The sequence below is a fragment of the Furipterus horrens genome, unplaced genomic scaffold (genome assembly GCF_987537825.1).
Source record: "Furipterus horrens unplaced genomic scaffold, mFurHor1.1.pri manual_scaffold_4, whole genome shotgun sequence".
In the NCBI taxonomy this organism is placed as follows: domain Eukaryota; kingdom Metazoa; phylum Chordata; class Mammalia; order Chiroptera; family Furipteridae; genus Furipterus; species Furipterus horrens.
Window position 1 is genome coordinate 48,106,461 of NW_028327174.1, and position 144,179 is coordinate 48,250,639.

The following is a 144,179-nucleotide window of genomic DNA, read 5'->3' on the forward strand; positions in this document are numbered from 1 at the left end:
TGATACAGCACTCCAAAAATGCAAGGGTCTCTTCATTTCATTATGATATTTTTTAAAACATGAAGGTTTGTTGAGAATATTCAAGAAAGTATAAACAACAGATGTATGCACATGTTTATACCAAATTTAAAACAGAAAAGCGTGCAAAATTTCTTTCTCCCACACCCAGGGAATTTCCTGCTTATTTTTGGGGCTTGGATTTAACTAATATGATGCATTTTTTAAATATTTGTGATTTTTCATATGCTCAAAATGCCCAGTGGCATAATTAACAAGTAATTAAACTGGAAGTTCCCACTGGGCTCTGTAATTGCTGAGAGACAGAGAACACTCAGAGAGATTGTGTTTCTCATGTCTGCTCTATATAATAGATTCAATGACTTTTGTATGTGGGAAATAGAATGGTTATGGGAGCTTGATGGATAAAGATATAGATATGTGATGAGATGGAAAGAATGTCTTTGGAACCAGAAGAACTGAGTGTGGATCTGATTATTCCATTCACTAGCTGAGTGATTCTGGGCAAGCCATACCTCTCTGACAATGAGATCTTTCCTCTATTATTATTATTTTTTTAAAATAAAACACTGTATGGCTGTTGTGAAGAAAAATTGAGAAAATTCTTTGTAATCCTAATTTGCTATAGAAATGCTATTTTTCTGGCTTTGATAAACTATTTGAAGTATATCAATTTTCTCCACAATGATGAGTACAGTATATATGGAAAAGCCATTGTGTTAGAGTGGTCAAATGGATAATGGTTAACATGGTTTGTTAAGAACTAGTATGAGCAATTGATCGTATAAAAATTAAGAAAACAAAACAGGGCCCTGGCTGCTGTAGCTCAGTGGATTGAGTGCCAGCCTGTGAACCAAGTGTCGCTGGTCCAATTCCTGGGCAGGGCACATGCCTGGGTTGCACGCCAGGTCCCCAGTTGGGGGCATGTGAAAGACAACCGCACATTGATGTTTCTCTCCCTCTTTCTCCCTTCCCCTCTCTCTAAAAACAAATAAATAAAATCTTTAAAAAAACAGATAAACATGTGAGAGCCTGAGTGGCAACTTGAGAACACAGGTATGACTCAGATTATACTTTACAATGGGTCTAGGCATCTGGATCCCTGGGCAGAGTTCCTTGTGCAATCACATGTAACTAAAGTTACACGATCAACTAGGGGAACCTAAATATATCAATAGATGAGAGAAATATACTAAAGGGTGATGTACCAGAATCCTTTCTATAGTCTTAGGCTCTAAATGTGGAGGTAACACATACTCTTAGTCTGGAATCAAGAAAACTTGCCATGTATTTCTGAAATGAGGGTGACCACAATGCAATGAAATTTCCAAAGTTTATTAATGGAATAGAAATACTCCAAATCTCTTGGGAAGATAGGCTTCTCAATGTTTAGGCCAAATTTACTTTTGTGATTTCAGGATCATGTTTGTACATGCTTTCTTGTTTTTGCAAACACTATTTTTATAGACACTTATAAGGACTCCACTTATTGTTTCTTATCCAAAAGATATATTTTTGCTCATACAATCTTCCTCTTTGAAGCAGCCATCTAATTCCTTAACTTCCTCTTCTATGAACTCTTTTCAGTTTATTTATAAATGCTTAGTAATGCCTGGGCTGTTCACCTCTTCTTTTCAGAAACAGAAGAAAAAAAAAAAGGATAGGCCATTAATTATTATTTTTGTCATGTTTTTAATTAAAATGAACACAAATTCTTTCCCTTGTAATATGTGACAGTTTCTAATTAAAATGAGCACAGATTCTTTCCCTTGTAATATGTGACATTATAGGCCTTCCCTTTAAGGGGCTAGTCTATATCCTCACCCTTTGAATAGGGGCCAGTTAGCCAGGTGACTTGCTTTGGCCAATGGAATATTAGCAAACCTAATGCAAATAGAGACTTGAAAAGTACTTCCATATGGCAGTTTGCTGTCTTGCTGGGCTTAGAACCTTGAGACAAACCACCAGGTGAACAATCAGAGCTAACATGATAGAAGATGGAAGAGAAATTGGGATTCCTAGCTGATGTCCTGCCAACCATTAGATGTGAGTGAGGGCATCTAACATCATGAATTCACCATCAAATGCATCAACTTCCACAGATGCATGACAAAGCCCAGGAAATATTAGATGAACTTGTCCAGTCCCAAAGAATGATCTAGATGACTCACAGATCATAGCTAATTAATGGGGATTAAATAAACTTCCCACACTGTATAGTTTTTCCATTGCTGTGTAATAAACCATCCTTAAATTTAGCAGCTTAAAATAATAAACATCTATTACCTTATAGTTTCTGGGTTCCAGGAGTCCAGGTGCAGCTTAACTAGGTGCCTCTCACTTGAGGCCTCTTTCAAAACTTAGGTCAAGGTGTCAGCTGAGACTGCAGTCATCACAAAACTTGACAAGGGAAGGATCTACTCACTCAAATGTCTGTTGACAAACCTCAGAACCTCACTGGTTTTTGGCTTCAGATATCAGTTTCTTGTCATATGGGTCTCTCATCAAAGCTACTCACGACATGACAGGTTACTTCCTCCAGAGTGAGAGGTCCAAGTGAAAGCAAGTGAAAGAAGACCCTCAAAGCAGAAGCCACAGTCTTTTTTATAACTTATCTTGGAGGTGACACCTCATTACTTCTGTAACATTATATTTGTTGACAGGGAGTCAGTAAATCCAGCCACATTTCAGGGAGGAAATTATACAAGGGCGTGATAGTAGGAGGCAGGGACCATTGGAAGCCATCTTTGAGGTTTCCTACTTCACATACTCTTATAAAAAGATAAATTTTTCTGTAGTCATGGAAACAAATAGTCATCATACCAGTTTTAACCCATTTAATAGATCAACTCCAACTTTCCTCATTGAACATGCTTTTGTAAGCCCAAGCAATCAGGATTAGGCTCTCACTTTTGTATATCAATCAATCAGGAATGAATTCACACAGATAAGCACATCTCTGAGTGTGCCAACCAATCAACAAAAGTCTCACCCAAGTAATTGTGATTCAGCAGGTAATGTTAACTCACTTAATGACACTGAAAATCCTCCAGTCTTTGAATTCCATGAATCCCTCAGGCCCTCTAGCAGATCAGCAGTCTGCTCTGCTTGGAGAGACTATGACTGATCAACATAGTTCTCCTCTATCATGTCAGCAATAAATTTAAGTTGGTGTTTTGTATATTTGCTTGAGATATTGAGTGATGGTTTATCACCCTCTGACAATCCAATAGATGTCATTTCAAGCCACTAAGTTTGGGTAATAAGTTGTTCGGCAGCTAAAGCTAACTATTCACTCTGGCAAATAACAGATCCATCACAAATCATTCTGATTTTTATCCTCAAAAGAGTAGGATCCTGGCTCATTTGATATGGAAGTTGGAGAATATAGATAGTCAAGTAGTAATGGAAATTATGGCTTGTAAAAGTGGTTAAAAATCAAAGGTATCATTGTAATAAATTTTTATTAATTTATGATTCAATACATTTTATATTGCTATTACTGTTAAAGTCTAGAATTTCAGATGTCTTAAATGTTTCTAGAGGAGTTTCCTACTTGACTTTTAAATGCATTCAGGGGCTTGATCTTTTCCCTTAAAAATAATAAGGATGTTGGTGTTGAAGGCACATTCCCTCACATAAGTGCAGAATGATTTATGAACACTGTTATCTGGCAGGCACATTTTAAAAGCTCTAATTTATTTTTATGGTGAAAATTCCTGGAAATGGGCTATGACTAGGGTTTTTTTTCCCTCCCACATAACAGGCTTTCATGTGAAGTTCTCTTAGTGCAACATTGATCAAAACATGCTCTATGGTATCTTGTGTTAAGTTTCCTGAAGACAGCACTTTTTTTTTTTAATTCTGAGGTTTGTCACATGCTGGTCAACAACCAGATGATCAACAAATGCCACAAAGGAGAAATATGGCAAACAATAGTCCGAAAAAAATGAAGTTGTTATTTCCACACCAATTGTATTTAATACACATTCAACTTAACATCTTGGTGTATAAAATGGACTGGGTTGAAGGGTTGAAATTGAAGAGAAACCAAGAAGGTTGAATTTTAAGTGGCATAATAAAGAATTCCAAGTGTATTTTTAAAGAACAGAAGGAGATCTTGAAATAGTTTAAATACAGCAATGGCATAACCAGAGCTGTTTGTTAGGTATATTAATATGGTGTGTGTGTAGGATCAATAGTACTGGGGAATACTTGATGGAAGGAGGCCAGTTAGGAAATCAGCACAGTACAGCATCCCTTCTTCCCCATGGTTTCACTTTCCATGGTTCTAGCTACCTACTGTCAACAGTGATCCAAAAGTATAAAATGGACATTTCAGTAAATAAACAGCTTATAAGTTTTAAATAGCTTGCTGTTCTTAGTAGCATGATGAAATCTCACATTGTCTGTGCCATCCCACCCAGACGGAAATCATCTCTCTGTCCAGTATATCTACGTTGCATATATTGCCTGCCTGTTGGCCACTTGGTAGCCGTCTATATTATCAGATCAACTGTCTGGTTAGCACAGTGCTTGTGTTCAGGTGACCCTAATTTTACTTAATTATGGCCCCAAAGCCATTCATATAACTTTTACTGTAGTATATTGTTATAATTTTCCTATTTATTAGTATTATTGTTAATGTCTTACTGAGTCTAATTTATAAATTAAACTTTGTTATAGGTGTGTGTGTATAGGGAAAACACAATATTTATAGCGCTTGGTACTATCCTTAGTTTAAGGTGTCCAATGGGGATCTTGGAATGTGTCCTCTATGGATAAGGGGAAACTAGTGTGCTCCAGGCCATGGGTTCAGATCCCTGTTCTATCACTCACCAACCATGTAATTTTAGAAGCCACCTAACAGTGGCACTTCAGTCTCTCCATCAGTAAAGTGAAGTGAAGTTGATTTATATGATCCCTAAGGGCCTTTGTAGAACCCGAAAAGCCAAAACAAACCTTCTGAACACTCTGGGTTCTATGAAGCAAAATTAAAGCAACGTCCAGTTGGGTCATTGAAAGAGCAAAAACAGCCTTGGTGACTGGTGGTCAAAGGAAGCCTACTTTGCTTACTTCAGCCACCTCCAGTGCAGAAATTCCACCTACATAGTAGTTGACCAATGGCCCCCAGTCTCTGCTTCAATACCTTCAGTAATGGGAAACTCATTCTTTTGAAAGATACTACTTCATTCATTGCTGGGCAGCTCTCTTGTGTTTTCATGCGCTTTTATGTTGAGGTAGAATTTGCTTGTTACTTTCAGGTCTGCTGTCTGGAATTACACTGAATAAATCCACTTTTCTTCTGCATGACTATTAAACTTGAGTCTAGTCTCCCTGTCAGTTAAATATTCTAAAGTATTTTTAACTGTTTTCTGAGGATGTGGTTTTTGTACCCTTCTTCATCTTGAATATCCAGAGCAAAATGGGTGCAGTTTATGTGAATATCTGAACACTACTATGCCAGCCTGGCTCTTGCTCCTCAGTCCACCCTTCCACTGCTGATGGAGAGAGTACACAGCGCAGATTCTAACTCTCTGAGTAAAACTTGTGGTTCTTCAGGGATGAGGCTTGTGGAATCACCCAGGAGCTCTCTGTGAAGTCTTAACAACAAGCTAGCTGGGACTGATGGTCCCACTTTCCTAGTGGGAGGGACTGCCCCTGAAGCCAGCTTGCCAAAGACATGGTGGCCTCTGGACTGGTGGCTTCTTTCCCACAGCAAGAGAGGCTACTAATTCATATATAAGCCCTCAAGGTCTCCAGGTCCTGGGTAGCTGTCCCCCTAATCAACAAGCACGTAAGTTCAGTTGGCTCAACACCTGAGTGCAAAAGTGATTGTCTCCTCCCCTAAAAAGTCCACTCTCCAGCATATACCATAAGGAGAGCAGGGGGTCTTCAAACCTCCACAGCTTCCTCATTTCCCCAGTAAATCTTGCCCCTGATGCCTATTCTGAAGCTGTGGACTCCACCTTCATCCACTTCATCACAGAGCTACACATGCTCGCGCACACACGGTTCCCCTTCTCATTTCTTCCCTTTGCTGAAGGATTAGGTCCAAGTTTTAGCATTGGATATAATTTCTCTTCTTCAGACCATGTGGACTGAATTTTTTACTTAATTGGCTTTCTGAAAGCAGAAGTATTAATACTATTACTCAAGGGTGATACATGTTCTTAACCCAAAGGACACAGTGTTATCCCATAAATATGCCTGCCAGCTGTAGATAAGATCTGGGGGAAGATTATTCGGGGGCCTCCCAGGGCCTCCAGAATGGCCCTCTGGGCGGTTCTTCCATCCACTCGGCCCTGGAACGCAGCCAAGCAGGGATCAGGGGCTGGTTCTTATCTAGGCAGATTTTAATCTGTGAACCTAAGGGCTCTGGTAGTTTCTTCGGGAAGATGAGGCTTTTAGTTCCCGAGAAGCTGAACTACTGGTACTCAAGTTGGTCTCTGGCCACTTAGCCATTCTCCTGTCCATCATGATACAATTGATCCTCCAATCCTCAGCAAGCAAGAAGGAGTGATGTCTGCTATTGGCCAGAGGTTCTAAGGTGGCACTGGCAGGGTCCCTACTGGGGTGGAGCTGGGGAACCTCATGGAGATTAGGGGCATGCAGGAATCACCCAAAGTATAGGAAATCTAAGGGAAGAGTTCATACCCGTTCTTTACCATTTGCTAAGAAAACTCCATGTTATCTTAATCAGGTAATGAGGCAGCACCCTTTCTCAGCTCAGAAAGCCTCATTTACTTTAGTCAGGGCCAATGAAATTTCCTCCAAAGGTCAGCATTTGAGCATGCCTTCTGGCTATGACACTTCATGATGAATATGTCAGCCTGCTAGTAAGAACTACTTAGTGGTTTTTGGATTACCATGTGCAGGCATAGTTCTAATTGCTTTACAAATTTTAACCCTTTTTATCCACATAACAGGACTACTGTATGGCAAAGGCACTTGAATTTACTCTGTTTTATAGATGAAGGAATGGCGGCACCAGCAGTTAGCATCCTGCTCTGGTGGTACAGTGAATGCGTGTGGCAGAACCAGGAATGGGACCTAAATAATTCAGCTCCAAAGCCCAGGCCTAACCACTGTATCACCCTGCCTCCCAGATCCTGCCACCCCTTCAGCATGGTCCCAATTTACCCATCCAAATCCATCTCTTCACTTTCCTGTAACAAAACTGGAGCACTCACTTTTCTGAACAAACCCATTCTCTGCGTTCTTTCATGATTTTTTTTCTCTGCCTAAAATGCACCTCTCTATGCTCCATCTCTGCCTGTAAATCTCATACCCATTCTAAGGGGAAGTTCATCTCAAGGATACCATCAAAGCAAAAGAAATGAGCATTTGCTAAGTTCCTACTATCTTTTGAGTACTATACGAAGGACATTAAAGTAAGATATTTTAATTAATCCTCAATCTAACTCTTTGATGGAGGATAGATAAGAAATGGCTCTGAGGTGCATTCCATGCTTAGCTAGTAAAGGGCAGAGCTGCTCTGACGGTGGCACTTGTCCCCTGTGGCACTGTGGGCACCAGGTGTATCCTCTCTTTTCCTTGCTCTCACGTGGCATTTTGCACATCCCTCAGGAAACGTGACCATAGCCTACAGTGTAGGTACTAGTGTTCTACCCCTGTAACAGACTTCTGATAGCAGAAATGGTGCCATGCCCCATTTCCTCCCTTGGCTGTCCAGCCTTGTCCTTTGTACCTAACTTATTTAATAAACATTTGTGTACTTGAATGACACTAAGACAGGATCAGGGAGGCAGCCTTCGTGGGGCGGACAGGCTCAGGCTTGCAAGCTCCAGCACTTCTTCCAAGTTCCGAAATAATGAGCTGTCAGTTCCCATGACTTGCTAAGCCTTTTGGGAAGGAAGAAGTGTGTCAAAACAAGCAAGTACGTGCCTCCGTCCACCAGGAGAGGAAGCTCCTGCTTTCAGACGTGACGAGTTCCCCAAATATGCGGTGTTAACTCCAATAGCGTGCATCTAGCACAACCTGCGACTGGACGGGCGTGTGCGAACCAGCTCAGGACCAGAGGCATCCCAACCCAGACGTGCCAAAGTACACGAAAACGCCACAAAAGCTGCTTAACTTGAACATTACATGGCTCCTGCGAAAGAAAATAATTTGTTCGGTAACTCCCTTTTATCATATGCCATGTTTTTACTTAAATGTGTCTAATTAGGCTATGTTTGTTGTGCACCAGCTGTGTAAGTAAGTAGATAAAGACCCCAAGGCATCTTGCCTATTCCACCATTGCTGGACCCAGAGTTAAAAAAAAAGACACCTAAAACCAAAATACCAAAAGATGAAAAATTACTTTTCTCTTTAATTCCTGCTGCTTTTCCTCTCTCATTCTGAAGCAAAGGGCTGAGAGCCATAAAGATAACCTATTTTTTTTTTTCAATTGTAGTTTACATTCAGTATGATTCTGTGTTAGTTTCAGATGTACAGCAAAGTGGTTAGGAAATCATATACTTCACAGTTATCTTCCCACTGCTTCAAGCACCCACCTGGTCCCATACATAGTTATTTTGACATTATTGACTATATTCCTATGCTGTAATCTTCTGTAATTGAAACATTAAAGTAAAAAAAATCAATAGATTGTAGATATATGGAAACATTTTTGGACTCTCATTTCTATTCCATTGATTTATATGTCTGTACTTATGCTAGTACTACACTGCTTTAATCACTTTAGCTTTGTAGTACATTTTGAAATCAATAAATGTGAGTCTTCCAGCTCTTTTTGAAAAAAGAGAGAGAGAGATAATCTAGCCATTCAAGGGCTGCAAACGAGTTTCAAGATGCTAGTCCTCTTTATCATGTCCTGGTTCCAAATGGCTGAAAAGCAGACACGGCTTTAGAATACATAAACCTGGTGAGGTCATCACCAATAAAATGTGCTGGGGGAAGAAAAGAAGGAGCTTAGTTTACATTTTATCCATATACATGTGTACATAAGAACACAGAGACACAAAATCAGTGGGGGTAGGCATTTGATTTAAAATCAATCAAGTCAAAAAGCCTGTATTTGGAGGGAGAAAAAGCCTAATGCAGGGCAACCCAGAGAAAACCACTGTAGTTGTTTTCTGAAAGGTGACAAGGGCATCATAACTGGCTGAGATGGTCAGGTAATGTCTACCCAGGCAAAATACTGACCCACACAGTTTGTGTTTTAAACTAATCACTGTGAAAAACAATATACTTAGAGCAGCAATTTTCAACCTTTTTCATTTCATAGCACACATAAACTAATTACTGGAGTTCTGCGGCACAACAAAAAATACATTTTTTGTCAATCTGACAGAAAATTTAGGTATTATTTTGGTGCATTCACATTGGATAGTTATTGTTGTATTGGCCGTTATCTTTTTTTTTTCCCCGTAATTTAACAGTGTAAGGGAAAAGAGGTGAGTGCCCTGACTAAATAGTCAGGTATTTCACATTTTAAAAATTCTTGTGTTACACTAGTTTGCCTGCCACAGTATACTGGTTGAAAATCACTGACTTAAGAGTAATCAGTGTGAAGAAGATTTAAGGCAGCTATGACTGGAAGAAGGTAGACTAGCCAGGAGAACAGTCTCTGCAGAAGATAAGGTTCTGGTCTCAGGAAAAATTAGGTGAAATTAGTTGATCAGAGTATGCCAAAGCAAGTACTCATCATGCCTTACAGAATGTCTCATGCCTGTTGGTACCGCACTCTGCTCTCCCCTCCAGCATCTGCACAGCTGACACTGCCAGAAAAATTCACACTATTCTGCCACTCTGTGTTATCCAGGCTATGCTGAGTCCTCAGCTCTGCTCTTCACTGTTTGGTACCCTTGGCTAACACCTTCTCTATAGTCAGTTACCACTCTAAACCTTCACCATCCTCAAGGTCTTAACACACTGTAATTGCTCCTCTCATTATTAGCAGATAGCATTGATTCCTACTTTACCCAGAAAACTGGAGAAGATAGCCTTATGCTGCTACAATATCTGCATCATCTTCTCAGGATGTGATGACATCAACTGGAAGGTGGATTTTTTTTTTTTTGTACTTTTCTTGTTTTTATTTGTATGTCTGCCTTAATGCATGATTGAATCCTAAAAAGAGAAAAAATGCAGATGTATCATTTTTAATAGATGGTATGCTTTGACAGGTAAAACCACAGCTGCTAGTAAATCAGGCCCTTGGATTCAAATCCCAACTCAACCATGTTACCTATCCCTCATCTGTGAAGCAGAAATAATTATTTTACTTAGTTATATGGTTATTGTAAGAATTAAATAGTTTAATAATTCAAGGACTTGGGAGAACTGCTTTGTACATATTAAAACCTCAACAGGACTTCCGGCCAAGATGGAGGCCTAGACTGACATGCTCTGTCTCCCTCCACAACTAAGAAGGAATACAACTACTGCAAAACCAGAAATAACCAGAAGTTCCAGAAAATAAAGCTACATGGAAATCCAATGTATAAAGTTATAAAGAAGTGGTGATTGTCCAGATGGGTAGGAGGGGTGAAGCCAGGGCAGAGAGGTCAAGCTGTGCTGGTGGCAGCAGCTGAGGTGGCGGTGGCAGAACAGCAGTAAGCACAGACACCCGTATTTAAAGGGAGAAGAAGAGAAGCACCTGGGGAGCACCTGCAGCTACAGACCAAACCTGTCAGCTCATAATTCCGATGCTGGGGAAGGCAGACCCCCATTGCCTTGGACCGTGAGGCCTGGAGGAGGAGGCCCCCGGTCTCTCATTGGAGAATGAACAGCAGGAATCCATCTTGGACCCCCACACCCACACAGAACACCACAATGTGGTGAGAAGGGTCGCCCGGTTGTGATGAGTGCATGGGGCTCTGCCCCCTATAGCATAGGAAGTGTGACAGCCCCGCTCAGGAAGCAAAGGTAAACACAAAACTGTCAGGATGGCACAGATCATGATAGAGATCCCAGTGACACAGCTGACCAGACAGCAAATATCTAATCTAACAGCTCAGCAGATAGGAAATCTTTCTGAGGTACAGTTCAGAGCTTTGGTTATAAAAATGCTTACAGACCTAACAGCAGATCTTAAACAAGATGGGGAAGGAATGAAGGCTAGTCCTGCTGAAACGAATGAAAACACATATGAAACTAGTGGTGAGGGAAATAAAACCAGGGATCAAATCAACAAATTGGAACATAGGGAAAAAAGAAACAGTCAACCAGTGTAGAAAGAGGAAACAAAAAGTGAGGAATATGAGGAGAGGGTCAGAAACCTGTGAGACAGCTATAAGCGGGCCAACATCCGAATCATAGGGTTGCCAGAAGGTGAAGAAGAAGAACTAGAAATTGAAAAATTATGTGAAAAAATAATGAAGCAGAACTTCCCTAACTTGGGGAAGGAAATAGACTTACAGGTCCAGGAAGCACAGAGAGTTCCAGAAAAACTGGGCCCAGGGAGAACTACTCCAAGACACATTATAATCAAAATGTCAAAAATTAAGGATAAAGAGAGAATCTTAAAAGCAGCAAGAGAGAAGAAAAGAATTATGTACAAAGGGGTCCCAATTAGACTATCAGCTGATTTCTTAAAGGAGATTCTTCAGGCAAGAAGGGACTGGCAAGAAATATTCAAAGTAATGAAAATCAAAAACCTACAGCCACGAATACTCTATCCAGCAAAGCTGTCATTCAGAATAGAAGGGCAGAGAAAGTGCTTCCAGGACAAAGTAAAACTGAAGGAGTTCATTAGATCCAAACCACTGTTATATGAGATGTTAAAGGGACTGGTTTAGAAGAAGGAGGATCAAAACTATGAACATTAAAATGAAAACTGTATCACAACAACCAACAACAGAAGCTAGGGAATCAAAACAAAGGCAAACTAATTAGGCAATGAGAGTAGAAAAAGAATTATAGGTATGGGGAACATTTTGGGGGGAGGTCAGTGGGGAGGGGGAAGGGGGGAAAGGGAGGGAGATGGTGCAAGAATTAGGAAGCATAGTAGGAGGGAGTGGAGTAGACAGGAAGATGTTGAGAAGAACTACATGGACAACCAATGGACATGGACTAAGTGGGGAGGGACAATTAGAGGGAGGAAAGTCACCGGGTGGAGGGGAACAAAGGGAAAAGAAGTTGGGACAACTGTAATAGCATAATCAATAAAATATATTTAAAAAATAAAAATAAAATAAATAAAAAACCTCAAAAAATATTGATATTATTCACATACATATTAACCCAAATGTTGTCATTTCAAAGGATCATCTTGTTCTTGATATTAAAATTACAGTGGCCAAAGCTCAGACCCTATCTGAGTGCCCTCCCCCAGATTTGTGCACCTTCCTATAGATTACAGCTGCTCTGGCTCACTAAACTTTTCCACTCATTTCTCATGTCCTGTGGCTGTTCCCTTTTTTCCTACCTTATTGATCCAAGTGTAGACCACAATTTCTCGCCCTGGATTTCCCCAAAGTATCTTCATCACAAGGCAAATTAGAAGTATTTTATCCAAAGCTTAGAGGGTAAGAGAGCAGCAGCTTGTGCCACGCACTGCAACTTACTGTGGAATATCATGGAATGCCTGTGCTGTTGACGCTCCCTTGGATCTCCCATGGCCAGGAATGTGTGCTTTGCCACACAGGGCCAAGTTACTGAGCCTCTTCCTCTCCCTTTCAGCTTCAACTTCTTCATCTCTCTTCCTTTTCAGCCTAGTCTCCTCACGTCCTCTTTCCTGGGCTGCCAAGGAAACTCCATCTTTTAAAAAATTATTCACAGTCATTAAATTTCTCTTTGTTTCAGATCAATCTCCACCTTCCGGAACCATGGCTTATCAGGGTGAGTTTTTCAAATAGAAAAATAATTCTCTCACTAAAAAAAAAAAAAAAAAAAAAAAAAAAAAAAATGCTGCTGTTTACTTTTATAAGTCTTTCCTCCTTAAATGCACTATCAACAATGAACAAATGCTACATGGTGCTGTTCTAATATAAATGTCTGCCTGTGTATATCAGTAATCCGTAAACTCTCATGAAATGTCTCCTTTTATACAATTTGCTACTATTTTGTGGAGGATCACATCACTGTTTGTGAGAGAGATTAATTTACAGTTTCCTTTTATTGTAATATTCTTGATAGTTTTGGGTGTCAAAGTTATACTGGCCTAAGAAAATGAGTTGGGATGCTTATACTTTTTCTCTTCTCTAGAAGAGTTTGTATAAAAGTATTGTTATTTCTTCTTTAGTGTTTAGAAGAGTTCACAGGTGAAAATATTGAACCTGAATTGTGTGTGTGTGCATGTAAAGGTTTGTTAATGGGAATTGAAATTATTTTTATTTTACTGTCTCATGTATAAAAAAAAACTTATTTATAAATTCCTATAGCCCATAATTTCTATACAAACATGAGAACAAAATTAATTAATATGCTAAAAATCAACAATGCCATAAAAACCATAACATCAAAATTAACAATTTTATTTCAGTGTGATGGATCACTGTTTTCCTTGGATAAGCTGCAATTTGAAATGTGAATGTGGTGTTGCTTGGGTCTTCTGAGACTGCTCTACCTAAGCTCTCTTGCACCAAGGGATTACTCTAGTCTCCCATCTCTTTTATTCATTCAAAATATGAGAAACTTTTCTTATAGCAGCAGTCCCCAACATTTTTGTCACCAGGGACTGGGTTTAGGAAAGACAATTTTTCCACAGACGGGGGTGGGGAGTTGGTGGTAGGGGGATGGTTTCCGGATGATTCAAGTGCATTACATTCAAGCTCACCTCCTGCTGTGTGGGTCTGGTTCCTAGCAGGCATGGACTGGGGGTCTGAGACCCCTGTTATAAGATACACAATGACATCATTTGGCTTTCATTTAGCAGAAATGCCTCGTCTATGTACTAAGTCCTCACATTTTCTTTTTTGCTACCATGTAGTGCTCTTAATAAAAGGCTTTCTCCAAATATTAATGCTGGAAGAGGGTTAGTTTTTGATGACTAACTTTTCATATTGTCTCTCTCATCATTAACTATTTATCAGTTATCTCCCCTATTGAAAGAAGTTCCACTTTCTGTTTATCCTTTCCTGTCTTTCTGATTCTCAGTTCCCTGGTCCCCCCTCTCTCTCTTGCCCTTTCCTTTCCTGTCTCCCTTTTCTGCCTTAAGAATAGGGTTTTTATATCATTAGAAACAGTTCATATTATTTTCTAGAGTAAAGCCCATTTGACTTATAATGAGTTAATATTTGTAAAATACAAAAAAATAGTTCTAAACACATAGTAAGCATTGTTTGATATCAACTTTTTTATTAATTTAAAAATATGAACATACTTAAGTATACTGTGGGGCCTCACTTGCTTTACAGTGATTAAAAAAAAAACTTCGTGAATTAAACTACTCTGAATTGGTTCCAAGATTGACATATTTTCTCTCAATTTTTATTGAGATATATTTGACATATAACATTGTATTGGTTTAAGGTATACAACATAGGGATTTCATATGTGTATATATTGTGAAATGTTTACTACAATTGTAGTCAACATGTATCACCTCACATAGTTACAAAATTTCTCTTGTTATCAGAGATTTTTAAGATCTACCCTCTTAGCAATTTTTAAATATGCAATACCATCTTATTAACTAGTCACCATGATGTACATTATATCTCCAGGACTTATTTATAATATATGTAACTGTAAGTTTGTACCTTTTGATCACCTTCATCCATTTTGCTCAAACCTACTCCCTACCTCTGGCAACCATCAATATGTTCTCTATATCTATGAGTTCTGCTTTTTAGATCATACACATAAGTGAGATCATACAGTATTTGTCTTTCTCTGTCTGACTTACTTCACTTAGCATAATGCCCTCAAGATGCATCCATGTAGTTGCAAATGTTGCAAGATTTTATACTAAATCTTGCTCTTGAGTGAAAAACATTGGAGGGTCATTTCAGTGCTGCCACGACAAAGATCCTAAACATCATTCATGCTGTAGCTGATATATAGCAGGGAGAATAAACCGATAGTGAATACTAGGTCTAATTTAAGTGATTAAACTTAAATATTATGCATAAAAATAATCCATTTTTTTTAGATGCTCGATTTTACATTTCTTTTAACACCTGGTTTCACACTTAACTTGTGCTTGACATGACTGGATACTGGTTCTCCAGAAGAACTCAGGAATAATTGAAAGGGGACTACACACCTATTTATCACATGCACTTATGTATTTGGGACAATTTAATTATAACCTATGTGTGGGTTTTTTAAAAAGTACCTTACAGACTGTTAGAAAGTAGAAGTACACAGAGAATAAACACTTCCAGGTCAGAGAAAGTGCACCAAAACAACATTCAGGGCCCACATCCTGAGAAGCTCATATCCGGGAAAAGCTGGCCTGTGAGGATGTTGTTTAAAACTTACAGGATGTGGAGAGAGGGATTCTGAGTGGGAGACCTGACTTTGGCTCACCTGGGCCCCTACAGCTATTAGCTGCTTGGTTTTCCTGCACTTCAAGCACAGTTGGGTTGAATGAGTTTGTTTGATGGTCTTTTCATCTGCACGTGCTTCCTTCTGTTTTCCCGAGTTATGACCAGCCCATATGGGTATTATGTGCAGAGCTCTCAGCCACTGAGATACAATTTACCTCTTAAGTCCCTTCAAAGGAGCGTTTTACAACCTCTGCCTCTCAGTGTTGGAGTGTGAGGAAATGATCTTTTTAAGGAAGGGTTGCAAGAGACCTCAAATTTGTCACCTTCTTTGTTAGATTTAACCCCTTCAGGAGTAAACAGGATGGCAGAGTGGGTGCTGTCATCAAGAACAGCGTTAGCAGAGTTTAATTCAAGAACTTAGGGATCCTGCTATTTGCACACCACCCTTTTACATGGAAGTACATACTTTGTAATGCAAATTCTTCAGCAATGCTGTTGAAAACCCTTAAATGATTTGTGGCCAAGAAAGGATCCAGCTGTTTCCTCCAACCAGGGTTCTGTCCAGCATAGTGTGACTGACAGACTCCTTGCAGGTAGGATGACCATGTATCCCCATTTTATAGGACAGTCCTGGTTTGTGCATGTTGATCCTGCATTCATCCAGTTAATAGCCTCATTCACTCTCAAGCATGTCCAAATTTGGATAATAAACTTAATGGACAACTTATTTATAAATAAACAAGAGGTTAGGAAAAAGCCACATCATGATATGTAGTATCTGCTCTTGTCCTACCAGATTTCTGGAATTCTGAAAAATTGTGATTTATGCTAGTTGAATTGGACACTCGATGGAAATTGCAGGGACATTGTGGGGATGGGGTTCTTCCCACCAATCTGTACCCTCCTGAACACTATACCTTCCCTCCAGCCTTCTCTTAAACTAATACAGAACAAGACTATTGGCATCCTTTTGCTCCTTTCTCACTCCTCCTCCTTCTCCACCTCTTCCTGCTCCTTCTTCTCAAACAATTGTTCCAGATGGTTTTTAAATTGCATTTTCTATTTTAGGAATCTTTGCTCAACAATTGGAATGCATATTACAGCTTCATGATAAGAAGCTATATGTCTTAATTACATACTTTATTGATTACTTTTTGATCTATTTCTTTTATTCCATTTCTTGGATTAGATTTTTATTTTGAGTAATATTTTCAGAAGGTCATGTGGGTGGCAAAATTTCTAAATTGCTTACATGTTTGAAATTATCTTCATTTTGCCTTCATGCTTGAATAATAATTTGGCTGGGAAAAGTTTCCAAATGCTTTTCCCTCAGAATACTTTGGCTATTTCTACATGGCTCTCTAGCTTCTCTGCTTGCCAGTCAGAAGTCTGGTGCCAGATTCATTCTAACTCCTAATTTTCCTTTTCTTCCACCCTGTCTGTTTTTGAAAGTTTGTGACATTTTCTTTCTACCCTTGGAAGTCATAAAAATCACCAAAATGCATTGTTTCTTAATATTTGCATAAAGCACATGATGTGCCTTTTAATCTGACCACACATGGCTGTCTTCAGCATATGGAAATTTCTTCCTTTATTTTTTTTTTATTTTATTTTTTCCTCCATGCTCTCAATTCTCCCATTTTATTGGGTAAATATTAGGTCTCTGGATATAACTTTATGTTTATTAACTTTTCTCTCATAATTCTTATTACTTTTTCTTTTTCTGTGTTCTTGAAAAAGGCCTTATTTTAAGCTTCAGGTTGCTAAGTATGCCTCTAGTCCTCTCCATTCTTCTGTTCAATCCTCCTACTGAATTTTCACTTTAGCAACCTGATTTTTAACTTTCAAGAATTATTTATTGTTCTCATGCTTGACTTCTATACTCTTTTCTTATTTAATAGATATGATTTTCTTGAATACTCAGAAGACATTTCTTTAGAAAATTTTTTAAGGATTTATTTAGTTTCTTCCATTAATTGTGCTTTCCATGAAAATAATTCCTCTATTTATTCCATTCCTTTTTTCTTAAATTTTGGGACCTGGCTCTATAGTAGGTTGGCCTGTGTGATGGGTGTGAAGACCAGAGAAGCCCATCGCCTGAGTATGGACATCCATGTCCACAGTGAAGCCAGAAGTCACCTGGGATATTACCCTACTTATATCTCTAGTCCCGGGGCTCATGCTGACATTCCCTAAAAGTAAACTCTATTATTTGGAGAGGTATTCTCAGGACTTTTGACTGGGGGCAAATGCTATAGACAACTGCCTGGAAGGCAGATTCCCAAAATCTGTTGGGTTTTACCAACATCCAAGTTCAGCCCATCTGCTCTATGTCACACAGAAATTCCTCAAGGACATGGACCACAGTGTGGTAATTACTTTGGAGAGAGGTGGAGGAGGGTATAGGAGGAGTAAATGGTGATGGATGGAGACTTGACTTGGAGTGGTGAATACACAATACAGATGATGGGTTGTACAATTGTGCATCTGTAACCTGTATAATTGTATTAACCGGTGTCACCCCAATAAATTCAATAAAAAGGAAAAAAAGAAATTCCCAATAATCTGGTCTGCTAATGCCAGCGTTTGAACATAGACGGTTCTTAATGTGTGCTTCCATTTATCACTTTCTAACTGTGTCTCTAATTTTATAATTTAAAAAATTTTTAATTAATTCATGTTGAAGGAAATCTTGTCCTATGTTACAATGTAGATAACTCTTAAGGACATTATGCTGAGTGAAGTAAGCCAGTCACAAAAAGACAAATACTACATGATTCCACCTACATGAAGTATCTAAAGTAATTGAAGTATTAACAACAGAAAGTGGATGGTGGTTGCCAGGGACTGTGTGGAGGGAGGGAAGAGTTGTTCAGTGTGTACAGAGTTTCAGTTTTACAAGATGATGAAGTTCTAGAGATCTGATCCACAGGAAGGTACTTTGAGTTAACACCATACACTTAAAAATGGTTTAGATGGTGAATTTTACGTTATATGTTTTTCTATGACAATTTTTTAACAAGGTCAAAGCTTTAAATCTTGGTTTGAGAGAAGCTTTGTATGTAAATACTTTAGGAAGAAGGAAGCAAAACAGCTGAGAACTTGAAATTTTGGGGCTTCTGAAGGGGCCAGGAAAAGGGCTAGACAAAAAGCTGATGGTGTCTCAATGGTGAGGGGCACATTTAGGGTTCAGCAGCACAAGTTTGATTGGTAGATCATGTCCCTACAAAATGCTTTCAAGAAGTCAAAGAATGTTCAGGAAACAAATTTTCTGTGGAATCCTGTATGTAGTTCATGAAGTTACGAGCTTCTTTTTCTGATTATATTGTATATGTGAATGTGCTATGAAGAACTAAAAATATACAAGGTTGCTATTAATCATGATGAAAGCAGCAACAAGAAATGTTTTGACCTACTTTTCTTTCTTTACATAGCCATCACCTAACTTGCTAAATTTAAAAAAACAAACCTCCATATTGCAGGATAATTTTATTCAGGACAATAACATCACACTAAGCAGTAAGGAGAATTTATAAAATATCAAAATTACAAATAAACTAATATATGAAAACTGAACAATATTATTGTTATCATCTGACAGAAGATTATTAAAACAAAACCGGACACTCAAGATTTTAAGCTATAACTTTATTTGGAGCAGAATTATCCTTAGAAAAAGCAAATAGCTTTAAGTAGCTCAGAACAAACTATTCAAAAAGTGTCATTTTATTTCAAAGGGGGTCTTGCTTATGTGGTTTTCTGCACTATCTTTTTGTTATTATGAATTTTTGCTTCAAAAATATATTATTCTCCCTTCTAATAAAATCAGATGACTAAATTACTTCCTGTACTGAAATAACTGATATCAGAAGACTTGGTTCAGGTCATTTAGAATTCACAGAAGCACAATTTTTTATAGGAAACTGATAATAATACATATTAATGTGGAAAAAAGAAACATCCTAACAGAAAAATGGGCAAAGAATATAAGCAAACAACTTTCCACTGATGAAGCACTTGTTATAAACATATCGCTAGATATATAGTCAGATTTATGCTAATTAAAATAATGGAATTCTCACATAAAGGCAATTACCAAATAATGAGACTATCAAGGAGTTACCAAAGTGTAGGAAAATGAGTACTCTCATATACTACTGGTGAGAGAATAAGTTGGTGCATTAATTTTGGAGAATAATTCAGCAGTTTCGATTAAATTAAAGATGTGCAGAGTGTATGACCCAGCTAGAAAAACATTTGCATTTGTACATAGGAAGATATGAATGATGGTCTGCATAATTCAATGCAGCTTTTTGGTAATAATGAAAAATTTAGTAACAACAAATGGCCCTTACTTGAGTAGTTAAAGAAAATGTGATATATTCATACAATGGAATTACCAAAGTTAAAGCAATAAGTGAAAGCTTATATGAATCAACAAAAATAGATCTCAAGAAATTATATTGAGTAAGAAAAAGGAAGTTATAGATTACCATATAAGCTTACACTTAAAAATGGCACAAATCAATGTTATATTTTTATTTATGATATAAAAATATAGAAAAAAGGATACACAGAGAATATGAAAGTAGAAGCTTCCATGTATCTTAAGTGCCCAGAACTGGCGTTAGGTCATTTCAACAACATTCTGTTGGTCCAAGGAAGTCTCAAGGCCAGCCCAGATTTCAGGGGACTTCCCTCTTGGTGGGAAGCATGGCCAGCATGTGGCAGTGTATGGTGGTGAATTACGGTGCCCATCTTTGGAGAGGATCTACTTATTCTCTTTTCCCTACTTTAAGTAGTTAACATCCTCCAGCTCTTGGCTCCTTTACTCTTCCCTTGATCTCCATCAAAGCTAGATTTTAAGAAGATTTTATAAGATTCTTTTACTTTAATTGTGAACTTGAAACAAAATAAGCCCTTCTAGTGGAAAATTTACATTTTATATATCTCTCTCAGATTGTGGCAAGAAATGATTTATCTCTCTTAAGGCAAGTTCAGGCATTATCAAGAGGGAAAAGTGCTTTAAAGAGTTTTGCTTTTGAGTCACACCTCATGGTTTTCTAAGTGCATCTCCTCATTCACCTTCTTGAGAGCTGGCTGGGGATAAAAGGGTGATATCACCCTGGAGGGACTGAGTTCTCCAGTCACAGATGCTGCCCAGAGCTTGGCTCTGAGCTTCTGGAAGGTGTTCATTGTTACCTGAAACAGAAATGTCCTGTAACCACTTTCCCATGGCTCTCTGGGCACAGCTAGTTACTGGTTGTGTCAGATATCAAATAGAAGAGGGACAACAAGAAGTCATCTAGTCATCTATTCAAACATATGTGTTGGGATCAATGTAGTTGGATACTATATAAGACACTAGGGCTTCCAGAAGTGAACAAGACAGGCAGGGTCTGCCTTCACAGAGCTTATAATTTCATGAGATACGTAGACAAGGAGAAAACAAGAGTAATATGTGTTAAGTACAAATAAAGGAAAACTATAAGGTGCTATGGGAAGACTGCAGAGGGATCTAAACAGTGGTGTTCTGGTAAGTGTTTAACAACTGGCTCTACCAAAAAGAAAAAACAAAGCAAATGCCCCTCCTGCATTTGTAGTGTTTGTCAATTTCCACCATCTAAAGACTCCAACATATTTTAAGCTATCAACATTATGCCACTGATGGAGTTATAAAGAGGTGTTTTGTACTGATTAGCAGATCTTGAAAGCCAGTACAAGACAGTCGCAGTACTCCATGGGATCTAAACAAGTTGGGGTAGGAAGAGAGGAATGTCAAAGGTCAGGTAGGCTTTCTGGAGGTAGGACCTTCTAAGGTGAGAACTGAAGGATAAAAAACAATGAGCCAGATGAAGCGGGTCACAGAGAAGCATTCCATATAGAGGGAACAGCATGCATCAAGGCCTGAAAGGTGAGAGAGGACGTGGCACACTAGGAGAATTACAGAAGATCAGTGTGACTCGAGGCCATAGTGCTGAGTGGTATGTATGTGTGGTCAGGGAGGGAAGGGGCATGTGTGCATGTGTTGTGTGCAGTGTGGTGTGTATACATTCATGGTATGGTGTGTACATGCATGCATGTGTATATGTGCAGGTGTACATTTGGGTGTTGTGGGGCAAGTATATGGGTACATGACAGTAAGTTAGGTGTGTGTGTGTGTGCATGTGTGTGTGTGTGTGTGTGTGTGTGTCTTGCCTCAAACTGCCAAAATGAAATACCATAGACTGGCTTAAAAAGTAGACATTTATTTTTTATAGTTTCTGGAAGTTGGGAAGTCAAAGTGCCTGCAAATTTGGTATCTAGTGAGGGCTCTCTTCTGGGTTTGCAGAGGGCTGCCTTCTTGATGAGTCCTCAGATGTAAGAGAAAGAGAAAGAGCCCTGCTCTCTTTCTTCTCTTATAAGGGCATTAATTTCTTTATGATGAATGAGATCATCCCCATGACCTCATGTAGTATAAGTTCTGACAATTGTTTTATCTTTTTCTGTTTTGTAATGCAAGTGGCTGACTTAAAAGTTGACTGCAGAGGCATCTATTTCAAAGAGGTGTCCACTTCTAAGACAACTATCTCAAACACGCAGCCAGACACACAAAAAGAGCCAGGCCACCTCCCCCCCATTGAGGACCCTTTGTTTTAGAGATCTTTGTTTATTTCAGTAAGTGTCCATGTGGAGTACGTTTTTTCTCTTCCAATGCTTTAAATTCTGACTCTTAATGTTTTTAATTCACCAATATAAAGTGATCTCACAAAACCTTAGTCCCCAACCCTTGACCCCAATAAAAGCAGAACACTGGGCCCATGTTCTCTCTTCCTTTTTCTCTCTGTCTCTCTGTCTCTGTCTCTCTCTCTTTCTCTCTCTCTCTCCCCTTCATCCCTGCCACCTCACTGTGTGGCCCCAAGTGGGCTATGTAATTTCCAGGTATTATGAGTTATAAACCTTTATTCTTTTCAAAGTTTCCTGGTGGTTACTGCTGAAGGACATCTTGCAATCATAATAAGAACCACAAGGGCTGGTCCAGCCACTACTTTGCTTATTGATAGGCTGAGACCAATACAAAACATGTCAGCTAAAGCTAATCACCTCCCAAAGGTCTTACCTCCAAATACCTTCAAATTGGGAGTTAGTGTTTCAACGTATGCATTTGGCAGGGACACAGATATTCAGTCCACAGCAGTGTGTGTGTCTTACTGATGACGGAGACATGGGCCTGGGGTGCGGAGAGTTGTATAAACCAGGAAGTTACATCCCGGCTCTCGACTGTAACACGAGGTTCTGCCCAAACTGTGGGGCAGTCTGTCTTTCAGGGTGATTTTGATAATATTACAAGAACTAGCAATTTTCCAACTTTTCCTTCATAAATTTTCCTCTAGCTGAAGGCTCCTTTGTAGAGTCAGAGGGTCCCAAGGGAAGATCCAGTTCAGTTCAGTTGTGTTTTCTGTGGGTGCGGTTTTCCCAAATCTCCTGGCAGGGAGAGGTAACTACCCTGCAGGCCTTCAAATCTCAGTTCTCAAACTTTAACTCTCCCATCAGTAGAGTAGAAGATGGAAGTAAAATAATTTAATTTAGCTAACTCTTATTCTAAATTAATAGTTTAAATTTTTAAGTAAAGCTCTAGTAAACAGTGTTTCATTTCATAGCATTATTAAATAGAAAATGATCCATGGGATAAGCATCCATTATAGCTATATAATTATTTGCCTACATAGTCTATCTTGTCCTTTCATTTTCTTGCACAGCAAGGTGAGGACTAGTGTCATCCTAGCAGCTATACCCTTTCCAACAACGTCCACTGGTGGATGACCATGTTTTGTACGTTTAGAAAAAAGAGATGAATGCAAGCAGCATTGTCCTTCTTTAAATTGCTGAGTTAGCATAAGCTGAAAGAAATGCTGATTATACTTCTGGGAACAGAGGTTTGGGCTTCAGATCAGGTTTAGATAGTCCCTTATTCACCAAGTACAACTTGGTGAGTTTCCAAAATTTTAAGTTAAAAAGCTGACGATATGGAAGAAATATGCCCATCACTTTATGGAGAATAGTCAAGTTTTCCTCTTTGAGATGATAAAATCAGGAAGCTGGCTATAAAGTAATCAATCCCAAGTAACTTATTCACAAAAAGTCCTGAGAAAATGGTCCATGACCTTGCGCCAGGGGAAGCTGGGTTAGGTTCAGCAGGGAAGAATTGGGTTTCTGTTTTTCTCCCTGCAGGCCGGTGGAAAAACCCCAGCTTAGTGACTCCTAAACATAATGTCAGTCTAAGAGTGAAGGTTGCTGCCCAGGAGCCTATTGCTAGAACTGCGCACTGCCCTGGCCAGGCTTGGAACTTGTGAGACCAGGAGGCCAATTGCAGTGTGGTAAAATTTTGCTATTACTCCTTGATTCCTGGGGCCTCTATGTCCCTTCAGTAAAATGGATATATGTTCTTCCTGTGAGTCTCCTATGCTAATCAATTAAACTAAAATCAGACTAATTTGGAAAAAGATTAGATTGCAGTGAATTCATGTTTTATTTGGTTACCTTCTGCGACCCTCCTTTGGTCTCGCCTGGGCCACTCATTCCCACCTCCAACACACACACACACACACACACACACACACACACACACACACACACTTCCACCCTAGAGTTACCGTGGCACATGGTGATGGTTACCATACCATTTTATACTACTGTGCACAGAAACCCTAGAAAAAATAAACCCCATATCCTTTTGACCACAGAAGGCTCAGGTCTTTTATTTTTTTACAAAAAGCATACTTTATTAAATTTAATATTTTTTTCTTTTAAGATACACCATTATGTTGTACACCTTCAGAAGAGGAAAACTGCTGCCAATTAAAACAAGACACAATGCTTTCTTTTTTCTTTTTCTTTTTGTCAGTCTTGCTAGAGTTTTATCAATTTTGTTTTCCAAAGAACCAGCTATTACTTCATTGATTTTTTTCTTTTGTTTTCCTATTTTCTGTTTCATTGATATATGCTCTTATCTTCATTAACTTTTTCTTCTGCTTGCTTTGGGTTTATTTTGTTTTCCTTTTTCTAGTTGCTTTCTTTTTTAAAATATTTTATTTATTTTTAGAGAGAGGGAAAAATGGGAGAAAGAGAAGGGGAGAAACATCAATGTGAGACAGAAACACCAGTCGGTTGCCTCTCACATGCGCTCTGACCAGGGACCTGACCCACAACCAGGAATCAAACCAGTAACATTTCACTTTGCGGGATGATGCCCAATCAACTGAGCCTCTCCAGTCAGGGCTTCTTTTTCTAGTTTCTTAATATAAGGATTTAAATTATTGATCCGAGACTTTTCCTCTTTTCTAATGTAAGCATTTAGTGCTATAAATTTACCTCTCAGCACTGTATTAAATTCACCCTACATATTTTGATTTTTTTTTCATTTTTATACAGGTCTATGTTTTTAAAATTTTCTTTTGATAGTTCTTTTTATCCTTTTTCTGTGACCTATGGATTATATAGAATTATGTTGTTTAAATTCCATGCCTTTCTACTACTGATTCCTAGTTGATTCCATCATAGTCAGAAAACTTACTCTGTATGATTTCAGTTCTCTTAAATTTGTTGAGGTTTATTTTATGGCTCAGGATATGGTCTATCTTGGTGAACGTTCCATGGGTGCTTTAAAAATAACTGTCTGTTCTGCTTCTGGTGGTGGAGTATGCTGTATGTATCAATTAGAATCACTTGATTGTGTTGTTCAGATATTTCACATCTTTGCTGATTGTCTGTCTAGTAGTTCTATCAGTTTCTGAGTGATGAGTGCAGAAGTCTGTAAGTATAATTGTGAATTCATCTTTCTCCTTCAGCTCTGTCAGGTTTTCTTCAAGTATTTTGAGGCTGTGCCCTTTGGTGTGTGCATACTTAACATTAGTATGGCTTTCTGCTGGATTGATCCTTTTATTGTTATGTACTTAAGAGGGTTATCTCTTTGTTTCTAATAATTTTTTCTCTGAAGTCTACTTTATCAAATATGAATACAGCCACTCCTGTTTTTCTATTGTTTTTTGCATGTATATCTTTTTCATCCTTTTACTTTCCAACTACCTATGTCATTGAATTTTAAGTAAGTTTCTTGCAGTCAGTATATAGTTGGGTCATAATTTTTATTCATTTTTCCAATCTCTGTTTTTTAACTGATGTACTTACATATTTACATTAAAGTGATTATTGATATATTATTTCTTAAGTCTGCCACTCTATTATTTGTTTTCTCTTTATATTTTCTGGTTTTCATTTCTCAACTGCCAGTGGGTTTCTTAAACATTTTTGAGAAATTCATCTTTATTTATATAAAGCGTGTTTAAGTGTATCTCTGTACATAGTTTTTATAGTGGTTACTCTTGAGTATTATAGCATACATATGTGATTTAGTCTATTGGTATCAACATTTTACCACCTTGAGCAAATTGTAAAAAACCTCACTTTTATTTAGGTCCCTTTTCCCTTCCCTACTTAAAAAATGTATTGCCTTGATACAAATGGCATTCTAACTTTAGTTTCAATCAGGAAATATATTTATAAAACTCATGAAGAAAATGATAGTCTATTGTATATATCCGTATTTCTGGACTTTGTTTATTTGTTTGCTTCTTTTTTCCTGATGCTCCAATATTTGTTTTTTTATTATTTACTTTCTGTTCAAAGATTGTTCTTTAGTCAATCTTTAAGGACAGATCTGTAACAATTCCTTTAGTTTTTTTCTTTCTCTAGAAATGTTATTTCCCCTTCATTCCTAAAGAATAGTTTTGCTGGATATAAATTTTCAGTTGACAATGCTTTCCTCTCGTTACTTGAAAAATGTGCCACTTCTGTCTCATCTCCACGTGTTTTGCTAAGGAATCCTCTGACAGCTGAATTAGTGTTCCCCTATAGGCAACATGTTGTTTCTCTTAGAATGTTTCAAGTGTTTTACTTGTCTTTAGTTTTCAGAAGTTTATTACTTAGTAAGGATTTCTTTGGATTTATTTCTTTAAGATTCACTAAATTCTTTAAATACGTAGCTTGGTGACTTTCACCAAATTTTGAAAGTTTTCAGCCATTATTTCCTCAAATGATCTAGTAGTTCTAATTGCTTTTTCCTTTCCTTCTGGGACTTTGACTTCTTACTTTTTTTCCCCACAAGTCCACAGCCCTTTCTCTCCCCTTTTCCCTTCCCCAAGCTCTTTCTTTCCCCTAGTCTCTCCTCCCTGTTGTTCAGATTAAGTGAATTCTATTGATTTTTACTCAAGTGCACTGATTCTATCCCCCATCATCTCCATTTTACTACTGAGGATATCCAATGAATTTTCTTTAAATTTTCAGTCGATTTTTTTCTAAAACGTTAGGGTTTTTTTCTGCTGACGTGGTCTATTTTTTCATTTGTTTAAAGAGAATTTGTAATTGATCATTGAAGCATTTTTACAATGGCTGTTTTAAAATCCTTATCAGATAGTTTGAATATCTGGTTTGTCACAATGTTAGCATCAGTTAATTATCTTTTCTTAGTCCAGTTGTAATTTTTCGGTTCTTGGGATGTTGGGTAATTTTCAATTGTGTACCAGACTTTCTATTTAAATCTTTCATTGTAGCAAGCAGTCACTCTGTCTAAGGTTGGCACACAGGTCCTGGTCTACTTTGTGGCTATAGTACTAATTACAGCTTAATTTTAAGAATCATTGTTATTTTACTTGGTCTGTTTAGTTTACATGGTTCTGCTGCGGCTTCTACTGATCCTTGCTGGTGCTAATTGTAGGATAATAAAATGGGTTCTTTTAAGTCAGCAATTGTGTGGTAATTTGTTATAACAGAAGAAGGAATCTAATATAGAGTTTGTGGAAATTATATGTATATATGTGTTTGAGGAAATGTGTGAGGTAGTAGGTCAATAAGAATAATCATGTTTCCCTGCACACTGCTCACTCTGCTTCTCCCTATCCTTGCCTGATAACTCTGATGTGTCCTTTAGGATTCAGTTTGGGGGGCATCTGCTGCCAGAAATCTCTGACTACTCATCTCTCCCCAAGGCTGACTTGGGCACTCCCCTTAGAGGTGCCATTGAATCCTGAGTAAATAATATAGCATTTTCCATTTTATATTTTAACTGTCTGTATATATGTTCCCCATTGTCTCGATTGTGAGCAGACTACTCTTTGTTCTTGTGTGCAGGGCAGTATCTGGCAAATGGACTTCACTGAATCAATGTTTATCTATTAAATTACTCAATCTGAGTGGCAAGGCAGAGTATTCCTCAGAAGCATTTGACTTATCTACTCATTTTCAAGACCAAGCTACAAAAATCATTACTGCAAGCTATTCTTTGTAGCTCTCTGATGATCCCTTATTTATGACTATTACTAAGCATTTGTACTAGGGATATGACTGCTGTAAGGACCTTCTGATATTTCCAATGATCCCAAGCTAAATGATTGCATTATACAAAAATTATTCCAACAAAAATGAGGAAACTAAACCTCAATAAAATTTACTGACTTCCTCATATCATGGATCTGAGACTCAAATCCTTGTCTACTGGCTATACTACACTGTTTTTTTCAACAAAGCATTCCTTTCTCTTCCAGCCCCACCTCTGGCTAGGGCAGTGGTTCTCAACCTTCCTAATGCCACAACTCTTTAATACAGTTTCTCATATTGTGGTGACCCCCAACCATAAAATTATTTTCATTGCTACTTTATAACTGTAATTTTGCTACTGTTATGAATCATAAAGTAAATATCTGATATGCAGGATGTATTTTCATTGTTACAAATTGAACATAATTAAAGCATAGTGATTAATCACAAAAACAATACGTAATTATACATGTGTTTTCCGATGGTCTTAGGCGACTGCTGTGAAAGAGTCGTTTGACCCCCAAAGGGGTTGTGACCCACAGATTGAGAACCGCTGGGCTAGGGTCTGCTCTGACCTTTCTTCTTCTGCTTCAGTCATTGTTGACAATTCCCTAATTGTGAATTGCACTTCCAACCAATTTTGCCTTTAGACTCAGCTGAAAATATGAAAATATATAGGAATTGGCAGCATGCTTTATTTCTTTTTCCAGAAAATATAAATTAGCAGAAAACATTTCTCTTCCTTAAGTTTTTTTCTAACTATAAAAGGAATATATATTCTTTGTAGAAAATTTAAAAAGTAGCAAATGTATGAAGATGAAAACTGATATCACTCATTATTTTGCTGTGTATAAGTATCTACTTCCCCATTCAATTTTATTGGGAAATAATTGACATACATCACTGTATACATTCAAGGTATACGGGCATAATTTGATTGACATACATTGTGAAATGATTACAATAGGTTCAACTAACATCCATCCTCTCTTATAGATACAATAAAAAGAAAAGACAGACATCTACTTTTAATGTTTTAGGTCTATTTCCTTTATTCCTATTCCTATTTTTCTATTCCATGCATTTTTAATAAGTGAAATGAGGTAAGAAAGCATTTACTCTTTTTTTCACCTAATATTATATCACAGATTTTTATTTCATTAGTGATTATTCAAAAACATTTTATTCCAGCCTATGAAGATACTAGAATTTATTTAATCATTTCACAATTTTGGACATTTGCAGTATTTTCAAGTTGTAACCTGTTATATGCTGGAAGAATACATTAGTACATAAAAGTCAAATCACTTTCCTGATTATTTCCTAAGACTAGATTCTCAGAAAAGAAATTAGTGGATCGAAGAACATGAACATTATATTTCAGTTTCCTATTGCTAGCAGCTTAAAACAGCACTTACTCACTGTCTCACAGATCTGTATGTCCGAAGTCCCACTGGCTCAGCAGCCAGTACTCTGCTTAGGGTATTGGCTGTCCCCACTAATCTACTCAGGTTTCTCAAACCATAAATCAGGGTGTTGGTGCCCTGGGCTCCTATTTGGAGGCTCAGGAGAAGAATCATCTTGGCTCATTTCAGTTATTGGCAGAATCCATTTTCTTCTCACTGTTTCCATATAGTCTCCTTCATCCTCAAGGCAGTAATGGCTGGTGAAGTCCCTCTCGTACTTTGAATCTTTCTAAATTCAGCTGAAGAAAGTTCTCAGATTATATTATTGAGGATAATTATATCCTCAGATATAATTATATCTGTGAAGTCCAGTTTCCTATGTAAAGTAACATATTCTCAGGTTCTAGGGATTCTGGTGTGAACATCTCATGGGGGGACATTCTGCCTGACATTTTTAGGAATCTTTGTAAGTACTGCGGGAATACTGTTCAGATAAACTGAGCCAATATTTCTGCCAGCAGCAGTGAAGGGGTGTGCTCAGCTCCCACACTCACTTTCATGTCTTTGCCTCACAGTGAGGTCACACTTCAAGAACATTCATTAGCCAACCATTTTTCTTCTGTGATTTCATGTCCGTTACCCACTCTTCTGTTAGACTCTTAGTGTTTCCTTTACTGATTTTTATGATCTCTTCATACATTAAAGATATATTGGCCTTCTTTTGTAGTAGCTACTTTAAAAAAGTTATTTATTCTTTAAGGTACAGGATTATTTGTTACTGTTGTGCAGTTATGCGCATTCCTCATTGCTTTTGTGATTTCTTCCATTGTGTTCTGCGCTCAGAGAAAACTATCATGTAGTTCTTCTTGAAATGTCTACAGGTTATGTTTTGACTTTCATATTGAAGTTTTTCATTTTGATGTGTGATATGAAGGGAGTCTCTAAACTTATTTCATTTTTCAATCAGTTTCTTAAATACTGTTTGTTAAATAATTAATGCAAAATTTTTATTGGGAACAGTCACGAGGGTGCATGCTGCAGACGCAAAGGCTGTACATATTGCTTCTGCACATGAACCAAATGCACAGCCAAGAGAAAATGGGAGAACTTCCAATCTGGTAAATAAGACCCAAGCGAAGTAATTTCTCCTGTTTCAATTATATGGGTTTGTAACAAGGGCTGAGAAAACTAATAAAGTGGATGACAAGTAGCCAATAAGGGTGTTTGATATCCTGTCTGTGTAGTACTAGGTCTCAACCAAGATTCAAAGTGATTTAGAAAAAGTTGTTTTTAATCAAATATCTGTATAAAACAAGAGCTAGATTAGCATGCATTAATAAGCTAACAACAAGGCAAAAAAAAAGTTTCTTACCCTCTAAATTTGAAAATATAAACATTAATTATGACAATACCATTCCAATTAATCTTATGCTAGTAAGACAGGAATGGCAGAACTTCAAGCCATAACAGTCTGGCCCCAGAAAGCTATAATTAAGACACCTTTAGGAAAATGAATAGGTGTGACATATACCGAGAAAATATATTTGTAATCTAACAAAGGACATATATCCAGAATATATAAAGAACTCTGACAAATCCACAATAAAAAGACAACTTAATTTTAAAAATAAACAAAATAGTGTCGCTGGTTCGATTCCCAGTCAGGGCACATTGCTAGGTTGCACGTCAGGTCCCCAGTTGGGGGCGCGAGTGAGAGGCAACCACACACACACAAAAAAATTAAATTAAAAAATAAACAAAATATTCAAACACACACTTTATAAATTATAAAGAGACGTGAGTGGGCACGGAACACATACGTGTTTCCAACACTTGTTATCAGGGAAATGAAAATGAAAATCACAATGAGATATCATTTCACACCCACTTGAAAGGCTATAAAGTACAAAATACAATGCCAAACATGGAGCAGCTGGAACTTGTATATATTACTGGGGAAAATGAAAATGGTAGAATCACTTTGGAGAACTATGTGGAAATATCTTAGAAAGTTTAGCATACACTTACCATATGACCCATCACTCCCACTAGTAGTCCATTTCTATCTAATCCGCAACACTCACATGTTGCTTTCCTTTCTCCCAAATCTTCCATGTTTTAATTTTACTATTCTCATGCTTCTTTTTAGTCCCTCTCTTTCCATCTCAAATAAATTATTTCTAATTAACCATGAAGAGACTCATTTCTCCATATTTATTCTAGGAGGTGTATATGTGATGACATAAAGATGATTTAGGATTAGCTGTGTAATTTGCCTAAATAAGATAGCAACTAATTTTCACAGCTATGGATGTTAGTTATATGTCAAGAGTAACAATGAAAATAGAACCTACACCAGTATAAGGAAGACAATATTTAGATTTAAATTGTTTTCTCATATAGATAATTCATAGTCTTCAACAATAGAAAGAAAATCACATCATAGTCATTTGAAAAGTTCATTTATTATATACTAATATACACTTTCTGTAATAAAAAAGCTTCCCAATACATTGAACCATCTTATAAATGAAATAAGAAAATAAAATTTTCATCTGTTTATAAATGGGGTTAAATTAACCAGCACAAGATACATACGTATGTCTGCCCTGCAGTCTATGTGAAATCCTCCTGAAAATGGCCTCGAGAAAGAATAGTGCTTTATTATTTGGCACTGCTATATTTCTCTTGAATGTTTATACAATTACACATGTTGATATTTTCAAGTTAGTCATTTTAAATGTGAAGCATTCAAAATATATACAGATTTTACAGTTTTCCATTTTTTGGATTAACCTTTGATATTTACATTTAAATACATTCAGATTAAACATTTTTTAACACTCGGAAAATACCTTTTCCACTTGCCATCTCTTTAGATGAATGAAAATATATCTTAAAATGCTATCTGGCAATTTTTTTTCCAATAATAGTAACTTAAAAGTTATGATAGTTTCTAGTAATGCTCAATTTCCATAACAAAGTGCACCATTTTACATATCGCGCCACTAGAAAATAATACATAACACAAACACATACTGTCTTAAAGCACATTGCAGAAAAACAACTGAAATATGATTTAATATTATCATACTTATATGATACTTATATTTCATACTTGGCTTTACTAAAATATAAAATATATAACAAATATTCTTGCTACTGATTTGGAAAAATAAAGTGGCAAACTCCATTTCATGTATGTTGTATAAGTGAGCAAGAATAATAGTTTGCTTGTCTTTGTAGTGTTAGCACTGTTATTTTCATGGAGAACCACTCAACATTATATTACATGGCAACTGAATGTCAGCAAACACATGTGTAAGATAAAATGAACTAAATGCTATTTTAGGTATGCTAAATTAAATGAACATTAGTATTAGTAATTATTTGCAAATAAGAACTTATTTTCTTATAGATGATTATGATGCTATTGTAAACATTAAAGAGCATTACTGAACTATATGTAACTGGGATTTCAAATTTAAAATATACTCAATAAACAGATACATACAAATTGATTTTTGAGTCCATCAACTTAATTCCCTGCCCCCACCCCAAGTAATATAAATGTTTTGACTGTAATGAGAGAAAAACTACATGCGTAAAAAATAAAAATCAAATGTACCATACATTAAAATTCTGATGACTATAGACTAAGATTATATACATAAACACACAGCAATCACAGTTTCCTGCACTTAATGTTTATCAAATACAAATGTATCAATACTGGGTAGTGTACCTCCACATAAATTGTGGCCTTCTAAAAATTCTGAATGAGGATGGAAGACGAGAGGGAGAGCATTGTTCAATGATAAAAGTATGACAAGAGGACTAGGCAAAACATTAAAAAGCAAATGCCTCCAGAACAGGCAGTTTAGCTATAAGCATTACTTTTGTTTTTGCTCTATAATTTAAATAAAACCCCTCTCTTAACATTTACCAAAATATCTAAATGAAGAAGTCACTAATTCAATGTCACAGACAGAATGGGCAAAATATTCTTTTACTGTTGAGAAGATATTCCAGCATGGTGTCTGATCATTCATGTACCTTACAGGAACAGTTCATAAGACATGCCTTTTGCTTTTGTTATTAAATAGACCCAGAGTATTTGGTGCAAGATTAGGGAAAGGCATTAAGTGGTGATAGCTTTGCCACCAGGGCATTTTGTCTGATGATCTGAGAATACGAGTATTTGGTACTTTGGGAAGGGGAAGTGGATGGGGACAGGAATTATCCGATGACCATGATACTCAGCTACCCATATTCTTCTTCTTGTAGAACAGCAAAAATACATCATCTTATTCTCCTCTTGCAAAACCTGGGTAGAAATGTGCACCACAGATTTTAAACACATAAACAGCCATCCTTGACAAAAGTGATGATTTTCTCATCTGAAGGTGCCTGGTGATGTTACTAGCAAACGTCTTTGGAATCTTCTTGTTATTTCCTATGAATAAGATTCCAATCATTGGGGCAAAATCACTCACATGTCCTTTGGAGCATAATTTGCAACCACTTCCAGTAGAAAAAGAAAGTATTTTTCTTTGGGTTAGTGATGACTGGATTTGGGGGGATTGTAAATCCAGTCAGTTATGATGAGTGCCATGCTTCCACTCATGAAGATGATGCCAACCACAAGGAAAATCAAAGCCTGCAAGTCAAAGAGAACTTGTTAGGTACCACATAAACAGTAAATTTTTTACCCAAGCCAGCAATCTGATTTGCATATTGAATTGTATTATTCTTATAGCTCAGATATGCTTGCCTAGCAGTTCAGTTGATTTAGAACCCTAGTTGGAGAAAGAGGGTGAATACACTGGAGAGATTTAACTCAAACGTTCAAAATACAGCAATGGTTCAAGGATGTGGTACATGAAAAGGACGGAATACCCTGTGATCATTAAAAAACCAACTAACAGAAGACAATTTAATGACCTAGGGAGAGCTCACAACGTTTAGGTGAAAAAGGGTAGGTCATAAAAGAGTAGCATGTAGGATATAATCAAAATTTATAAAGCAAACAAATAAAAATACAATCCTAATATATGTTGCATATCCCTTGGGGGGAGAAAAACAAAGTGTGTGTATGTGTGTAATAGAATGTTTTAGAATTTTAACACTAGAAACAGCCTTATATAGTACAGCACAGATCAACCTCCTGATTCTATATATGAAGGAAGCAGCCACTAATTTTTTTTTCAGTAGAAAGAATCTAGGACATAATTTTACTGAGTTTTACACCTGATAAAACTGAAAATGGATATCTCAAACAGGATGACTGACTTGCCAAGATCACATTGTTATAAAAGTCCAAGAAAGATAGACTACCTTGAGTAGAAATTTGGGGGTGAGAGGAAGGGAGGAGTTTTTGATACCAAACTGTCCGAAATGTCTGAACAACCCAGAGGTGAATGATTCCCAGGCAAAATTCAGGGTAATTCATGTAAGAGGGCCTCTTCAAGTCTTAATATAAGACTCTATTAAGCAGTCACTGATAATATTCAATTATTGGAAAAATAATTTTTTCTAGTATATTTTTCTGTAGTTTTATTATGGAAAAGAAATACATATTCTCCAGTTTAACAAAATTATATTTTATATCTAAAGAGGTTAACTGGAAAACAAATGCTTCCATTCTGGACCTCAGCCCACACCAGAGGAAGATAAGCAACTAAGGGGGAAAAAAAGCAACGTCTTTTCTTTTGGCCTCACAGACATAATGAATATGTCCAAAATGTTTAAGTTATTTTATAACACAGCTAGGGAGCCTAATTCCTTTTTGCATAATTTATTGTAGATAGGGCAGCAAAGGCTGAGTGGTACAAACTGGTATACATGTTGCCTGTGAGGAAACTCCATTAACCTTTGACAGGTAGAAGAACTCAACACAAGATACTTGATATTTGAACAGAATAAATACGGGAATTAACTGAGTGTCAGAAATCCACCTCCTCTTGCTCTCCACCAGAGAATTCCAGCGCATCTTTGATTTTTCATTCTTGTTCATCAATTTTGTTTTGTTTTTGTTTTTGTTTTTTAGCCATGTGTATCTTCTGGCTTATTCTAAGTAGTCAAAGAATAACTTATAATGGGGGAAATTGCAAGCCTTACTTACCCCAATCTTTTGGGGTGACCGAAGAGGTTCTTTCTTGACAAGTTTAAGGTAAAAAGCTGCCGGGAGAATGAAAATCAGCATAGTGGCGGAAGAAGCCCCTGGGGAGAGAAACACAGGACAGGTCAGTGTCTTACAAAAAAGGTCTGACTCAGCAAGGCCGAGATGGAGGGCCTGCACTTTAAAGACACCAAATCCAAAGCTACCCTAATCTTAGCGCTAAAAGCACTATAAGATCCTGTTTGTTGCTTGTTCAAAGAAGATATGTTTACAAAGATAATTAAAATGTACCTAATATCATAGCTGCATACTAAGTATACATAACTTATCGGCAGCCGTCCGTCTCGAGAGACGATGGTGTAGCTTCTTAAGAGTCTATCTGCACCGCCGAGAATGGCTGTGCAGTCCGACTCGGGAGTGACACGGTATCTGTCTCCTCCCGTGTTGAATCGACATCTTGCGATGTCGCTGGAGTGTCCTCTCCAGTGAAGCTGAAGCTACAGAGCCTGGGCAGGGTGATATGGAGGGTCTGCTGTTGCCCATGCAGCAGACCCCCCCCTCTCTTCGCAACTGAAGGATCCAAGGGAAAGACGGAGTCAATACAGCTTGGCTTCAGGTGCGCCGCAGGAGTTGCCGGTGTTGACTACAACGTCAAACCGCCTTAGGGACTCCGGCTCCGGATTTTCTGTCGGGGTTTACTCCCTTAGCCTTTCCCCTGAAGAGGTATGCCGCAAGGCAGCGGAGGTTTTTTGGAATCAGAGTTTTCCTTCTCTGTAACAGGAAATTAGTAATACTATAAATACCTATTAAGGAGGCTGAATTTATCACACTCTTCCTATCTCCTTCTGACTTTTCAAGTTGCTTACACCTAATTTTTAGAAGTTTTATATGGTATTGTATTTTAAACTGGAGTAATCCCTCAAATCATCAGAATAAAGAAATTAATTATGTTAACAGGCCACACAGTAAAGGGAAATAATATGCTCTGCAAAATCAATCTCCTCTTCCTCCAAAGGTATCCTTAATGCTCAGCTAATACTCACAGACCTGAGAGAGAATTCCATGAGTAAAATCTGTCTTTCTTACTTTTCGATGAAGATTTAAGACCTAAATGCACATCCTGGGTCTACTCCATATGACTTGATTTCTATGGGGCTCAGTTTCCTCATCTGTCAGAAAAGGTAGCTGGACTAGATGACCTATATGATAGCTTTAGCACTAACATTTTCTGATCCTGTGAACAACTTCCAGTGTCACCTGGGAGGGAGGGAAGATGACAGCTGGAGCCCCAATGGACTCACAGGAATCCCATGAGCCTGAGGCAGACGGGGATCCTTGACTTCCCAGCAGAGACTCCCTGTCTGCCATTTAAGGAGCTCAACTCCACTAATTAAAAAGGTGAAAGGATTAAGAAGTACAAATTGGAAGTTACAAAACAGTCACAGGGATGTAAACTATAGCACAAGGAATAGAGTCAGTAATATTGTAATAACTATGCACAGTGCCAGGTGAATATTAGAAAAATTGGGGGACCACTTTGTACAGTATATGATTGTCTAACCACAATGCTATACCCCTGAAACTAATACAAAATAATATCAAATGTCAACTATAATTGAAAAATAAAACTTAAAAAAAAGTAGATGGTAAAACAAAGCCTTTCTGAAACTTACCTATGAATCCAAAGATGTATTTTATAGTTGGCACAAGGATAACCAAAATATTATTAAGTGCAAGAAGTGTGGCTGCAATCAGGAAATGTCTTATCCAGCTGAAGGGTCTTCCGGGAAATAACAATGTGGTCACTGATGTACGAATCTGCAACAAGAAAGTTCAATGGCAAGGTCACTGCTTTGTTTTCAACTTTATTATTTCAAATATTCTCATTGTTCTGGAGCATTTTTTTTAATTGAATTTACTGGGGTGACATTGGTTCACAAAGTCATACAGGTTTCAAGTGTACAACTCAATAAACATCATGTGCACCAGCATGTGCCCATTGCCCCAAGCAAAGTCTCCTTCTGTCTCCATTTTCCCCCACTTTGCCCAACTCCACATGCCCTCACCCCTCTTTCCCTCTGGCTATCACCATACCAGACGGTTGTCTGTGTCTCTGCGTTACGTATATGCTTTTCGGTTCATCCCTTCACCTTCTTTCACCTGCCTCTAACAGCTATTAGTCTGTTCCATGTGTCTATGCCTCTGTTTCTGTTTTGTTTGTCAGTTTATTTTGTTCATTAGAGTCCACATATAAGTGAGATCATATTGTCTTTCCCTGACTGGCTTGTTTCACTTAGCATAATAATCTGCTCGGGAGCATTTTCTTTGTTTCTCCTTTTTCTCCCAGAAAAGATCTTGATGCTGATTTTATTTTAGATTTTTTTTATTCTGGTAAAATACACATAAAATTCACTATTTTTAAGTGTACAGTTCAGTGGTATTAAGTAAATTCAAACTGTTGTGCAACTTTGATGCTGATTTTTTATGTTATTTTTCCTTGGTGATATATTTATCTTGTGCTCACTTTCTCAGCTTTCATAATTTTTTCTTAAAAATACTCTCAATCAGAAAGAGATAAAATAATATATAAAAGGTATAATTAATTCAGAGAAATATTAAAACCCTTGTTGATTTATGATTATGTCTCATCAGACTGGATCACATATGAAGAGGGAACACTGAATTGATTTGCATGGGATTGCAGATGGAATTTATAAATCTGGGCTTAACTTAATTTTGCATTGTACTTAACTTTTTTCCACCTGACATACGATGCTCTCTTGGTGTTTACTCCTTTCTCTTTCTCCTTTTACTGCCCCACCCCCAATTATAGATTATAAATGCACAAAAGGCAAGGATCTAATAATGTTAACATTCCTCTGCTTTTCTAGCTTAGAGTCTTGCACACAGCAGGCACTCAATAAATGTTGAATTAAATTAAACAGAATGTGTCCTTCCCCTCCCTTCAGGATCCTTGACAGATTTCAGCTCTATTTTAACAACTGAAATAAGTAGGTGAAGGGTCAAGAGAGGCTCCTTTTGCAGCAGCGGCTCAAGTTACTCTGATGTAACTGGATAAAAAGGTCCTTGTGAATAGAGGGAGTGCCAGTCATGTTTGAACAACTTAACAAAGTTGAACATACTCATATCTTTGGGATCATTTAGAAGACCCTTTTGACTTAGTGGAATTAGTCTATTGCCTTTTCAATAAGTGAGCACTTCAGTTAAGCTAGGACTTCACACTTTTAGAAATGCTGGGATTGATTTTCACTTTAAAATTTTACTTCTGAAGTCTCTTGTGGCATGGAGATGGGAATTTACTTAAAAGAGAGAAAATGTAAAACTAGTATTTTTAAACACATGCGTGAATGACGAAAACTTCGAACTGAATTGCTTGCAGCTCCTAATGTGACATTCCATTCATACCACTCCACCAAAAATTAAAGCCATCTGTTCAGTTTTAAAAGGCAATTTCACTTCCAGAATGGCAAACCACATAGTCTCTGGAAATGGTTTAAGGGAGACTTTGTAAGGAATTTTAAAAATTGGATTAACAAAAATTATGAACGTTATTGAGAAAAGGACTGAAGAAAGCAAATACCTTGATTTTGTTTTCCCCAGCAGACTATAAATTCTACATTATGTCCTACAATTAGTGCTTATTTAATATTGTCCAACTGGTCTAATTAGTAGGCTTAAAATATGCTTTCTATAGCACATACATAGTACTTAAGGATTTATTTGTCTGAAGGTGCTAAGTTTATGGAATAAATAACTTGAATTTTCAGGCAGAGGTCAAATCTATGTGCTTTTTAGTCCTTTGTTAAAATAATGCACTTAATAAGCTGAGTTAGAAGCAATCCTGAATGTACAACATAAATGCCTTCTTCAGGTCATGTGCTCCCAGAAAGATGAAGGTTTAGTCCAATGATGTAGGAGACAGAAAGTTTACAAGAATAATGGTTGGAGTAAATGGTGAATGCTTGCTCCTCATAGTAAATAAGGAATAACAAGACCCTAAACAGAACTGAAGATAGAGTTGCCAATGCATCCCTGAAGAGGGCAACAGGGGAACAGGGAGACAGCAGGCTGCTGGTGATGATGGTAGGTGGAGGTAGAAAAGAATAGCAGGAAACTTGCTGGTCATTCCATGTTAAAATGCTGCGGTGAGAAGTGAGCCTGGGACCAAAAGATCCTCAGCAATTCTGTTTACCTATGTCAGGATAGAGGTCACTCGGGCTAATTACCCACAAAGCACTGCCTGCTGTTCTGCTTATCTAAGTGCCCTTTTCTCTACAGACACAAACTGAAAAGAACCTAGAAATGTGGGTCAGATGCTGCGGGGAGTGAAGGGAGTCCCCAGCAACAGCCATGGCTTTTGACTCAGAATGATTCCAGGAAAGTTCTGTGCAGCTCTAAAGAAAGTGTTCTGAACAAGAGCGTCTTAGGAGGTGCTATTTTTTGATATGGAGACCTAATGTGAAAGTCAGAAATGCGGTTGGAGAGTAGAAAGGGGAAGCCTTGGGTCTGAATTCTTTAAAGGGGGGGGGGGATAAATCACAGTTTTACTTTGTAGGATTGCTTAGGACAATACCTATGGATCACAATTTTATCCCAGTTTTCAAAGCAACGCCTGCCATATTTCTATGCCTGTAGGTATCTACATACACTTCAAAACAGGAGCTCTGAGGGCAACACACATGAAAAGAACAATTTTACTATCGTAAAATGAAATAGAAGTAACTAGAGAACTTGAGACATGATCTCTTTTTTTGTAAGCTGTGGCAGGTGGAATTTGAGTCTCTGGGTTTATTTAATAAAACTGTTAGGATTACTTGTTTTTCTGTTTTTCAAGGTACTGTGAGAATTTTACTACCTAAAGGGAAGCATAGGTAATATGGCATTGTTAGTCCTTGGGGAGGAGGTGCCGACTGATAATAGCCACCCCTACCTCATATCACCTCCCTGCTATGACTAAGGAAGAGAAAAGAAACGTTAGACTGGAGTCTTAATTCACTTCATGTACTCCTTCGTTCAACAAACATTTCAAGCTGACACAATGTGCCTTTTACTAAGAAGGATGAAACTAACCTAACAGGAGAAAAGAAATGTTAATCAAAACAAACAAATGAAAACATCCAACCATCCAACAGCAACAAAACCCTTCTCATATCTTCCTGGGCTTCTAGGAAAAAGATCCCAGTTATATATTGAAATGAGGAGAATACAAACAACAACAACAACAACAAAATAATAAATAAATGTAAAATTGACATGTCTTAATCCAGATTATGTTTTATTTGCTTATTTGTTTCATTTGTATGGGGATATCAAGGTAAAGTAAATAAACTTCTTATTGATTAAGAGTCTCTTGATACAAAGAAACCTGTCAGGAGAACCATGCTGTGACTCAGCATTTGACACATTGAAAATCTTGGCTCTAAAATTGTAAGAAACAAACAAAAACACCACTAACAACTTTTCTGTCACTTTGGGGGGAAAGTGTCTGAATGTAGCTTTGTGGCACTGACTGGGACAAGGAGGTCGGACCTGCTTCTATGCCATCCATTGCATCCACAGAGGCTCCATTCATTCTGCCCAGATCCTCACCCAAACTGGAATTCATGACAAATGTCAGCAAGGGGAATGGTCTATGCTTTTGCTGGAAAAGGGAGTTTGTACATCTCAAGAAAAGGCAAGGTTCATCTGGAGACAGTTTTTCGTAGCAAACTTTGCTGAGACTGTCCTACGCCAGTCACTGTGTACATGCCTAACCTCCAGGGAATTAGAACCCAGAGAAAGGTGGACAAGTATACAGATCATTTCAATGTAGCACTATAAGGGCAAAATAGAATTACATGCACAATGTTTTGTAAAAGCTAGGGTTGGGTAATGAAGGATAACAGTTTGTTGTTTTTCTGAAATTTGTTTGTAATGGTCTATTTTGGTTCTAAAGGACATCCAATGGGAGATATTTCGAACCTACTGCAGCTCCTGATGGTTGGATTTATACCAGTGCCTTATCCATTACAGAGGGGAAGAATGTCTATGGGGGTGTCAAGACTGTTGATGTCAAGATGGAAAGGCCATCAGTAAACAAAGAGTTGGCTTGTACTTTCCACTGTCACAATCCAGCCATCAGTGTCATGCTTGGAGCACTGCATTAGTTTAACTGTTACCGACCAAGTCTGTTAATCTCCTGACACCACAACTTGAAAACACTGTATTTAGGGCTTATGAATAAAGCAATACAGAAGCACACACCAGACTTTTTTTATAAAATGCTTTGATTGAACAATGATGTACCCACTGTGTACCAAAATTTAGTTAGCGATGTCTTTACATACAGAAAGAAGAACTCCCAATATTCTTTTCCTAGTGATGTCGTTTGCTTAGAAATGCTACCCTATAATACACTTTCTGTCTACAGCTGTCTTCTCCCTGTACCCGCCATGGAGCTGATTTTAGGCTAACGCTGTGTGCATGTATTTAAAATACTTTCAGATATAGGAGAGGCAAGACATTATTTAACAGTAAATAGTAGCCAACATAGTAATAAGGATCTGATTTCATGCACTCATGAAAAAGGAATGTGCCAAAAAAATATTTCAGGACACAAACTACATTTAAAGTGACCACAGAGTCATTATATAAGTAATCCTCATATGCTTGGCCCTGTATGGAACATTCCGTACAGGACAGTGCTGGTTACTGTGTCACTTATTTTTTCACCTAAAATGAATGAGTAAATTCAGTGTTTATGAAAGGAGAAGAGTTGGCAGGAGAGTGCAGACTTATGTTTATCCATAGGTGGTAGTTTTAACTCATGCAGCCCAAATCTCCACAACCAGCCCTGCTCTCTGATCCCAGAAAAACTGACGTCAATGGCAAATGCCTGGAAAGGGCAATGCATTGAGGACATGTGTCAATTTGGGAGGCAGTAGGAAAGATATATGATGGATAATATAACTTTTTAAAGAAATTAGGTTTGGGGATGTAATTTACTTAACATGAATCCCCTTTTCATTAATCTTCAAGGAGTTAAATAAGGCAACTTTTGGATATTACTGTTGCACAATAAACTGGGGGGGAAATGAAATACGTTCAAAACTAGGGTGAAAATGTAATATGACTTGCAAGTTATTGTGGTTTTGGCTTTCAAGTTTCAAAAGTTACATGAACTCCTACTCATTTCTACTAATCCACAAGATAGAAGCTCAAGTTCTGTTCTTTGAATTTGAATTTAAAAATAAATTTCAGCCTCAATAAGGCTGGAAAATAAATAAAAATATATTTCATGTTTTTTCCCTACACTTTGGAACTACTTAATGTCAAAAAATACTTGCTCTTTCCACATATTAAACAGTCAATTTTAAGTGGCTCTAAAAAGCTATATAAAAATAATAATGTCCTCAGGCATGGCAATTGCACACTCACATTAAAATTAAGTCAATGTCAAGTCAGAACATACGCACTAATCTATGGAGTCAAGAAGGAGTCTTTCATCAAAGCTCCATGTACTTACTGGGAACAGGACGATGGGCACAGTTAATGTTACTGCCACAAGGACTGCCAGGCGTACCATGAGGAGTGGGGTGTCAAAGGTATACACTTTGATATAAGCATGAAGTAATTCATCTTCAACTTCTCCTACAGAGAGGAAGAATAGAGAGAGTTCATTTGCTGTTGTCAAGTCAATACTGGTTACCTATGTCACCTTTCTATAGAGGGAACATAGTACAGTAGAAAAAACCCATGTCTGAGAATCCAGACACTTCTGTTTTTACCATGTCTCTGAGCTTATTAGCTGTGTGACCATTGAAAAAAGGGGTCCTGAAGCTTGTAAGTTAAAGAAGCTAATATGAAATTTCTGGGGGACTTCTCTAGCTCATTTGCATGATGATAAATCTATCTCTATTCTACAAAAACATCACAAACAGACAATAGACTGACATGCTCTGGTTGAAGGCATGGAGAGTCCAAGCCCCACCAGTTGTCCCTCACCTCCTGTCAACCCCCTCCGGCCCCCACCTTCCCAGCCAGCCTTGAGGCAGCTTCTCCTAAGCCAGTATGGAAACCCTAGGGAAAATGATCGCTAACATTTTTTCAAGCTCAACAGTTATGACTCCATGACAAGACTGATACACATACATTTGGGCTTTTTCAAGTTTTTGCTCATCTTATGAAACTCAGAGTCAGTTTAAGGAACATCCAAGGATGAGTTAGTATGATTTTTACAAGGTCTCCCAATGAATATTGCTCTAAGATTAAGAAGCTGCACTCCTGGATAACACATTCATTCAAAACCTAAGGCACAAAGAGATGCTGATAGAATCAGATGTAGTCTGATTTTTCCCACTACTCCCTTCAAAATCAGACAAAGGTGGATAAAAAAATACCTTCAATGGTATTGACCTGACTTTCATTAACTCAAAATCACTAAGGAGTTAATGCCCAATCTAAAGCAAGTACTTGTTTAATAGCAAATATTAGTCAAATTGAATAAACTCAATGAAATGATGATTCTGCCCACCCCAGTCTTTTCCTCCCCAGCATGTCTTGCAATCAGTTTAATTTTTCAAGTCATTTGGAAGAACACAAAAAGTTAAGTTTGTACAAAAAGGATATTTATATTGATCACATTGATTAGTGTGAACAAATGCTATCAGTTCCATGTTTGACTCCCTGAAATTTGTCTACAAGACCATGCTTCCTGGAAGGGAATAACAGTCCTACTCCTTTTTGTGTCCTGTTAAGATGCCATAGAGGAAATGTTTTAGGCTAATGTGGCCATAGTCACATTTTGTTTTCATAGTACATTCTCAGATTGAAGGGAATTCTGTCATGTAATCTTCTGTCTTTAGGAAACCATTCACTGTAACAGAACAGAATGGGATGAGAAGAAAAAAATTGCCTAATGCTCCAAGCCCTCAAATTCAACTTGAGTGGTAAATAAGAAGCAGGTTCCAACTCAGTAAGGTTGTATGTTTTCTGTCATTTGCTTGGTAGTGTTACAACATGCAATTGGATTCACTCGCATTGCTTCTAGCCTGAGATGGACTAGGGAGTCAAGCCAAAGAAATATCATCAATCCCAGAAGGAAAACAATTAAATTTGAGAGATCTTTTAAATGAAATATGTGTGGATTTACAAATTGTTGGAACCTGCCAGCCAAACTGGTTCAGATCCCATTTTCTCATGTCAAGTAACATAGCTAAGAGAGCATGTTAACCGAGTACTTGTGTCTACAGTTCATGCTGCTTGAGAGGGTAACTAAAAGAATGACACCTTCCTGGGTTCATGGATAGTCCAAATAGGATTTGCAAAAAGAGCATGACTTTGACAAAGTGACCTACCATAAAAGGTTAGGTAGCCAAAGAGGGCAGCAAGCAGGTACATGATGAGCATCCCCGTGATGGAAATATTTGACACTGTTTGCATCTTCCTCCGAGACCGACTGAAAAGAAGAAGAATGCTGAGTTTTGGTTTTTTTAATTTATGAACAGATCTCTTTTTACAATTAAAATAAGGAAATAAAAGAATGTATGTTTGTGCTACTCATTATAAAACCTCATTTCTGGTGCAGAAGCATAACTTATTTTAAATTTGTCTTTGAGTGTTGTGAAAGATTTGTTTCCATTTTTCTAAAACATTACTCCTTCAGTCTTCCACTTCCCTAGGAGAGGACCAGTTTATTTTGTGTTGATAAGTAAACTTGTCTATTGAGTATTTAAAGCTGTAATTAATATGAAAGCCTTAATATTTCATAGTGAGGTGGGTTAAATGAGGACAAGTACCTACTAGAATAAGCAAGGCCCTACTTCCAGGAGTTGTAATATTATTACCAGGAGGCTTGAAATTTTTACCTGGACAACTTCTAGAAACCATTCTAGAAGGCACCCAGTGGCTACAAGTCAATTGTCAGGCCTCTAGAGTAACTGCTACATGTGATTTTCCAAGTAAATCAAAGTCATCCAAATAATTAAAAATTCCAAAAATGTTTTATGAGGCAAATCAGAATGTATAGGGAAAGTTATTGCTATTTGGTGAAAATGAAGACTGAGATTGTTGATGTCTGTGTTAAAGAAGTTGAAAATTATGATACAACATTGTCCCTTAAGGGTAGAGAGGGAAGCTGCTATAGTGGGCTCAGATCCATCTCATCCTCAAGTAGATGCCAAACAACCTCAAAGGGAAAAGAGTATTAATGATTCATAGAATATCAGCAGGAGAAACACGATTAGCTAGCCAGGGTCTCCATCGTACAGATAAGACCGTGAGGTTACATACTGGCACATCTTTGTGGTGAATGTCTTTTAGACAAGAGTTAGGGACTGTCCACAAGTGATATCAGTGGCTTAGTAAGGTTAGCCTAACCATAATTATTGGCCTTTATGAGTGTGATAATTTCCAGTTCAGGTGGCATCACTTCTTCCCATCAAAATTCAAAATTCAAACTCTCCATGCCTGCCAAAATCCTTACAGCCATTGGCTCCTCCTCTCCCTCCCCTGAAGCCCTCGCCTGGACTGTTAGGATGGAGGAACAGAAGAGAAGGAAGCAGACAAGGTAGTGCAGTGAGGGGTCTGATTCACACCTTTTTTGGTTAAAGCACAGTACTAAAGAGTGGTTATAGCACAAACTTTCTCTGAAGAAAGCTATAAACCATGCTTCTGAATGAAGCACCTTTGGACATAGGAGCCCATTTTCAAAGCAAATTAGAATGCTAAAAAGATGGCTGCCTTACCCTTTCAGTTCACTGTAGATGGGAAGGACTTCGGGGTGGCATACAAAAGCAAATGCTAGGATAGGAATTGCATAGGCCGTCTGCAAAGCAAAGACAACACCACATATTTAGTATTCCAATGCAGATGGCAATCCCAGACCATCTCAGCTTCTGAAATAAAAACTCAAGGGCCACACTGCTAGGCTCATTAGGGGCCCAGGCCTCACACTTACCCGGGAGTTGAATACAAAGTATTTGGGTTGACACTTCTCGCTGTGTGCTTCATACTCTACTCCACTGCCATGAAGAGAGCCCTTGGCCTGGTTCTCATCTAGCCCTGCAGGATTCTGGTGGGTGTAATCCATCATGAAGTTCACACCACTACTTTCAGAGTTGTTGGGTAACATTACCATGTGCATTGCAAGTGTATTGTTGAATGTCAGATTTCCAACATTGTGATCCAGAATGGGCAGAGGGCAGGGTATTTGAAATTTCTTGTAAATCACCTAGACACAGTTGGTAAAAATGTTTTAAAAGGTTAGCCTTTTGAGGTAAACAATGAAATGAAATTCCATATGTGTGCCTTATGGGATGAAGGTGAGGGGTCTCTGCTAAGGATTCCTTTTAGACTAATGGACAATGGAGACTCCCTCTAGCCTCTGTCCTAAGGAAAGAGTTGGAACTATGGTTGGCAGCCCTGCCCCTTAGAATCAACAGGACAGTATTTTGCATGAGTCCATCATAAGCTTCATTCATACTTTTCCATGAGAAAGATGATTATTTCCTTGCTCTATTTCATCTTTTATTTCTTCAAACTAATAATAACATAGGTTATTAAAAATTCCCCTCTCCTTCTTTACCTCTTTGGAGAAATGCTTTATAAAACATGGCATCCAGATATTATGAGAAATTCCCTTTTGGTAGGGATTGGATGGAGGTGAGATTTCTTCTTTGATCCCACTGTGGTTGCGGTCTCTTTATGGGTAGAATATGTAGGAGAAGATGGCTGATTCATGGGAAATGGCTAATTCTATAGCTTACTTATTTTTCTTCTGAGACTCTTATCATCTTCTTTCTCCACCTTTCTAAATACTGGGTTATTGTCATGTTCCTGTCTGAAGTGTTCTTTTTGTCCAAATATATATTGTCTGCCTAAAACATACTATTAGCAATGGTCTTGACATTTTAACTCAACTATTTTTAAACTCATGATTGTTCTTTTCTCAGTCCAAATAAGAATACAAAAAAAAAAAATGCTTGTGATGCAAGAACTATTTCATGCTAGTGAAGTGGCTGAACAAAAAAGAAAACACTAATTCAGGCAGTAAATGTATCTCATGCTCCTCAAGCTACAAGAATCATGTCAATAAATCACTTACCACACTGACAAAAAACACCATGCAGGTAAGAGAAAATCCACTGGTATAACCAAGGTAACCTAGGAGTTAGCAGAGAAATTCTGGAAGGTTAATATGGCATCTACAATCAGCTTACTATTACAATATAAAAGTAAAATATAAATTAAAAAAATGACTTTACCTAAATTTTTAAGAAGAGAAAGTGGAAGAATGATTCCAACAGACACAAGTATGACGAGGTAGTTGCCATTCAGGTACCATTCTCTAGAAGAGAAAGACCAACCAGAATATTGGGATTGGAAAAGACCAACTAAAATGAGTCACTAAACATTACAGACAGAACAGAAGACATACCCACTATTTTCTTCAAGTCCCATGAATGCTCTGATTACTTCAGGTAGTTCATATTTAATGATAAAGAGGTAGCTTGACATTGCTAAAATAAAAAACATGACAGCTTAGTAGGATGCATAGCACTAAAGTCACAGATAAGTTGTGAGAAGTCCTTGCATTTGGGACATACATTCTTCCCAGTAAGATAAGCATTTAATCCATCAAACATCAAAAAGGTTACCCACTGTGTATTTTGTACTGCTTCCAAGTTCTTTTCAAAAATAGACATTTGGCCCTTGGCTCTTGTGCATGGAACTTCACTAATGGTATCAATGATGGTTCTGTGTTAAATCCTGCTCTGAGGTTTTCAGTTAAGCTGCATTTGGAATGTTTCCCCCTCATTAGTTCTAAGTCATCATGGACTGTACTGAGTGTGCCTGTTTTAGTGGCTGTAACTTGAGGAGGGGTCTGGCAACAAAAGGCCTGGGCCAGGAGAGGCCAGAATTGCAGGGTGAAGCAGGGAAGACTCCATACCACTCTGGCTCTCCCCAGGCGAGTGCTAGTCAAGTCCTCTGTAATCTCCCTGAGGGGCACACAAAGTCTCAGACAATGACTGTCTAAACTGGAGTCACGGTGGATTGATAAGAATACAGGAGAGGATAGCTTCTCCCCTTTTATCGGGGAAGTTTCTTCCTTCTCTACATCCTGGCTTCCCTTTGGCCAAATAAGAAGTTACACAAAATGGCAACATTTCTTGAGCATCTAGGAAAGCGATATATGTGTGATCATGTACTCTTCTGAAAACCTGATAAAATATATAAACCCAATCCCTGGAAAAATGTATATGTATACATATGCATAATAAACAATTTTGCCTGCAATTGTAGGGATTGTTGCAACATCCCTTCCTCAAGTCCACCCACTCAGTGAAGTATATACCGATTTGTTATTTGACACACAGTCAAAACACTCAATTAAAAATAAACTGACAAGTTTTGCATTGGCAGCATTTACTATATGCTACATTCTTCTGGCGAGTTTTTACTAACAGACATTTTAAGCAGACATTAAGTTGTAAATTGAACTATTGATGTTAAATTAATGAATATTAAATATAGATCCTTAACTTCAAATGAAAGTAATAATGGTGACAATAATTCCTCATATTGTTCAGATCTACTCATTGCTCCATTTGAACAGCAAGATGTGTGTTATTATCTTCATTCCTCACTGAGGATATAAAGCTTACATGACATGTCCAAGATCACATAGCTTGAAAATGACAGCCCACATTCAAAATATAAGTTCCTGACTTCAGGCCAGTGGCTTCTACTCTATTGTGAAGTGGAATGATTCTTACAATACCTGATGTATCTTCTGCAAACATTATTTGGTTAATCTTTACAAAGACCTTGGCTAAAGCTAAATCTTACAGAGCGTAAACAGAGGAGATATTTCTGATTACCTGGCTCTGTGAGGTACCATTCAATTTTAGACAGCTGTTATTGCTGACTTTCAGTGATGTTACCACTGTTAATGTGTTTGGTCTTCAAAAATTCAGAATGATCCAGACCTGTCTGGGTAATGTCAACATTATTCTGCCAGTGTTGAAACATCCACGGAAAATGTTAATTTTCAGGGGACTGAGAAAATTAAACGTTCTAAATGTGGAGTTGCTAAATACAGAAATACAAGCAATTTCCCTTAGGACAAAATAACCACTAATCATATAGAGTAACCAAGGTGAGAGCATTTTCAGGGACAATATAAAATTTTATCTTACTTCCTCAAAGCCACACTTCTTTTCATTTGTGTGGCTTGATTGAGAAACCACTTTATAGTTTATTCCATTATATAGAAGCATAATAGCAGCTATACTTTGAGCAACAGACAGTGCTATTGTCACTCTGCTTGTTGGATTCAGAGCTAAATATGTGTATGGTTATTTCAGTTGTCCAAACAAGTAAAACAGATCAAGTATGAGGTGATCTATGAAATCCTTGATATTTTACATCTTGATAAGGCTGAAAGTTTGAACCAAATGTAGAGCAGTCTATTCGGTGGAGGACATGGGGGTTCAAATGCTTACGACCTTAAACCAGTAAAATGAATGAAGCAATCCTGGCATTATTGCCAAATTCTGCCTAAGTTTGTAGTTTTAATATAGAAAAATATGAGAAGACACAAAGGCAAATCAATATATCCTTGGATTTTACCTGCTTAACTACTGTCCTGGCTCTGCTTAACCAGTATTCATTACCAGGAGCAGGTATCGTTAGATAAAGGTTATAAAGAATTGCTTCATTTCAGAAACCCTAGATAAGTCCAGTGATTTTATTTATCAAAAGTGTTACCTATTTGCAAGATCTCTGTGAAAGTTTATTTACTGCAGCATTGTTTGTAATACTGAAAAACTGGAAACAGTCCAACTGTTCATCAATAAGGGATTCAGTAAACTAATTATGCTACATTTGTACAATGGAAAACTCAAAAGTTGTTAAAAAGAATAATATGTAAATATGTTCAAGTCATACTGTTAAAGTAAAAAAGCAAACTGTAAATTGGTATTATAAGAAGATCCAATTTTAACAGAAACAATATATTTGTTAAATTTGGGAAAGAAAAAAACCTGGAGTAGTTATTTCTAAGGGTGATTAAGTATACTTTATTGATTATGGTGTACAAGTGTCCCAATTTTCCTCCCTTTGTCCCCCTCTACCTGGTACCCCCTTTCCCTCCAGTAACCCCGCCCCCTTATTTCATGTCCATGGGTTGTGCATGTCAGTTCTTTGGCTTCTTCCTCTCCTATACTATTTTTAATATCCCCCTGTATATTTTGTTCCTACAGATTGTGCTTCTTAATCCCTGTGCCATTTCCCCCTTCTCCCTCTTCCCTCTCACAGCTGATAAATCTCCAAATGATCTCCATACCTATGATTCTGTTCCTGTTCTAGTTGTTTTCTTAGTTTGTTTTTGTTCTTAAGATTCAGTTGTTGTTAGTTGTGTTTGTCATTTTAATGTTCATAGTTTTAATCTTATTTTTCTTATATAAGTCCCTTTAGCATTTCATGTAATAATGTCTTGGTGATGATGAATTTACCTTATCTGGGCAGCACTTTTATCTGCCCTTCCATTCTAGATAGAGTAATCTTGGTTGTAGGTCCTTGCTTGTCACCACTTTGAAAACTTCTTGCCATCCCCTTTTGGCCTACAGAGTTTCTTTTGAGAAATTAGCTGACAATCTTATGGGAACTCCTTTGTAGGTAACTCTCTGCTTTTCTCTTGATGCTTTTAATATTCTCTTTTTATCTTTAATCTTTGACATTTTAATTATAATGTGTCTTGGTGTGGTCATCTTTGGGTCTAGTTTATTTGGGACTCTGTGCTTCCTGGACTTGAATGTCTATTTCCTTTGCCAAATTAGGGAAGTTTTCTTTCATTATTTTTTCCAGTAAGTTTTCAACTTTTTGCTCTTCCTCTTCTCCTTCTGGCACCCCTATGATTTGGATGTTGGTATGTATAAAGTTGTCCCAGAGGTTCCTAAACCTCTCCTCATTTTTTTTTTTTTTTTTTTTTGCATTCTTGTTTCTTCTTTTTGTTCTGGTTGAATGTATTTCTTCCTTTGTTTCCAATCATCGATTTGAATCCTGGTTTCCTTCCCTTCACTGTTGGCTCCCTGTATATTTTTCTTTATTGCACTTTGTGCAACTTTTATATCTTCCTTTATTTTTTTGCCATACTCTATGAATTCTCTGAGCATCCTTATCACCAGTGTTTTGAACTCTGCATCTGATAGGTTGGCTATCTCTGTTTCATTTCATTCTTTTTCTGGGGCTTTTGTTCTGTTCTTTCATTTGGGTTATATTTCTTTGCCTCCTAAATTTGGCAGCCTCCCTGTGTTTGTTTCTGTGTATTAGGTAGAACTGCTTTGACTGCCTGACTTAGTAGCATGGCCTATGTAGCAAAGGCAACTGTAAATTGTGTGGGTTGGAGCCTCAGGTAATTGCCAGTGTGTTGCCACCTGCTTCACCACTTTGTGGCTCTGTTTGTAATGGGGGTCCTGGAGAGGGCACAGTGCTGCTGCCTGGCTTCTGGAGACTTTCTCAGCTCTCACCCCATTACCAGTCACTTAACCCACTTCCCATATGCAATTGGTACCATTCCAGCTGCTGTCCTGGGGTTTGCATAAGTTCTAAGACCATATAGGCCCTTTAAGCAGTGAAAATCTGGCAGTTTCCTTTGCCACCTCCTACCCCTACTGATTTTTACAGTCAGAGGTAATGGGGTTTTATTGTCCTAGTGCTGGAACCCTGGGCTGTGCAGTCTGGCCTGGGACCACGATTGGTTGCTCACTCCCAGGTATCCCTCCCAATTTTTATCTGCCACATGTGAATGTGGGACCGTCCGTTCCATCGCTGTTGCTGCCATCGCCACTGATACAGCTTGTCCAAGTCACACCACCTCTGCACCCTGTCTTCACAGCTCTGTCCCTCCTACCCGTCTTGATGAACATGGCTTCTTTAAATCATTGGTTTTCAGACTTCCATATAGCTCAATTTTCTGACAGTTCTGGTTGCTATTTGTCTTTGAGATCTTGTTGTAATTCTTTCTATGGCTGCGCGAGGAGGCAAAGGGTGTTTACCTATGCCTCCATCTTGACCATACATTAACATTTCTTTGTCATTTATATTTTTATGTAATGTTTTAGTTTTCACAGTTAGCATTTATTTGCCTTAAAATTATAAAAATGCCCATTTAAAAAAATATCCAGAAGGGCTCCAGAGACGTGGTTATTGAATTGAAAACAAGGGAGGAAGGAAGCGTATACTGAACCCATATTCTATGCCTTCTATTGTCTTATTTCAGCCTTACAATAACCTTGTGAGGGTGGAATATTGCTCTCACTTTCATAGATGGAAAATTAGACTCAGAGGATAAAGTGATTTTCCCAAGGTCACAGATAGTGATGAAACAGACTCAAATTCAGAATCCACAAAGCATCAGAATCCACAAGCCTATTACCTGTGCAAGGGTTTTAAAGTCCTTTTCAAAATAGTGACCAACAAGATACCTATAAAGAGGACTAAAGGAGCCCAGAGGAACTAGGGAACACCAATTTCTAAAAGCCTAGAGAAGGAGTGGATCGTGGGTGGAGAGAGAGAGAAAGACAAAGAATCTGTGCAATTGTGTGTGTGTGTGTGTGTGTGTGTGTGTGTGTGTGTGTGTGTGTGTTAGGATAGAGGACTACAAGAATAGGGGAACTGAATATAGTTTGTTATGGTATGACACAGGACACATGGAGACAGGTAGATAGATTTGAGGATTGGTAGGAAAGGTGTCAGAAAGGTAGATGGAGGAAGAATCTTATGCAGAGGAGAAGCAAGAGTAGATCTGAATTTGAGAAAGTTAATCTGGAGGATGAGTTAGAGATGGGAGCAGGGGACACTCAAGTTCAGGTGATCTTATCACTATGGTGATAAGAACAGAATGAAAGGGAAGACTGAGGAGGTTAAGTAAGAGATAAAATGAACAGGAACTGGATGATATTTGATTGGACGTTCAAAGTTAGGGAGAGAGGGAAAAATTTAGGCTGACACCCAGATTTCAAGGACAGTTTTACTCTATATTTTAATTCTGGAATTCAACTAGTAGGATTTTACATATTACTATTTTTAGTTAAAAGGGGACAGTGAGTCTATTTTTTTAAACTTGTTTTTTAATTTAAAAACTACAAAGCAGCTATTTTCTGTATTTAAAGTGCTTGTGTATTGCTGTAAAAGTTTTCTTATATATTAAACGTTCTTTAACTATTGAAAGCTATATCCCCTTACCTCCAATGTTCTGCATTGTAATGGAAGTAAAAGCTCCGATTTTTCCAGGCCATCCAAATGCCTTTTCCCCTAATTTTTCATAAATTAAAGATCCTACAATCAAAGATAAAATAACCTTGTTAAAAAAGATTGTTTTAACGATGAAAATATTTCTGCAATATAATTATATACTGGAGTCTCACACATTTGAATAAGCACCATATAGAAATTATAAACTTAAAAGGCACAGTCTCAAAAATAATGCAAAATATGTTAAACTATTCTCATCAAGAAGCAATGGCTTCATTCATGTGAGCTCCATGCAGCAAGTCGAAACTCTTATTTCCATTATTCACCAAAAGACTCTTTATATATTTGGCTTCAACTTGAGCCGTTTGACTTTTATTCCTCTCAGTTGCCCAAATAACTAAAAACATTGAGAAACTATGTCATTGGGGTCAGAAGAAAATGAAATGTGAAATTGACAAAAATCATCCTATAATTATGGAGCTATAGACTGAAATACCCTTTAATGAGAATCAAAACAGAACATTCTAGACTTAATGGGTAGCATACCTCCTTCTTTTGAAGTCTTTAATAAAAGATGAACTGAATAGAGTGATAATATTGCCACAGCAAGCAGCATGATTCTGTGAAGGGAATAGAGAGTAAAAAATAAATAAGACATAATGACAGATATTACAAAAAATTATCACATTGGTCTTTTCAATCATTAACTTTCAAAAGTATGTGGATTTGGGGGAAGCTGAAACTTTCTTTTCAGAACTGCACACATACTCTTTAATGTCACAGAACTGGAATTTGCTGTTTGTGTACCAAAACCTACTACTTGAGATTCTTAACACATCTTTTCTTCAGTGTTACCCAGTAGTAAAATCTGGTCCATAACTTAGATGCTAAATGTATAGCAAAATTAGCAAATCCCACATCTACTTACTCAGCCCATGGGTCTATGTGCACCATATTTGCAAGAGGGTTGCACCAACATTTATAACTTAAAGGCAGTTCAATAGTCTGACTAAACCTTTATCTAAAATCTAGAAATAGAGAAGCCAAGCATGCAGAGTCTGAGCTCCATCACTACTGACCCAGTGCTTAGAGGTCAAGTGGGAGACCCAGAGGGTCAGGCAATTGCCTGTGTAAGAGAGAAACAGAGAAAGGTAAGTATAGGGTGCAGGGAAATTGCCTTTGCATATTCAGAAAAAATCATCTGTGGTTCAGGACCCTCCACATGTCCATAGGCATGTATGATTTCTTTACATAGAAGTAATCAAGAATTGAAGAGCAAAAATAAGATAGTTAGAGGCAGTTATATAATAATTTAAGGAGCAAAACTAAATTTGACCTGAATTTAAAAAAACTGTATTCTTTGTCTGTTTTTACATGATAAGAACACATTAAACATTTTTCCCACAATTGATCAAATTCTTTGGTAATTCCTACTGAAGTCAGTGTTGCAACTGTACATTTGGACCATGGGTTATTAATTTTATAACCAGTCTACTATACTGTGCCAGGACGGACTAATCAATGACTTGTTCATATATTTTTCTGAATGCCTTATGAACTTATCTGTTTTTAAAGAATTATGTAACTCAGATTACATAATTTTGTTCCTTGGAAAAATACTGAACCTTCACTGTATTCTAAACACAGGCTTGCTTTGGCAGAAAATATTAAGAGTAAAACCACTGAAATCCTGTGAATTAAGAGAGAGAGCTAAATCCAGTCTGCGCTGCTTAGACACCCCAAACTATCCACAATGCCTAACAATTTACTTTCTCTGGCCAAATTAATCAGCTTCATGTTTGTAAGTCTGAAATAAGGCCCTTCCTTTTAAAAGTGGAATATTCTTCTCCCATGAGAATTGCCTGTGGCTCTAGGATTGGGAGAAGTGTTTCTTTTTACTGTTCATCAGTGATCTGTGCTAACTTCCTAATTATTTTGATATATGTGCAATTAATGTGAAAGATATGTGTACAACTACATATATGACTACATCTATGGTCATTAAGATGTAGAAAAATTTTTAAATGAGTTTATTTCAAACATGGCTTATAAAAGTAAAGATGATATTGACTATAAAAGCCCATTCAGCTAAAAAATATTATAACTAAAACACTTCAATGAAAGCACTAACACAATATAAATATTTACAGTCCTGCTTGATCCTTAGCTCTCAAATAGCTGTGTGATTATCTAATCATAACTGATTCTCAGAGCATAAATAGCATATATGTGTAATACAAATGTTGCATTCTTAGACAGTTATTTAATGCTCTAGCATTGCATTAGAGATTGTGATCTGCATTCACACAGATTCCTGACTAACATTAGACTCTATTCCCGTGAAGAATTCCAGTGCTGCCAACTGTGTCTTGGAAAATACCAGGCAGTACGTAATGCACATAGACATCTGTGGCTGTCTGTCACAGACAATGCAGTATCCGTCCTCCAGGTCAACTATGTGACATTACTAATCTTAGGCAGCATTTGACCACATTTGATTAAAGTACATAGGTTTATGAATAAACTTGGGCCACTCCACAAATATTCCCTGTTCCAAGCCTGCACTAGATCTTGGGGATATAGACACATGATAAGTAAAAACAGACACGGGCTCAACTATCTGGAGATGATAGTGTAGCAAGGGAGATAGATATTAATCAAATGAATCACACAACTGCACTAAAATATTAAAACTGGTGAGTAAGTATATAATAAGGTAGTCTGTCCCAGTCATGGAGGTTGGGGAAGCCAGCACAGAGATGAGGTTGAGCTGAGATATCAGGAGTTAACTACGTGGAAAGGAAAAGGAGAGGATTCCAAGAGCATGTGCAAAGGCCCTGTGGTGAGAGAAAATATGGCCCCTTTGTGGGATGAAGAGAAAGCTAGTGTGCCCAGTATATTTGGTGCCCAGAGACATGAGGGATGAGGTGTGACATAGAACCAGAGCAAGCAGGGCCTTGGTTTGGGGTGGGTCTTTTTCCCAAGAGTGTTATAAAGTCAGATTTGCTTCTGAGAAAAATCTTTTGTCTATTAAATACCAATTTATTTTAAACATCCACTGACTAATGAATTTCTTTTTAAAACGTTCCTATAGTCTGGAGTTGGGGAGCTTCTCCACCACTTTGGTTAGTTGAGCACATAAAGTTTCTGCCATTTGGTTAGGGATGGTTGGTTGACAAGCACTATGATTCGACTACTCTGATTATTCTTCAGGTTGCTGTTTTATCTAAAAACAAGAGGGATATGCTAATAATTCCTCAGATTATCTCTGTTCACAAAGGTCAAAAGAATTAATTAAAAGAATACCAGGTATGCATGGGCTTCAAACCAAAATGCAGACCTGTCCGTTCACTTACATAAAAAGTATGATCCCTGTGTTGGCCATGGCGTAGGACAGGCCCAAGATTCCACTGCCCATGATGGCATTACTCAGGTTAAATGAAGACATTCCAAATGAGGTGGTTCCCGGATGCTTGAAGAAAAAGGAACCCATTATAAGCAAATATTTTCCAGAGGATGAACCATTTTTGGATTATTCTTATTTTCACATTATCTTTACGAGAGATTATTGTATAAGATAGAAGACTAAGATAAAAGCATAGTGAATGAAAGCTTTTTATTGAATCAATTTCAATAAAAAGCATGGAATTTTCAATGGAATTCTGTCCTTAGCCTTAGCAAGGGTCTCAGTAAAAATAGGAAATACAGGTTGGGTAACATAAAGAAGGGAATGCATGTATGATTGCAGATTACATTTGGGTTAGAATGATTTCTCCAGAAAACAAATAAGTTTCATAAATGATTTATGTAGCCATATGGCCAACAGGAAAAACAAGCCCTTAGTCCAGTAAGGGCCTGAATAAACAGAGAATGTGCTGATCAAGGCTTGGAAAATTTCAGTCACACTGTTTTCCCCTAGAGACCTAGGTAGATCAGATACCCTCAAGTCCTGTTTATTGCCTGAAAGCAGAGATTCACTTACATGTTCATCATCATAATCTGCCAGCTTCTTTTTTTCCAAAAATCCATTTGTCAGGAATTTCTGACTTTCATCATCTTCATTAGCAAATTGACTGAACACACATATGAAAAGGAAAATAAGAAAGTAAGCACATCTAAGCAAATGCTCTGAATTATATTTATGTTTCAGGTGATCTCAGTTTTAGTTGGAATTTTTAAGACCACATTTCTTCTCCTCACATTGACTCTGTCAGAAAGAGAATAATTAGAGCTAATTTTGTTCCCACATAGAGCCCTTCCAAAGGAAAAATAAACAGTTGTAACTGAGGTTTCTCAACTACTACCACAACATAATCAGTTGATTTTATTAATTCAATAAATACTTATTAAGTGCCTAGGTTGTGGTCCTCATCTCATTTGATGCTCAGATATCCCCATAAGAGGGTTTTTTGTGCCCCTAATCTAAGGGCTCAAATAAGTGAAGTGGCCTGCCTACCCCGCCAGACTCCAAGTCCGGCGTCGAGTTGATCTTTTCCTCTTTCTGGCCCCACCTGTTTAGTCATCGAGCCCTCGCTGGAAAATAGTTCAATGGTAGCTCAGTGTTGTGTTTGGTTGTTTTCGTTGTGTGAGCTTGTGTATTCTAATTACTCTGAGAACATGCTTGGGTGACTAGGCAATGGATGAAACTAAGAAAAACATTGAAGAAACCCAATGAATTAGTAGGAGAGTTGAGAGGGAAGAAGCGCATTAAAATGCCACTCTTGATGGGACGTTGTGATTGTGGCCTGCCTGGGCGCAGCTGGAAGCTGCACACCCCTAACTGTCCTGGTCAGTTCCTGCAGTCACAGGCCAGGGGATCTGAGGGTATGAATCTAGTCTCAGCCACATTTCCAGGAGGCATGACTAATGAGCTCGGCTGGCACCATTGCATTTTGACACTGCAAACTATCACACAGGTTTTTTATTTGTCATATGAGATGCTCAACTCTGCGGGCTTCTTAGTTAAAAGGGGAACACTTCTGCACTGTTGGGGGGGAATGCAGATTGGTGCAGCCACTGTGGAAAGCAGTATGGAGATACCTCAAAAAATTAAAAATGGATCTGCCTTTCGACCCAACAATCCCACTTCTGGGTATATATCTCATGGAACCCAAAATGCTAATTTGAAAGAACATAAGCACCCCTGTGTTCATTGCAGCATTACTTACAACCGCTAAGATTAGGAAGCAGCCCAAGTGTCCATCAGTATAGATGACTGGATAAAACAACTATGGGATATTTACACAATGGAATACTACTCAGTCATAAAAAAAGAAAATTTTGCCCTTCATGACAGTGTGGATGGACCTGGAAAACATTATGCTAAGTCAGAGAAAGACAAATACCATATGATTTCACGCATGTGTGGAATCTAATGAACAAATGAAGCAACAAGGAAAAGGGAGGGCAGACTCACAGAGAGCAGAATGACAGCTGAGCAGAGGGTTAGGGGTGAAGGAACTGAGCAAAAAGGAAAAGGACTCATGGACATGGACAGCAGTGTGGTGACTGCAGGGGGGTGGCGGGTATAAAGTAAATGGTAATGGAAAAATACAATAAAGATAAAAATAAAAAATAAATAAAATAGAAGGAGAGAATGGATATTGTTTGAGAATTATCAGTGTTTGCCATTGTGCTGGGCTTTTTGGTTATTGTATAATGCAGTACATAGCCTTGTCATCAGAAATGTGGTTTATATAATAGAAACAATTTTAATTAAAAACATTTTATAATTAGATAGATTGCAATTTTAGGGCATTTCTTACATGACAAAGTAAGATAAAATATTGGAGAATATTTTATTAAAATAACCCTTAGAAACAAAAATGTAGAAAATAATGATTATGGGAGATCTGTGCAAATTATATTTAATAATTGGAGCAAATCCTGAAAATAATCTTGTAAGGAAGAGGGATAACAAGGCTACTTTTTGAGAATGGAGAACAATGATCAGGTGTAGACAAAATCACAAAGTTTTATGTGCTTTCTAGAACGTAAGGTGTGGGCTTTCAAGAACCTCGGGTGTGCATACACATTAGGAACATCTCCTGGCATTCTCCTCCTGTATCTCATAGGAGGCATAATACCCTTACTGCACACCCCCACTTTTGTGCTTTATTTAGTCTGCAATTAATACACTTGCTATGTGGAGACTGGTATATAATATTCATAATTGGAATCTGAGACAACAAGATAAAATGGAGCCTAAATTGGGCCTAAGGATAAAAACAAAAGTGATTTAAACTCGGAAATAGCCAACATTCTACTTTTTACTTTAATCAATAAACTAGAATCCTTTAGTCCATGAGTAGTTTTTAAAGTTTAGAATGTGGAAGTAATTAGATTTCCTTTTTCAAGGCATTTGCATGCTCTTATTTTGGCATGGAATGATTTGTACTCATAAAACAGGCCAAGATCGTATAAAATGTATGAGAAATGTCCCCAGTGTCTTAAATGTTTTGAGGCTGAATCCAGCATGTGAAAACACAAGTATAATGATTCCAAATAAATGCATTATGTTGAATTTCTCAAAAATGTACACTTAAGGGATCAATTCAAAGCAAACAAAAACAAAACTCATTTTAAGGTGATGCTAAAATTGGAAAATAATGGCCCATGTTTGAGTCAGAAGTGAAAAAGTAAGGCACTGTGAGCGGTCCAGAGCATGTTGTATGAAGCTTAACAAGAGCATCCTTGCTCTTTCTGTTAGGATTTTTAGGGACGAAATGGAATGGCTCAATAGGACTTTTTGGGGTACGGTTTCTCCTTCAGCTTGGCCACCTCTGCAGAGCTCCTATATGTGTGCATCCTTCTCAGAAACAAAAGAGCCTTTAGATTTAGATCAGTTTACTAAGGGTGTTGATGCGGAGGAGAAACAACAGAAGTTACTGAGTACCATCTATATTCTAGGCACTCATTTTATTCTGAAAGAAGTGGGTGCTGGTTTGCCACTCTGCATTTTCCACTGAAGCTCAAATAAGGTAAATGTCTTCTCCGGTGTTAGGCAACTACCATGCAAATTCCAAAGCCCTGTGTTTCACCACATCGTGTTTCCTGCTCTAGAAAATGCCATGATTTACATCTCCAGGGCCTTTCTAGTCTAACAACCCCCACTGACTCCTTAGGGGAAAAACAGTTCTTCGTCCTGATGTCCTTTCCCGCAGGTTGTGAATAAAATGAGACATCCTTGTTTGAAGATAATATTCCCTACTTCGGGCCTATATTTTGTAAAAAATTCCCTCTGGGTGTCTTAAGTCATGCATGATTTGAATTATATAACATTTTTTTGAGAAGTTAATTTACTTATCAAATAACTATTGTGCACCTACCAGGTACCAGGCACTGTGATACATGCTGGGAACACAAGGGCATATGCCTGTTGTAGTGGCATCATGAGTATCTGGAGAGGGAGAGGGCGCTCAAATGAGCTGGTGGCCACTTCTGCCTGGGGAAGGCGTCACAGGACACCTGATATTGAGCTGAGTCTTGAAGGGTGAGTGGCGTCCATAGAGAGGAAGGGGAAGGTGGGTAGGTGATGCTGAAAGAGGGCATTCGGGAGAGATGGAGCAGAACGAGTGAGGGCACAGGCAGCTGTGAGTGGCTCTACAAGGCTAGAAAAGAGGGTGACACAGGGAACAGGCAGGAGATACAACAGGAGAGCTAGGGAAGGGACCGATCATAAAGGGGCTTAGATGCCAAGCAACGTATAGTCCCATTTTCATCTTATAGTTAATGGGGAGCCACTGAAAGACTTTAGCCAGGGATGGAACATGAATCAATTTGCACTTGTAAAAGATTACTTTTGCAAGGAAGTAGAGAGCTGGTTGGAGACGCACAAAATGCATGACAGGGAGACAAATCGGGGCTGTTCTAATAGGTGACAGAAGACGAGGGTCTAAAGTATATGGCAACAGAATGGCTACAGAGAGGAGAGTGCATTTGAAACCTTAATGAGGTAGAACCAACTGGATGTGTGGTCTGGGGTAGGGGATTCGTGGTTTGAAAACTGGGGTCTTTTGGTTGAGTTGCTGAATGACAATGGGGACTTTCACCAACGTGCACTTTAATGGAAGAGGAGCGGGGTTTGAAGGGAATTACAGGAGTTCCATATAAGACATTACAACTTCCACTTTATAAATGAGATAATTCAGACACATGAGTCATCCAGCAGAGATGTGTAATAGACGGGGGGTGTAATAATTTGGAATTCAGTTGAGAAGTCCAACAGGTTAAAGATATGGCATATATTTAGTGGGTGAAAACATGATAGCTATGAATGAGCTTGCTGATAGGGCACTTTTAGTGAGAAAAGAATCCCTACAGAACTCAAGATGGAAGAAATTTTAAAGGATATCAAAGGAAGAGGAATCTAAGGTAGAACGATCCAATAGGTAAAGGCAGTGATTGGCTAATATAATTTAAGTTATTCAGTTTATTTAATGAGGATAGGAGCACTGTAACTTCAATTCTAAATTAGTCACACAAAGCATTAACCTATAAAAGTGGTATAATACGTGTACTTCAGGACCAGGGAGTTGCTGTATTAACATCAATGTCATTGTTATCTCTCAAATAGGTAATCAATCCAATTCTTCCTGACCAGTACCTTGTTTTCCCTGTCCATAAAACCATCTGATTTTTCCATGGAGCCTGGTCATTCTGAACCTCATACCTGCTCATTGCTGCCTTTTCTAGAGTCCCCATCCCGGAGTAGCTATCTTGAGCACTTTCTCCACTGCTGCTCTCGTCATCAGGTCCCATGTTGACATTTCTCAGTTCCACAGGATCCATTTGAGCTGTCAGCGCTTCCTGGTCCACACACGAGCTCCTTCAGTGTAAACAGTATACTGTACCTTCAGCTTAAGGCTCTTCTACTTTGTGTTGATGTTCAGTACACACTGTTCTGCAAACAGAACACAAAACAATGATAATTTTCTTTAAATGAGATAAATGAGTAAGAATTACCTACTTTGTGTATTCTCTCTATAAAAATATGGAAAGGAAGTACACTTCTGAAAACATCACATAAATATGCTCAGAAAGATTAAAATGAATTGTAGGAAGAAAGAAGATTATTAATAAACTGCCAAATCAACAAATGTTTATAATAAGAATACTTATGTATGTGAACATGGCATGTATTTTGCTAGTCACCATGGGAAGAAAAATAAATAAATATTAAGATGTAGCAATAGTCTTCAAGAAGTTTTAGGTATTTGGTGTTTAAAACTTTTTTATTGAATTTATTGGGGTAACATTTGGTTAATAAAATTAATATAGTTTTCAAGTGTATAATTCTATAATATATCATCTGTATATTGTATTGCATGTTCTCAGCCCAAAGTCAAGTCTCCTTCCCTCACCATTTATCTCCCCTTTACCCTCTTCTACCTCCAAACAGCTTTAGGTATTTGTAAGATTTCATGACTTAAAGAAAGAGAGACAAATAAATTACTGGCAAAGGAAGATCTGCCAATGCAGAATCTATCAGTGTCTCTACTAGCAGTAACATAAAAGAAGATCAGGCTGGTTTTAAAAAGAGCCAAAAAATGAGTTCTAAAAATAAAAAATATAGTCATTGACATAAAGAAAACTCAGCTGAAGGGAGAGTAATGAAACTGGAAGATAAATCTATGGAAGTCACTCAAATCATGTCACAAGGAGATAAAGAAAAATATAAAGTTAAGAGACATCGGGGGGAAAAAAAGTATAAGAAGTTTAAACATACTCTTCTAGTTATTCTAATATGAGAGAACTCTGAGACTAGGGAGGGACTAAATAGAAAGACGTAATGGCAGAGAATTGTCTGGAACTGAAAAAAAGATGACAGTCTTCAAGGTTTAAAAAAAAAATACACAGTACTTCAAGCAGGAGGAATACAAGGGAATATATTTATTAGTATGAGGTAGTATAAGACATCAAAGATAAAGAGAAAAATCTTAAAAGCCACCAGAGAATAGAAGTCAGACATGCATATGGCTAAGAATAAAAATAGGATCTTGTATTAAATGAGTACAGAGATTTCTCTCACGCATCACACAGACCAGCTTTACTTCTCAGTAGCTACCACTAATGACAGTTTCTGTTTTTAGTTCTTCATTTAAATTTAGTCATTCTAAATTTAAATTATTCACTAAAACCTCTCTGACTTGGTTTATCTACTCTGGACTGGTACTTATGAAAGATAAGGAAGTTGCATACTTCTTTCTATCCTTCCTTATCACATATTTCTGTTTTAGTTAATGAAATACTTTTACAAAGTTGAGATTCATATTTTCATGCTATTCTGTAAAACAAACCTCTCATGATTTTCTATCCATTGTTTCTACACACTAAAAACAAGTAATCAGTATTTACAACATTGTGATTGTGCAAACAGTATACCCCAAAGAACTGAGTGGTATATTTGACTATATAATAAATGCAATATAACCTTCTATTACTCAAATTTTGAAAGAGAATTTGCCGTATTTTTTTATTTTCTGAATGGTTGCCCCTTTGCCCTTTGGGTCTCATTCAGCTGCCAATGTTTCTTGAGTGCCATTCCATCTTCTTTCTTCAAGTGATTTTGCATTGTGGTGAAATACTACCTTAATTCTTTTTCCCAGACATAAAATAGTAGCGTAGGGATTGACTGAGGGATGGGGGGCTGGGGGTGGGCAGGGTAGGGGGGAGCAGCTGGGGAAAATTGGAACAAATGTAATAGAACAACAATAAAAAAAATTTTCTCACACAATGTGTCCATGTTTGTAAACAAGATTTCTGGCTTTTTCATGTTGGAAGATGTCTTTACTTTGCCCTCAAACTTGGTTGACTGAATTCTAGATTCAACATAATTTTCCTTCATAATGTTGAAGACATTTGTCTCTTGACTTCTAGCTTCTACTGATGCACCTGACTCTTATTTGTTTGATTTTTTCCATCTGAATGACTTTAGAATTTTTCTCATTATTATCTGAAATTTCTCCAATATGCAACTAGATATGAATAGTTTTAAAAATTCATCTAATTCTGGACATGGAGAGCCCATTCAGTTAAAAGACTTGTATCTTTCTTCTGATCAGAAAAATATCCTATTATTTCAAAACTGTTTCTTCCCCTGTACTTGCGCCTCCTAAAACTTTTATTAGTTAACATTAGACCTCTTGATCTATATCACAAAATTTTTCTCTTTATTTTCTATCTCTTAGTCTTACTATTCAATGTTCAGGGATATATCTGTGATGTCATGTCCAAAATAATACATTTGCTCCTCTGCTGCGTGATATAGTAAGAAATACATATTTGGTCTCTTCCCTGGTTCCCAGGCACAGAGCTCCTAATGTAATAAAATACATTAATATTTGTTTTGTTTTGTTTTTTGTCCCCAGTTCCTGAAGTAGTTCTGAAATCAGAAAGATGAAAGGAGCATCTTTTTTTATTCATAACAAGTCCCTTTGAACCACACTTGAGTTTACGTTAATGAGGTGACTTTTGGAAAGCCCCTCTGGATGGGGGCTGGTTGCCAGGGGAATCAACCACGTGATTAGAGGGTTGGAACTTTCAGCTCCACACCCCCACCGTCTTGGGTGACCGGAGGGGCTGGAGGTTGAGTTCATCACTAATGGTCAATGATTTAATCAATCATGTCTCAGTAATGAAGCCTCCATAAAAGTCCTAACAGGATTGGTGAACGCATGGAATTGCTGGGAGGGAGCACACAGGAGAGGGCACGGAAGCCCTGTGTCCCTCCTTCCTTCATACCTTGCCTGTGCAGTGCTGCCAGATGACTGTTCCTGAGTTATAGCTTTTTATAATAAACCAGTAATAGAATAAGTAAACTGTTTTCCAGCGTTCTGTGAGCAATTCTAGTGAATTACTGAATTGGATTTATAGCTGGTTGGTCAGAAATACAGGATGTTGGCGTTTGCAATTGCATCTGTAGTGGGGGCAGTCTTGTGGGACAGAGCGTTTCTCCTGCGGGGTCTGACACTGACTCCTGGTCCATAGTGTCACAATTGGATTGAATTCTAGGACACCCAGATGGTGTCAGAAAATCAGTGAGTGTGGGAAAACACACACACACGCGTGCGCGCACACATTCGGTATTGGAAGAAAGTATTGAGAGGGGAGTAGATAAACATTGTTTAAACTATATCCATTTTATTTTTCAACCTGTCCACTAATTATTTTTTATATTCACATTTTTAACTTCTAATAATTTGTTCCTGTCTGCTTCCTCTTTTTTCCCAATTATCTTTTTGGCTTTGTTTTCAGATGTAATATTTTCTCAACTCTTTCTCAGAATATTGATTAGAAGTTTTCAAGAGTTCCTTTTGTTCCTCAAACTATATGATTTTTTTCTGGAGTTAGTTATTCTGTTTGTTCATTTTGACTCTTCTCTTTCATGCTGCTGGTTTTCCTTAAATTCTTAGTGATCCTTGGTTGTCTATTAATATTTATGAATAAAGAGTATATTGGTTAACTTAGACAGTTAGTACTCAGGGTTTCTCCAAAGTCTTGCAGGCTTCTGTCACTGATGGCTTGTTCCCTTGCAGGTCCTGAGTAAGTGGCTTTTCTGCAGTTGTCTCTGTGTGGAACACCCTTAGGGGATCCCACTCCCAGACCCAGCTGGCACTCTGAGAGAGAGAGGTTCCTCTGGGAGCAAAGTGCTGTGATGCACTTCCCTCTTGGCGGAGCTTCCAGTCCTGCTTGTTACCCCTCTTTGTCTGCTGTGGAGGCCCTTATACCTATTCTAGAGTCTATTCTCATATTTTCTTTACAGACTAGATCACAGCCTTATCCTATGGGCAAAAGTGGCAACCCAAACTGACCAAGATTCCAAACTGAGGTTGCTTGGTTAATACATAGCCATTGGTTGCCTGTGATCCAATCCCCCTCTCTGTATATATTGACTTAACTTGAATTGCTACCAGGCTCCCTCTGATCCCTCCCTCTACATACCCTGGTTTACCCTGGTTCTTTTTCTCTTTCTCAGATTTTTTCCAACCTTATCTGCTTCCTAGCTTCTAGGAAATCTTTAAAACTTGTTTGTTATTTTTTAGAATTTTTGTTTTTGTTTTTTATTTAAAAAGTATCATTTTGTTTAAAGTTTCATTGATTGAATTCCTCAAGGTGAGGTCCTAAGCCCCCTTTCTTACAATCTACTCCCATGATTTTAAACACCAAGGACTCCTCAGGCTCATCTTTAGTCCAAATCTCTACTTTGGTCTCCAGTTCCATGTGTCCTATGGCCTACCTGATGTATATATTTGCGTATCTCAAAGGTAATTTAAATTAAATGTGTCCAAACTCTCTCCTCTTCCAACGTTTCCTATCCAAAGACTGTTGTCTCCCCGCCCCCCAATCCAGCTACTTAAACCAGAAGCATCAGTCTTCTATTACAATATTTTATTTTCTTCCTCCTGGCATCCAGACCTTTGCAAAGTCTGGCTGATTTTACAAGTAACTTAAAGTATTTCTCAAATTAGTCTACTTCCATTTCTCCCACCATTACTCTTGTCCAAGCTACCATCATTTCTGACATTGTCAATTGTAACAATCCTAATTGATGTCCCTGAATCCTCTCTTGCCCACCTATTCAGTTTTCACACAACAGCCAGAGTGATCTTTTAAAAACAACACTTAGATCATTGATTTGTTTAAAGCCCTTGAATGTCTTCCCTTTACTCTTAGGATAAAGTCTAAAATTCTCAACATGCCCACAAGGTTGTACGTGGTCCACCTACTTCTCTGGTCCTATCTCCTTCCACCCCCTCCCCACCATGGTGTTCCAGCTACTTGGCCTTCAAGAACTCACCTTGTTCTCTACCACCTCAGGCCATTTGCACGTTGGAGTCATGGTTCCTGGAATGTTCTACCCCTCTGGCATTCCACATTTGACTTAGTCAACCCCTTAGGTGATTGCAAGAGTATACACATTGGAAGTCCTGGGAATTTCAGTTAGAGCCTTTTTCACTTTGTACTTATTCAAAGAAACCTCACTGATTTCATTCACATTAAACCATGCCAATACCAAAATATTTTTTAAAAGAATTTCAAACACTCATGTGACCTGTATTACATGCCAGACACTATCATGAGGGCTTCACGTCTGTCAACTCATTTAGTTCTCACAGCAGCCCTCTGATGTGGGTACTATTTTTGTCCTCATTCCCATCTTACAGATGAGGTAGTGAAGGCATGGGGAGGTTAAGTGGCCGCCATGTCATGCCCTTCTGCGCGGCTTGCTGTCTCTGCTACAGAGAGCTAAGCCTAGATGGGGAACAGAAACTCTGGCTTTCATGCTAAGTAAAAGTGGGTGTAAATCCTGGCCAAATTAACTAACTTCTTACTTGTTTGTCTTTCCATATGTGAAATGAGGAAAATACCATTTACAACAAAGCTGCACTGTGAGGGTTTAAATGATACTATGTGTGTCAAAGTTTGGCATGTAATAGACCCTTAAACTTAAATCCCTTTTTCCTTTTCCAATAATCAGTATTTTACATGCATATGTACACATGCATGCAGTTTACCTTCGGCAGTTGCACAGTTCTCAAAACTCTCACAAACACTGGAGAAACAGTAGGTACCCCTTTCACAAATAAGGAAATGGAGACCTAAACTTATGCTGCTTTACCATTCATAAAATACTGATTGCACTCTCTTTTGAGGTAATGTATTTATAATATAATAATATGCCCCACGGTAGTGATTTAAGACCTCGGCCCCTAATCCTAATTTTGGTCCCAGTCAAGAGACAACAAAAGTTGGAACACATTTTCGGAGCTCATATCTTTATCTCTTAAGGTTCTATTACTCATCTATTTTAAGGGAACAACAGCTAGAAATGATGTAAAACAATAGAACATTGGGAGAAACTAGATATTCTGAACCATTTGCCTGAAGCCCAAAGTACATACTTTGAAGTATTTATACTACATTATAATTGCTAACATTTAATCTCATGATTAATCACACTATTTTATTTCAGTGTAGAGGTATTTTACAGACGGTATTTATTTATTCATTCAACAAATACTGAGAATGAAACATGAACCAGAAGCTAGGAAAAGTAAAACATGAATAAGACAGAATCCTTGTACCTGATGAACTCTGTTTAGTAGAAGAAACAGATTTTTGAACAAACTATGATCACATAATTTACACTGTTAGTTTTTTCTCTGAATAAATACTAATCAATGATTCACTGCATGGGTAAGCTAGAAAAGAATGATGATGGCAAACACCGCAATTGAAAAATATAATAATAGAATAGAATAATATATTATGTATTACATAATGTAATTCCCATGGGCATAGATTCTTCTGCTGCTCCCTGTATCTCAGTACACAGACCCTCCATTCACCCACTGCTCACGAGAGGAATCTGGCTGTCAGTATTGACACCTCTCATTCTCTATCCTGAACCCCCTTACCCACATCCAGTCTGTCCCCAAATTCTACCAATCCTTCTTTCAATATTTATTTAAAATTTGTTTACTTCTGTCTCCATGACCATTATTGTTATGCCAAATGAGTACTTGCTAAAGGCCCTAAAATGATGTTCTCATAAGTTTTTAAAATATAGTCAAACTTCCTAATATGCTGTAAGGCTCTACATACATTAACCCAGCCATAGCTCTTTAGTCCCATGTTGAATCTCACCTCCGCTCACTCACTGGATACAGTGAACTCCTTTCATTTCCCCACTGCCACCTCAGGACCTTTGAACATGCTCTGCCTCACATTCTTAACCCAGGTGGCTCCCAGAGTTAACTAAAAGAACCTAAAAGTCTTTAAATGCCACTTGGTGAGAGAGGCCCCACATTAAAAACTGATGCTCCCATTACATGTTCTCACAGCATGTTCTCTGCCTCACAGTAGTGGTCGCACTTTGCACTTAGACTTTTAGTTGTGATTATTTAATAAATAACTGTTTCTTCCACTAGGTAGAAGGCTTCATGAAGGTGGAAACGATGCCCAGTTTGTTGACTCTTACATATTCCCAACATCTAGTACAGTGTCTGGTGTTATATTCTACTAAGACCAATGTATCTTTATATGATTTCCTTTATAGATACAAGTATGCATTCTTGTTATTCATTGGTAGGTTACTACTTCAAAATGAAATGGAAAGGTTCCCTCTGATTACCAGAGAAAGAACAGCTTCGTTGCACAATGAATGTTAAAAATTATCTTAAAAGAAAAATCAAATTTGATTTGACAGAACTTTGTGTAGTCTATCCTTTCTTTCCAATGAAGTTGAGTTACTCTGTGGTACAAAGACGTTTTGCAGAAACAAACTGGATATTTCCGTGCAGTAGTCTTTTGCATTGTTGCTCTAATTCACTCATTCATGAAGATACAAAATTAAAACTGGAAACAAAAGTATTTAGAATATTATCATCATTAAAAGACTTGGTTTCATCACATTTATTAAGAGATGTCTAAAATCCTAACTAGCTGATTCCTTATACCCAAATTCTAGTTTTTAAACACTATACTGTCTTATTCTTTGAATAAGTACCTAAGAAATTCAAGATAGCAGATTCTCAAAAAAAAAAGCAAATTTCTCAAATTTGTCCTTATGTTGTTCAAAGAAGACATCAAATCTGGAAAACAAAATTGCCCTTGAGTCAAGAGGCAAGAGTTATGACCTTCCCTAGTTACCACAAACATTTATTTTATGTGATAAGTGAAAGTAAAAAAGGGAGCTAACATGGCCAGAGCATTTCCCACCATCCCTATCTGTTTTGTCTTTCATGCCAACCCAGTTCCGACGAATCCACTCGGAAATCTAGTTAAGGCAGCAGATAGCGTCACATGTCATTTACGTTTTAGTTGAGCAAGCAGGAAGTAGCTGGTCATGCAACTTCTAAAAGCCAAACTACCTTGGATCCAAGGAACTGATTTAAATCCACACACAAAATGTATCTGGGATAAATGAACATAGCTTTGACAATGAAATCAATCTAATACTATTTTTAGATGAAATTCTCTTTAACAGTTTCCCAAACAATGCTATTCTAGTCACACACTGATAGTCAAATGGCTTGTTAGTCTCTGACATGATTTCTCACAGAAATTAATTTTCATAAAAGCAGTCATTACAGTCAGTCTGAGGGACAGCTTAGAAAACAAACTGCCAGTAACAGCAGAACTGCATTTGCTTGACTACTTCCTATTGCTGGTTCTAATATAGGCATTTCATTCCTCTCCTCTACTTAGACATAGCTTACAAGCAATATCGAGGGAGAGCTAGAAAAGTTAAAATAAATATCCCCATATGTAGGTCTTTTCCCTTTGCTAAGAATATTACATGCTTGCTCATATAAGAATTAAAGCAACCTTTTGATGAGGTATAAAGAACTATTCATAAATCTGAATATGTTATTTTGCTTACAGACTTTCTACCTCTGCTCTTAGAAGACAAGGATTCTCTAGTCATCTTAGACATTAAGAAACATCTTAAATTCCTGCTTAAATTTTAGTTCCTATTTCCCCAAACAGTAGTCTCCATAAATGTACAGGGCTATGTAGCATAGTGAACTCTCTATGCTACCAATGTTAATGCACGATACTTAATCAGCTATAGTGAGTTGTGGATACAGAAAATTCTAAAATGTCTACATTCTATACAATCAATAGTGAACCACCCCTAGAGGTACCTTTTTCAACCCCTGAAAATAAAATAAATCGCATGGTTAAAGAAAACTCAAGACTCCAGCCCTCAAAACTACATGTCTCAGTACTTAAATGTTACTGCTATACTTCTGAAGAATATAAAGACTTTAAAGAAAATACCAAAATATTACCTAAATGTAAACCTGAATGATTGGTAGAAATTGACCTGTAAAATAAATGACAGTCTTTTCTAGAACACACACCTAAATGTCTTTAATTTGTCAAAAGTAAAACTTCTTACAGCCAACTGTCATAAATATGATCTATATCATTAGTTAAAATATTTTTTCACTGAGTTATAGAATACTCATAGTTTTAGCAGCTGGACATTTAATTAAAACTATCATCATATGCACTGTAAGATGCCCCAAATGTAAGGATACTTAAATCCACTGACAATTCTCCTCCTTTCTAATGAATCAATTTGAGTATAGCTCTATTTTTTAGAGAATTGATTTCAGTCCTTCAAAATCTAAGGCTATGCTTATATTCTATTCAATTTCTCAGTTTCTTCTAGTAAATTTGCTTTAAAAATATGCCATTAAAATGGTCACACAAGAAGACAAGGTGAGGCACAACTGTCTCTTTTCTATATGACAATGATGCAGCCTAAACCTGTAGCCTGTCACATCTGCTGCATGTGATGTTCCTTCTCTGATCACTTTTTTGTTTTCAAGATAAAGAAAATATTCAATGTTATAAATTGAGAATGTACTTCTAAAACTTTATATTTTTTCCTAAGATAAATTATATCAACCCTTTACTCTATTGAACAATTAACGAAGAGATGAAAATAACTAAACCCGTGTTGCCTGCCAGTTTTAAAATGTTTTCCTTTCCTTTTATCCACTAACCTGATTTGATGCTCAAACTTAAAATTATATGCAGAAGAAAACTGCAATCAGAATCTGGGTAAATAATTTCAATGTCTGACATTATATTAAATTGATCTTTGTTTTTTAGTGAGAAAAAAATTACACAGATAATATTTTCAAACTTTTAAACTTATAATAAATAAACATTTGACACCATAAAAAGAAGCAAGGAGCACTATTTTAACACTGCATACGTTCATGTAAAACCAGCTTTACCTTAATCATTCATCCAGTCGTGGGCAGTCTTTTCAGAATTGTTTAGAATGGCAGAACCCTGAAACAGAACTGACTGAGATGAACCTTTGGGCATCTAGACAATGATTTAAAGACCAGTGGGCGTGAAGGAGACAAGCCAATCACCACCACCACCTTGCCCCAACACCTCCCTCTGTCCAACTTGCGTCAGCTCTTAAAAAAAAGAAAAGCTAAATCAGTTTACTGTTTTTCAGTTGGATTAAACATCAGTTACACCAATTTCTATTTGCTTTTAGAATTTTGGCTTTTAGTCAATAAAATACTCACTTACTGAAAGTTCTTTGATCGCTGTCATTCTGTATCAAGATTCTATACTCTGGTTGACTAATAAATGTTCATTTTCCAAAGGTTTATGGACTGGAGTCAAAGTAAAACAACACATTAATAATAGTTATGGAATCAGACTGTTAAGTGAAATATTATAATCAGACGGCATGGAAAATATTAATTATACAGCAGAAGAATTATTTTCTTTTGAATTATAGACTTGTTTAGAGAAAATATTATAGAAAGACAGACACTTCCAAATGGCACCAAGTTCCTCAAGGTGCCGTGAGGTTGAAAGTCATAAGCCCTATCACCACTGCTACCATTCCAAAGCTAGTGTGTTGAGTAAGCAAAACTCTTTTGGGAGGTTTTGAGGACTTTTTAAACAGATATTTTCCCCTTTCAAAAAAATCTACTTGGCTTTCCACATATCAGAGAAAGAATTAAAATGCATATATCTTTATATATTGAAAACTTTTATATATTTTACCCTGGCCAGGTGGCTCAGTTGGTTGGAGCATCGTCTTGTATACCAGTAGGTTGTGGGTTCAATCCCAGCGAGAACACATACCTACGTTGCAGGTTTGATCCCCCAATTGAGGTGTGTGTGGGAGGCAATCAATTGATATTTCACTCACATTGATGTTTTTCTCTTTCTCTCCCTCAAATCAATTTTTAATAAACCATATCCTCAGGTAAAGATTTAAAAAATTTTTAAATCATTTATATATTTTCAATTCTTTAAATTGAAAATTTATATACTGAAAGTCAATATTCTTAACATGAATGAACAATCTGGTAATCTGTCAGAAGAAATGCTAGATTACAAGAGTTTTGTTAATTTCCTATTTCTAGACAAAAACAACTAAACATTGCTCTTAGAGTAACAAATTCTTAAGCTGATTAAAGACATTAAATATTCAACAAAATTTTCAGTTACCCTTTTCTCTTTTTCCTTATCAAATGTGCCCGTTTGGTCTATTAACTTTAATATAATATGTTTTCTTTTATTTGTATTTTAGTTGACTTGTTCTTTGTTTTGAGTTATCCTGTGTTTTTTCCCTTTCCAGATTAAAATTATTATCGTCTAAGGAAAAATAATAACAAATATACTATTTTAATTTCAGGGAAATTTGAATAATATTTCTTTTCAAATAATTTATGTCCGTTGTGATTTTTACAATCTACAATTTCCTTCTGTTTGCAGAGTCACCAGATGAGTATAAGATTAAGCAAGCAAAAACCTGTAATAGTTGTTAGAGAGTTAAATACTTATGTCCTGATAAAATCCCACTTGATAGTGGGTCAGCTGAAAAAGAATGAATGTACTACAAAACATGAATTTTATAATATACTATCTTCACATAAAATAAGGTGGAAATAAATGCATAACTTAAATACCTAAAGTTTTACCTCTTTTTTATTATAAAATTTTGGATTCTTTATAATTCTGATCTTCTTCAAGTATACTAAATAATTACAATAAGTTAGCATGTTGTATTAAAATAAAAAACACACATAAGAGGCTTCTATGAAGGGTCTGATACTTCTTTTGAACCTATTCCGATTGCAAAATTCTTAACATAAAACTTTCCTAACACTGACCCCAAAATCAAATATACACATATGAAAATTAATTTGACAAAAGTTAGCTGAATTAAAATAGCTTAGGAACTTGTTTGTTGTTTGACTATTTTTTCCCCCTAGATATTTGACATGTTTAGATATGCCAAAATTAATGAAGAAATGTATTCTGGTCTTGACAAAACTCACAGTAACTTTCCTTTCATGAGGAAAACACAGATTTAAACATTATAGTTTAGTGTTCTGAATAGTTTCTTAAAATCATACCATAATGTAACTTCATATACAGTTAGTAATAGGTGCATGCTCTTTTGATATTTAAAACATGGCAAATGCAACATATTTAGTTAAACTCTGATTTGGCTCAAGTACCACTATAGAAAGAGGTAATGGACCAGAATATGTATAGACTTTACAAAATGAAAAATATGTGGGTAGTGAATAATGAAGCCTGAGCAATGAGATGACACTTTAACTGATCCGACACATAAGAAATTCATGTAAATGCCACTAAGAACAGTTATATGAGACTTGGTCTACAGAGGGGCACAGAGGGGTTGCAGGAGGGAAGAGATATCCATGGAAAGGGACACCTGGCTTTTCATACTGTAACATGATTAATGTTAGCAGAATTGCACAATATGCCCCAAGAGTCCTTGGGAGCTAAAGCCATCCAAGAAGCCTTCAGGGAACCCATGTGCCTTGAGGAGGGCCCTGAAGTCCATGTGAGATTCCAATAGTTAGAGAGGAAAAGGAGAGGCATCCTGGGTGAAAAATGCAAACATGCCAAAAGCATATTCTGGCAACAAAGAGAACCAGTCCGGCTGCAGTGGAGACGCTCTGGAGCAAAACAGAACAGAGTGAGATAGTCCAGACTGTGAAAGGCATTAAGTCTAGGAAATCCAGATTTTTAGTGATGGGGATCTCTTGATAGCAGGGAAGACATGCAAGTAGGATCATGGGGTAGAGATGGAGGCCGGGACAAGGACAGTGGAGAGGTTTACTGATAATTTGGCTTTGGCAATATTTGCCTGTCTGAGAATGATGGCAGAAGAAAAGGTCAATGGAAAGGATTTGAATTGGGGTTAATGATAGTTTGACTCTTTCTTGTGCTATGGTTTCTATCTGTCACTTTCACTAGATAACAATACATGCTATAAAATTTTTTATGTGATCATTCAATGAGAAACAAAAACTTGCAATAAAATCTTCCTTTAGATTTACATAGAGAGAGAGGGAACATATGGTGATAATTTAAGCCCTTCAGCACCCTTTTCATCAATCTGTGACTATCATATTCAAATAGTACGGGAGATCCTAGAATGTATATTCCAATATATTGCCTATTGAATTTACAAGATTGCTGGCTCAAAATAAATTAAGTGATTCAGATCATACCTATGTCCATGTTTAAAAATCACCAATCACCTTTTTTAAAATTTCTACCTTCAACAGTGTCCTCGAAGAGAAAGTGCCAGCTGGATCAACTCAGAATTGGTCAACAACTAAAAAAAAAATCTCTTAGCCAGACCATCATGGCCTTTTGCAATGACACTGGGAAAGATAACCTCTTGTTCTAATCATGACTGTACCCAAATTTCTAATTTTAGTCATAGGACAAAATAATACTTGGAAATAGAAACTGGTTATAACCAAATTAGAAGAAAACAGGTAGAAATTGTAATAAGAAACGAGATTACCTAATTTTTAATAATTTTATATTGTCTTTGTACCTGTTCTCACTTGCTTTTCTTTTCTTTTCTTTTTTGCTCCTACTTCAAATTCCCTTTGGGTCACCTATGTTTTTTCTTGTTACTCTTTAACTTTTTTGTATATACTATTTTTATTATGCCTTATTCTCCAAGAAGAGTTAGTTACCTTTTATCATTTCCAGCCTTCAGATCTGTAAACTCAAAAATCTAATAAAGTAGATCAAGTCCCAAGATTCTATATCTGTCATCATCCTACAATCTAGTGCTCCAAAATACAAAAACATTTACATTAATCCAACTGTCCTGCCAAGTCATTCCTAAAAACAAAAGCCACTAACACAACAGCTATTAAAAACAAGAGTTTGATTACTTCTTTTTAATGTAGGATTTACCCTCTGGCATTTGGGTTTCAGGATAACAGTGATGAAAAGAATTTGTGACTTTTTTTGATGTCATGCTTTGGCACTCCAAATCCTTTACTTTATCTCTCTTAATATGGATACATGCAAAAAGGAGGAGGAAATGGAGGAGGAGGATTAGGAAGAGGAGGAAAAAAATCAATACAGAAATCTCTTCCTAAATCATTCGAATAGCAGAATCCCATGTTATTCTGAAAGTGAATTGAGTGCTTATGTATTATACTTGTGTTGCTACATCACCTGCAGAGTGATGGAAGCTTAACTATGCTAATAGGCACCTCTCTTCATGGCTATGTAATTATTAACCTCCACTTACAAATTAAAAAATCCAAAACAGGATTATTACATTGTAGTGCATTTTTGATGCATCTACTTAACAAAACAACACCTTAATACACATACAGTATAAATGACTTTATGAATAACCTCATTTGAATGATAACTTCAAAAAGTCTAAATTTGGGCCTCTCCTGAATGTGAGGCCCCAAAAGGCTTCCCTGCTCAGGCCCCTGGAAGAAGCCCTGCTTTTCTGTCCTACAAGCTTCCCTAAGAGAAATGCAATGGCCAGGGTGTGCTGAGGACATTGCCTTTAGCTGATGGCATCCCCTTCTCTTTAGCCCGGCCACACCACCTCTACAGTTATACAATGGTACCTTTGAGAAATGTTTGAATAGTCAATTACTATGTTGCAAAATTAGCAAACAAGTTTGGTGTCAGTTGACAAACTTACTGACTTTGCCACAGACCTAAATAGAGAATTTCTTTTAGCCTCAGCTGACAAAAAACAAACAAAACAGTTGACAGCTCATGTTGTTGATGATATTTTGTTCTCTGACTTTTCCTTTCCAAGCAACTCAAAACCTTCTGGTCAATTTCATTTCTTGATCCCGCTTTGGAAGGATGCAGAGGAAAGAGTATTACAAGTTCATTCCTAGCTTCTGCCTGAGCAGATAGGTCATGGTAAAGAAGGAAAACCAGGTATAAGGCTTACAGCTGAATGTAACTAAAGTAACGTACAGATTCTATCTAAATGTTAAATTACAGATTTTAGAAACTTGATTTAAAGAATGATTCCTACCGAGAAAACAGCACTGCTAAGAGATGCATAATTATAATGATAACTATAACAACACTTCCTGAACAACTAACTCACCTTGTTAACTTAAGTTCTTCCTAGAAAATGCAGTATTAATACAGTGCTAAGTTGAGCTGACTGCCTTTCTAATTCATAACAGCAACTGATGAGTTTTTTTCATTACATTCTTTTGGGGCCACAGCACACTGATTTCCATTGCTTTCTTGCATACCGCTACCCATCCTTTTCTTTTAAAAACAAAGTCCCTTCCAGAACAACGTCTATGCATTTTGATTTTGTTATTTCATCAGTAATTGCACTTTGTAAACCTATCATCTTGTTGAATTTGGACTCCCAATAGTATCTTGAGCTGTGACCCAATAGTCTGAGTGGCTAGACTGGGATGAGACAGGGAACAAGAGAGGGAGAAGAGCACTCAGCAGGCTCTGTAAAGGGGAGGGCTCTCCTAAAAGGTGATAACACAAACCTATGCTGTAAAAGAATCAGTGTCCCTAGTAACAAATTATGTGCTAGGCTGCCCTTTGCAGTACCCTATTCACCATGTTGAAATAATGTGGTCTTCAAAGGAATTTGAGCAGAGCGAGATATATAACACATAGTTTATATATATATAATAGACATTAACATTTCCTAATGGACCTTTTGGTGACTGCAAAGAAGGATTTCCTGAGTCAGGTCTCCTCAGTGAATGCACGGGGTGCTTCTCTCTCCTGCTGGGCTGTGAACAACTCCAGGGCTGGGCTCGCCACAGGACACTTGGCTGCAAGGTTTAGCAGCATCCAGCATGGCAAGATTAACTGAGGTTTTTGTTCTTTATGGGTTGCATGAGTGAGGAATTATAATCCCTGGAGGGCTGGATAGAAAGCACCATTCTTTCTTTAAATATAAGAAAGCTGACTCAGAAAAAGTAAACGGCTTGACCTCATTCAGGAGGACAAGTGCAGAGTGGGGACATTCGGGTAGATGGTATATTTAGTGGGTTTGGGATGGATTCAAGTGTTCCAGACGACCAGTTTAGATCAGTGGTGAACAATCTCTTTTGTCTGTTTACCCTGGTTAATATTAGGCCGTGGCTGGCTCATAGGAGGTACTATATACATGGTGAATAAATGAAAGTCTTTATTAAAGGTCCTAGGCCTCCAAAACAACTCTTTAGAACTTATTTAAGGGTTGAGACAAGAAACATTCTAATAAATATTCTAATGGATGGATCCTGCCTTATATTAAAATGCAGCGGTTCCTGCTCATGCTCAGAGCCAATTGTGAGAAGGTGAAGTACATGCTCATGGTAAATGCAAGGAGCCATTAGATCCTTCACAGAGAGCAGCTTTCCTGGAATACTAAGTAGTAATTACCAATCATGTGTTCAAATAGTATTCAAAGAATAATAAGGACATGGCAAAATTATAATAAGGTTTTAAAAGCAAGAGACAAAATCCAATGGTAATATGATCCCTGTGCCATTTTTTTTAAATTATGCATATGATATATAAAAACATTTGCAAAGGAAAAATGCCTGAAAGAATCAAAATATGAATGTTGTTATTTCCAGATTGTGAAAATGTGTATAATCTATTTTTCATCTATATTTGCCAAATAACCTTTAAGAAGTATGAATTACTTTCACTCTGAGAAAAACAACAAATGTTATTAAAAAACAAAAACAACAGAACCAAAGAGTTCCTCTCTTAGGTTTTGTAACAATTGTTAATCAATCCCAGACACTAACCACTAGCTACATCTCTATTTTTAGTGAGAATGTTTTCAGTGCTTGACCAGAACAATCACTCCCTCAAAACATCTTCAATTCTAAACGAGTACTTATGACTTATTTAGAATCTAGATAAAATTATATATGTCCAGTTCATTCTGGAAGGATAGATTGTTTTTCCCCATCAGCAAGAGGTACTCTAATAGATCTCAAAATATTGTTGAGAGAAATGGAAATTTTAAAATATATTTGGAGCCTTAATTGTTTTCATAATGCTGGGAGATAGTCATATGTTATTATAGCATAATAAGAAGTCATCCTCCTTTATTCATTCAATAAATATTATTGAACACCTATGTGCCAGGCTGTATGGTTAGGGGTTAAGGCAATAAAGACAATTTTTTTAAAAAGAGAGAGAGACAGTCTCTGCTCTCAAGAAGCTCTGGTGTCTCAAGGGAACCCATTGCTTAAGTAGGTCACGTGCTATAATGTGGTGGGTGAAAATGCCTGTGGGGCTGAAGGGTAGGAAGTGTGGCACCCAACTCAGAGTGAGTGGGGCAGAGAAGACTTACTGGAGAAGATGACAGCTGGGCTCAAGCTAAAAGAATAAACCAAGCTGGCCAGGAACCAAGGGGTGGGGAGCAGATGAAATGTTAGAGGGAGGGCGTGAGCGAAGGCCAGGAGGAAAGAAGCAGCTCCTGGCCACCTGGTGTTCCTGGAATGCTGAGGAATACAACTGCCGAAGTCACTGGTGGGAGCACAGTGTCTTTTTTTGTTTGTTTGTTTTGTTCTGTTCAGTACAAATAATTTCATAAAGAAGACCAGCCCGCTGGGGCCACATAGAGCTCAAAATTTCCGTCACGTGAAGAAAATGTGCTTTGTCAGCAACTGTCATAATAAAGGGTCCTGCAAAACCACAGGGTAGCAAGTGGCAATTCTTGCCTGCATTGAGCCTTGGAGAGAGTATTTATGTCAGCTGGAGTCTCTACTTTGTGCTTGGGCCATTGGAATTGTTCTATTATAATCTAGCTATGAACAGAAAACTTCAGGTTCATGGGATATTTTACGTCAAAAAATGTAAAATATATAAAAAATAAGCTAATTACAAGACTTACAAGAATTGAGTTTTTAACTATAAAAATCTTGACTCTTTCTCTAGCCCTCCCCAGATATTTGAAGATTATCTGTAAGTTAGACTCTAAGGTTCAACATATTTAAACTTTTCTTAGTTATGTAAAAATACATCTAAGTAAAAACTGATGCCTAAGTAAATGATGAGTAATTTACTGAGTAACATTAATGTCTTCATTTGCAAGCATTATTGTCTCTAATTCTTTTTTTATAATGTCTAGTGTAGTAGGATAAGTAACAATCAGAAAACTGGTATTTGCTTTATAATGACATATGATTTTTACATGTGCATAAGACAATCATATTGATGCACACAGTTTTACTTGTGCCCTTGTCTAGAGTTTAAAAGGCTGATTGATGGCATGTCCTTTGAAGCTTGCTTCAGATTTTTAACATTATCTTTTTCGAAGGAAGTCTAAGACCTCACTTTCGGTTTGAAAGTGTCTCTATTCATCCCTTCTAAACTACATCTTCCAACACCCAAAGGATCTAAATGGCTGAACACAGTCTTCTTCCTTTGTTACACTAACACTTAGTATTAGATTTCAATTCCACAGATTTGGATTCAAGTTCCAACTCCATCACTCACTAGCTGTGGAACTTTCAATAACTGGGTAAACTCTGGGCCTTCATTTTCTCATTTATAAAGAGTATACAATGCCTGGATTAAAACAGGACCATTGAGAGGAATAAATGAAATTTACTCATTTCATTTACTGAGGATCTATTTTGTGCCAAAAATACACTTGTAAATACTAGATAGTTCAAACTGGCAAAATAATTATTTTCTTCTTCAGGTGGAGCTTCTTGTGCCACTGTTTGAACTATAAAACTTAGAAGTGTAAATAGTTGGTAGCTACACTCAATAGCATTCAAAGAAACAGCAAAGTGGTTGTCCAATAGAGACACATTGGACATACAATTTTGCTGTCATAAAATTCTGATTCTAAATATTTCAACTTAACTAATTCTCCTCCTAAACATTTCTCCGAAGTTAAAAGGTGAATGGACTGAAATGTCTTTAGTCTTTTTTTCTTTCCCTTTCCTGTTTCAGTCAATCAAGCAAGTAATCACTGCGAGTCACCACTGAACGCCTACTATGTCCAGAATGATGGTCACGAGTGTTTCTATGTCTTTAGACTTTTCTTCTTCTTGCAAATATCTGGCTCTGTTTCATCTGATTGATTACAAGCTTTAGAATAACTGGGGAGCTTTACAGTTGAATTTGACACACATTAGTTCTGTTGGTATCGACATATAAATTACATTGCATATTACATGTTGCATATATAAAGAAATAGATCTGCACACCTGTATTGATGTCTATATCTACATCAATCAGGAGTCACAGTGGGTTTTTTTTCCTATTCAGAGAAGCTCAGCTTTTATCCTCTGGTTCACATGTTATGTTCTTGTAAGGGTATTTTTGTCTCCTCACTGTAATTCCAAATTCTTTTTATCAAATATGGGCTGCCCCATGAAATGGAGAGAGTACTGGAGTTCAAATTCAAGGATATAGAGGTGATCCTCACTCTGCTGCCTACTCTGAGAGAGTTTAGACAAGAAAGAGTTAGTCCCTCCCGCCCCTGTGCTACAAGCTTTGCTGCTGTGCTTACATGCTGAGTTAACATATTTGCTTATAGGTCTGCCCTCTAGACTTTGAAGTCCTCAGGAGCTGACACTGTCTTATTCAGGATAGCAAGGGTTCAGCTAGTGTAGATCCTGGAGCTCAAGTGCCTAGACTTAAATCTGATTCCCATCACTTATTTGCTGTCTGACTTTGGGCAAATTGTTTCCCTCTCCGTACCTCGGTTTCCTCATCTGCAAAAAGAAGAAAATAATAGTGCCTACCTCACACTGCTGTTATGAGGATTAACTAAGTTAATATTTATAGAGCATTTAGAAGAGTGTCTGGCACGTAGAAAACATGAAGTAAGTCTTTGTTAGACATATATATTCAAGGAATTCTCTCTAACATCAAAACCTAATTGTGGTAGAGATTCCGTAAGTCCTTGTTGAGAAAGTAAAGTCATGTAAATATTCTGAAACTCAGTTTTCTCTTTAAAATTTGGTCTAGTAAAACTATTATACAAAAATACTGTGAGGCTTAAATGAGATAATGGGTATATAAGCATTATAAATATAAGACGTATTTTTATTACCATTCATTCATAAGGGCAATATGACATTAGAAAAACCAGTCATAGAATTAAATTAGTTTCAATGCCTTTTGCCTTGGAAGTGTATTGTCACTGTTCATTAGACCATTATTTCACTTGTTAACCTATTGATTAGTGCTGTAGAAAAGCTAGAAAAACGACGGATTTTGACCCTGACCCATGGAATCTCGGAAAACAACCACGTAATGAGATGTGGTTTGCAATGTGTCTGTTTAACATTAACCAAACTGTGAAGTTGAACAGCACCATGGTACATATTTACCCCTGAACTTGTCCTCAGAGGCAGTGTTTAAACATGCAAATGTATTGGTAGATTTTAGGGGGATTTGGTTTGGTTTTCTATGGATTATTTTTCTTTTCAGTCAGATTAACAAAACATGAAGACCCAAAGGTTTATGAAGGCACATTATCTAAATGCCAAAGTAAGTGACCTACATTTTGCTTACATTCTAGGATTTAAGACCTCTGGGCATTTTATTACTCATTTTTAAATTGGCAGTCCACATCATTTTGATCTAATCATAGTTGATTCAAATATAAGATCCTTTTAATCATCATGAGTTAGTGCATGCATAAACCAGAAATATGAATGAAAGACTGGCTCTCTTTGAGGTAGCTTGTTGATCAAATAAGACTGTAAAATTAATAGGCATCTTCCATCTTTACATCTCTCAAATACAAGGAAGTCTTGCAAGCACAAATATGTGCTACTTGCTCATTTGAGGTTAACCTGGATAAGACTGCTTAGAATTTGAGTCTGAAAGTTTGTGGTGTTAAATCCTTTATTAGGTCCAGCTCAATTCATTCTTAAAGATTTAGAAATTAGGAACCAAATATGCAAGTGTTTTCAAATAGGAAGCTTTATTGAAACTAAAATAATATTAATTAAAAACCTTTAGTGTTCTTATAAAATAGTCTTACTCTATTTGAGAAATATACCAGTTTATTTACCTATTGGATGGTATGGGTACAAATAAATATAATGCTGATGGAAATTGGTGATGTCCACCTCTGTATTTTATATCCTTTCCATCTCTTTCCCTTTCAAACAGTTGGTCTTCTAGTTGCTGACCTACTGAGTCATTCTCTACATGAGTGTAAATATACTGACATGAGTAAGTTCCCATTTTCCTCCTAAATAGAATAATATTGAAGTATATTTATTTTATAAATATAGATATCTTAAGGCTTAGTTCCTATCCAGAGTAGTAAGATTCATGGTCTCAACAACCCAGTTTAGTTTTTATAAGGCAAATTTAGCTTTAAAAAATCAGTAGCATATTTGGTGGTAGGATAATAATAACTAGTCTGATTAATTATTTCGTTGTTCAGTGTGTAATCATCTAGACTAGTTTTCCTGGGGCAATCATTACATAAATGAGATTTTTATCACTTCTATGCCCAATTATGAAAAGAATCAACAGGAGCAAGAACTACAATACAAAATAGAGAAAACGAGCAGACAAAATAAAGAAAAGAAGTGTCAGCGAGCAACTGTTCCAAGACCTCCTAGGATTTTACTCAGTGTTTTATGGTCATAGTTTGGTCACAGAAAACATTACTTGCATATTTCTTAAAGAGTCAGTAACTTATTTTTATCACACTAATATGAGGATTCAGAAATATGTTTCAATAAAGGTGAAATACATTTTTAGATGTCAGCTCAACAGAGAAATAGCTTTATGATTGCCTCAATAAACTAAATCTCCCCAGCTATAGTGAAAAAATATGAGGCTCTGTTTATTCTTTTTCCCCTAGGATTTCAGCAAACATAAATACTCATGTGCATTTTCACAAATGTTTAGATACACCCATAGGAATATTTAGGTATATAATTATATTTATTTATTTATTTTCAATGTGCAGAAATAGATAAGGTCACATGGCTCTGTGGCACATAAGTTTTCATCTAAAATGTTTAAGAAATAACTTTCTTTCAAAGCTTTGCATTATCTAATCATACTTCGATATTCTATGTTGTGACTGCTGAAATTACTTGAGAATAATTTACACAAGATGTACATGATAGTATGCCTGTATTGAGCAGATCTGGATGGATGGTGGGCAGCAGATAACTTTTCAAGAATTCTGAGTAGTTAGAAGGTACCGGTCTCAGGCACCTAATTTTATATCTTGAGTAGACTGAAAAGTTAAGACCTCTTTTTAGTTTTTACTCTATTACTCTTTTATTCCTCCCTTCTTCCCCTTCACCCTTCCTTCCTTCCATCCCTTTTTCCTTATTTTTGTAAAGAAAAGTACCATGCTAAAGGAGGCATATGTATTATTTACTTTCTTTTCTGTAAGTCAATACATGTAAAGAGCTTGAAACAGGTCCTGGGATATAGTAAGAACTAAACAATATTAATTGTTTTTGTTGATTCTATGTATATTTTTAAATCAGTGAACCACATAAAATAGCCTAGCTACTTAACATTTTTATGAGAACCTACTCTTAAACAGTATATTATTTTTATTCAGAAGGATAATTATCATATATTAACTGAACCCCAATTCAAAAATTTCATTCCATATTCTTGGCTGAAAACCCGATGGCAAATTTAACTCTTCGGTCTATTGGGCAAACTCATCTCAAGAATTGTCCCCAAACTTCTATTATTTGCAATAGTCACAGATCCCCAGGAGATATAGCTTCCTTCAGTGGGCCCCTTAAAATATTCACCCACATGAACATTACCATTTGTTGCCTTGTGTTAACTTGTATTGAAGTTAATGTTTCATGCATAGGGAACCCTAAAAATATACATACATATTTATAGCAGAATAATGACACAGTCTTGATGCCTCCAACACTGCCTCAGTTAATGCAATGTCTGTTTACTCTGGGCTGGTATTCAATAAAATACACAAACTTGCTACAGCAACCACTGCAACATGAAGCATATATGCATTGCTAAGATACAGAGAACTTATTTTTTTAAAGAAACATACAGAAATATGTTAGTTGTAAAAATACAATGAGATATTCTGCAAAATGGAAATGTGTATGGTAATAAGGTTTTTATATGAAGCCATAAGAATATTTCTAAGTACTTATTATTATTTACAATAGGAATCTTAAAGGTGTAATGTATTTGTATGCATAATAGTGAGTGGCAAAGAATACACTACCACAGCAATGTAAGAATTTGGGTTGATGGCCATTGTTTTATTAAAAACATGATATGTAAATATAATGCCTTATTTTTATTTTGCTTAATATTTTCTGAATACAATTGTTAATAGTGAACTTTGAGGAAATAAACAAAACCACTCTGAGACACCTGTTTCTAAAGAACAAGTATGAAACATTTCTTCTATTCTTGTGAGAAAATGATTCATGCTTTATTGTTAAGTAGGCAGATGACTGGGTCTCCTTTTGGTCTCAATATTTGGTATATTTGGTGGCTTAAATCCCCTGGAATTGAAAGCCTATCACACTTGATTATTTCCTTACTTATTTATTTTTCTCAGGTAATTTTGATGGAGAATAAACAGTAAAAAATGTACTTATGTAGTTTTTAAATTGTTTTTCTAAATTTTTTGCAAAACTTAAAATATTTACAAGTTTAGAAACTGAAATATATACACATATAATATTAGTTTTATTGACAAAAGTTACAAAGGAGCACAAACTGGCTTTCTATTTCAATTCTGATCAAAGTTTTTAAACAGTGACTGTGCAGGAAATAACAGCTCAGAAAGATTGGAGGACACAGAACAAATAACCTCTCACCAGTTGAGAGGATCAAATTCCTGAAAAGTCCATGACAAGTGAATTTCAGGTTGAGTAACTTAACAGCTTGTGGGAAGGACAGAGTTGGGGTCAAGAGTGTGGGAATCTGTAAAATATTTCTATATTCAGAGAAGTAAAAATATCACCCATGATATTGCTGTATATTTTTAATTGGTAATAAGAAATACAATTAAATTTCAATTTTTCACCTTTTGTTTACTAAAATGTTCCCAGAGTCTTACATTTAGCTGTTGCCTAGCTAATTGAACTTAAAAATTAATTTCTATTAAATAACTTACATAAACATAATACTAATGAAATAATAGAAAAGTATTAATAAAGCTAAAGGTCCTTTAAAAAGTATTTCCTAGTATATATGTCTAGTGTAAGTATAAGTCATTAAATTCTCCAATCTTTTCAATAGTTGGACAGAGAACTCACACTGAAGTTAAAAGCTGGTAGGCTTTGGGAAAAGTTTGCTATTGACTTCAGCCTTGGAAAACAGAGCCTGCATGTTCATCTGGCATAGTAGCAGGGAATACTTGAAAGTGTGACCTTCATAATCCATCTTAGCATTTTTTCTTATGGGATAAATGAATGGTTTGGGTCATTCCTCTTCTAAGAGTCTTTTGTCAACTCTTGGTAGATGTGCTACAGTGTCACGATGATGAGTTTTGCCACACTGCAGCCTTAAAGGCAGCTTAGATAGATCACAAAAGCTGTGAAGCAACTTTGCATGACTCATTTTCAATCATTCCAAACCATTTACCCAGATATTACATATTTAACATATAATAATAATAAAATATAAAATAATTAAAATAAAAATACTTAATATAAAATATTTATATGTTGAATTTTTTACTTTATTTTTTATTGTTTGTTCTATTACAGGTGTCCCAAATTTTTTCCTTTTGCCCTCCTCCACCCAGCCCACAGTCTAGGCCACAGTCAATGCCCTCTCTATTGCCCATGTCCATGAGTCATTCATACATGTTCTTTGACTAGTCCCTTCCCCTTCCTTCCACCACTGCCCCAATCCCGTTCCCCTCCTACAGCTGTCAATCTGTTCCATGTTTCCATGTCTCTGGTTCTATTTTTCTTATTAGTTTATTTTGTTTATTATATTCCAGTTATAAGTGAGGTCATATGGTATTTGTCTTTCACCGACTGGCTTATTTCACTTAGCATAATAGTCTCCAGTTCCATCCATGCTGTTGCAAAAGGTAGGAATTCCTTCTTTCTTTCTGCTGTGTAGTATGTCAATGTGTAAATGTACCACAGTTTTTAATCCACTCATCTACTGATGGTCACTTGGGCTGTTTCTAACACTTAGCTATTGCAAATAGCACTGCTATGAACATAGGGGTGCATAAATTCTTCTGAGTTAGTGTTTCAGGATTCTCAGGATATATTTCCAGCAGTGGAATTGCTGGGTCATAAGGTAGTTCCATTTTTAATTTTTTGATGAAATTCTATACTGTTTTCCACCATGCCTGCACCAGTCTATAGTCCCACCAACAGTACACTAGGGTTCCCTTTTCTCCACATCCTCGCCAGCACTTGTTTGTTGATTTGTTAATGATGGCCATTCTTACTGGTGTGAGGTGGTATCTCATTGTGGTTTCAATTTGCATCTCTCTGATGGCTAGTGATGTTGAGCAATTTTTCATGTGTCTATGGGCCATCTGTAGGTCCTCCTTGGAGAAGTGTCTATTCAAGTCCTTTGGCCATTTATAAATTGGGCTGTTTGTCTTCCTGGTGTTGAGGCATATGAGTTCTTTATATATTTTGGAGATTAAACCCTTGTCTGATGTGTCATTTGCAGATATGTTCTCCCATACAGTCAGTTCCCTTTCCCTTTTAATGATGATCTCTTTAACCATGCAGAAAATTTTAATTTGGTGTAGTTACATTTTTTTTCCTTTATTTATTTTGCCCTAGGAGATATATCTGCAAAAATATTGCTATGTGGGATGTCTGAAATTTTACTGTCTATGTTTTCTGCTAGGACTATTATGGGATCACAACCTATATTCAAGTCCTTTATCCATTTTTGAGTTTATTCTGGTATCTGGTGTAAGTTGGTGGCCTAGTTTCATTTTTTTGCATGTACCGGTCCAGTTTGCCAAACACCATTTATTGAAGAGACTCTTTTTACTCCATTGTGTGCTTGTGCCCCCTTTGTTGAATATTAATTGACCATAATGATATGAGTTTATTTCTAGGCTCTCTATTTTGTTCCATTGATCTATGTGTCTGTTCTTATGCCAGTACCAGACTGTTTTGATTACTGTGGCCTTGTAGTATAGTTTAATATCAGGTATTGTGATCCCTCCATTTTTCTTCTCCTTTCTCAGGATTGTTGAGGCTATTCAAGGTCTTTTTTGATTCCATATAAGTTTTTGGAATGTTTGTTCTAGATCTGTGAAGTATACCATTGGTATTTTAATAAGAATTGCATTGAATTTATAGATTGCTTTGGGTAGTATGCACATTTTAATGATGTTCATTCTTCCAATCTATGAACACAGTATATGCTTCCATTTATTTGTATCTTCCTCAATTTCTTTCTTCAGTGTTCTAGTTTTCTCAGTACACGTCTTTTACATCCTTAAATTTTTCTTAGGTACTTTATTTTTTTTAGGCAAACTAGACTTGCAGAATGAAAAAAGCAAGTGCTTTTTTTGTTCCTTAGATGTTATTTTTTTCTTCTTTATTGAATTTATTGGGGTGACAGTTAATAAAATTATACAAGTTTCAGTTGTACAATTTTATAATACATCTCTATATTGTATTGTGTGTTCACCACCTTAGACATGATTTTTTTATGATCCTTGGCAAAAGTGTTACAATATAAACCCCCAAAATGAAGTGGTTTATTACTTAGCTTCAATAGAATGGTAAATTTCATTTTTGTTTTGTATTTTGGAAAATTTCAAATTTATACAAATGTAAATGTAATAATACAGTGAAACCTCACATATGCATCATCTAGCTTCAAAATTATTAACCATGACCAATCTTGTTACATCTAAACTACCACTCCTCTCACCCATTATTTTAAATCAAATCTCAAATATATAATTTTCTAGTAAGTATATCTGTATATATCAGAAGCAGAAAAGTACTTTTTAAAAAGTAGTCACATGGCACCATTGTTAAAATCAAAACAACTTCTACTGATTGCTGGTGATGTACTGCAATCTCAGAGAAAGCTGAGGTAGCACCCAGTGAATAGACCAGTACATGTTTTGAAACCTGATTAAATGGCTGCTCCAGTCAGTCAGGCTCTATCAGGAAGAACTGATAGGTAAATCATGGAAATTTACTTAGAATGAAAGATATTTGGGCAAAATTGAGCAAAATGTAGGCTGGAAGAACCTCAAGGACACAGGCAAAGGAATGACAACAGGTTGCAACTTGTTTTCTTTTTTTAAAGAAAAGCAATTTTATGAGATTGAAGAAGCAGAATACTGAAGTTTGAAGATGACATTTTAAAGGTTGTGTAAATCAACAAAATTCAGAATATGGAAGTTCTTCAGGACATACGATGAGGTTAAATCATCAAATAAACTTTAAAAGGAAAAAAAAAGAGATGAGTGGTAGTTGAACCTACAAATTAAGACAGACTTAAGAGACATATCAACCAGTGAGTGGGTGAACCCTGTTTAGATTCTGATTCAAAGAAACTAAGGGTAAAACAAAAAAGAGAGACAATCAGAGATATTTGAACACTGCCTGGAAATGGGAAATGTGACAGCATCAAGAAAATGTTGGTTTATTTAAGGTGTGATAATATTTTAGTTATTCTTAAAGATTTCTTTATCTTTTTGAGATACATACTTAATCATGTATGGATCAAAGTATATGGTGACTTGGATTTGCTTATAAGTAATTTACTAATGATTGTGGTAGGGGTAGAGGAAAGAGAGGTGTGGGTACAAATGAAATACAACAGACAAGTATTGATAATTGTGGAAGGTGGGTGAAGATGGAATTTCATTATACTATTCTTTACTTTGGAATATGTTAGAAATTTTTCATATTAAAAAAGTTTAAGCTTCTTAATTTAGAACTACTACATTTCTTGATTTTCCCCCCAAAAGTTTGAAAGCAGAAAGAAGATCCTATAAATTCCTTCCACCAACCAAAAATTTCTATTAACTAGAAATTTGTGAGTTTTGCCATTATAGTTGAAGCTAACAACGGTGAGCCTAAGGCACTGATACATTTTTAAAAAGCTCTCGCTGTATTCTAATTCTTTGAAAATTGACAATCTATAGCTGGTATAATTTCTTCTTAACCAGAATACTGCATTCATTCCTTAATTAGATAAGAAAAAAATTTTGTATATCTTTAGCTAGATATGTGAGACTTTTGAGCATAATCTCCCTCTTCTGTGACTGTGAAATTTATGCATATCCCTGTGCATGTGTGCACCTCACCTCATTTTTTAGGACATCTTCAAAAATTATGAAACACTTGTGTGCATAAAGCTCCAATCTCTTAACAAAGAGTAATTATTTAAGGTGTGGCCTCAGGACAGAATAAGAACAAAGTCTGCATGGGACTGAATCCCTTATCCCAAACCCAATCTACCTTGCTATATATTCAAAGTATTGTTGTTCTGCTTGTTATAACAATAATTGCATGTTGTGGTCTAAACAACCATTTTTAGATCTGTAATTCAAAACACAAAAGGAGTTTGTTTAGACATCAGTGTAACCAAAAGAAGTGCTAATGGTTATGCCCTTGATTTGATTGAAATGATGAAACATCAACCAATTTGTAGGGAAATATCAAAAAACATAATATTTTGAATTTGTAGATCAAACAACCAGTTAGTTTGTTGAAGTTTCCACTTTTTTAAGGCTACAGGTGGTATTTATAAATACTTCAAAGATAGATGACTCATTATGAGGCTATTTTAATTACTCTTGGAAACCAATATCTAGCATTTGTTCCCTTCTTTATAGAAGTTCATTCATCATTTGATTACCTCATACCAAAATAAAATCTCTGCCAATCCACACATATTTCAATTAGATCTAAGAGACAAAGGATCATTCTGTTTCAACTTGTTTGTGTCCAGTCTCAGTGGGTGGGCACCTGGAGATTCTCTCTTCCTGGTTGATAGGCACAGAGGCACCCCGCCCCTTCTTAGGACAGCAATTACTGTTGAGAGACACAGAGAAGCCTAAACAATCAAGTTTTGTGGTCTGCATCCTCTGCTCAGACCAAAATTCTGTTAATTTTGTAAAGTCTAAAATCTCAGTTTTTAAATTTCTCATAAGTAATTATCATATTCATGATTGCCCAGCACCATGCCAAACATATCACATGTATCAAATCAGTAATATCCTCACCCTTGGGGTAGGTATTATTATTATTCCCATTTTACAAGAGAGGCAACTAACACTCAAAAAAGTTTGAGTAACTTATCTGAAGACCAAAACTGGTGAACCAATGGCTGAGTCAGGACTCCTATCCCCATGTCTGACTTCAGAGCCTGGCTACTAATGATATTCCATTACCACTGGGAACATACTCTGTGTGAGACATTGTTCCTAACAGGACTACCATCTTCAAGACATATGGGAGTGAACCGGAGAACTCAGCATGAGAGCGAGGGCAAATACAGCAGGCATTATGGAGGAAGACTGATATGACTTCAGAGAGAGCAGAGGGTTCCAGGCAGGAGAAATGGAATCAGAAGTTTGGCCCCCAAACAACTAGAGTTTACTTGAGCTCAGATGGAATGTTTGTGGAGAGTCTGGCTGAGGCTGACCTTGACTGCCAGATTAAGGAGTTTAAACTGTATGGAATTCTGGTATAGAAAGTAATGCAAAGCACCGCGTTTGGCTTCATTCTTCCAAGTGTGGACACAATAATATTAGGTACACAATTATTTGAAAGTAAAGTTAGTACATCATTTTTGTCTATACTGATATGTACACAAGGCATTTCTATTTTACTTTTCTTTCAGAAAAACTCTATTTTTTCTCCTTAAAGAAAAAATTCAAAAAGCAAACAAACCTTTGCATCACCCCTTTAACAAAAACAATGCCTGCAATGTTGGGAGCCATAGTGTGTTTACATTTCGTATCACACCCCACTATTGACTGTCATCGTTAGTCAAGTAAGTAAACAGCATAACATCAGAGAGGTAAACAAAATTCAGTGGGCCTTTTGTTCAGTCTCCCTTTGAGGTGTTCATTCCCTCAAGATTACTTGGCTGATTTGTCTGCCCTACGTCACGCTGTGGGACCTTACAGTGCACACACAGAAGATAGGGTGCAGGACAGCCTACAAAGTGATGTTTAGTATCTAATGTTTACACAAAATAAAATAAATCATAAAGACGGCGCATACAATTGTATTCCATTTCAGAAGATTCAGAAGAGCAAATCTACCTATAAAACGAGTTATAAATTATTTTAGCCACGTCAGTCTTCTGCATGTTTAGCTTTGGAAGCAGTATCCCTTACCTACCCTCCATCCTCTGGTAGGGTTTGGGATAAGGAATAGATTTCAGATAATAGAAATCACTAAAAAGGAAGACTAAGGTCAGTGCCTTCTGTTAGATTTGGGTCTAGTCAGGACTCCAGACTGAGAGCTTGTGTGTTTCATGAATTAACAATGTCTCCAAAAGCTCAAAATATGAAATTCTAAAACCTCAGAGGGGTATTTACAGTTGCAGATAGCAGTGGCTATTTTGCTGTGTCCTCGGCTTGGGAGGAAGAGTGGTGGTGGGGAGAGCTTTCTGATTGATGCTGGCTGAAGGGAGGGGTTGGACCTAATTGTTCTGGGTACTGTTCAGAAATGGTGCACTTCCCTTAGCTAGTTCCAGCCACCAGTGTCCAGGTTCCCCATGCTTGTGAGAATTCAGGTGAAGAGTAACATTCTCGTTTAAAACCCACCTTAAGTCACCTCTGGGAGAAGCATCTCCCACTGGCAGGTGGGTTGAAAGGATAGAAAAATATAACATTGACAGTCTCTGGACCCTTGATAGTTGCCCTGGGGCTAAAGATGCTGTTTGGACTCTCTGTGACCTGTGTCAAACTGAAAAGCCACTTGCTATCACTTCCAGCCATGCCTCTCATCTATGTGACTGAACATAGACTGGCAGGGAATTTCCTATAGCAGAGGCATTGTTTTTATTAGTTTCAAGAAATCTGCGTTGTCTTGAGATAAAATCACAGAATATGGGTGTGAACATTTTTAAAGGTGCCAGATCTTATTCCTTACTGTGTAAATACATACTTCTCTCTGCCTTATTCTGTTTCTTCCTTCCAATCCTCCAGTGGCATCTGTTTTAAATGAAGATGTAGTTTATACATCCTTTTGCCCTATCACACTATTTGAAGAGAAAAACTTATTCAAATTTTGTCCTCACACTTTTTACCTCACTAAGTGGCCGCTGTACTTCTTTAATTCAACTGAAGTTCTAAAAAAGTATATCAATTAGAGAAAAATATACCATTAAATATACTCAAGCAATTGGAATACTACTTGGCAATAAAAAGGACCCAACTATTGATCCAACTTGAATGGATCTCAAAAGCATTATGCTTAATGGGAAACATCTCAAAAAGGTCACATACAATATGATTCCTTTTATGTAACATTCTCCAAATAATTAAAAAATACAGAGATGGAAAGCATCTTGTTGCCAGGGATTGGGAGAAGGAGGTGGTTGTGGCTAAAGGACTAACATGAGGGAGACCTCTATGGCAGCAGAAGTTCCATATCTTGACTGTGATGATGGTAACACAAATCTCTATATGTGATAAAAATGACATAAAAAAACTATACCTACTCATTGTACGAAAGCCAGTTACGTGGTATTGCTATTGCAAGAAACTTATGTCTGGGTAGTCACTAGAAGAAACTGAGTGGAAGGTATTCGGAGCCTACCTGAGTGACCTTTGCAACTTCCTGTGACTCTATAATTACTTCAAAATCAAAAAGGTTATGTGTATGTGTGTGTGTGTGTGTGTGTGTATATATATATATATATATATATATATATATATATATATATATGATATACATATACATATACATATCGACCAACAGTATGGATTCCTCTGTACAGCAAGTGTAAATATACCATAGCAACACTTGCCAAAAAAGTGTCAGATATATGTTTTAACTGTGCTGTTACTAAACAGTTGCTTCAAAAGACAAAAAGGAATAAAGCAGTGATGAAATGTGTTCTCAAGGCTATAGTCACCCCATTTATGTAGTGCTCTGAACCATCTGATTGCTTTTCAGGCATTCACAAAGGCCTGAAACACGAACTCCTTTAGTTAGATCACTTTAACAATCAAGAGTTTACAAGAACATTCACATCCATATATCACATTCCTCCCCTATGGAAAGATTCCAGAAGATAAGACCATAGCCTGTGTAGCCACGCAGGAAACGTTTCTTAAAACAGAAAGGGCCACCACAGTCTCCTAATGAATCTCTCTCTCTTCCCTCCTTTTTCAGTTCTTTGCTCCTTCCCCTTTCGGGTTCCTCTCATTCACTGGCCTGGCCTCTCCAGCAAAGTCAAGAGAAAGCAGACAAACCTGTGAGCGGTGCTGTGTCCCTGAAGGCATTGGCCTCCCGCTTTCCTCCCTGCGAGCCGCGACCCAGTTCATGCTCCCTGCTGCCGGGGCACAACCTGGTGGCCGGCGGCCGCGCCTCACTATCACCGGAGAGCCAGGAGTCACTGGCCACCAGCCTCCGCGGAGATGCTGCTGGGCGGAAGTACCAATACTGCAAACAGAACAGCAGCCCGACCAGCTGTCGGCCAACGTGGCTTCTTGGTCAGTTACATCTTTTTTCTTTTTCTTCTTTAACATTTTTATAGGGCTGTGAGTGTACTCAATGTTATAAAATTATGCCAAAACAAAGAGCAAAGTCCTTGTCCTGAGGAGGATGCAATGTAAAAGGTGCCAATGACGCAAGGCAAAATGACAGGACAAACAGGGTAAGTAGACACAATTAAGTGCGAAAGGTACGATAGGATCAATAAGACTTTCAATGGACTCAAAAATGGAAAAGCTAAGTCAGGGCCCCAACTCCTCATAGCAGAAAATAGCAACAATAATTTACAATAATGGAAATAATAATAGTAATGTTATATGAGTGTTTATTATGTGCCATGCAGTATCAGCGAACCAATTCAATTATATCTAATTGAAAACAAGGGTTATAAAAAACTGTTTAATTTAGCAAACACCTCTAATGCTCACAAAGTGCCTAATGCTTTATACACATTAACTATTTAATCCTCATAAAATGTTTATGAAATAAGAACTATTTCCCTCATTTTTTTCCTTTATTTTTATTGTTGACACTATTGCAAATACTCCTATTCCCCCATTTTTCTCCCTCCTCCCAGCCCCAGTCCCCCCTTCCCTTTGGCCATCACTACGCTGCTGTCTGAGTCCATGGGTTATGCATGTGTGTTCTTTGGCTAATCCCTTCACCTCCCTTCATCCTCATTTCACAGATGAAGAAAATGAAGCAGTCAGGTTAAGTGACTTGCTTAAGGTCACTCAGATAGAATGTGGGAGAGCCAAAATTTGATCACAGGAAGTCCAAGTGACAGAACCAAGATCTGAATCCAGAAAGCCCAGCTCTATGATGACACTAAGATCCATATCCACAAACCCTGACACCTGAGACTGCATACTTAATCCTATGTAATAAATTCACATTTAATAAATAATTTCATTTTGAAATATTTATATTGACTATCAATAGTGCACAAATTCACTTTGCAAAGGCTTTAAACATTCAAATGAAAAAGTGTTCAGTTAAAGAATAAATACTGTTAAGAAAAAAACAGAAACAGATTTTCCTTCCTCCCTTCATTCAACAAACATGCCTGAGTGTTTATGCCAGGCACTATGTGGCACCAGGGTGAAAAAAGTGACAAAAAAATAAGAGAAAACAAGGAAGCTGGAGATGATGATCATTTTAATGATGGATACACATTAGATTTACCAGGAGCAGTAGGGGCAAATAGCCAACAGGAAATAAGGGAACATTTCCATCTTACTATATAGGAAATGACAATATTCTGGGCTGAACTGTCCTACATATGCATTATGTAGCCCTTATTTCATTTCCTCTCTTCTGTTTCCTTAATTTAATTATGACAGAGGAAAACACGTTATCAAAGAACATTTAGTAGGGACATATGTTAACACTTCAAAATAGTGCTGTGGGTGGCATAAGTAATAACATAAATAATAACAGCTATCACATATTAAGTGCTTACTATATATTAGAGATTAAGCATTTTACACATGTCAACTCATTTAATTCTTATAACAGTCTCATGAGGTAAATGCCATTATGATCTTAATTTTACAGATGAAGAGATCGAAGCTCAGAAAGATTAAGAAACTTGGATATAATAGCAAGGATACAATGCTAAAGAGTGAAGGGTTTAATCTATTAACTGAAATTAGGTAGGACTGGGGTTATTTGTAGGTTTCATTTACCTTTTGAATTCCCTTCCTAATAACAATATGACTAGCAATATTTTACAAGTGTGAAAATGGTGATGAGACATGCAGACCTCTGAACTTAGAATGGAAAACTGGTATAAAATATTCCTAAAGAAAAAATAAAAAAGGGACATTGGGAGTTAAATTTTCAAAGTCTATTATCAAAAGCCAGACTCTTAACTGGCATAAACATCTATGTGTTATTCCATCTCCCATCTTAGTTTATATATTAAATACATTTTTACTTCTTGACTCCTCTACAACACACTGAAATAAAAAGTAAAGCCACTAAAAACTAAAATAAAGAGAGAAATCCTCCCCCACCGCCCCAGTTACCCCCTAAGAATAACACAGAAGAGCATTTGTTTGGAAGTCTTTTTCGTGATTGAGTGAATTGTATCTATGCTAAAATAGAATATCCCCTTGAGAACCAGAGAAATAACTTGGCTTTTCGAAGCAGAGGACAACAAAGTCTAGTTTTTCCATTTGAGTATGTATTCTTAAACACTAACATTATACAGACTCTAAATAACTATATTATCTATTATAGGGCCATAATAAAGTGATAAAATAATAAAATGTATTGCTAATTCCAGTACTGCATGTCCTCAAATAATGTCCTTTCATTCAATGTCATTTGGGAGGAGCTTAACTCTTATTTATATCAATTAGCCTACAGTAAAATTGTTTTTGTTACATGTCCCTTTGTTTCAAGTTGCAGAACCTATCACCCACCTTAAGTGAGGACATGCTATATTCAGTCATTCTGTTCCCTTCAGCACAGCTGCTTCAGAACTTCATGGGAGGTGCAGGGCAATAAGACACTTACAGAGACAGTGTGCAAAGACCTCCTAGATCACACCTTTCTCCCGGCCTCCTCCTTCTCATCCTGCACTTTTCAGTACTGAACTGCTCTATTCCCAGAGTGGTTCCCACCTTCTCCTTTCTCTGTGAAGACTGGTCTCTCTTTTGGAAATCCTCTCCTGCTTCCCTTACTTGCCTTTTATTTCTGGCTCAAAACCTAGCTCAGGCATCACCTAGTCTTGACATATTCTCTGACCCTTTTTCTAAGACAGGTTCAGTGGCAGAGTACTCAAATCTGATATTTCTTCCCTGGCCCTCAACATGCTGTTAGTGTAACTGTTCATTTATTCACCCCCCCACACACACACACTAGACTAATTCATTTAGTTAATAAATATTTTTTGAGCACCTACTATTTGCCCAGGACTGTGGTAGGTGTTAGGGAGACAGGGATTAAAAAAACTCCCTAATACAGTTTCTGAAAGATAATGATACTCAATGATTCTTTGTGGAATGAGTGAGTGGAATTACATCATTACAAAAATAGTGGGAGGAAGACCAGAGGAAGATCTGCAGTCATATGAAAATGATTCGATTTTTCCATTCTCCCATCTCTCCCATCCTACTCTGTTGTGCAACACCTTTCTAAGCCTGTTCTTTCCTTAAGTTTTTGTTCTTCGAGTTGTCTTTCTCTTACTGCTGCCTTTATTGGAAGAAGGACCTTTTACATAGGAGGGACATAGTTCTGAGGCCAGCACTGTCACTTACTATGTGGCACTTGGCTCTTTCCTAATTTCTCTGAGCTTCTATATCTGCCTCTGTAAAATGGAGATAACCGACACCTGTAGCAGGGAGCGCTGTGTGGAGACTAACTGGGATTCACATATGCAAAGGGCTTAGCTCAAAGTCTGGCTCAGAGAATCCACCTTTCCTTTCTTTGGTCTCTCCCCTGTGCCTAATCCTTACCCTCCCTACAGGATTTCATCAAGGCAGTAGTGGCATGCTAGATCATTTCAGGTGAAACATGAAAGTCATTTTCTTAAAACTGTATTATTACTTTGATATATTAAAAATACATAATCATTAAATCCCATTAAATCTTTCATTTTTTTAATAGAAATCATTGCATTGGATGTATAAAAAGTAAAAAACAAAGAGGGGGTTAGGTTTTTTAAAATAGTAGAAAATATTGGTCAGTATGAAGGATAGGAGAAAAAGGGAATATTTGCCTGAAAAACACTGATGAAAAGGAACAAGGCAATAACATAAAAGAAGGAAGACATTTAGAACAGAGTCCACAAGCTGCTATGCTTGTTATGCTTGCTTTCAGCATTTGCTACACTGACAGGGAACCATAGTTATACTAGTCATTTCTCAAATATCACCTTTTTAAAAAAATCCAGTCCTGGGGCTTCAAAGACTTGGTCTTTAGCTGCATGATCATGCCATTGACTTTCTTAGGATAGGATTAGTCTGCAATAGACCAAGAAGTCAGCTTTGGGTCCCTAACAAGTCACCTGTCCAGTTCTGCCCATGATAAAGTACAATAAAAAGTGAAAGAGAATTGCTCATTTACATTTAAGAAAAATTAATATCCAAACAGAACTTCCAAAGATGTCCTATGCTCCCCACACTGTATATCTATGTTTCCTGATCTTTAAAATAGGTATAATAAAAGAATCTATCTCATAAGGTTATGAGAGTAAATGTTAACATAAAAGAAGCACCTGGGACTATAAAAGGAAACCATATATGTATCACTGTGATCATTAATCTAATAGAGCCCAGCCTCCCCAGAGCACTGAGCACTGCAGCCTGGTAAGTTATTTATCCTCTGATGCCAGTCTTCCTGCTTTTTGATGTTCGTGATAAAATCAGCTTAATAAGCTTTCTGTCTCCAAACACATGGCATTCAGTAAGTTGGGAAGATCAGATGTTTTCTTCGGTGTCTTTGTCCTTATAAGCTTCTACCAAGAACTGTAGCTTCATTTGTGAGAATTTGAGAGGCCATCTCTCCCTCCCTCCTTCCCTCCCTCTCTGTCTCCTCTCTCTCTCTCTCTGTCTCTGTCTCTGTCTCTGTCTCGCTCTGCCTCTCTCTCTTTCTGTCTCTCTCTCCCTCCCTTTTCTTATGCTCCATATGAGAGAGTCCATCAACCTGACTCTTCTAGAGACTTGTTTGCAGTGGGGAAGGGGGGAGGGACCCATGGGCTAATTTCCCCACTCCAACCCCCTTCCCACCCCCCAAAATGGTTAAGGTCTACCAAAGGGTATAACCAAAGCTGAAACAAGCCCAAGCTATAACCCGAGCTACCAGGCTCTGGAAATTGTGATCTAGGTGTAGGATGCTCTTTTTATAATGTAAGCCATTTAGGTCATAATGCAGGAAAGCAACTAAAGATGAATATAAGAAACCAGGAAACTGGGAAACAGGCCGCCCTAGAGGAGGCCTGGCTTCTCTCCCCTTCCCCTACTTAAGGGTGAGAGACTCCACCTCTCCCAAGTGGATAAGGAAGAATGCAGATCTGAGAGCGTTGGGGGGAGGAGCACCGGGCGAGGAGGGGGCAGCCTTGAGAAGTGCCTGGCCCCGTCTAAGATTCCTCTGAGACAGGTAAAGATGCACCTTTGGCACTAAGAAACAAACAGCAAGGGTCAACCCTCCTCTTCCCGTGAAACCAGCCTCGGGCTTCTAAAGGCTTTGCAGAGGACTGCGGCTGGGGGTCTCCGGGTCCTCACCAAGAATCTCAAGGTCCCCAACTACGGTGCTCTTACTTCCCGGCACACGCCCTGGCACAGCAACGATGGTCTCCCTGGCCTGGGTTCCCTAGTTTAGTTCTTCCCCTTTCCTCAAACCGCATCAGCAAGTCGCTGTGCAGCTCGTTAGCTGGTCCAGAGGCGCAGAGAGGAACAGGGGGACTCACAGGTCTCCCCCACTCAATTGCCTCCATCCCCGGACGGAGCCCACGCGGGGTGGAGAGCCCACTCGTACCTGCAGCAGGCGAAGAGCCCCTCCCTGCCCCCTATGCCCCACAAACAGCTGGCTGGTCCCCATCCTCACCTCTCTAGTCTCCAGACTCGGAGATGCTCCCAACTCACCCTCCCAAGGGCTCCCTAAGTCCGGCTCCTTTCTCTCTTCGCTTCATTCATACTCTTTTCTCCAATTTCCCTCCCCCTCCCCCCGACCCCACTTAGGGACCGGACTCTTGTCGTTCTTGCCTTCTCCCCTTCTCCCTGGACTTCCCCACTCTTCCCTGACGTCCTCTCTCGGTTCCACAGACCTCATCACCTTTCGCGCTCGGCATTTCTGCGCCCCTGCCTTCTTTCCGGCACGGCCCTACCCTACCCTGCTTCCAGTCCCACGGCGCACGCCTGCCACGGAATCGCGGGCTCAGTCTTCCACAGCCTCCCACCACGCCCACGACCGGAGCCAAGGTTCCATGACCCAGCACTGCTCTGGCCTTTCTCCTCCCGTGAAGGAGATTCCCCTGGGGAACCCCACGGGCCTCCCGGGTGGCGAAGCTCTCAGGGATGACTGCTCTATTTTAAGTCCTGCACCCAGTGCCCTCACCCTGAGGACGTGGGCACTGGTCCCGCGGCTCGGGTAACACCTTGCCAGCTCCACCCTAAGCTGATGCGGAGCCAGCGCCAGCGGGTCAAGCCCCTCCGATAGGCAGGCGGCGCGGCCACGGTCCACCCAAGTCAAAATCCCAGTGCTGAGGGAATCCCAGGCCAGGGGTGACCCCACGCTTGGCCGCCCCCTTCCCGTCCCGGGAACAGGCTGCCTTGGCACAGCCACCTCTCCTTGCAAAGGGAGTCACTCGAGCCCTCCCCGGCAGACTCCTGTACCTCCATGTGCCCTGGTTACTTAATTTCTATTCAGTCCAGTCATTACCCTACAATAACCCCTCCAGAGTGTGGTCCTTTAGAAAATAATAGTAAGAATTGGGGATGATCAACAAGTTGTGAAGAGCTGCAACGCCTAACCTAAGCCCCAAGACGGTTGAGAGACGGGCTGCACACGTGTGCGTGTTCCCACGCGCGCGTACACACACACAGACACACATCCCAGCTGGGATCCAGCCACAAGTTCGCACATTGACAAGTCTCTAAGTCTAACAGAAAATATAAAAACTTTCACTCACCCGCCTTTTTTTCTAACCTCTCCGGATTGGGATCCAGGGGAAGTATCGGGAAAGGGCAGATTGAGAGAACCTTCTTCCTTTTCTTTTCGCCTTTCTAAGAGTGGAAATTTCCATCATGTGATAGGGGGCAGCATCCCCAGTGTCGCGTTTCCTGAGGACCCTCCCTTCCAGCCCAGCCACCAATCGTCAGGCAGCAACCTGAGATATAAACAAAAGCATCCTCCCAGGTGGGGCTGAGCTGTCCGTTGTCCCCCAAGAGCAAAGCCTGGGAGCTGCGAGTCCCTGCTCCCTCTCTCCTGGGTTCCCCAAAACAGGGATCTTTGTGTGACTGGGGGGGGGGTTTGTTTAACTGTTTATTTGTTTGGACGATTAAGTTTCTTCATTAGTCAAGGCTGTGTTTATTGGATCTGTCTTTTATGCGGGAATACATGTTGATCCTCATTTTGAAGTCTGTAAAAGTCTTTCTGGCAGGTGACTAAACATCCTCCAGATCTTGGGGTATCACACCTGAACTTAACATAAAGGAAAAAAAATAAGTAAACAAATGGGGAAGGGGTACAAATGGAAAATCTGTCATTCACAGTTAAAGTCCTCTTATGCAAGAGAGCAGTGGGGCATAACTTGCCTGACACTTAACCATGGGTGGGGGGCTTTCTTAGAGGTATTTTTTTTCCTGAGGGTCCAGTATAAGCATAATCCACAATGTATATGAAAAAGAAACTAGGACATAATAAATGGCACTTAAATTTCAATTCTGTTTATTAAAGGCACTACCTACCATTTTAAGAAAAATTGTTTATATTAAAACCATTTTTTTCTATGTTAACCAAAATTCTTATTTCAAAGAAAGTCCATATAACAAATATATTCTCAATCTCCTGTTTATTTAGCACTCATTTGGGGGGAAAAATATTCTCCTATGGAGAGCTGACCCCAGAGTTTAAGAAACTCATCAGGCAACACAAATTACTTTCTGAATTCTCAAATGTCCAATTTAACTTTATTCAGAAGAATCTCACTGTTTTTCATAAGAAGAATACCTAGAACTCTCTCATTTTACAATTCCCATTAACTAAAATTCCAGCAGCACATTAACATTTTAAGAAACAGGGTAATAACAACAAAAATCCATCCAGGTAATGCCTAATAGTAAGGAACATTAAAAACATGACTTGTAAGCCCTGGCAGGGTAGCTCAGTTGCTTAGAGCCTCATCCCAATATTCAATGTTGTGGGTTTGATCCCCACTCAGGGCACATACAAGAGTCAATCAATGGATGTATAAATAGGTGGAGCAATAAATATCTCTCTCTCTCTCTCTCTCTCTCTCTCTCTCTCTCTCTCTCTCTCTCCCTCTCTCTCTCTCTACCCTTCCCTCTCTAAAAAATCAATAAATAACAATGAACTAAGAAAAAAAACTAAAAACAAAACAAAAAAAAAAAAAAACTACACACAAACATAAGTTGTGCTAAAACTATTCAACAATGCAAATTTAATAGACGGAGGATGAAATAAATATTTTCACTAGAGTAGCCATTCTGGAACGTAAAAACAAATTAATGAATTATTAAAATGACTATATAAGAAGTATTTGTTTTATGAAAGCTGATTATCCTTCATCTGACCAAACATGGTATACCTCTTTACTCTTTAGTTTGTCATACTGTTTCCATTTTGTAAAATTACACTATCACACTTCTCCAGTTGATTATTCTTTAATAAACATAAGCACCTTGTATAAAGCTACTAAAATGTCAAAATTGGTAAGTTGGGGAGAGGGTTAGAGAAAGATCAAAACAGATATGTATTTCTCTCTGTCTAACCTGAGATGTAGTAAAAGTATAACTAAGATTTCTAAAAGCCCTTCCATAGAAAACCCAAATGAAGATGGAATCAATGCAATTGTAAAAGAGGTACCAGGTTACCATTCAACTGCTCAACTTTTTAATAGCACTGCTTGTTTAATCAGTTCTTGGTCTCTTTATCTTAGCTGGTACAAAAAAGATCAAAAACAGAGGTTTATTCCCTAATTTGTCAGAGAACTATGTGTTACTCATCTATATATGCTGTTATTAATTATTAACTGGTTCTGGGGTGAGGTGAAATGAACTGCATTCATCCATAAAGCAACAGAGTGCTGAGCAAAGTTCAAATGTGTCATCTTTTGCAGCTACATCATTAGAGTTTTAGAAGAGCTCCAAGCAGTGCCTAGGTGGTATGAGACAACTGATAATCCGTTATCTTCTGTGCTACAGTCAAAAACTTGAGCCATTTAATGACTATGCTGAATCCACTCAACAATCCTCAAGGGTTTGTTTTAACCTGGCATTTGGAAGACTGTGAAGCAGCCCTAACCAGCAACAGGATTATCCATGCAAGGCCACAGTATGAAACACATTTTGATTTATCATCGGCTCATTCTCTGGCTCTGAAGCAAAAAGCTATAGTTTGGATCTAAAGAGCCACTACCTCCCGGCTGTGTGACCTTGACCAAGTCACTTTAAGTTCTAAGTGACTTGGCTTCTTAACATATTTCTTTCCTGTCTTATTTTCAGAGAGTACTACAAACTCACATAGTCATGGAGGAACATAAAATGTTTGCAGTTGAGAAAAAAGGCTTACAGAGCAGTTAGAATTTATTACCATTTGACAAAGCTGAATTGATTGAGGCTCTCCACTCTAAAATTATATTAACATACTGGCCCTAGAACTGGTATTATTGGCTTTGTTGTGGATACTCTGGTTTTAAAAAGAGCCTATATTTAAAAATTCCAAAAATATATTCTTTTGAACTAAAGCTAATACTTGAAAGCAAAGTCCTAAGCTCCAAGAAGTTTGGAAAACATTGTATTATAAGTTAATGTGGGGCTCCTCAGAGGTTATAATCAGTCTCTCTAAATTGAGCTGGAGTGTGCAGCATTTCTCTGTGATCATGACCCCTTTTTTGAGGAATATCTCCAAGGTCAAATGCGCTAAAGTCTTTACTAATTTTAGTATAAACAAATGCCTTAGAAAGGAAATAGAACACAATTATTATTCGAACACCATACATGTGAAGTTCCTTGGTTTATGGGTTATCATTGCAAAGTTTCACAGCAGTGATTTTTAGTTGGCTTTAGTATAATACTTTTTCTTTGGTGGTAGCCCTTTAACATGGATTAATTTTCCAATTAGTAAAATGTCTTTAGGTTACAAAGCATCTTAACATCTATTTTGCTAATTGATACTAAAATAAGACAACCATGTAGGTATTATTATTTTCCTATTCAATGGGAGAAGAAAATGATGTTCAGATAAGTTAAGTGAGTTCTACAAAGACACAGAGCCAATAAATGGCAGACTGGACCATGAACAAGTCTTCCTGACTTCAAATTCAATGTCTCCCCTTCCAAAATTCACCTCTCTTATCTTCTGAGCATTTTCTTTATTAAGGCTGATGACTTTTTTCTGCCTACAATGTAGCCAACCTTAAATAACATGCTTAGCTATAAAATTTTTAAAAGAACTACTATAAAAGTAATTTTTCCTTGTCATAATTATATAACTCTCTATAAACTTCTAATGTTAGTGTAATGATTTTCTTTTCTATGAATTTGACTTTGATTTATGTGAGAAACTGAGTAATACCAGGACACAGTTACAAATGAATTTCTTCAGCGTATGTGCTCTAAATGGGCTACTATTTCTTGCTGGCATTGGGAATAAAGATATTGACTAGATCACTCACCATCTGTTTCACATATGGTGTAATAACTGGATACAGGATCTCAAAACAAAAGTGTCAAACTAGATTTAGAATCTTAGAGGATCCAACTGTAGCATCCAAGATTGACATATCAGGGCTCAGACACTCCGGTCCCTTCCAGGAGGTGAAAAGGGAGAGCAGAACCCACGCTGCATCTATAGTTCAGAGCGGGGAGTGTGGTTCCTGTGCAACACCAAGCAACACCCAGCCTCGGCGAGGTCCGTTTTTCTTTTTTCTTTTAATTTTTTTTAATCCTCACCCAAGGACATTTTTTGTTGTTGTTGCCTTTTAGGCAGAGAAGAAGAGACAGAGGAAAGGAGAGAGAGAAACATCAATGCATGAGAGAAACGTGGATTGGCTGTCTCCCATGCACACCTGTACAGGGAATTGTACGCATCCACACCACAGACCCAACCCGCAACCTAGGTATGTGCCCTGATGGGGAGTTGAACCCATAGCCCTTTGGTTCACAGACGACAGACGCTCCAACCAACTGAGCCACATCAGCCAGGGCAGGGAGGTCAGCTTTTCTTTCTCTCATCTAGAAATTGCACTACATGGAAACAGCTGACCAGTCATTCCCACCTTTCTTTCCATTTTGATGCTCACAGCACCAGTCAAGTGCACCCCTCGTATACCCCATATTTTAGACCACTCACCATCTCCTGCTCCCCAACACCACCAGTCTTGCATGCCTTAGTGCTTTTGAACACACTGTCCCCAATTCCTGGAACCCCTTGCTACTGGCCCTGCCTGTCAGCTTCACTTTTAACTCATCTTTCAAGCCCCAGCTCACATGTCACCACTGAAGTGAATGAAACCTTCCCAACTCCTCCAGCTCTTGTTTTTTTCTTGGTAGGCTGGGGACATGGAGTGGTGGAGAAGTTTAAAGAAGGGTGAAAAAGAGAACTAACAGGTATTAGACATGGAATTTAGTACTTACAACTACTCTGTGAAGTGGGTATTTTTTATCCTCACTTTTCAGAATGAGAAAACAAAGTGATTAGTTAAGTGGCTTGTAAGAGGCAGAAGCAGAACTGAGGTGTCTGTGATTCCAAAGCTCTCCCCTTTCTGTCCATTGTTAGGCTTGCCCTTGTTGGAGCTCCAGAAGCTCATCAAAATATGCTAGTTTGGCCCCCATTAGACTGCGATCCCCTCAGCAGCCAGTTCTCTGAGTTATTATCTGCATCCCTGGCATTTGCCATAGCTTTGGCACACAGGTACTCCATAGACATTTGTTGAATGAGTGAGTGAATGAATTAAAGAACACCCCTATGATGTGCATATTGTAACAAACTCTCTCTGTGCCTATTTCTTAAAGTTACCTGTGATTTACCCTTAATGATGTGTTGTATTTTCTCTCTAATTTTTTTCTCTCTAAAGTTAAGAGGCACCATGACTCGGTGCCCAGGGAGATAATCTGTGGTTGCGTCTGCCAGGCTACAGCCACTCTGACATGCTTTGCACAACTGGTGTTTGAACAGAGACTGATATTGATGTCTATTGCCAGGTAACACAATAGCATGGCAGCTTTCGGAAAATATCAAATTACTCTAAAGGCAACTTTTACCATTGTGACATTCTTCTGAAAGTAAGAAACTTATTCTTGTCCACACTAACCTTATATCTTCTTTATCTAGAAAAATAAAAAATGTTGGTTATCACTAAAACTAGACAAGCTTAACAAGAATTACCACATTAAATATATATATATTTATATATATATTCCAAATGTAATGTGTGAAGTTAAACATTTGGTTTCTGATTTCTGGAATCAGTCACCCTGGGTTTGAATTCCACCTCTGACCGTTACTAGCTCCTAACTAGTAATTAGTTATATAATAATTAGGCAGATTATTACCTCTCTATGCCCCAGTTTCCTGATATTTAATTTGGGGATAACAACTATACCTATTTATAGAGTTGTTAAAAAATTAAATAAATAACTTAAGGCACTTAAACTACATGTCAGTTTTCAAATGGAAAATGCTAATTGTAAATGTATTACTTGTTAGTGATAAATTTTTATAATTGCCCCCCAAATTTTACGCTATTCCCCTAGGCCTGTTTCCTCATTCTTAGTACAAGAGGGAAGACCACTTGCTCCTGCGTCCTGTGTGAGTTTGACAATCTACAATTGCACAGATTCTGAGTTTTTACTTCTTTTAATTCCTTGCTACCACACCCAAACCCCATTTTCCTATTATTGTGTTAAGAAAAGATGGGGAACAGGAAACTACTATTAATCTATTCCCTAATTTTCACAAGGCTGAATCTAAAATAAAACAAAGCTTGCCAAATTCCATGAAAACATTTAACTTTTAGCCTTCAAATGTAAGAGATGAACAGTGTGCAGGAGGTCGGAATTCCGTGCTTATTTCCCCACCGGCCCCCCACATCTGGCTGTTCCACAGCTGCAGCGCTGTTCCGTTCTTTCTCACTGCAGAACATGTTGTTTGCATGGTTCCTCTTGAGACTGTAAGTTCTGTAGGTGCTTTTTAAAAATGTATTTTCTGAATAAATTAATGAGTGAGTGAATAAATCAGTTGACATTTCTCTGTTTTTAATTTACTTAAAGATAAGGATGGAGTTTAATCAAACAAAAACGTTTCAGATCGAAATACTACTGTGAAGAAGGTATTGGTTTTTTGGGCAGCCTAATCTTACTTTACTCTGGTGGGGGATCTTCCTAACCTATGTGGGACATTGGAGAAGTTGAGTCTTTGGGGAGTCTTCTGTGCCACTCCATGCAGCTGCCACTGACCTAGGGGAATGCCACCTTCTCTTCCACCAAGGAGGCCGGGACTCTTCCAGCCTCTTTTCTAATGAGGATCTCAGCAAATGGGGATCCAGGCCCTTCTCTTTCATGCCATCTTGCTTGGTCAGCCTTCAAAAGCCCACAAATGCAAGACTATCTAGACATGCCAAGTTCTAAAGAGTGAGGCACATCTCAGAAGGGTGTTCCAAGGTGGAGGCATCATTGAAATGCTGACTAATTTAACTGAGCAAAGGAAGGCTCTGATGCCTTGTGGGTGCTGCTTCATTTGAGACATTTCTTCCCTCTGCTCTCTGAATGCCCGCAGGCAGCACCTTGTTCAAATCTGGTGACTCCTTCTCCTCCCCCTCCCCGAGAAAACCCAGTTCTGTCCACATTTGTGCATCCTCTGATTTAACAGACATTTGGGAGATACCTCCGAAGTGCTAGGTCCTAGAATCATGAGTAAAAATAGACACAATCCTTATCCCTGCAGAGTTTATAGTTTGGTAGAAGGAAATATTTTTTTGTTATGTTTTTATTTACTTATTTATTTTTAAATGCATGACTTTTAAAGGCTTTGATTCTCTCAGTACCTGATTCAATTTTTTAGAATTCTTATTCAGCATAAGACTATTTTTTCTTTTTCAATTTTTTTTTATTATTGCTCTTCTATTACAGTTGTCCCACTTTTCCTCCCAGGTAGAAGGAAATATTTTAATCAAAATATGACACTAATAAATATGACATGACAAGGACTGCAGTGAAGGAAGGGTACACTGGGTCTGGGCAAAGACTTCCCTGGGAAAAATGACTTTTGAAAATGAGAGGAAAGTCTCATTTCTTAAGACAGTAGTGACTTTAACACATTTATAGGCCTATGGAAAGCCCAGGCCTGCAGTTGAGGCAGGACACAGTAATTGCTCCTGAGGTGGTAGGAGGGGAGGATTCATCTCAGGTGGAGTGACTGCCTTAGGTTAGGAAGACCTCTTCCCTTCTCAGTGTTCTCTCCTCATTCACTCCAGATGGGATAAACACCAGAATCTGATTCTAGTTCTCTCTCCCCATCAGCAGACCCATGGGTTGGCAGGTCTGCGTTACTAGGTCCCCTGTCAATCAATAGGCATGCAGAGGTAGGCTTTACCCATCTAGAGGTAACCAGAGTTACTCCTCCTTTTGCTAGATCCTTCAGGAATAACAGAGGATCCCATCCCACCCCTAGTACAGTGCTTCTAACTCCTTCTGTTCTGCTTTAGTCCAGTTACATCGCACTGGACGTCACACATAGTACCCCCTCGCGCAGACCTTGTCTGCGCGCGCCTCAGCCTCCAAAGACCAATTCGAGGATGACCTGCTTGACCTGAACCTCAGCTCAAACTTTGAGAGCATGTCCCTGGGCAGTTTCAGCTCATCGTAGGCACTGGGCCAGGCCCTGGACTTCACCCTGGAGCCTGGCTCCACTGGTACTTCGAGTTCCCGGACTCCTGCACCGCCAAGGTCAGGGGGGTGATCTGGGGGGCACTGGCTCAAATCCAGCACCTCCAGCCTTGTGTTTACCTACTGACAGTGCGGGGGGGGGTGCAGGGGGGCGGGCAGAGGGAGAAAAGTAAACAAAGAGGAGAGAGAAAAGGAGAGGGGGGAGAAAAAATTGTTTAAAAAGTTATCGGGTTTGCTCCCTTTGCTGTCTGGAAGCAATGTTCTAACTTGATGGAATTTTTTTTTTGATACTGAATCTTCTGCTGATGAGTGAGGTGGGGGAGGAAGGAATCTGTTGGTTCAACTTGCCACAAAGAGTTCAGGGAGGAAAGGGAGCCTGGTTCTTATAATAAGCCTGATTGTAAACTGGAGATAGTGTCTGAGTGAGTTGGTGAGGAATGAGTCTCACATGCGGGGAAATTGAGTACCATCATTTTGAGAAGGGTCTGGTGCATGAAACACAGAGAGGTTCCTTTAAACCTTAAACAAACAAACAAACAAAAAAGTGAGAAAGTCCATTTGAAACTGAGATTTACAGTCAGTCTCCTCATTTCTTCTCAAACTTATGTTGACATATTGCAGCATGTAGTATGTTAGGAAAGATCTGTTGCAATATTCTGCAATATTTAATGTGTGAAGGACAAAGTCACACCTCAATCCCAGGTTCTGGGTTTTGTGGGTTTGTTTGTTTGTTTTGTTTTGTTTTGTTTTTTAATGTAGCCAGTTTTCATGCCAGCAGTTTAACTAATAGCATAATGGGAAAATCCCATCAGATAAACTTGGTCATCCTCATTCAAAGGTATGAGGTAGTGCACAGGTTTGTCAAGGTAATCATGACATTTGTTTTCCAAATATCCTTATCCAATTGAGTTTTCTGCTTATAAACCTAGTGTTTTACTTGCTCTCACTTTAAAATCATTCCACTTCATAGGGCCCCTTTTAGATCAACCTTAGACAGAAGAGTAAATTGGATGGAATGAGACTTTGGAACACTAGCCTATTTCTCCTTTGAATGTCCTCTGGTCCCTGCATGCCTATTTACTGACCTATATATGGTTTTTGTTGTTGTTGTTTGTTTTTGTTTTTTGTTTTTGCAGGACTAGAAAGAGCATTGTGTCCATATAGGAAGGCAAATGTCCTACTTTGCTCCCTGGTGTAGTGTTCTAATTTCTGGACACCCCATCAAACGTAATGTCTTCTTCTTTTTTCTTTTTCTTTTTTTTTTTTTTTTATCTGAAGCTTATTCTTATTAAGATATCAGCAGACTGAATATTTAGGGTGAGCACACCTTTAGGTACAACCTAAACCAAAACCCACAGAGAGTACTCCCTCTTCTTGCCTGCAGAGCAAGTCCTGAAGAAAGCTCTATTATGGCAGCCTAAGTAAGAGGTACGCTGATACGGGAGAGGCCCCCTTTTAAGAACTGACCTCAGCACAAGAGACAATCATTTGATGTGTCTAATGTGTCTTCAGCTTTCTCTTGCCCCATGGGAAGTTATGTGTGTGCATGCAGTGAGTGCACGCGCGGGCTGGGAACCAGGGAATATCCCAGTGTGCTCATATTCTCACCCTTCTGCGTATCAAAACCTGCTCAGAGGGAAAGGCCTGATAAACTCACTGGCATTCAGGTGTAAGGATTTAAGGTACTCTTTTGTGTTCATCAAGCAACAATTTATTGAACATTTACATGCTGGATAATGTCTAAAATACAGAGACGATCAGGCACTCTCTGTTCTTAAGCATCCACAGCTTACTGGTGGGAAGTATGCGTGTAAATAATAACTACCCTAAGTGGGAGTCATTGTTGAGATGGGGTAGATAACAGTGTCGAGAAGCAGATATGAAAACATGTAGAACTAAGCAGCCTCATGTTCCCAGCTGGGACATTGTTGAAACATATCTCAATACCCTCCTCAGAGCAGCTTGGTAGTGTTTATTGTTAATTATTCCTGTTCTTTAGCTTTTGAAGGAGTCCTTTTTCCTAGAGATATTTAATTTTAATCAAATAATAAAACAAGCTTTAGGCCACAGTGATGCATCTTTAATTGTGGAATTTTCAGTGCCAGGAAGAAACACACCATGTCCCCTGTAGTCCCTACTCACTGACAGGTACACACACAAGTTTGTACCAGATTCATCTGGAGCACAGAGTAAAATGGAAACTCCCAGGTTCCATTCTGGAGATGTTGATTCAAGAATGTCAGACTGTGATCTCTCTATCTATATTTTAACAACACACCCAAGGTCATTTTAATGTGTGACCAAGTTTGGAAACTACTGTGCTATCTCCTGAAATGCCTGAAGTTATACCAGGTTGGGACATGTCCACCTGAAAGACCAGCTCTTGCCTTTTCTTCAGACCATCACTTAATGCCAGAGTATAACATAGGCCCCTAAACAGATTGAGTTCTTTGTATTTCAGTGTCTGTACCTACGACATAGATGCTGCTTGCTCCAGAACCCTAGCCCATGACCTTCAGCAGAGTGGGGACAACCAGCATGGGGCCCAGGACCAAACCAATGTTCTGCAATAAGAATTCCTCAGGGTACTTGTAAAAAAACTCCTAATCTCACCCCAGGCCTGCTGATCAGAATCTCTGGAATGAGCAGGAATTCACATGAACAGATTCCTCTAGTGGTTTTCGCTCCTACGAAGGCTGAGAACACCTCGACCAGACTCCCTCACTGAGGAGACAGATGTGAGGGCTCTGTTGGGAGGGCGGCAGGCCCAGAAGGCTCAGTACAGTATGTAAAGGGTCTGGTGCTAACTCGCCGTAATATGAAGGAGCAAGAAGGCCAAGCAAGGGGAGTAGCTTCAGAGGAAATTCTAGAGGGGACGTGGGGAAGGTAAAGAGAGGCCCTGAGGTAGGAGATTTAGGAAGCACTCTGGTCATGGGGTTCTCTGAGCAAAAGGACCTTGGTTATGGCATTGGGAAGTGAAGGCAGGACACCAGTCTCTCCGAGGAAACTGAAGTCCAAGGGAGGTTCCCAGGGAATAATTTAGGTGGAAGAAAGAATGTAGGAACGCACTGAGTACACCAGTGACTGGAAATGGAGTCCCTGAATATACGATTCCTCTGAACTGGGTTGAAATTGATTCTTCAGATGGAAGATTGAGTGGCCACTATGAGTGGAATGTGGTTTAAGATGAGGAAGGGCAGCATTTGAGAGCGCTGCATTAATGCTAATGCCCAGTGCAGAGGGGCTGGCTGCAGCTCCCCGACTGCAGAAGACAGTCTTGCACCGGAACTCTTAGCAATCATTCTGCTGTACCATTTTCTTATAATAATATTTCAGTCCTATAAGAAAAAGATTATAAGAAAATAGAACCCTGAGTTGTTGCAAAAAAGCATTCATTCCTATTTTCACTTATGAATAGCACTGCTTTATATAGCCAATAAAAGTAATTTGCATAACTTTTGCCCATTTTAATAACAAAAGGAAATGAAATAAAATAATGTAAAGGGGAGTACATAACTAAGAGAAGTACACAAAGAGACTTCTGTTAAAACCCATTCTAGAGGTGTTTTTTTAAAAAACAATATTTTACCACCAATTTATGTTATGTGAATTGGAACAAGTAAATTTTCAAAATGTGAAATTAGGCAAAAGGATAAACTCAGTCACTGTCTCTTTCTGCAGGTCTATGTAGTCTATAAAGGTAAAATACAGAACTTTAATGTCCTAAAAATGTATGTTTTTTTCACTCATATGTATTTATTGCCTGTTTATTCTAAGATACAAAGTTCTATCCCTATGTAAGCCTAAATCTAATGGAGGATAATATAATACCATATCATCTGACACAATATATGGTATCATATATAATATAACATAACATAACATAGTACTATATTTATGTTATTTGCACATAAATGTGTATTTATATGATCTCCCATCACTATTATAAGAGGGGCTGGGGTCTGGTTCTTCTCTTTCAGATTGCTCCTAGTTATTTCCAAGTATGTCCAAAGGGGGCACTTCACACATGCCCACATATTAGTAACTGTGGTCAGCCACAGTCACCACCCCGCTCCTCCTCCCCTGCTCTGGTACCTACTCCACAGTAGTGGCCCAAGGAGCCACTTGGTAAAGCTCAGAAAGGGACATCCTGGTCCACACCCACAGTATGGTCTCCAGAATGCCCAAGCACCCACCAGGCCCAGGATGGGCTGGGGCAATGGCGGGGCAAAGGGACTTGTCTGATCCTGGGTCTCTGGGCAGCAGGCAGAGGCCACACTGGCTCCTGCATCCTCATCCTCCTCTTGGCTCAGCCTCCAGCTCTTCTGCTCTGAGAGCTTCCCCTGCATGTTAGTGGCAGGAAACGAGTTGGGGATGGAGGGGAGTGGGTGGAGGGTGAGAAAGGAGCTAGGGCCTGGCAGCTCCTAGACTGACAGCCACCAGACCAGGAGTGTGAGTTTCTCCACTGCTGAACCTATGCCTGGGCCATGCTTCAGCAATCGCGAGAATAATCATGTTTTCTATAAGATTTGGGACAGCTACCAAGGATACAGCTATCGTTCCTATGGTCTTTGAGCCAAACATTGCTTTTAGGCTAATGTTTTACCTCTGCATGCGATAGTAAAAGAGGCAAGTGTATTAGAAGTGTTTAGAATGCTAATATTTAGTTATTAAATTTTGCTTTTCTGACAAATTATGTTTGATTGTTCTGGGAAACACAAACATATACAGAATCTAATATTAAAATCTCAAAGTCACAGGGACTGTGGTAATATTGCATATTACCACCCCTCACAGATAAACACCAAAATTAGTGACTTAACTTATAAAATAATTGGGATCTGTTTAATGTGGAGAGCAGGCTGGACATAAAGTCATCAGCAGACTTCAGGCTTCCACTTTGGAAAGCTGAGGCCCACAAGCCCTGCATCCAGGACAGAAGTTGCCCTCCCCTTTCTCAAGGTCGGAAGTTAAAGGCACAGTGGGGATATAAGGGGAGAGGTGGGACAGGAGAGGAAAGAGGGGAGGACCTGGCTCTGCTACCCTGGCCTCACACTGGGTGCCTTGAGGTCTCTGTGGCCTTGCGCTACCTGAGACCTCAGTTTCTGGCTCTCTGGAATGATTACGGGCAATCCCTCATACTGCATCTCCAAGCATGTTCACTGTTCTCCACACCTAGGAACCCACAATGAGATACAATTTCACACATTAGAATGGCCATCAAGAGAAGAGGAAAGAGGCAAGTGGCAAAGATGTGGAAAAGGGGAACCCTCATGCCTTGTTGGTGGGATTGTAAATAGGTGCAGCCACTATGGAAAACAGAATGGAGGATCCTCAAAAACTTAAAAATAGAATTACCATAGAATCCAGCAATTCTACTTCTGGGGAAATATCCAAAGGCAACAAAAGACTAACTTGGAAAGATGTCTCCACCCCCATGTTTATAGCAGCAGTATTTACAGTAGCCAAGACATGGAAACAACCTAAGTAATCACGATGAAAGAATGGATGGATGAATGGAGACATTACTCTCAGTGAAATAAGTCAGACAGAAAAAGAGCAATATTCTATTATCTCATTTATATGTGGAATCTAAAAAGAAACCCCAACATTATAGAAAAAGAGGTGAGACCAGAGTTGGAAGGTGACAGGAGGGGGAATTGAACAAAGTTGGTTGGTCAAATGGTACAACCTTGCAGCTGTAAGATGCACAGTAGTAAGGATGTAACGTGCAATGTGATGACTATAGCTGATCCTGCTGTATGGTACATGGGAAACTTGCTGAGAATAAATCCTAGGAGTTCTCATCACAAATAAAGTATTTATTTCTTTTTTCTCTTCTTCTTTTCCTTTTTATTGTATCTAAGAGATGATGGATGTTCGCTTCACCTATTTGGGGGATCATTTCACAATATATGTAAATCAGGCCATCATGCTGTACCCCTTAAATTTACACAGTGATGCATGTCACTGGGAAAAAACTGATTGTTGCCCAAATGTGTGAGTATACTGAAAACCATTGAATTGTACACTTTATGTGAATTGTATTGTATGTGAATTATAGCTCAATAATGCTGTTTTATTTTTAAGTAAAAAGGAAAACCACTTTACTTGGTAGCTCATTCTCTGACAATACCCAAGCTATTTTATATGACGTTAATTAAAATTTAAGCTTACTTTATCTCCAATTGTTTATCACCTTCAGACCAAGATGAATGAGGGCATAGGTAGGATGTACAGCTCTGCCAAGCAGTGAAGTCTGAAGGTCGTCAGAAGTGGAGGGAAGAAGATGAGGCTACCAGGGCCCTGCTGCAATCTAGCGGCACCCATGCCTCAGGCTTCCCCTCCCTTTGGCTTCCCTCCCACTAGCACGGCTGCAAAGTGGAGAGGAGTTGACTCATGTCCCCTTGACTCCAGATCATCCAGGTTTTATGTTTTGTGACCACAGGCCACTGCGCCCATGCTGCTCTTTACAGCTGCAAGCTTGGGGATTCCAGCAGCTCTCACAGAGACGCTTCCACCTTCACCAGGACCTTTGTGGAGGTGAATTAGTTTGCTAGGGTGGCTATAGCAAATTGATATAGACCAGGTAGCTTAAAACAACAGATATTAAGCCCTGGCTGCTGTGGCTCAGTGGATTGAGCGTCGGCCTGCGAGCCAAGTGTCACTGGTTCGATTCCCAGTCAGAGCACATAACTAGGTTGCATGCCAGCTCCCCAGTTGAGGGTGCATGAGGGGCAACCACACAGTGATGTTTCTCTCCCTCTAGGTCTCCTTTACCCTCTCTCTAAAAACAGATAAATAAAATAAAAATAAAATAAAATAAATTAACCTTGAAAAAAAACAGATATTTATTCTCTCATGGTTTGGGGGGCTAGAAGTGTGATGTCCAGGTGTCAGCAGGGTTCCCCCTGGAGGCATGGAGTCCATTTCATGCTGCTGCTCTCCTCCCTTCTGGGGACAATCCTTACCATTTCTTGGCTTATTGGTCTCTCTAATCTCTACTTCTGTCTTCAACCAGGTCTTTCCTCCTACTCTCCGTGTCTTCCCTTTTCTGTCTCTCATAAAGGACACTAGTCTTCGAATTTAGGGCACACCCTAGTCTGGGGTAATCTCATCTACAGATCATTACCTTCATTATATCTACAAAGACTTAGTCCAAATGAGATCACATTCTGAGGTTTCAGGTGGAGGTGCTGTTAACAGAGTGGGGTCCCCAAAATTCCCCAGATTCCACAGCTTGGGGATGGGGGAGGGGACTCAGTGAAGCGCAGCCATTTTTCCTCAGAGATTCCTTTTGCATATCTATGGTGTATAGTGTCTCAGTTAGGCAAATGGCTTTGGTCCTTCCAAGGCACCAAGGCACCAAGGAGGTGGGAGGAGTTTTGACCATAGAATGGTGACAGAAGAGCTTACAAGGCCTGCACAAGTTTCTGCGAATGGTCAGAATTGTTACCACACCCACTGCATCACAGGCCACAGTCAGGCATTTAAAAATATGGCGGCAGCCATTAGCAGGGGAGAACCATGCGGTTTTGAAAGGTGTGGAACCGTTCAGCCAAAAAGATTGAATGTGCAGCCTTGTGGCCTGGGCTGGTTAAAATGCCAGCCTGCTGCTGCTTTAATTGTGCTGACTTCAGTAGACGCCAAGCCACCAAGAACTCTGCTTTGCAAACCTGGACTTTCTGAACTCTTCTGGACTTCACCATGATCCAATGCAACATGGTGCAAGCTTTTCTGGACTATTACAAGGAGGCTGATGACATCGTACCCCAGGTCCTGAAGGAGACAGCTGACAGATAAGAAATGGGGAGCTTCTGGGCATGTGTTCGGCTTATAGCCTTCTGGGGAGCAAGGGAAGTGCTGGGTTCCATGGGAGAACAGGGTTCTGAGCTGAAGTGCTCACTGCCCTCCTCAGGTTGGAATAATGTAAATAAAGACCTGTTTTCCTCAACACTAATTGTTGGGTTTTACACCAAGGCACCACATGAATGAGCCCCTTTTTGCTCAGTAACAATGCATTATTGCAGGGCATTATACAACCCACCATAAGAGGTGAATGAACACTTCCATTTTGGGCCCATCCTTTTTCCCTTTGCAAGGCACCACACAAAATTACGTGGGTTAATCAGACTTGGCTGAAAGTTTGGTAAAATTGAACAGGAACTACAGCATATAAGGAAAAAACAACTGTATGCTATGCATAATCTTCTTGCATCACATAAAAGAGACTTCAAGAAATTAAACCTTTTATAGGCATCACCCCATGAGTAACAGAACTTCTACTTCAAGCCCATGAGCCCTGAGGAAGGACTACTTTCTTCAAAACTTCACAGAGCAACTGTCTCTTCAACACCAGGTAGCCCATGAGACCCATTCATCATTAACCATTTCCCTAAGGCTGGATATTTACTACAAGAGCAACATGACAAGGACAAGTCCAAAAGGACGGTTCAAGGTGGGCTTGGGAACCCCCAGCACAGCAGAAAAATCTGGGTTAGGTGTAGTACTCCACACCTTGTTGAAATAACACCGCCCTTGTGAGTGACAGCTATGTCCCTTTCTTGTACTAATTGTCTCCATTTCTTCACATAAGGATAGTTTCTCAAAGCAATGGAATTTGTATTCTTCTAGGTACTATGAGAAAATGGTTCATTACTGAGCCATATATCCCTTAATATAAGGGCTAGAGTCAGTGGTTCGATAAAGCAGTCTTCTAAAATCATTCCTTACCCTCCATGGATAGGAAGGGATGATGGTGGTTATACTAGTAGGGAGACAGTTTCATTATTCTCTAATTCCAAAGCCATTCCTGTTTAGAGATCACTTGTAGATTACTACTCTTGTTTTAGACATAATTTCTTCCAATTTTTAAATAATATTTCTGTTTATGTTGTCTCACAAGAATAATATTCATTCATTAAACCAGACTAATGACTTTTATGAGCAGCCAAGGCAAATAATATTAGCCAACTTCTTGCTTTCCTCATCCTGAAATATAGAGTCAAGATTTTATTTGTTATGCTCTCTACAGTATTGGAAATGCCTACAAAATACCAGCAGGGTATTTCAAGATATATCTTATTAAGTTGAGCCTAGAACTTTTCCTATGGGGTCAAAGGGCTCCATGGCAATATCTCTGATTCTTTTCTTTTTTTCTTAACTGTTTCTGTTCTTTAATTTTCTGACCTGACTTTTATTGGCTTAGCTTTATTTCTTGGAATATTTCATTGCTGCTGTTGTTGCTTCATTATGAAATATTTCATTCATACAAAAAAATACAGAGGTATATATTCAACATCCATGTATCCACCCCTAGACTTAAACAAATGCCAATATCTTGTATGCTTTGGAGTTTGTTTTTTTTTTAATGAGAAAAACATTACAAATTTATTGGAGGCCAGATAGGTGCAGGGTTTGTTTGTTTGTTTTTTAACCCTCTTATTGTTAATATTTTAAATTTTTGTTAAGAGACATTTTAATAAGTACGTAAATTTCTTCAGAAAATGTTTCCTACCCTGGCTGTGGGATTCAGTGGACTGAGCGCCAGCCTACTAACCAAAAGATCACCAATTTGATTCCCAGGCAGGGCACATGCCTGGGCTGCAGACCAGGTCCCCCAGTTGGTGACACGTGAGAGGCAACTACACATTGATGTTTCTCTCCTTCTCTTTCTCCCTCTTTTACTCTCTCTCTGAAAATAAATAAATAAAATCTTTTTAAAAATAAAATAAAATATTTTTGTATTAAGTGACTATTAAGTTAGTCCTTTATATCTATGTGGCCCTGGATCCTCTCACTTGGCCTTGCGCTGTATTTCCATCCTTGACCTCCTGCTGCATCCCATCCACCTTTTTCTTACCTCTTGGTTTCTTTAGCCTGTGCTAGCCCTTAAGATCTGATGACTTATTTAGCTTCTCTGGCACCTGGCCACTGTTCCCCTTGGCCATGCTACTGCCCTCACCCTCAGCTGTTGCAACTCTTGACCACGCTAAGTAACCACCCCACCAAGCCCCACTCCCTGACTTGTCCAGATGGAGGAAAAGTGGTTCCGAGAAGAAACTGAACAAGAGGATGAAATGTGGGACTCTGGTTGCGTCTGCTTCTGGGGCTGGAGAGAAGGCTAGGAAGGGAGCCTGTGGGATTTGCCAGAAAGGCCCCTTGAACATTTCCTTCAATATAATTTGGTACTTTTATTTTTTTTTTTTTACCATAATAGTATATTACATTAAAAACAAAACTTTTGTTCTTAAAACAAAAATGTATAAATGAGGAGAATGAAGTACATGTATTCATTTATGGGACAGATCCTCTGGAGCCCATGGTAGACCATGTGCTCGGTGCTGGGGATACTGGGGAACAGGCACCGCCCCTGATCTCTGCAAGAGGCCTGAGCAGACATTCAGCAATTCATTGCGCACCTATTTTCGTAGGTACAAAAGCTGGGACTCAGGGAGAGTTCGACCTCCTGTTTTCACTGAGAGGTAAAATGCAAGGTCACTTGCTGGGAAAGGGGGTGGGATTGAAGAAGGGGCTGGAAAGGAAGGATGAAGATTAGGAACAGGAGTTGTAGGGAAGGAGGAAACAGACCAGGAATATGGAAACATGAGCAGAGCTATGTATAACTCTTTGCTTCCATCCCTCTAAGTTCAAGTCCCAGAACTTGATTTTAAGCTGGCCATGCGTGTTGCATATTCACTTCTAAAAAGCAAATACTTTTTGTTTTTCTTTCAGAATCTGTTAGTTACTGCTCTTTTTAATGTCACCAGCAACAATCTCTTTTTGTAGAAGTATCTTCAATCCACAGTAATTGTACTAGTAATAGATAACCCATGTCTTCAGGACTTTCAAGTGACAAGATAGATGTTTAGATTAAAAGCAATACAAATATCTGTGTCCTTATTAGGTTCTTAATTAGATTTTAACACACTACTCTGAAGAGTCACTCAGCCCTCTTCCCTCTGGCTTTGCCAGGAGGGAACCTTTGCCTTCCTAGAGCACAGGCACTATAGCCTGACTGAAGTTTCAAAAGTATAACCAATGAATGGGCTCCAACTGCACCTAACATATTTAACAATTATGTCTAATTAAATTCTGGTACGTTACAAGTGCCTCAGAATATATTTTTTTAATCTTAAATTCAGATTCCTTCCTATTACTTACTAATTTATAAGAACATATTTATTGAATATTGGAAAAGAGAACTGAAAATAAGACAAATATCTCTAACATTTTTCTCTTGTATGAAATAGTATAAAATAGCTTACTTTATTTATCACAGGTTTTATCTTCTGTATAGTGAATTTCAAAGTGTATTTAGAGTTTTCTTTGCAATGAATGTGCTAAAATCAGGTGTTTTCAGATATTAAAGAATAAAAATGAAAAAGTTGTGACAAAGAGAGGCATTTCACTGATATACTGATATTTTATGGGTAACTGATTCATTTGTTTTCTGTGTATTTTTTTATATTGCCTCCATTCATCTCATTTGTTTTTACAGGGTATCTATCTGGGGCAGCTTGATCTGTGTGAAAGGACACAAAGAAAAAAAAGATATGTTGCTAAATTTCTAATAACATCTGTATACCTTGCACACAGTAGACAAATATTTATTCAATTGAATTCATTGAACCAGCATCAAAAATGTGTGGCTGATGGTTGAGAAACATGATGCTTTGGTACCAGGTTGAATCAATAGTGCTGGGGAAGAAGGGAGAGAGGAAGGAGGTAAAATACAAGACCAGGTGAGAAAATAGAAGCAAAGTTAAAAGAGAATGATAACAGGTGTAGAGACTGATACATATGTTACCAAGCAAAGCAGGGGTCATTCGTGTGGTGCCTCGGTGTTGTCGTCGGCAGCCGTCTGTCTTGAGAGACGATGGCGTAGCTTCTTGAGAGTCTATCTGCACCGCCGAGAATGGCTGTGCAGTCCGACTCGGGAGTGACAATCCCTGCCGCACTTGTTACAGGTGAAGGCAGATGGCTGTTGTTGCTGCTGTTGACGCTGCTTCCGCCTCGATCTTTTCTGGTGCCTTGGTGTAAAACCCAACAATTAGTGTTGAGCAAAACATATCTTTATTTACAATAATCCAACCTTGGGGGTAGGGGTGTGCTGGGAACCTGTGAGACCCAGCACTTCCCTTGCTCCCCAAAAGGCTATAAACCAAAACCAAGCCTGATAGTTCCCCATTCCTTATCTTTCAGCTCTCTCCTTCAGGATCTGGGGTTCGTTGTCATCAGCCTCTCTATAATAGTACAGAAAAGCATGTGCCATTTTATGCTGGGTCATGGTGAAGTCCTGGAAAGGCACAAGTCCTAAGAGAGTGTCCTCTCCACATATCCTGAGTTACAAGAGTTCAGATAAGAGTCCAGGCCTACAAGGCAGTTTTTGGTGGCTTCGGAGTCAGCTGGAGCAGACATGAGCAAAGCAGCAGTGTCCCTGCTTTCTTGCTAGCCCAGACCACATGGCTGAATCCCGACTACAAACTGCATAGCTACTTCTTCTCACATGGCTGCTACAATGTGCTGCTCCATCATGCTCCTCTAACATCCTCCCTCCATCATGCTTCTTCTCATAGGAGACCATGGAGACTTATTCATCCTGTTCAAACAGCATGGCCTGCTTCCTAATGGCTAACTCCTTTCCTTATGGTTCTCCCCTTCAGGAAAGTCTCTGCTATCTCCTTATCATTAATACGCAAAGTATCTTAAACTATACCACATCTGCCCTTTTACCAGCCCTAGCTACCAGCTTGCCATAGATATGCAAAGTACCTTAAAAGCTGTGTTATTTTCTTTCCCAAAACCATGAGCTGTGGGGACTTTGGGGATCACTCCCTCATTACACATATATATTATATATAATATATATTATATGTTATATATTATTTATACACTGTTACACACACACATGCATATATATATACACTGCTACACCTATGTATATATATAATGTAGCACCCTCCATCCTTGTGTGTGTGTGTGTATAGCAATAACATTACAGGGTCAGACTTTCATAAATAAGGAACTCAATTATATCTAGTTCTTTCATTTTAAACTAATGACTAAATTACTACATCTCTTTGTGTTACACAACAATCCACTTAAATGGAATGAATCTCAGTAGCCTGAAGGACAGTACAATTATTAGAAAAAAAATTTTTTTCAGTTAAGATCCTGTTGTCTTCTGTTGCATTTGGGCACCATCTCATTACTCGGTGTATTAGAATTCCAGAAAGTTGAAACAAAGGTTGAAAAAAGAAAGGAAGGCAGGAAATGGCAACAACAGATAAGTGTTGTGGGCTCTTCTCAGCTGCCCAGCCTCCAAAGCCCCTGCCCGTGTTTGGGGAATTTCTCACCTTTTGAGACTTGGTGGGTGGTTCAGACACTGCTCATTCTTTAAGAGGAATATGTCGGGGACTTGCTTTCCCCACCTCCTTTGAAGTGAGAGCCAAAAGCAACTCAAATGTTGCCAACATACTCCACCAGGGGACCTGGAGGATGCTCTCTCTCTGGCTGCAGAGACAGAAATGCCAGTGGTGTGGACAGAGCCTAACCTTGCTCTGCCGCCCTGCAGGTTGCTGTGCCCAGGGAGGTGGCAGGGATGGCCTCCTAGGGCCAACCCTCTGGTGTGACAGGGGCATTTTCTAGATAGGTCACTTTATGTCAAATTGTCAAAGGCCTCCGTGAGCCTGTTGAGGCTCTTGTGTGAAAAAGAAAAAGGTGCCCCCTGCTGGCAAATGCAGGGCTCTGTCAGAATATTTGATTTTTATTTCCAGAGATTTTGCTAAACTCTTCATATTTCCACTAATTTTCTGAAGCTTCTTTTGGAGTGTCTATGCACAAAGTTATATTTTGCAAATAATTTTGTTTTCTCCTTTCTAATTCTTATAGTTTTACTTTTTTCTCCTTGTCTTCTTTGCATATAGCCATGCTTCAAAAGGCACTGCACTGTTATACGTAATGTATTACACTAATTTCACTGTTATTTGTATCCATTTGCAATAGTTCATTGGTAGTAAGTGAAAGGATAACTATATAATAAAGAATGTTCATCAAAACTATTAAATGTCAAGTTAATGAAGATTTCTAAATGTTGCAATGCTATATATCATCTTGATGCCAGTAAGTAAACTTTACAGAACTATCAAATTGTACCTCATTAAAAATTCCATTTGAAGATTGTCCATGATAGCTGATTACCTTGAACTAGGAAGTAAAGCTTTGATGTTAGTAATATTATGTTTTACAACACATTAGAGAACAGGCATTCGCATTTATATTGTTGATAATAAAACAATAAAAAGAGACTGCATCTTTTAACTACTAAATCAAGATTTGGCAATTTAGTTTTTGCAAAAGAACATTTTCTGTAATAGTAGGTTAATATCCTAAATTTGAGTTATATTTTCCTAATGTTTAATTTGTAAATTGATTTGGTCTTATTGTAGTATAAGAACTATAATCACACATTGTTTATGCCTAGTTTTGTTACATATTTACATAACATTCTCATTAAAATATGTTTGAGAAATCCTAGTTGTCTATGAGGACTTTTTCTTTTGAAACAGTCTCTCATTTTAATACGTACATTTGAGAAATTCTGTTCTAACAAACTGGGAGACTCTTCTTAGTTTCACTTTGGGAGACCCTGCTTTGCTGGTCTTCCTAAATGTGTATATTACCATATTTTTTGCACTATAAGACGAACCCGACCATAAGACACACCTAGGTTTAGAGGAGGAAAACAAGAAAAAAAATATTCTGAACCAAATGGTGTACTAAAATATTTAATAAAATATAAAAGGATAATATTCCAACGTTGTAAAGTGAACAGCAGTCAATGGTGGTATTAAGAACCATCATCACTGTCATTAACAAATGAGGAGAGATTTTAAGGTTCAAGTACTCTTCTAGTTTTCTGGGAACCCCAAGAACTCATCATCACTAGTGTCAGAATTTATGAAGCTCAGTTGCTCACAGTCACTGATATCACTTTCTTCACTATCTTAATACTGACCACACACCCTGAGATTCAACAGTAAAGTGGGACATTTAAGCATCCCCAGGGGTTTCACATGGGCCCACCACTTCCTCTTCTAACAGCTGTCACCACTGCTCACAGGTCAGGTAATACACATCACAGTCTGTGATGCAATATTTGCTCCATAAGACACACAGACATTTCCCCCCACTTTGGGGGGAAAAAAGGTACATCTTACAGAGCAAAAAATATGATACCTACCTAAGATGGTTGTGTGTACCTTACTATATCAGTTTCACCACTGTGAGGGCTCCTGAGTGCTTTCTAAAAATAGAAATCTGATTCTAACATTTGCCTGCTTAAAAGTATTCATAATTATTCTTCAGTTTTGAGATAATGTTCAAAATTCTTAACATAACTTAGAAAGCGCTGTATAATTTGGTTTCTACTTATCTCTCTAAACTCATCTTCGCAAATTGCTCCTCCCATAGTTGACTATATTTCAATGGAAACTCCATTCTTTTTTTTAATTACATTTTATTGATTATGCTATTACAGTTGTCCCAACTTCCTCCCCTTTGTCCCTCTCCACCCAACACCCCCCACTCCCTCAAGCAACCCCCACTCCATTGTATAAACTTCATTCTTTTAACTGCTTAGACCACAAACCTTGGAGTGATCCTTGACTCCTCCCAGTCATACACCATATCAACATATTGTTCAGGCTCTGCCACTTCTGACCACTTCTCACCGGTCACTTTCCTACTGTTGCCTGGACCATGCCATCAACATCTCTTGCTAAAATTTTGCAGTAAGTTATTGATTTTTGTTCATGCCCTTACTCCTGCATTAGTTTTCTGTTGCTGCTATAACAAATTATCAAAACTCAGCATCTTAAAACAACACTGATTATAATCTCACAGTTCCATTGCAATCCAGTAGACATGGCTGGCTTTCTGATCTGGGACCTACAAAGCCGAAAGTGTTGGCAGGGCTGCCTTCAGGGCTGCATTCTTTTCTGGAAGCTCTGGGGGTGAAACCACTTTTAAGCTCATTCAAGTTGTTGGCAGATTGAGCTCCATGTGGATGTAGGCAACACAATGTTGGTGTCCTGAGAAAGACATGCAGGCGAGGGGTCTTTGCAGGGGGTGCCCAATGCTCCAGTGGCTGAGCTGGCTCTCACTGAGCATGCAGGACACATACACACCACAGTGCGCCACAACAGGGAGTTTTACATACAATGTGCTCTGTGCGTGTGTGTGTGTGTGTGTGTGTGTGTCTTTTAAGGAAAATGTTTCAAATATAAATGATGTTATAATACATCAATTGTGGCATATATAGGCTGGCTTTAAAGAAGGCACCCGTGCATTTGTGTGACTTCACTATGAGGCTCTTTCTGTGCTAAACTATAAGCTCCAAGAAGGCAGAGGCCCTGCTTAAGTTGTTCACCCCTCCATCCTCAGAGCCAAACATAGTGCCTGACACAGGGAAGTTCTCAGTAAGTCGTCGGCAGTCATCCGTTTCAAGAGACGATGGTGTAGCTTCTTAAGAGTCTATCTGCACCACCGAGAATGGCTGTGCTGTCCGACTCGGGAGTGACACAGTATCTGTCTCCTCCCGTGTTGAATCGACATCTTGCGATGACGCTGGAGTGTCCTCTCCAGTGAAGCTGAAGCTACAGAGCCTGGGCAGGGTGATATGGAGGGTCTGCTGTTGCCCATGCAGCAGACCGCCCCTCTCTTTGCAGCTGAAGGATCCAAGGGAAAGACGGAGTCAATACAGCTTGGCTTCAGGTGCGCCGCAGGAGTTGCCGGTGTTGACTACAACGTCAAACCGCCTTAGGGACTCCGGCTCCGGATTTTCTGTCGGGGTTTACTCCCTTAGCCTTTCCCCTGAAGAGGTATGCCGCAAGGCAGCGGAGGTTTTTTGGAGTCAGAGTTTTCCTTCTCTGATGTGCCCTGACTGGAAGATCGAACCAGCGACACTTAGCTCGCAGGCCGACGCTCAATCCACTGAGCCAAACCAGCCAGGGTTTCTCATGTTGAATAAATAAATAAACAACAGTTTCATATTGGTCAGTAAAACTTGATTACAAAAGTGTTTTAAATCCCAGTATTAGCTAAATGTTACCTTCATAAGCCAGATAAAACCATTGAGCCTATGTTCTGTTTCTGAGTGAGTTAAGAGAAAGTAAGTCTTTGAGAAATACATTTCTGCTCCTGATGCAACAGCCCTAAGGGCAGATCAACCAGAAATGAACAGGTCCAATTCAGATGGATGGATGTGCGGCAAGGCCTGAGCGCTGGGCAGGTTGGGGCTGCTGTTGGTTCTAGCTCACTAGTTCAGGCAATGTGTTGAGACTGGCCTGTTCTCTTTGACTTCTCCCTTCAGACAAGAATGCAAGAATGGTGATCCAGCATCAATCAAGCCTTGGTCCAAGAACGGCCCTAATACATTTGTCCCAACCACAGCTGCCCAAAGGCAACTATATAGACTCAGAGTATATTACCTTAGAACTAAAAGAGTAGGCTATATGGGGGATGGGCTGGTCAGTCTTCTTCCAGAATTTTCTTTATTATCTACTATTCCCGATGAGTAAGCCCTTCTCCCTCTTGTAAGGGCCCACAGTTGAAGGCTCAGGTTGATCTGACAGTGTGGGTGGGTTACAATGGATTCCTTTAATTTTGTTCAACTATTAGAGAAGAGATACAGATTAAATTCTGCAAAATAAAGAGAATGAACCAGTGCCATTTGTGAAGACTTTTCTCAGCTCCAAATATTATAGAAGCTGCAGGAATGATTGTACTGATCTGCGGACTCCATTCCACAAACCAGAAACTATTCAATCAGCTGATGAAGAGCACCTTACAATGAGTCTGGAGCTTTAAACAAGAATATTAGCTCCACATTTTAAAAGCAAGCATGTATTTTTTCAACTCATACATTCAACAGACATTTAAAATAATCATCATTAAATTTTTGTTAATGATTCAAAAAGGAAAATTCTATCAGATAACCCCCTCTGGGTGTCCCCTGAGTTTCGTGGACTTCACAGTTCAGTGAGCACTTACACTTCAGGTGAAAGCCAAGCAGACAGACACTTGGTGGTGAGGGCTAGTGATATGCTGTATGATTTTAAATGTGGTTTTCTGATCTCTCTAGGCTCAGTTCCCTAATTTCAGAGAGAGGGTGAACGTTTCTCCTTAAGCATTTTGAGACATAATCAACACGCTAATTATAAAAAACTTTGCCAAAATATTATGCCACACAAGTACTCTACAACAAATGTCTCTTTGTAAGTGCAGAATGTTTTGAAAGTAGATCAGAGATGATGAAAGTGATGTTAATTTCAGAGCTGAAATTTTGGTTAATTTTTTTCTTTTCTTGTGGGGTTGTCCTGGGAGGAGGATTGCAGGTCAGGGCAGTTAGTGACAGGTCCAGGGAGCCTGCGTGGTGGGCATTTTGATGAGCAATGCAAAGACAGTCATGAATAAATAGCTCTTGCCTTCAGGGAGCTTAGAGAACAGGGAACACAGAAAAAATATTTCAGGTGGTAAGTGCTTCAAAAGAATAAATGTTAGTACTATGAAATATAGAGGGGAAACCATAGTAAAGCAGCTAAGACATGAAAGAATTATAGAGGGGAGAGGAGCACAAAAGATGGTCTCAGGAGGAATGAAGAGAGAGAACCCCAGATGTCTTAGAAAAACTAAAAGTGGTTCCTGTTTGGCTGAAGTACAGAGAAGACTAGCCTTTCCGTGAGATGGTGGAGGGCTTTAATCCATATTAGGGATTTTACCCAGGGCTCTAGGTAACTATTAAAAGGTTTTAGAGAGAGGCCCTGGCTGGTGTGGCTTACTGGATTGAACACCAGCCTGCAAACCAAAGGGTCACTGGTTCGATTCCCAGTCAGGACACATGCCTGGGTTGCAGGCAAGGTCCCCAGTTGGGGGCACACGAGAGACAACCACACATTGATGTTTCCCTCTCTTTCTCCTCCCTTTCTCTCTCTCTCAACATAAATAAGTAAAATCTTTAAAAATAAAAAAAGGTTTTAGACAGGGAAGCAACCTAATCAGATTTGTTTTAAAAGGTCACTCTAGAAAGGCATTTTAAAAGGTCACTATGTTATGTCTATTTTTCCACAATATATTTTTTTAAAGGTCACCACTATGGATAACTTTTCCATGAATGAAAAAAAAATAGGCCTCATCAAAATTAAAAGCTTTTGCTCTATAAAATCCTATGCGAAAGAGAAACTATTTTCCAACCACATATCTAAAAAGAATCAGTATAAAGAATATATAAAGAACTCTCCAAATTAAAGAGTAAAACATCAGGGATAACAAAATAATGCAATCAGAAAATGAACCAGAGATGAGCAGTCATTTCACTGAGGAGATACAGCAAATAAGCACATGAAAAGGTCCTCAATGTCATTAGCTATGAGGAAAATGTAAATCAAAACCCCAACAAGATACCACTACTCACCTATCAGAATGGATAAAACAAAAAATTGTGAGAAAATCAAATGCTTGAGAGGATGTTGAGAAAACGGATCATTCATTCTTTGCCCTGGGAATGTAAATAGTATAGCCACTCTGAAAAATAGTTTGGGAGTTTCTTATAAAACTAAACATGCACCTACATACCACCTAGTAATTTCATTCTTGGGTTATACCCACAGAGAAATAAAAACTTATGTTCATACAAAACCTGTACATGAATGTTCATAGCTACTTTATTTGTAATAGCCAAAAATGAAAATTAATCTAGATGTCCTTCAATACAAATGATTAAACAAACTGTGGTACATACTTACCATAGAAACTACTCAGCAATATAAAGAAAGAAACTATTAATATACATTATTTGAATGTATCTCCAGAAAATTATGCTTGGGGAAAAAACCCAATCTCAAAAGGTTACATACTATGTGATTCTATTTTTGAAATGACAGAGTTTTAGAAATGGAGAACAGAACAATGGTTGCTAGAGGTTAGGGTTGGAAAAGGGAGGGTCTTTGCAAGAAGCAGGAAGGAGGTGGGTCTAGTTACAAAAGGATAAACTGAAGGATCTTTCTAGTGTTTGAAATTGGCTGTGGTGGTGGATGCATGAATGTGAATGGGTGACAAAACTACATAGGGCTTAACACACATACATATATGCAGACACATGTGACTACAGGTAAACTGGAAATCTGAATAAAATGGGTGTATTAGTACAGCTTAGAAAATACAGTCGATAATATTGCAATAAATATGTATGGTGCAAATATGTGGGGGAACACTGTACAATATATGATTGTCTAACCACTATGCTGTACACCTGAAACTAATACAAAGTGATATCGAATGTGAGCTATAATTGAAAAAAATAGGTGCATTATATCAATGTGTAAAATCCTTGTTATGACATTATCCTATAGTTTTGCAAAATGTTACCATTGAGGGGTAATGGGCAAAGTATACAAGGAATATCCTCATGTTATTTTTTGAAACTGCATGTGAATCTACGATTATCAAATAACATTTCAATTTTTATAAGTTCACTCTAAATGGTAGGACACTATAGAACAAAACCAACCACTCATCTCATTTCAGGGCTTGGGTCACCTCTCATTAATTAGAATGCCATTGGGCAAAGCAGGTCAAATATGCAAGTCTCAAGTCAATGCCCATGAACGTGTACTTTACCTAGCATAAAGTCAAAAAAAGGTAACATGACAAAGCTCAATATTTATGGTTTGGGAATCATGGTCTTCCCATGGAAGTGGATGTGTGTTCATGTCCCAGGGGGCTAGGAGGTGGCTTTTAACTGAACAATAATAGGCTAAACCTAATCTCAGTAGCAGAACCTTTACTGTGTAAGAGAGACTCTGGGTCCCTCGGAATGGATGAAGAAACTACTCAGACACTCACTAACTAAGGAAGGGTGGGAGGGAGTTTTTTCTGAGGAAAATCACCTATGTTTCTTTATTATCCAGGGTTTTTATCTACATTCTACATATGGAAATGCATAAGAAAACATGCACCCCTTCACCAAATGGTTGGGAGTAATAACAAAGGGAAGTGCAGATCAATACAGGGTTGAAATGCCCAGGTATTTTACACAAATTCAAAAACATTTTCTCGTAGTTAATCGTTTTGTTTTTCACATTCTACTGACAACAACTTGGGGCTATTCCAAGAAAAACAGAGCAGGTTCCCTTTTCCTTAAAAGCCACTTTGCATTTCTATTCTGCCTTTAAAACCCCCCAGAGAGTGGGATTCATAGCAAGCATGAAAGACACAAACCAGCTGGTTAAGACCTAGGTTCCCGTTTTCAGGCCGGGCTCCACACAGTGGTTGTCAAAGTCTTTTGAATCATGCCTGCCTGTCTTCCACAACTGTGTTTGTCAAATGAGGTTTATTGGAGGTTTTTTCTATCAAAACCCAGAGAGATTCTTTAATCTCATATTTTATAAAAAGAGAAATATTTTTGGAAGTATGAAGTTCAGTGTAAGAGTAACTTTACAAAGTATACATGTAACACGACATTGTATATTGCCCACCCAACATCCAAGGCAGCCTCATTTTCCTTTGTCTTCCCCTAATTTCTAGTCTTTAAAGTACCTTTTTGTTAGGATGACTATATTATTTTATTCTAATTAACAAAAATTTAACTCACTCATTTTGCAATAATAACTTTTAAAAAACCTAACAAGGAAACTTTGCCCTGTTCTTTAGCTATGCCCTTCTTTTTGCCTTCATCTAACTCAAATGTCATGCTTGAGAAATCACCAACCATCTTTCAAGCAGTTGAAAGCTGAAGGCCAAAGATGATTGACCTAAAATAAAAGGGATCTGAATAGTAATGACATCTTAGAGTTGTTAGATTAACTCCAGACTTCTAGATGCACAAGAAACACATAAATCTATGTAGTTAAAACATTCAAAGTTAGACTATTACTTGCAGCCTAATGTAGTTGAATCTAATAAACTACAAGTGAAAAACAGAGGATTCCCATTACAAATGTCTAATTATCTTTATATAATTATTATTATAATTATAGTAAAGGTCACTCTGACTGCCTTGTAAGGAATAGATTCAAAGCAGTGGTTCACCCACTTCAGTGCTTGGGGGGTTGGGTAGGGGGATGCTAGTAAAACACAGATTGCTGAGCTCCACCTCTAGAATTTCTGATTTAGCAGGTCTGGGGTGGAACTCGGAATTTGCATTCCTAACAAGTTCTGGGTGATGCTGATGCTTCTGGAGGGGGAACCACACTTTGAGAACCACTAAATTAGAGGGTCATTGTAGCTTTTCCCCATTTCTATGCATTTCAAAGGGAAAAAGAGAGTTTGGCCCTTCCTCAGCATTTCTTTTCACAAAAGCCCAAGTATCTGAGCTGGACCTCTCCAAGGCTAGGTCACTGGTTGAAGACAGTTCACACCTTTGTCTTCCAGTGCAGCTTCGAGGTGTTGGATAGAGCAGTATTTCTTCAAAGCGTACCCCGCATACACTCTCCCCAGCCAGTAGCACCAGCATCACCTGGGAACTTGTTAGAAATGCAAATTCAGGGACTCCACCCTACACATAGTAAAGAAGCTTTCAGGGTGGGCCCTGCAATCTGTGTTTTAACAAGCCTACCAGGTGAGGACCCCTAGATTAGAGCGCAGCAAAAGGAGATGTTGAGGTCATTTAGGACCATTTTCATTAAAACTAAGAAGTGTGAAGAGCTTTCCAGGTATACATAATTTCAAAACAAGATGTGGCCAAGGAAAAATCAAGGTGCGGTTTCCTTAGGACAGTGTAAGACTTCCAGTCCCTTACTGGTAGATACAGAGGTAACGCTAACTTACCTGCTAACTCATCTCCTCAGCAGCCAGTACTGGCTAATTAAGCAATTAAGGGCTCATAAAGCACACAGAAAGAATAAAGCTCAAGATTAGCACTAAGTGGCAATTAGCGGTATTAGGCAGTACCCCATTCATTGTGCGCTCATAAACAAAGCAACCTGTTGCTCTTAACAGGGAGTACAGCCCACTGTTCATGAACTGCCAGGCTTTCAGTGGCCTCTAGTGACTCCAAGGCACAGGATGAATTGCCTCTTGAACAATTACACTTCAGGTTGTTTAATTCTGCCATCCCAGAACTTAACGTGCCGGCTGCCTATTGAAGACCTACTTTGGTTTCTGCATTACACTGCTGTGGGGTTCTGAAAGCAGAGAGCAGTCTCTGGTTTCTCAGTTCCTTCTTATTCCAAGCAGTGCTTTTAGATGTCGTTGGCTGTCAACGTTCAGAGACGCAGTAAGTCACTGAGGACCACAGGTCAGGGTGCGTGAATGAGTGAGCGGGTGTAATGCCAAGTCTATGCCAATAAGTCATCACTGCTCTATTTGTGGAATGAAAGGCAAAGATTGTCAGGCCATCTTCAAAGTCTGACTTGGCTCAACGATTATTTCAGTGGATGTTAAGTTAAAATTGTTCTACTCATTTTTCTGCTTGCGAAATTAACCAGTAAAATGTCTAAAACTTTTAATACTTTTTCAACACATTGTTAGGGAAATATTTGCAGCACTCAGAAATGATCCTTTTTTGAGAGCTTCCTTTAGGTCTTCTGAAATTCCTTGCCAACTTCTGACTTGATAAAGAGATAGTATAGTGTAAAGAACCTGAGTGTTGGAATCAAATGCATTTATGTTTAAATAACCAAACTGCCACTCAATAGCTGTTTGACTGGTCAAGTGACTTAAATCCTCCAAGTCTCAGGTTTCCATCCATAACATGAGCTAAAATGCCTGCCTTATATGGCCGATTTGAAGAAAACAAAACCACATAGATACAGTGCCTGACATGTATGTAACATAAAAACCTCTTGGTTTCTTTCTCCTAGTATTAAAGATAATTGTTGATCTTGCTATGAGTTTTCCCCCATAAGTTTAATAGTGTATGAAAAAAATTCAAGTGATTTATGACAGTTTGCTTTCCCCTTTTTTTTCTCCCCTGCTTCTGCCAGCATAAAGTCAGTCCTTCTGAGGTTCAGGGAGTTCTGGTCCATTTGCCAAGGATCCTATCATGCCTTTTATGGCCTGAAAAGTGATATTCATATCTGGAAAGCATCCAAATCATAATGATACTTTAGCTCATGTTTGTCAGACAGGACTCCAAACAGCAAACTATAAAATATTAAAAATAACAGAATTCTTTTCCTATACCTGCAAAGGAACCAAAAGCAAAAAACAAAAAAACAACTAAATGTTTAAACCAGTATGACCAAAATCATACTGTGGTATATGATTATAACAAAATGATAAAGCAGGATACAGATTGATATTATTCAACTCTAAAAATAATTTTAAAAACGCACTCTCTGCGGGACATATTAGGCCTTTTGTAAATCGTAGAATAACTTTAAAAATATATATATTTAAAGTATTTTAGGGAAGTGAAACCCAACAGACATAGAATCTAGCTGAAAATCAGTTTTGTTAGACAGAATAACGTTTTGTAAAAATTAAATCCTAGAGCCTTTTGGCCAGGCATGCGTTTTCTAGCTAACCATAGTTCCTATCGCCCTTGTTATTTCATGCTACTGGCCCACCTGCTTCCTATGTTCTGGGGCTTGGCAAGCCCCTGATGACATTTGAATTTGTGGACCCCATCACAACTATTTAGATCAAATTACTGAGTTCCTGCTCAGGCAACTGGGCTCCAACAGCAGGAGCCTTAGTAGCACATCTGACCTAGCATTTGGGTCAAGTTTTCCCTGTTGAGCACAGAGATAGTAACAGTTTCCTGTAATTCTTAATCTTTGAGTAACTTGACCTTACTGTCTTTTGCTTCTCCAGAATTTCCAATAATCTTGTAAAGACCCTATATATTAAATTTGATCTGTAATAATGTGTGGTTTCTGTTTTCCTATTTGGACTCTGATACAGAGCCAGACTGAACACAACTGCAAAGGAAACTCAAGCTCAGTATGTGCATTTACCAATACTCATACACTAGGCATTTGAGGAAAACAACACCATGAAAAAGAAAGGCCAAGATAAACAAGAGAAATACTAACCCTCAAGAAAAAGAGATAAGTTGATGAACAAACAAGAACTTACACTTTAAAAAAGTAAAATTAGAATTGAGATGATTTTTGCAGCCAAAATGAAAACAAGTTGCTATGAAAATGGAGCAATAAGAAAATGGGAAAGAATTTGTTGCCATTAAAAATACAAGTGCCCAAATTAAAAAAAAAAAAAAGAATAGTCTAAATAATGAAGTGAACTACTAGAAAAGTTGATGATATGGAAGGAAATTCAAGTAACACTTTAGAAAATATAAATAATCAATGAGGTGGGAAAAAAATAGTAGCACTTAATATGTGCCATACCTTCCTGGGTGCTTTATTTATAATAGCTAATTTAATTTTTATAACAACTCTCCGCTGAGAACTATTACTATATACACAGAGAGGTTAAGTAAGATACCCAAAGTCACGCAGCTAATGAGGTAGCAGAGCTGAAAATCAAATCAAGGTAATCAGGCCCCAGAGACCTTACTCCTAACTAGTATTCTACATTGCATATTTAAAAACAGGATGTAACAGATATGGAAGATATATTCAGGAAATCCAGTAGCCACCTAATTGGAGTTCCAATAGAAACAAACAGGATGAATAAAAGGAAGGAAATAATTGAGAAACAATAGTAGAAAATGTACTGAGCTAAAGAAAGATTTGAAAGGTCCTACTAAGTGCTGAGAATAATAATTTTTTAAAAAATAACATGTCTAGACACACATTTATTAAAACTTTAGAACTTCAGATAAAAAGAAAAACTGCCTTCATTGAAAAAAACAACTAGCTACAGAATACTGTAAATCAGGTTAACATCAGATGTTTCATATATAGCAATGTAATAATTCTAAAGTTTTGAATTTAGAATTGTATATGTAGATATTAATCAAATTGGCAAGCAAAATAAAGACATATTTGGACATGCAAGAATGCAGATGTCAGACATCCATGGCTATTCAAACAAACCAACAAAGTATAAAATGGGCCTTAGTCAGGCTGGGCTGTTATAACACAATACCATAGACTAGGTGGCTTATAAACAACATTTTTTTCTCGTAGCCTGGAGGTGGGAAAGTCCAAGATCAAGGTGCCAGCAGATTAGTTGTCTGGTGAGCCTTAGTGACCTCACATAAGCTTGACTTCTGGTTCATAGACAGTTGTCTCCAGCTGTGTCCTCGGATGGCAAAAGGGGTGAGAGAGCTCTATGGGGTCCCTTTTATAAGAGCACTAATCCCATTCATGATGACTCCATCCTCATGACCTAACCATGTCCCAAAGACCCCATGTCCAAATGCTATCACATTGGGGATTAGGTTTCAACATGCAAATTTGAATGGAAAAAGTCTGTCTATACAAAGTAATTCTAAGAAAAGGAAGGACTTGAGATACAAAAAACATCCACTGTTAAGTACGATTTAGAAATGAAAGACTCCATTAAAGTGAATTCGTTTGACTGGGGCTTGTGAAAGTTTTCTTTTTAAAAAAAGGACAATAATACATTTACCTCTCTGCTCATTATTTGGTGTTATCAGCAAAATATTTACATTATCACAGTATAAGTAATATAATGTAAATGACTTTTCAAATTATTGAGATTTTCAAAATACCTAATGAATAACAAAAAGAAAAAAAAATGACTGAGTACCATTATTTATAAAGAGATTTAAGCAAAAGAAGACCCCAAACACAAACAAAACAGATTAGAATTATGAAGCAGAATTTGATTGAAATCAAACCTTTCCCCACTTAGGGGGTGGGAACACTTTGCTTCTACTTTTTGTTAGAATAATGGGAACATGTTTTTTCATGAACGGAGTCTCAACTATTCTTGAAAAGACAAGCAACAACACGTCCTAGCCATCACAAAGAAATTGCTAGACAGTAATCCAAGACATCAGTTGAGACCAATTTAACAATTTAGATGTGTTCTATCTAAAAGTTGCCTGAAACTTTCTCAGCAAGCTAAGCATTTTGAGAAGTCAAATCACCAAAACCTCTTACTTTTGCATTTTCCTTTTCTAGAGTTTATCCAATATGTTAACTAAAACCATATTAAATTGTAATTGTATATTGTAATATTCTCTGCCTATTTTTCTCCTGCTTCCCTAACTTCAAATAACTTATTTACAGCTATCATGGTGTCTTGATGACCTCATACAAGACAAAATATTAAACTCAGAGTAAACGTCTCCAGGAATTTTAATAATAAGATTTCTAGAAAAAAAAGTGCGTAAAGAATATGGAGTAAAGAAAGGTAAAATAGTAACAATAATAATAATAATAATAATAATGCCTATGACTAAACGACACAAGCATCCAGATTTAAAAACTTCATAAAAAAAACAATAAAAATAAAGTTTAAAAAAACTTTGAATAACACATTAGTAAAAAATTTATTTCAAGGCATTTTGATATTTAAGAATGTAAATATATATATATTTATGTATACACACACATAATTCTTTTTATTTTATTTTTTTTGTTCAATTACGACGGTCCCAATTTTTCCTCCATTGCTCTCCCCTGCCCCTCCTCACTCCCACAGTCAGTCCCCACCCTGTTGTCCACGTCCTCGCATCCTTTATACTTGTTCCTTGACTAGGTACTTCCTCTTACTTTCCCCATTATTCTCATTCCCCTTTCTCTCTGGTCACTCTCAGTTTGTTCCTTATTTCCATGTCTCTGGTTCTATTTTGCTTGTTTGTTTTGTTCATTAGGTTCCACCTATAGATCAGATCATATGGTATTTGTCTTTCACTGCCTGGCTTATTTCACTAAGCATAATACTCTCTATTTCCATCCAAGCTACTGCAAAGGGTAGGAGTTCCTTCTTTCTGTCTGCTGCATAGTACTCCATTGTGTAACTGTATCACTGTTTTTTGATTCACTCATCTACTGGTAAGCACTTAGGCTGTTTCCAGCATGTGGTTATTGTAAATAATGCTGCTATAAACATAGGGGTGCATAGGTTCTTTTGAACTGGTGATCAGGATTCTTAGGGTATAATCCCAGCAGTGGGATCACAGGATCAAAAGGCAGTTCCATTTTTAGTTTTTTGAGGAAATTCCATACTGTTTTCCACAGCAGCTGCACCAGTCTGCATATTGACACATAATTCTTAAAGAAGATTTAAACACCTTGAACACAAATACAATAAATTAACATATGCACATATATAAACACATATACGTTTCTATGAAAAAAAATATTTATGAAATCAATGGCACCTCATCAGACCTTTCAGTTGTAACAATGGAAACTATAAGATAATGAAGCAATGTCTTCAAAATTTGGGAGGGTGAGGGGACAAAAACTTTGGGCCAAAAGATCTATACTCACCAAGTATGAGGGCAAAAGACACTTTTAGCTATGTTATAACTCAGAAAAATAGCCATCCATTAACCCTTCCTTAGGAATGTACTGGTAAATATGCTTTAAAAATGAGGAAATAAATCAAGAAAGAAGTTATGTGACCCAGGAAACTGGCGCCCAATGCAGGAAAAGAGCAAAGGGGAGGATCAGGATGAGAACTCCACTCAGGACTAGGAAGTGATTCATGCCAACTAGTTCAGAGAAAAGAAGACTCGGGGATGGACATTTGGGGCTTGGAGGAGGATAAAATTAATAAATATCTGATATAGGCATTTGAGTAACTTAATTATTATTTTACAGATCTCTTGGAGCAGTTGAATAGGTTCATGAGGAACTACAAAAAAGGGAAGGAAACTAAAGGACTATTTATACAAGAATGAAAACATATCAAACTGATGTTTGACTCAGCAGTGGCCAATGTTTATATAGCTATAGTAGTGCAATCATGAACTAATTTAATTTTAGAAACTATGATACAGTTGTACTAGGAACGTGGCTAAGGGGGTGAGACTTACAAGACCTAAGTATCTCAATGATAAATATTGGCCAAAGTTGAAAAATATCAAGATGGGAAAGCTATAGTTTTAAAACATAAAGATAAAACACATAAGAAACAGTTAAAGAAATTAAAATTTCCCTGAGGGAGTGATGAAAAGAAGTGGGTTAACCAACTGCTGATTTTTAATAAAACTGTATAGTACTACTTGGTTTTTTTAAACCATGTGCATATACTAATTTGGATAAATATTTCTAATCCATTTTTAATGATAACATTGAAAAAATACTGTGAGGTGTGGACAATCTGTCAGAAATTAGAAAAATCAGAGTGTAGGAAAGACATATTCTTTTCTTATATAGACAATTATCAAACCAAAAGTCAAACTGCAATAGTCTGAATTCTAATTCTGAACTCTTTGGAGAAAACTTCTTAACCATAAAATACATAGTCACTTCATCAACTTCTTTACCATCCAAGGATAGTAGTTCTACCTTACAAGAAAAATATTCCATGAGAAAAGAGAACTCTCCTAATACTGGCTTTCCAAATATGTCTTACGACCAGGAAAAGACACCCTGTAAGCAGCCAATGTACCTTGAAAGGAAGCCCAGGAAAAAAGGCAGGAGGACGACATTCACGTGCTATTTCAAAGCCTGGAGCTGCCCTGTAAAATGGTAAGCCCAAATGAGTGAGAGTATTCTGGGGCTAAGCTGGAGAATTGGCTGAGGGTTGCCACCAGGACTGTGTGCTAAAGACACCAAGACATCAGGACGAGGTTGGCCTCATCCCCTCCAAACCTCACAAGGACACCATCCAAGAGAAAAGAGAATTCTCCTCTTTAAACCAAATCTTTGAGCCCACCTTCAATCAGCAGTCATATTCCACCCTTTCAGTCCCTGCTTACATCCAAAATCTCAGCACATGGACAGAGTAAACAATCAACTTTACAAAACATGAGGAATTCTGTAGTCCAAATCATATCCAGCTAAGCAGAGTACGTGATAAAGACTCTAGTGTTCACGTGAGCCAACACATTTGTCTGTCTCTACCAAGCCACACTAGCTGGTCCTCAAGTTCTAGAACTTGAAGATGGCAAATCCACTCTGCCTTGACAAAGAGGATGTTGTGGCTTCTTCCACAGTTCCCAAACTAGAAAGAGATTGTTCCTGTCCCTGTTCCTCAGTTCCCTGGATGCTAAACTCTTTGAAGATTCCTGTCTACACACCCTGGACAGAGTCATATTGTTATCAGACAACCTCTTGCTGTTCCAGAACAGTCAGTGAGGTTCTATTGCTCACTGCCTAGAAGCATAACTGTGGAGACAGGAATTTGGTGAAAAGGAAAGGGGCTGTTTATTTACAAGATTATATAGTTTTGGAATAGTGGCAGGTTTCTGCCTCAGGGGCCTGGTCCCTTTAAAATACCCAAAGACAAACAGCCCTACTACCCTCTACCAGTTCAAGAATGTGCCTGAAATCCCTTTTCCCAATCCTAAAAGTGCCGTCTTTTATGAAGTGCAGATAACTACAGCAGGGTTATCCAGGCGGCTTGGCAGATTCCTGGTTGCAGTTTAGTGAGCACTGCCACTTTCTGTGCAGGAAGGATACAGGGCCTTGGAGCCCTGCCACTCGGCCTCTGGCTCCCCGCAGCCAACCATGATAGCCAGGGGAGGGGAAGGGAGCCAACCAACCCCATACTTCCCCTGCACACTTGTTTTAAAGTCCTGTCCCAGAATCCCATACATGCCAGAAGCCAGGAGGAGTGTCCTGCCTTCCAACCAATGAGGGCCAGTGTTGGCCATGTTTGCCTTTGTCCCTCTTCCACCACCATGTTTAGCAAGGCAGTAAAGTCCCCAGTCAAACGTGCTCTGTACCAGCTCCCTTCTGCAGAGTCACCAGTTGCTCAGTTGCTGGGGTGATCTCCCTTCACAGGGAGGGCAAGCGCTTCAGTTCTGCCTCGGAGCGTTCTCCCCACTCCCTGCCTTCTCTCGGCAATTTGGCCTGGCCCCTCTGTTACAATGTCTCATCATTCTTAGAGATTCCTATGTTCTTAATCTCGTGCATTTATTAATCTCTTATAATCAGAACAGTGAGCTTCTTAGTCCAGGTTCCCACTGTCCACTTTCTGGGGCTCCTAAGTGCCCTCTTTCGGTGACCAAGGTTAACTACATTATTTACAAATGTCAAAACACCCATGTCCACAGAATCTCATGGCATAGCTCTTGTCTAAAATGGAAAGGGGCAGAATTATCTAGCTAAGCAGAGCACAGGGTTGTTAAGAATCTGACTTAGGGATATAATTAAGAGACAGATTTTTAAAAATATACACCTCCAGGACTATAAATTCTCTGAAAGGGGAAGATGATGCTCCCACCCATTCGTTTCAACAGATGGTTTCCAAGTCATTCCTTGTACACAGGTTTTGTGTGTTGTGAATCACATAATGCCCCTAATGTGGAGGAATTTATAAGCTGTGGGAAGAGATTGGACAAGGATGAGGGATTAAGAGTAGAAAGAGGGTTAAAGTGTTGTATAAGAGAAATGCTAATTGTATAACAAAAGGTCATTTGAGGAGAAATAAATTATATCTAGTTGAAGAAGGGATGTACAGTTTATTAAATAATTGTATGTGGGATTGGTGCAGCATCTTCTGTGTGTTACACCAAAGGCTGTGTCAGAGGAACTGAAAGCATAAAGACCAGGTTCCGCTGCTGCAAGGGTGAAAAAGTGCTGGGAGGTTCAAGACCAGAGGATCATTCATTCTCCTGGGGTGGAGGTCAGGGTGGAAGTGTCAGGAAAAGCTTTACCGAGAATATTGCTTTTTGCACAAGACCTTGTGAAATAAGCGGAATACTGATGGGCAGAAGTGCTGAACTAGAGCACTGTAGGCACGTGTAACAGCATGAGCAAAAGCTCAGCTGTTACCGTAGCTGTGTAGCTTGAGGCAAATTGTTTGGCCCCTGTGTCTTGACTTTCACATATATAAAATAGACATAATAATGCTACCAAACACTTTGGCTTTTGTGAGAATTAAATGAGCTAGTACATGTGAAATGCTTAGAATAAAACCTGTCACATAGTAAGTGTTCAGTTCATGATGGCTATTATTATTGTTGTTGTTTTTCCATAAATAAAAAAATGTGAAATATCAATGCTGACAAACTTAGCAACTAGCATATTTTTAGGGAAAGAAGCAGAACGCTTCCAGAACAAGTTTCAGTAGAACAACACAATATTTCTTTAAAATGTCACTCAAAACTTAGGACTTTTTTCTGTGAATAATATCTAATTTCCTGTTTCTGATGCAGCAGTTCACATTAGTGCTACCAAGCATTTTTTTGTTTTGTTTTGTTTTAATTTAATTTTTGGTTTTTCAATTACAGTTGTCCCATTTTTTCCCCATTGCTCCCCCACACCCAGCCCACCCCTTCTCCCATAATCATATCCTTCCCCGTTGCCAAGCATATTTTCAAACGATAGACAAGTGTAGAGAGACTTGAATATAGTAAACTTCACGGAAGCTTCCACTGATAAAGGCAATCTTAAGATCTGAAGGATACTTTAGCCCTTGGAACTGGCACTGTATAGATGTCTAGTTTATTATTATCAGCTTTATATAGCTTTACATGTGACAAAAGCAGTAAGATTTTAGCATTTGAAGCTGTTTATTAAACATGTCATTATTTCTTTTTCTTTCAACATGTTGGACAAAATGTGGTGACAAAAATATCATACTTCATGCAAATGGAAAGGCAGAGTTTCCTTCCAGTACATTTTATATTGGCTCATTTTCACAAGACCTTAGTGGCCTGGTGGTTTGCTAACTCCATAATTTTAAACCAGACTCCTGCCTGTGTGCCTGTTAGAGGCTTTGCCTGGAAAGTGTTCCCTGGTCCACTTTCTGAGTGTCTCGCTCCTTACTTCTCTCTTTGGCTCTCTGTGTCTCTTCCTAACTCCCTCTCTTAGTCTCCCCTCACCACCTCAATTCGCTCATTATTTCCAAATAGTCTGAAAGTTATAATTCTATAAACAATGCCTTTTCTAGCTGCCTGCTAAAGACCCTTCTAAATTGCAACCCATGTTTCCACCTGAGTAATGAAGGGGTTTCCTGCAGGCCACAATGGGGCAAAGATTGAGTGAGAAGGAACCCGGTTTCCCCCTTCTTAGTACATTGCAAATGTTCTCAGTTGGTTTTTCACTTGTCTCTCTGCTTCTTTACCTCTGCTGTTACGTTTTCCTCCTTTTTTCCCTATCTATCTCCACTCTCAAAACAGAAGAAATGTTTCATTAGTCTAGCTGCATATACTGTGACTATGATGATGATGTTGGTGATAATAATCTCCATAATATACCTTTTATTTCAGACTTTTTGATTATGATTGATAACATCTGCCAGACTATATTGAGATTGATACAAGACTCCCAGAAATTAAATATTCCCATGGAAATGTTACTTAGCTATCCTAACCACTAAAATGTTTGTGACCACTACTTATAAAACGTACTTGTAATTCTTCAAAAGTAGGTATCTTGAAGATCTTGAATTTGCAATGCAGCTTTCATATGATAATTGTCAGTCCCTGAGCTAATGTAGATTAATATTTTTAAAGCTTTATTAATAAAATCAATAGTAACATAAAATAGATTTTAAAATAAGTCAGTGAAGGGGGGGAAATGGTGATGGAAACTTGACTTGGGGTGGTGAACACACAATACAACATATAGATGATATATAATAGAATTGTATACCTGAAACCTGTATAATTTTAACCAATATTAACCCAATAAAGTTAGTAACAAATAAAATAAGTCAAGCTTTATCAATGTCATTGAAAGTGCAAATTATTAAAATCTCTGACATGTAAACATGGTAAGTAACATTTTAACAACTGATTTGGTTTAAATTAAGGAAAGAGAAGATAATAATGTTTAAACAGGAGAAATGACTGGGCTAGTTATAAATTGGAAAAGTATTAGCATGAAGATGAGGTCTGAAGCAATGGGACTATATGAAATTATTCAGTTAAAGTAAATCCAGGGAGCAGAAAATAGAGATGAGGATGGAACCCCAGAGAATATCACCTTTAAGGAGTGGGAAGAAGAGCAATAAATGAGCCTGAGCTGGAGCAGCAGAGAGAGGAAGAAGCAGAGACAAGAATTAGAAGAGTGTCTACGCTCTCTAGGACAGAGGTCCCCAACCCCCAGGCCATGCCTGTTAGGAATCAGGCTGCACAGCAGAAAGTGAGCAGCTTGTGAGCCAAGGGAAACTTTGGCCTGCTCCCCATCACAGGCATTACTGCCTGCACTCTATCCCTCCATCCCCATCCCCCGCACCCCCATCCATGGGAAAATCGTCTTCTATGAAACTGGTCCCTGGTGCCAAAAAGGTTGGGGACCACTGCTCTAGGAGACAAAGGAGACAAGCCTGATGGCACTGATGCCTCTTCCAACCTTCAATTGCAAGAAGTTACAAAAATACATGAATAAAATTAAAAGCTACCAGTTGCACTGTCAATTAAAGATTTTTTTAAATGTAACTTAAATATTGATGAGCATGGATTGAGAAATGAAGTAGAATTTTAAGTGGGCTGCTAATATTCTTGCTCATTGGTGTACATGCCATGTATAATCTCCTACCCTAGAGTATGAATGGGATCTGTGAGCAATATGGATCTCACCCATGCGATTAGGTGA

General features: G+C 38.1%; 1 protein-coding gene across 4 annotated transcripts; it reads right to left on the bottom strand.

Moving 5' to 3' along the window:
• Positions 1 to 31,624: 31,624 nt before the first annotated feature.
• Positions 31,625 to 101,717, bottom strand: SLC38A4 (solute carrier family 38 member 4). 4 transcript variants are annotated; one of them, XM_090273048.1, is made up of 17 exons: positions 72,314 to 72,375; positions 70,373 to 70,472; positions 62,227 to 62,457; positions 57,538 to 57,628; positions 56,912 to 57,027; positions 54,102 to 54,175; positions 53,547 to 53,639; positions 47,737 to 47,818; positions 47,564 to 47,646; positions 47,404 to 47,462; positions 46,258 to 46,530; positions 46,046 to 46,125; positions 44,657 to 44,757; positions 42,826 to 42,950; positions 36,974 to 37,118; positions 35,304 to 35,401; positions 31,625 to 33,839 (listed from the first exon to the last, which is right to left on the bottom strand). In XM_090273048.1, exons 3-17 carry the CDS (start codon positions 62,343 to 62,345, stop codon positions 33,738 to 33,740), a joined length of 1,641 nt encoding a protein of 546 aa, XP_090129174.1. In that variant the 5' UTR covers positions 62,346 to 62,457; positions 70,373 to 70,472; positions 72,314 to 72,375; the 3' UTR covers positions 31,625 to 33,737. The 4 variants fall into 4 exon arrangements, with proteins under 4 accessions (XP_090129174.1, XP_090129176.1, XP_090129175.1 ...); XM_090273050.1 differs by lacking the exons at positions 70,373 to 70,472; positions 72,314 to 72,375 and adding an exon at positions 101,643 to 101,717; XM_090273049.1 differs by lacking the exons at positions 70,373 to 70,472; positions 72,314 to 72,375 and adding an exon at positions 94,765 to 94,998.
• Between the last annotated feature and the right edge of the window lie 42,462 nt (positions 101,718 to 144,179).

Bases quoted from the DNA above. Each gene is read 5' to 3' on its own strand.
- SLC38A4 (XM_090273050.1), bottom strand. From the start codon at position 62,345: ATGGATCCTGTGGAACTGAGAAATGTCAACATGGGACCTGATGACGAG. The intron at 46,531-47,403 runs GTAAGTGATTTA...AACTGTGTCTAG, and splicing joins TGGTGTTTTTTGTCAGTGTG to GTGATTTACAAGAAATTTCA. The intron at 35,402-36,973 runs GTAAGTTTCAGA...TTCTCTCCCCAG, and splicing joins ATACATCTTTGGATTCATAG to GGGCTTCTTCCGCCACTATG.